The sequence below is a fragment of the Crocodylus siamensis genome, chromosome 1 (genome assembly GCF_052110815.1).
Source record: "Crocodylus siamensis isolate JL-2025a chromosome 1, ASM5211081v1, whole genome shotgun sequence".
NCBI classification, from domain to species: Eukaryota; Metazoa; Chordata; order Crocodylia; family Crocodylidae; genus Crocodylus; species Crocodylus siamensis.
In genome coordinates, this window is record NC_143395.1 from 202,592,014 (window position 1) to 202,736,192 (window position 144,179).

The window sequence follows — 144,179 nt, forward strand, 5'->3', positions numbered from 1 at the left end:
TGATATTATGCTAATTTAGCCTTGCCAGGCCTCTCTGGGGCACAATATTATTGATTTAGGATCTCATTTCAATGACATCTAAAGGGATGGAAGTATAAAGCATTGCCTACAATTTGCTAACTGCTTCCCAATTACCCTCTAAAATAGTAACACTGAGTTCTCATTCTTATTTCACCTTGAGTCTCAGGACAGCATATTAAAGAGAACTGCGTTTCCTGCTAAATGACTCATAGTGCCACATTTTCAAGGCAGTGATGTTCTATAGGGTAATGTCTTCCTGTGAAACATTGTAGGTGCACAAATAAGTTATCACACAGCGTCAAACCTTTATTGTTTTGTATTTGTGCAGTTGTAACACTTGGGGAACATGGCAGCAGCTTTGCAGATCTACAGTCAGAGGCAGGGGTACAGGGAAAGAAGGGTAGCAATCTCCACAAAGTGAAATATTTTAACTTTCTAACCAATATATTTGGTTGTCCTGACTTGAAGGCAATGTGGGTTTCCCTGTTTGTTCAAAAAATAGGAATGGCTCTTTAGTCAACATTTATCCGTCTCCAGCTGAGGATGCTTATGACTGAATCCATATGTCATTTGTAAATTTTAGTTGAGAATTTACAAATGTGTTCAAAAGCATTAAAAACATGTCTAAGGGACAAACCTACCCTCCCTGCCCTCATTATTCCAGAGAAGGCTGCCAGTTCCACAGTTCAGTCTCCTAGGAGTTGAGAAAATCTGTACTTATGGTGCATCTACACAAGGTGCTTTACTGTGCAGTAGCATAGTTTACTGTACAGTAAGCATATGCATCTACACATGCAGGTGCTTACTGCACAGTAAGCTTTGCTAATCATGGGTAGATTTGCTACTTGCAAATGCAAATAGCAAATGTACTTGCGATTAGTTACTGTGCAGTAGCGCTCATGTAGATGCCTAACTGGGAGCAAGCCTGCTGCTGGTCAGCTGGCCACCAGGGAAAAGGAGACTGCTCCCAGCCCCTGGGAGCTGCCTGCTGCTAGGGTGAGCTCTGCCACCAGTAGCCTGGGCAGGGATTATGTCCCAGTGGCAGGGAGCTTTCATAAACTCTTAATCTCCCAGTGCTGACCCCGTGACTGCAAAGCTGGTGCTGGGAGCTACCTGCTGGCAGGGGCTGGGGAGCCTGTTCCCCACCCAGCTCTGTGATTGCAGAGCTGGGTGGGGAACAAGTTCTCCAGCCTCTTCCCTACTCAGATCCCCTATCACAGAGCTGGGTGGGGAACAGATGCTCCAGCTCCCACCCTGGGATCATGCAGTAGGAGCTGTTAAGTCCCAGTCAGGGGCAGGTCTCAGCCCCATGCCCCAATCAGGTGAACAAGACACAGGGATAGGAAAGAGCTTCAGGGGTGGGGCAGGTCCCAGCCCTCTGCCCCATCCACTAGTGTGGATTAGGGCAGGGGGTTGGGACCTGCCCCTCCCCTGCAGCTCTTTCCAAGTCCCCTGCCCCATTTGGGGAGCCAAGGCCAGGAGCTCCCTGCTGCTGGGGTGGGGGGACATTGTTCCCACTGTCTCCTGGCCCAGTGCTCACTGCCAACCCCTGGCCTAGCCCCTAGGAGGAAACTAGAGCTCTCCCTGGTGTTGGCAGGGGCCTATTGCAGGGCCCCAGGCAGCAGGAGCAGTTTGCTACCATTGAGCCTTTGTACACGCCACATTTTTTGCCCTTTCTTGAGTTGCAACAGCACGATTGTTTGCACAAATGCATTTTAAGGATGCTTTAAAAGTCTTTCTGGCACATTAAAGTAAAACTCCTCGGATATAGTTTAGTTTGGTCCACTGCAAATTAAATCTTTGCGTCCATGGATTCATTGCGTGCAGACACAAAGGCACTCAAAGACATGTAATGAGCCTCTGTCCACCAGATGGTGCTGCAACTTTTTGTAGTTCACTCCTTTGAATTGCTTCCACTTTCGTATTGCTTTTGCTGTTATCTTTTTTTCTTTTCTTGTCCTGTTTGCTGGTTCTGTGCTCCCACAGCTGCACGGTAGAGCATGTGGTGGGGGTCCCCAGGCTGGAGGGAAGCCCTGGACCATCCCACTCTCCTGCAGCACCAGCTGGGGACCGGGCTGAATTGTTCAAAAAACAAGTATATGCAAATACTGATGCAACACTCAAAAGCTTAATTCATTCGAAACCCTAGTGCATGCAAACACTGATGTAACACTCCAAAATAAAAAAGTTTAAATTTTATAAACATATTTAATGAGAATTAAACCCTGTGGTGTATACAGGAGCCCATTAGCAACAAATATGCTCCTGCTTCTCTGCACATGTAAACGCCTACCCAAGAGCATTTACTCGCAAGTAGTTTACTCATAAGTAAACTGATACTGGATCTAATGCATGTGTAGACACACTCTTAGGGAAGGAATTTGTTCCCCTGCCTGTTTCTTTTCATGTCACTTGTAGTATGCAGGTGGGTTGATTTGGATGACCAGGCTTTCCCTCGCTACCCACCTTCTCTCTGACCACATAGACAACTATATGTTCACTACAATTCAACCAGCCAATCACAGACTAAAGTTGCTCTTACCCCTCCCAAAATCCATATCCATCTCCCCTAGCTTCACAGAATAGAACAATGTGGAAGATATAAGAGATCTCAGTACTCTGTCTGAGGTGGTCATTCTTCCCCTGTTCTACACACCTTTCTGCTGTCTGGTCAAACATCACCTCAGATTAGGCCCAAAATATCAGAACATCTTCTCTTAGGACCATGTGGACCAACTGTGCTGCTTTATCTGAGTTTACTTTTGTATAAAAGTCCTGGAGTCTAGTCTCCCATTCTGATTTATATATTCATTTTCCCCTGGGAGACCTGGGCAGCTGAAGAGGTGGGTGTTATTCTGCAGGAAACAGCAAAAGCATTTCCTCCAGCAAGAATAACCATAAGCAGAAACCCTTCTGAGATGAGGATGCTTAATTCACTCTTCTCTTCAAGATGTAACAAACAAACAACGGATGGCCTTCAGACTTTTCAAGCAACTATCTGCACTGGGGCTTCAGTCTCCAGAACCTGTAACACTCAGTATTCTCCAGCTCAATTTTTGCCTTTTTTTTTTTTTTACATAAATCAAAGGAAAAGTTTTACTTGCTTCTGTAGGGCTCAGACAACTCCTCCCAATTAGTCCTCACTCTCTGGGTAGTTATCACGGCTCTGACACCACGTACACATAAATGTTTCTTCAGCCAAAGCCTCTCTGTCCAAAAAGACTCCTCAGAGTCTTTCAGCCACCCAACTGTCTGTTCTCCTCTATCTATCAGTGGCTATCCATATCTTTGAGAAATTAGTCTTACTAATTACTAATTACTAATTACTACAGTGGTGCATTGGCCGGCAACTTGACAATGACCTGACATTTTTGGCATGGACCTATCAGGGGGCATGATGGGAAATCCTTATCCACTTCAGCAGACATTGTATTTGGTAGGCCAGCTGTTGCAGCAGCAGCAACAAGGTCTGCGAGGCAAATTTCCTTAGAAGAAAAATGGTTACAACAGCAGGTCAGGGTTCGAAGGAACCAAGTGGAACTCAAAGTACCCAAGATGACCCCCCAAGATGATCCAGAAGGCTTCCTGGAAAGTTTTGAGTGAGCAGCATTAGCATCACAGCTCGACTGGAGATAGTGGGCAGGGCAGTTGGGTGTGCTCCTAATTGGGAGAGCCCAAGCTGCATATTGAGCAATGAATTGGAGAGAAGTTAGTGACTACGATAAAGTAAAAAAGGAAATATTGTATTGCCTGGACATCAACCTGGAAAAATACCACCAGACATTCAGGATGAAGAAAAAGAAGGAAGAGAAATTCCCGAGAGTATTACTGCAACACTTAGCTAATTTACTAGAGAAGTGGCTTAGACAGCGGGAGCTGTCTAAGGTAGAGATCTGTGATCAGATACTGTTAAAGCAGTTTCTACTGGACCTAAATGAAAATATTCAGAGATGGGTGAGATGCCACAGACCAAAATCATTGGCAGAAGTTTTGCAACTGGCTGAAGATAAAGGTGGGTTCAACTACACACAAAGAAAACAAGAACACAAAGAAACCCAGGAAGTTTACCGGGCACAAGGAAGTCACCTTGTCTGTCTTCATTGCAGCAGGCTGGGGCACATGGCACAGGAGTGCAACATCATGCCTCGAGGTGGATTTCGATCAGGGGACTCTCATTTTGAAGTGAAAACCCATAGGAATGACCAGAAAGACAATGATCACACAGAGATGATGGATTATAGCATAGGGAAAAGTAACAGGGAAGAGAAGAAGAAGAAACTCACTCTTTGGACTCAAGTTGGGGGTAAGAGATTACAAGCCATCATTGATACTGCGTGTGCACAGACTGTAATATGGGCTGATCTGGCACCTGATTGCCAAACCACAGAAGAAAAGGCTGTCAAGATGATGTGCATGCATGGGCAAATATCCACATATCTAAGGAGGAGGTACTGGGTTAAAGTCCTCAGTGTTACATGGGATATATGTCAGTGGGATTGTCAGAGGACCTACCACACCAAATGGTGTTAGGTCTAGATTGGGATGAAATTTACTATGTTTTGGACGCAGTAAGGGCTCAGGAAGAAGACCTATTGGGCATGATAGGAGCAGATGCCGAGGATAAGGTTGACTTAGAAGGGCTGGATCTTGAGAGTTTCTTGAGCAATCTTCATTTCAGAGAGGCACAAGAGGGAAAGGATGCATTTTGAGCCATCATCTAGACTGAGTTGGCTAAGAACTAACACCAGGTAATCTGCCCCGAGTGGTGTTGAGCATTACCCCAATTTGAAGTTAGAAAAGACCTACTATATAGAATTAGAACCAGCCCACAGGAAGGGCAGGAAATCATTCAACTCCTGATTCCCCAACCCTACTGAGTCCCTCTGTTGGGGGTTGGCTCATGAAAACCCATTGGGAGGACATACGGGAATTCCCAAAACTGAAGCCCGGTTATCCAAGTGGCATTTTTGGCCCCATTTTTATGAATAAGTAGAAGACTTTTGTAAAGCCTGTCCAAATTGCCAATGAGTCACCCTAAAGAAACCCCCAAAGGCCCCACTACAACCTATGCCCATAGTGTCTAAACCCTTTTTGCAAATAGCATTAGATGAAGTAGGGCCTTTACCAAGGAGCTCCATGGGATACAAATTCATATTAGTATTGACTGACTATGCAACCCAGTTCCCAGAAGCGATATCTTTACAATGTGTTACAGGCCAATTAATGAAGTGGATCATGAGATTCGGCATCCCTAAAGAAATAATCACTGACCAAGGGGCTGGTTTTATGTCCCATGTCATCTCCAACCTTTGTTGTGTACTTAAAATTAGTCATCTGCGGATGTCTGTATATCACCCACAGGCGAATGAGTTGGTGGAAAGGTTTAATGGCACATTAAAAAGCATGTGATATCGTTGTGCCCAAGAAGAACGCTGTAAGTGGGACCTGTTAGTGCCACCTTTGTTGTTTGCAATGCAAGAATCCCCACAATCCTCACTAAGTTTCACCCCATTCGAACTAGTCTGTGGACACCAAACAAGGGTGCTCCAAGATATGGTAAGGGAAGGTCAGGAGAGAGTTGAACCCACTCGCCCTCAACCGTCAGCATGTAGAAAGGAACTGAGAGAATGGTTACAAAAAATCAGGGAGGTCACTCTGGACCATCTCCTTCAGTTCAATCAAAACAAAAAAAATCATATGACTAAGGGGAGCAACAGAGAGAATTCCAAGTGGGACAGAAAGTTTTAGTACTCCTTCCAAATGCTACTAGTAGATTCCTCACTAATTGGCAAGGACCCTTTGAGATTATTAGGAAAGTTGACCTAGTGGATTATGAAGTGGCCTGGTCAGGATACAAGAAAGGAAAAATGTTTTCCATATCAACCTGTTGAAGTTATGGAGAGGACCTATTGTCTGCCTCCATACAAGAAAGGATAAATACCAATTGTAAAGAAGGACGGGACGTAACAAAGGAGGTCTGCCTAGGAGTGAAGTTGAATGAGGGGCAGAGGATACAATTATCACAACTAGTAAAAGAGTTTTGGGACGTATTCAGTGAAGTTTCTGGATATACAAAGGGGTAAGTCACCAAATTATCACTCTTGAGGGTAAAATGGTACATGAGAAATGGCAGAGAATCCTGTATCATGGTTATGACATTATACGAAGGGAAATAGACAAAATGTTGGCACAGAGGGTGATCACTGAATCACAAAGCCCTTGGAGGAGTCCCTTAGTAGCCATGCCTAAATCTGATGGCTTACTCCAGCTTTGTGTAGATTTTCGCAAACTAAACACCATTTCAAGATTCGACTCTTTTCCAATGCCTCATATTAGTGAATTGTTAGTGAACAGTCGGTCAGGCTAAGTTCATTTCCACATTAGATTTGACCAAGCGATATTATATCCCGAAGAGAAAAGTGGATTAAGCATCCTCATCTCAGAAGGGTTTCTGTTCATTTTATTTGTTATCCTATTTTTAGTTTACTTTTGTTGATAAAGAGTGGACATTATACTTACTGGAGTCTGACGAATCTGTCTGTTAGCACCTGGAGAAAAGAGATCTGAGTTACCTTAAAAGAAAAAGAAATTATAATTTAACAAATAAAAGAAAAAAAACGATCACGGTGAGTTTTAATAATAAGAATTGCATAATTTCCATTGTCACGGAGTTGCGTTTCAAGAGTTTAGTGCCACAAGAGAAATTAACATAGGTCTGGTTATCTAGTGGTGTTTAAAATTCAACCCTCCTGATAGAAATCTTTTTTACACCAAGATGTGGCAGGTGAGAGTTGGGATCACCACAAAAATAACCCTGTAATTGAAATTTTTATTGTTGCTTGTAACTTAATCTTGAAAGTGTTGACTAGCCATATCTCTGAAAAATTAGTCTTACTATCTCACAGGCAGATAAAGATTTCAGTTGGGAGAACGGCAGTTCTGGACCCTTGGGCCTGGAGTATCCTGCCCTCTTCTTGCACAACTGAAGTCACTGAGTAAAGGTCTGCACTTTAAAAATTAAAATTGCACTTTAAGCCTGTCAAATGTTGATTGGTATTAGTGTTACTTTGAGTTTAGAGTAATTACACACTCAAGCTAAAAACCTTCTCTGACTGTCCCCGACCTGCACAGCTGTGACTTGCCACTAGAGAACTGGCAAGCAGGGGCCTGACTAGGAGCTACGTCTGCCTGCTGTCCACATGGAACAGGAGGGTGAAAGGAAGAGAATCTGCATCCTGGGATGTTGGAGGACTGAAGCTTGGGTGGCTTATCTCTGGGGAGTGGACACATATTTGTGGAACATGAGCTGGGTAACACGGAAAAGAGAGAAACCTGCCTTAAAGTGCCATTACATCCAGATGCTTGAAGGGTGCTTAAAACTTGTTTACTCATCATAACGTGTGGACAATCCAGGAGTTAATAGCTCCCTGACCTGCCCAAAATTAGTGTGTAACAAAGCTCAAAGGCCTGTGCATTCTGGCCTTGAGGCTTTTTGGAGAAGGCACAGCAGTACCATCACTTTAGAAAAGAGTGTATGTAGTGCCATACTGAGGCAGATCAATGGTCCATCTAGCCCAGTATCCTTTTGTCCAACAGCTTGCTCCCATATGCAGTCCAGCGCATCTGCTGGAGCATGGACTCACTACTCTTCCTGGGGGTCAACCTGTCCCCCAGTCATCCCTCCTTGGCACCGGCTGGAGAGCAGGGTGTCTGAGCCGCTGCAGACATGGGCAGGGTTGCTCCAGTGCCTCTCTCCCTGCAGAAAGGCACCAGTCATCAACCAGTTCATCCAGTCCATGCTGTGGCTCAGCTTTAACACCTTGTCCATACCCCCAGAGCTCCTGTCCAGTCTCCAGAGATGAATAATGGGGTTCTTCAGACCAGGATGACTGTGGGGCTTTGCAGGTGTCCTGAACCTCCCCTTCCATAAGAAGGGGCAGAGCCTGGTCTGCTTCCACAGTCAGGCCCAAACCTTTCACCTTCAGGTCTACGGGTTGTCCTTTATGGTTTTGATAACCAGGTGGTGTGGTGCCCCATCAGACACACCTTTCTCTGCCACCTCTGAGACTTCTGATATGACTAGCAGCATTTTTACCTCTGAGGCTTCCTGAAAATCCAGTAAGGGGCCTGCCAATTAGGGGCGCCTGGGCCTGGCTCTCACGGACCTGTGTGTTAATCCGCCTGTGCTGAGCTCCTGCTGAAAAACCTGCAGTTCCTGGTACCAGCAATGGATGTGCCCTAGGTGTGCTGGAATATGGTCCTGACCAATATTACCCATAACAGGGACCTCCTGGATTATGCCAGGCATGGGTGGATAAATCCATCTGCACTGGCCTGGTGCATGGGGCTGCCCACATCGCATGCACCCTGGTGCATACTCCAGGTCAAAACTGCCTTGCTGGACACTTTTGTCCAGCAGGTCCTGTGTAACGGCAATCCCTACCTCCCAGTGTCCCTCAGTCCCCCAGAGCTCATTGTGGGACCCCTGCCCAGGTAGGCTCCATGGTAGTCCCTACTATACCATCTCAGTAAGCTGGGAGATACCAGTCCGGTCCACTTCTAAATATCCCATTGTCACCACATCTACATGCTTGTGCTCCTCCGTACTCCTCACATCCCACCAAGACCAAATGACTGGACACCCTTGACAAGTACAAGGGTCCTTAGAGACCTCAGCTGGTAGCTTCTACATGGAGCCGTTACCACAAATGTGTATCTGGTGCATTTGAAAGACACCTCCAACACCTGCTCCTTCTGCTAGCAGAGGGAAACCCTGGCACATGCCTACCTTGAGTGTGCCACGTTGCTACCCCTTTTCTGCTTCTTTAAGAACCTCTTGCTGAGGTACTGGCTGCACTACTCCCCATACCTTTTTGCCTATGCACCCCCATCCATGGCAACACCAAGTCCTGGGACCTTCTGGTCAACCTCTTCCCGGTCTCATTAAGCTAGCCATCTTCCAGACCAAGAAGGAAGCTTTAGCCAAGGATACCTCCTGGTGACTGTGGGGCTGTCTTCCTCATCCATTCACATCTCTGAGCAGTTTCAATGGACAGTGTCCATTAGCTCCTTGGACTTATTTAAGGACCAGTGGCCACTGACCAGTATGCTCTGCTTGGTGTCCCCCCTTAGAGCACTCGTTGTTAACCTTTGACCCACACTCCCATTCTTGTTTTCACTTTAGTTGTCCCAAGTATCCAGTTGTTACACACTTAATAGCCCCTTCTAATAACAGAGGGGGTTAACAGATTCTTTGTGGGCCCAGCCCCATTCTTCCTTGTGTTACAAATAGACATGTCTCTAACAATAGCAGGAGTTGATACTTTAGAGGGAACACTAAACCAGTTATATCTAGTATGATCTATCCCCTGCCCATTACCCTTACTGCCATCCACAATCATTAGTATAGAGATGCTAGAAGAAACATCCATGACTGTTCTGTTTCATAGTTATTAGCAGATCTATCATCCATAAATTTGTCTAGTCTCTTTCTGAACCTAGCTATATGCTTTGCCTCTACAGCCTCCAAGGTCCCAAGCCACACCGCTGATTTAGGGCTGGAGATGGGTATTCCTCAAAAGGTGCATTTTTTAGTTAAATACCACTCTACCTTATCTCTATGTGATGTGTCATACCAGACACTGGGGCTGGCACTCGTGTAACATTTGTGCTTCAGCACCAGGAGCCCAATTCCAAAACAAAAGTGAATGTGTCAGATCCCTAATTTTAACTGTCATTTCTAAACATGGTGTTGGCATTTTGGAAGTCAGTGGGTAGTAAAACCACAGAGAGAGACTGACCTAGCATGACCTTCACTGCAGATGAAAGAGATAAGAAGAAAATAATAAACAAAAAAGAGGAGATAGCACTGGTAGAACTGCTGGAAGTCTGTAAAAACAAGGAGGAATGCCAGGATGGGCAATGGGTGTTATGCTTGAAAGGGATGGCTGAAATCAAAATAGGAACTAAAAAGCCTGTTACAGAGAACTGATCCAAATAGATTAAGGCAATAACACAGAGAAAAGAGAACAAAAAACAGCAAAATTGCAGAGCTTCAGGTGTTGTAACAGTTCCAGCATCCAGGGCCAAGTTGGTTGCAGCTCTAAATGCCATAATAATAAAAAAAAGACAGAATTAAACCTGGAAATCATAATGCTCAGCTGAAGAGGAACCATGACATCCATGGGACACCTGGGTCCTATTTACAACTCCAGCAGTGATCTGCAGGATGACCATAGGCAAGTCACTTCCCCACTCTGTGCCTCTGTTTCCTCATACATAACATCAATAAGACACTGATATACGTTATAAAGAGTTTTGAGATTTGTGAGTTGAAAATGCTTGTTCTTTTTATTGTCCCTCTGCTGAGCAGAAGAACATGCCCAGGGCCTTGCAAATTTGGATGGAAAATTGGGGGTTTCAACAAGAAATTTTTCATAAAACTGTTCCCTTGGTTTTTTATTTTTCATAATTTTTTCTTAGATTTTTTTTGTCAGTTTTCTGCTGAAGACTTTGTCTTCACCCCAGCTTTTAGCTTTTTTGAGCAAAAGCCGAACATTCCTGCTAAAGTCTTCCTCCTTTTCCCATCCATTCAATCATCTGCAAAAGAACCTGTGGGAACAAGATGTATAAGCTGAGCTGTGTAGCAGATAGAGCTATGCTGTTGCTCTGCTCGCTGTACTGCTTTTGCCCATGGCACTAACTCAATTAGAGGTCTCTGTCTTGATTTGCAAAGAAGGTAAGTAGCACCATACTGAGTCAAACCAATGATCCATTTAGCCCAGTATCCTATCTCTGGCAGTGGCAAAGGTATCTCTAGAGTGATCTTCTTTCCTCTATTCTTTACCCTCCCTGGCACCCACCATTATTGGTTTAGAGATGCCAGTCGAAACACCTCCAACCATTCTATTCAACAGCTGAGGCAGTGTTCTTTCATCCAAGCCTGGCACTGTGATGGAATTACTGCACAGGCTTTGGAAATCTGGTTCAGGTGCACCTTTGCCTCACTCTGCCTACCTAACCTACCTGCTTATATGGTCACAATATATCACTGCTTCCCACCTATTCAAAAAAAGATATATCAGTGTCTGACTTCCTTCCCAGGTTGTAGGAGAAATAGCTTTTGTGTGGGTGAGCTGTGCATCCAGGTGTGTAATGGAGGGAATGAGCAGGTATGTTGTGTGTGTTTGAGCAGCATACTGAGTTTGGCATTTTCTTTAGTATAGCTTCTGGCCTGAAGCTCATTGGAATGAATACCTGCCTAGGTCTAGCTCTTGAAAGGGTTTTATCTTCTATACTCAGGACCCTCTCCCTTGCTGGTTTGCAACCTCATTGCCTTACAGGAATGTGATGCCATAGAAAGTCATAGTCACAGAAGTAGGGTCAATATCTCTAATACCTGGGCATGTCAGCTTTTGTCAGGTGGAACACCCAAAACTGAGGCACCCAAAAGAGAATATGTAGGCCACTTGAGAATATTTACTCCTAAAAACCCTAAGCATAACCTAATAATCTACTGGAATGCCTAACTATCCTGGAAGCCTATTAAAAACAAGCAGATCTGCAGGTGGTGGTATATTTAGTGATAGGAAATCAATGACCATAGGTTTACCAAAAGCAAGAGGCCTATCGCTATTCTCAGACCAATTCACGATACCAGAGGCATATGAAGGAAGCTGAGTTCCTGGGGAAGCAGTAATACACACAGAGGCATAGCAGTCTCTGCTCTCTGCCCAGGGCAGTGACACAAAGCCTAGGGCAGTGCCAGCTTCTGCTGTGCCAACTGCAGCAGCATGATCAGCAACCACTGTGGCAACAACTGTTTCTGTAGCCCCCACAAAGGTGGCACCTGCAGGTGTTGCCCCAGTCACCTCTCCCCTGCCACTCCAGCTACACTACTGGACACATGGGGCATGTCCCCATGAGCAGGAATGTGCATTTGCCCAGGGACAAACAGCAGCGGCATATGTGCCACTGCTGCTTGTCCCCAGGAAACACTAATGCACGTGTACTCTGGAGTGCGGCACACTGCCCCAGGTGGGGTAGGGGTGTCCTGAGGGTCTCTGGGGGCTGCAGCTGCACCAATCGAGCAGCATGGAGCCTGGCCAGGATGTGCACCATGTGTGCCACTCTGCTTTTTTAAGGTGCAGGTGTGGAGATCCTGGTATTAAAAAAAACCAACCTGTGCTGCAAATTAGCAGTGCAGGGAAGGCCTGCATGTGCAGCAAGTGCGGTGCCATGGAAGGGAATGCGGCACCACTTACCACACACCTGTGCTCATCCGGACATACCCATGGAGGCAATGACAATTTCTGGCTGCCAAGTGCCACTAGCACAATCACACAGCTGCAATGGGAGCTGTTATTTTTTTGCCCCTTCTCCCAAAAATCAGCACCCAGTATGGCTGCCCCAGTCACCCTGCCTTAGTTACACTACTGTGTCACACTAAGTTTGGCTGCTAAAGCATCCATTGTACCTAGGTGTTTCTCCCTTTATTCTTTCACGTGGTATCTAACTGAGATCACTGGGAGACAGGCCATCAACTACTAGCACAAGGACGGGCAATTATTTTGGGTGGAGGGCCACGTAATGAGGTTTGGTCAGCTGTGGAGCGCCACATTGATAGACCCATCCCTCGATGGGTGCCCTGCCCCCTGGCCGCCATCTTGGGACTGCAAGTACCATCCCTTGCCCTACCACCTGACCTTTGCCACCAGAAGTCCTTTCCCTTGCCTGCCAAAATATGCCTTTTGGGGGAGGGGAGTTGCCATCTTAGAACCAGAAAAACCAAATCATACACTAAAACTCAAACACCTACTATGGCATATTTTAATGTTACTACGAAAAATATTTTTTTCATGATTTGTGTTTGTGTACTATATATAGAGGTGATTGCTTAATTCAGAAATACATTTTTAGGTTTTTATATTGTGTGGGGAATGTGGTTGGGGGTGTAGTGGGGGGTGTATGGTGGGGGGATGCATATGGCGGGAGGTCTGGGAGGGTGGGGATGTTTATGGTGGGTTGTGGGGGGAGTTTGTGAGGAGATGTGGCTGTTTGTGTGGGGGGGCATAAGGTATGTTGGGGGTTGAGTGATGTTTGTGGGGTGTGGGTATGGGTGTGTGGCTCTGGAACACACTGTCTTCTCCAGCAGTCAGTGCAGGCAACACTGGAGAGAGGGGGTGTCTGTGTGTGTGTGTGGTTTGTGGGGTGTGAAAGAGGGTGGTAGGGGTCTGGGGACCCCCCCCCGCCACTTCTCCTATGGCACAGTAGCAGGTGGGGGTGCTGGTGTCTGGCTCTGGCCAGCACTGTACATTGCAGTGAGGAGTGCAGCTGCCGCCACGCCGTTTGTTTCCCCAGTGCTCCCCACACTCAAGGGGCACAGGAGGGAAGCCCCAGGCACTGAAACGGCTGCTTTTCCCACCCACTCTAGTGCCTGGGGCTTCCCTCCTGTACTCCACAAGTGTGGAGAGTGCCAGGACAACTAATAGCCCGTAGGGGCTGCGCTCTGCACAGTGCTGGCTGGAGCCAGGCACCAGCGCCAAGCAGAGCACCACCCCTGTTGCTGCTTCTGCCCCCCACTGCCTCCCAAAGCTGTGTCCCATGGGGGGGGGGGGTCCCCATCCCCATCCCCCCTCACACCCACACCCTGCCCACCTGAGCTCTGCACTGCTGCCACCCCCCTGGGAGAGGGCTCCACGCAGCAGCCCACCCCAGCCCCAGCCCCACTATCCACACTCCAGCCCAGCTGCAGCCCTGCCCCCAAATTCCCTACATGCTGCTTGGAGAGAGCTGGAGGCCAGGGAAGCCTGCAGCCACAGACACACCCGGTGCTAGCGGGTCTTCTCTGGCCAGGGTGAACGCTGCAAGCATACAAAGACACTTTGCCCAGCAGCCAACAATTTCTTCTGGTCTTCCAATTAGTGGATCCACTGGCCACCCCAACAGCACCCAAAGTGATGGGAAAGGAACAATCTACATGGTTTCCACTTTTTCCCCTCCCATCACTCCTGGTATGCTAGAGTTAGGGTGACCCCAGGGATCACCCACACATTTCCTGCACTGGCATTACAGCTCCCCCTTGACTCAGCAGACACTGGTGCTGTCTCCTGATCTCTCCCAGGCACCCCACCCCCCACAGGACTGCACAGGTTTTTGGTGGGAAGCTGCCTTCCCAGGTCTTTTCCACTCCCAGCACCCCCCTTTTCCTCCCCCCAACAGTGTTATACATTCCTTCACGACCTGTAAATTTAGGGGTGCCTGGGATCCCCTTGTAGCTGGAGGTGAAGGCTGGCCAAGGTAGCCTTTCACATTTCCCTGCAAGCATCGCTGCAAGCATCATAAGTTGCTTTGCCCAGCAGCCAACAATTTCTTTCACTTGTTGAATTAAGGGCTCCCCTGGCCACCCTGACAACCCACCACTTCCCCAAGTCTTGGATGGCACAGGTAGGCACCCCAAAGGGTGCACCCTGCTTGCCATGGCTGGCCAGCAAACCACTGCCACGCCGCGGGTATTTCTTGCCTCCCCCCACCCCCTTTTTCTGATTCCCCCCATTGTAAACCAACGAAACAGGGTTCCATCTGAGCTAGGCATTCTTCCACCCTCACAGACTTTGGGGGTTAATGGGGTCAACAACACTGTTAGGTGACAGGGAAACTGCCTGTGCCAGCACTACTCCTGAACCCTTTGCCACCCCTCTGCACAACGCAGCCCATCAGGCTTCCCAAAGTGGGTGCACACCAGGGGCTTTGTCCATTGTCTGCCTGTGAGCATTACTGGGTCTTCATTTTTAAGGTGACCCCACTGGTCACCCAGGCAGTTCCTCCATTCCCAGGACAGCTTCCTCTGACACCAAGCACAGTAGTGGACCATGGTACACATCTCCTCATTTCTCTGTGCACAAACTTGTTGACCCAGGACTGACCCTGCTCCCCAGACTATTCGGCGCCACAGATCAAGATACTTTCTTCCCCCATGCATGGCTCCTGCAGGTCTGCACAGGGTTTTGGCAAGACACTGCCTTCCCTGGGCTATTGCCCTGGCAGTGCCCCAATTTTCTGCACCCAGGATGCCTGAGAATGGGCAATACCCAACAATGCACACTCTGTAATGGTCTGTGAATTCAGGGGTCCCTGAGGTGCCCTGCATGCTGCAGGGGAGGGCTGGCAAAGCCAGCTTTTTATGTTTTGCCAAAGCAACTCCCCACCTTTGTCCCTATGGTCCCCCAGGTCCCCCTAGCATCCATCTTGGCTTTCTCTGGCTGGGGCAATCACTCCAAGCCTCTAAAGTCACTTGGCCCAGTAGCCAACAATTTGTTTCAGTCTTTGAACTACAGGTTCCCCAGGCCACCCCAACAGTTCTCCAAGGCATGGATGGCATAGGTAGGCACCCTGAGGAGTACACCCTGCCATGGCCAGTCACCAAACCACAAGGCAGGTCATTGTGTCTTTCTTGTTTCCACCCCCTCCCCCCTTTGACAGTGCCTATTGTAAACCCACGAAAAAAAGGGTTCTCTCAGCATGATGCACTGTAGGTCCCTCACTGATTTTGGGTGTCACATGGGCTCCCAAAAGTGCTAGCACTTGGAATGGAAGGGAAGCTGCCCATCCCAGTGCTTCCCCTGCACCCTTTGACAGCCCACAGCACCATGCAGCCCATTGGGTTTTCCAGCGGGGGTGTGCACCAGGGGCTTTGCCCATTGTCTGCCTCTGAACCTTACTGGGCTTTCATTTTTAGGGTGACCACACTGGTTACCCAGGCAGCTGTTCCATTGCCAGGATAGCTCCCCCAACACCGAGCACAGTAGCGGACCACAGCACTGTCTCCTTATCTCTCTATGCACAAATGGGTTGACTCAGAACTAACCGTGATCCCCAGACTATTCGGCGCCACAGATCAAGATACTTTCGTCCCCCATGCACGGCTCCTGCAGGTCTGCACAGGGTTTTGGCGGAAAGCTGCATTCCCTGGGCTCTTGCCCTGGCAGCACCCCAATTTTCTGCACTCAGGATGCCTGAGAGTGGGCAGCACCCAGCAATTCACAATCTGTAACATTTTGCAATTTTCTGGACCCAGGATGCCTGAGAATGGGCAGTGCCCAACAATGCACAAGCTGTAATGGTCTGTGAATTCAGGGGTCCCTGAGGTGCCCTGCAAGCTTCAGGGGAGGGCTGGCAAAGCCAGCTTTTCATGTTTCACCAAAGCAACTCCTCACCTTTGTCCCTATGGTCCCCCAGGACCCCCTAGCATGCACCTTGGCTTTGTCTGGCCAGGGCAATAGCTCCAAGCCTCCAAAGTCGCTTCACCCAGCAGCCAAAATTTTCTTTCTGTCTTTGAACTAGGGGCCACCCCAACAGATCCCCAAGGCATGAATGGCACAGGTAGGCACCCCAAGGGGTGCATCCTGCCATGGCCAGTCATCAAACCATTGCCACCAAACCACCGCCAAGCCAGGTCTTGGAAGGGAAGGGAAGGTACCCATGGCAGCACTAGCCCTGTTCCCTTTGCCATCCATTGTCACTAGACACCCAGCACAATGTGCATGACAAAGATGGTCCACCCCAGGGGCTTCACTCATCATAGTTCAGCATTGAAGTAGCATTGCTGGGTGCTGCCCACTCTCAGGCAAGCCTATCCTCCCAATCTTTGCACAGGGCAAGCAAAGTTCCCCAAAATTAACCTTTATCAGCATCTGGGTTTGGTGCCAAATTTTGCTACTTCTCCATGCAGAATGTACTGCTTTGCTGGGGGTGACCTTTCCAATGATAGGTCACTCAGAACTCTATAAATTGATGCCCCAGCACACTTGGGGGTACACCCACAGAGCAGAGATGGCTGAGGAATGTCAGAGGACCAAGCGGACAGTGGCAAAGAAGACTAGAGTTGCAGGGAGCATCCAAGAAGTTAAGAGCCTCGTGCATATACTGGCACAACCAGAGGTGCTTCGCCAATTCACCAATCTGTGATCAGTCTGAAAGTGAACTGGTACATATACTGCAATGTCTCCAGAAGAATGGTAGATTGATTGTGGCCACAAGAAAATGCCTGACCAGTGCCATGTCAAGGCGAAGTCACTTTACGCCATGTTCTGTAGGGATGTTGTTAGGGCACAGCTCTTGGGCACACTGGTCAAGAACTTAGTCAACTATGAATACATGCATCGACTTATGGATATGTTGGAATGACAGACATCCACAACCACTAGCACCAGGGCATCCTTTCCACCAGACAGTTCCACTAATGTCAGCAGCTCTCCCACCACATTGGCCACGGCACTGCTGTCAGTGACTGGAGTTCAGAGCACAGTGGTGCATTGTGGTGACACATCCTGTGTGAGCTCCAAGCACCGGGAAGAGAGACCTGGGACCTCCACTTCTGCATGAGGTATGTTGCCTAGCTGTCATCTTTATGTCTGTGACTTTGGAGGGTCTTTTGTAGAGTGCTTTGGGCAGGGATGCCAGGGTGATTTGAACAGGGTGTTAAAGTGCCACAAATCAGGTCATATCTCAAAAATGCAGAGCATGCTAACAGATGCTATTAGTCTCCTCTATTTGAGGTTGCACTTTATCCTGTTTTTGAGGTGGCACTCTCATATACCCTCAAGGGACACAGATACTCATATGCCACTTTGGCAATGTCGCGAAAGCTGTGTCGCAGAATGAGACAAAAGTTATACCTCACAAACAATGATTATTGTTCACTCACATCCTTTCCATGTTCCAGTTCTGTTTGCTATCCCTCCCCCAATTAGGAGAACAATTAGGAGGACTAACCAGGCTGCTGATGTCAGAGCCAATCAGATCATGAAGAGCCTTGAACGAATGCACAGAATGGATCAAGGAAATCATCCAACAAGTTCACTGGTCTGTGAGAAGTGTCACTGGGATGCTTCACGAGATTAAGCAAGAAGCACAAAGAAGTCGTATACAAAACCAACAGGATCTACAGGTCCTGGCTGATGTGCTGATCACTGTTCTGGTCCTGATGGTCCTAGGAAAAGGGCCAACTTCCAACTCCTCAGCCTCTCCTGCAAGCCCACCAACAAGGCTTTGTAAAATACGACCGCATTGTGCTCTAACATTAATTAATAGCAATACACTTGTTTAAAGCATTAATAATATGAATATGTTTCACACTTAAGTCTGACGTTAACAGCAATACAACAAAAGTGCAACAAAAATTTCATGGATTTCTGAGTGAACCCAAGCAGGACCTGGTGGAAAAATTGTGTCACAAGAGGGAAAATGGCAGTTTTGCCTGTGTGTGAGAATACATGTTGTGAAACTGCCATGATAAACAGAATCCTGCTGGAACAATTGGCCACACTAAAAATAAAACATGTTGGAGGTGGTTTAATTTACCACGATAAATAGAAATCTACCATGATAAAAAGACATCAATGTATATTTTCACATGCGACTAGGCTAGCAAAACAGCATTTTTTGCCGCTACTTTGTGACGTGTATCTAGGCAATGCATAATGTGTACAAGGGCCCTTAGGGGATTGGTTGGCAAGGCCCAGCAGGACCATGGTCTGATGAGGAGGGGAGTATAAGGTGAGTGGTTGTTCCTAAAGGAAATGAACCTAAAAGCTCAAAGCCAGTTCATTCCCTTTGATAAGAAAAGCAGCAAAAGGGCTGGCAGACCCCCTTGGCTCAACAGGAAAGTCATGGACCTCCTGAAATTAAAACAAGAAGCCTACAAAGGATGGAAGTCAGGAATACCTACCAAAGAGGAGTACTTAGCAACACCCCACACCTGTAGGGAGTATATCAGGACAGCAAACGTACAGACCGCAGCTGGAGTACTGCGTGCAATTCTGGGCGCCGCACTTCACGAAGGATGCGGATAACCTGGAGAGGGTCCAGAGAAGGGCCACTCGTATGGTTAAGGGCCTGCAGGCCAAGCCCTACGAGGAGAGACTAGAGAAACTGGACCTTTTCAGCCTCCGCAAGAGAAGGTTGAGAGGCGACCTGGTGGCTGCCTATAAGTTCATCGGGGGGCACAGAAGGGAATTGGTGAGTATTTATTCACCAAGGCCCCACCGGGGGCTACAAGAAATAATGGCCACAAGCTAGAAGAGAGCAGATTTAGATTGGATATTAGGAGGAACTTCTTCACAGTTCGAGTGGCCAAGGTCTGGAACGGGCTCCCAAGGGAGGTGGTGCTCTCCCCTACCCTGGGGGTCTTCAAGCGAAGGCTAGATGTGTATCTAGCTGGGGTAATGTAGGCCCAGCACTCTTTCCTGCTTATGCAGGGGGTCGGACTCGATGGTCTATTGAGGTCCCTTCCGACCCTAGCATCTATGAATCTATGAATCTATGAAAGCAAATACAGACAGGCAACCAGAATCAAGGACAACAAAAAGTCCTTCCTTAGATATGTAGGAAGTCAGATAAAAATAAGAGAAGCATAGGGCCCCTGATGAATGAAATGGGATGACTGATTAACTATCAGGACAATACTAAACTTCTGAATGAATTCTTCACATTGATATTCCACCAGACCAAGGGTGTTAGCCTGCTTGACAGAATTCAGGATGAGCATGGTGGGGGTGACCATCCCCCCATCGTTGGCATAGATCATGTAGGGGAGCACCCACAAAGGCTAAATATCTACAAGTCAGCAAGACCAGATGAACTACACCCAAGGGTGCTAACAGAACTGGCCGACGTCATTGCACAACCTTTGGCAAAGTTATTTGAAGACTCGTGGCACTTGAGAGAGGTCTCAGAAGATTGGAAGAAGGCCAGTGTGGTGCCTATCTTTAAGAAAGGGAGAAAGGGATTACCTGGAAAATTACAGGCCAGTCAGTTTGACCTCAATCCCTGGTAAAATCCTGGAGAAAATTATCAAAGAATCCATTACAGTCTAGCAGAAGGCAGTATTCTGAAGGATAGCCAACATGGCTTCATTCAGGGCAAGTCATGCCAGACCAACCTCATTTCTTTCTACAGTCAGGTAACTCACCACCTTGATGGGGGAAATGAGGTTCATGTCAAATACCTGGACTTCAAAAAGGCCTTTCACCTGGTCTCCCATGAAGTCCTCATGAAAAAATTGGGAAAATGCAGCCTCAACTACTTTGCAGTCTGGTGGCTAGGTAACTGGCTCTGTGGTAGGATCCAGAGAGTATTGATTGACAGAACTGAGTCATCATGGTAGAGAGTGACCAGTGGCATCCGTCAGGGTTCAGTACTCAAACCAGTGCTTTTCAACATGTTCGTCAACAATTTTGATTTGGGTATTAAAAGTGAACTAGGAAAGTTCACTTATGACACCAAACTATGGGGGAGCATGGTCATGCTCAAAAACAGGCTGGCAATACAAGGCCAAGCTGGACAGGTTTGCGAGATGGGGGCAGACCTCAGCCTGATGTTGTTTAATATGGAGAAATGTAAAGCACTCCATCTGGGGAGAAATAATTCACAACACACTTACAGGCTTGGCGGTGCTACGCAAGCTAGCACCACATTTGGATGAGACCTGGGTGTTGTGATAGACAACAAAATGAACATGAATGACAAACGTGATGCTGTAGCTGTCAGAGCTAATCAAACACTGGCACGCATCTACCGAGGCATCTCAAACAAGGCTTGTTATCCTCCTGCTTTATTCTGCCTTGGTGAAACCACAGCTGGAGTTCTGCATCCAGTTCTGAGCTCCACACTTCAGGAAAGATGTGGAAAAGCTCGAAAGAGTCCGAAGGAGGGCCATACGCATGATTAGAGGCCTAGAGACCAGGTCATATGAGGAGAGGCTGAAAGACTTGGGGCTGTTCAGCCTGGAAAAGAGAAGACTCAGAGGGGACTTGGTGACAGCCTGTAAGTATATCAAGGGCATACATCGGGGCCTGGGGAGCATCTCTTCACCAAGGCCCCCCCAGGGGAGGACAAGAAATAATGGGCACAAGCTGACTGAGGATCGCTTCAGGCTAGACATAAGGAAAAACTTCTTTACAAGTCGAGTCCTGAGAGTTTGGAACAGGCTCCCCCCAGAGGTGGTACAGTTATCCACCCTGTTGATCTTCAAAAAGCATCTTGATGCCCATCTTGCTGCAGTCATCTGATCCCAGCAGTCTCTCCAGCCCAAGTGCAGAAAGGCTGGATCCAATGATCTGTAAGGTCCCTTCCAGCCCCTAACAACTATGAAACTATGAGGAGGCAGTGAAGGCAAGCCATCTTTTCTGTTTGGCACAGTGGGGAGTGGATTTCCTGTGAGACAAGGAACAAAAGGATAGTTGGGTTTCAACCTTCAACTTAAGATTTCCTAGGCCTTTGAACGCTGAAAGCTTGAAGGGAAGAGGGGCAGGGGACAGATCAGTGTGGATGGGCCCTACAAAAATACTCTTCCATTCAGCATCTACTATCTTCCCAGCATGCTGGACTAGATGGACCTGTGTGCCAAACCAGTTTGGCATCTCTTATATTGTAAGGAAGCTTGCAATAAAGAATTGTCCTGAGGCAGCACCATGAGGTGCTAAAGTCCTGATTCTCAGCTATCTTGTGCTTCAGGTAGCAATTTAGAAATGTGAAAAGTGGTTGTAAGAATGAAGAAAGTTTCTCTCACAGCAGGAACAGCCCTGTGCCCAGTAACATATCTGGGATTGGAAGCAGGAGCAAACAGAGCCTCAGAGGTGGCTCTTGGGGAGCCCATGACACAAGGCTGCTTCGCCGGACTCTCTACTGCTGCTTCCCAGGCTGTCTGAACAGGAAGGCAGCATTGACTACAGCAGCAGCAGGAGCAGCAGCAGCAATGGCATCTGCTTTCCTGGGCAGACAGCCCAGCAGGTAAGACTTCTCTTTCCCTTTGCCTCACTCCACCTGCTCCCGGCATGATCTGCATACCCCCCACCTCTACCTCCCTCAACCCCTGCTCCAAACACTGAATGAGCTTGCTATGCTTCTGCCGTGGGGTACAACTTTGCCAAAAGCTGGAACTGCAGAAGGCAGGGCATAAACTCCAGGAGCAATCAAGAAAAACAACATAGGGAGGACCGACTGACCAGAGAGGACCTGCTCCTCTTTTATACTGTAGGGATGTTAGTATCCAACTTCTTCCAGAAGCTTTTAGGATGAAACAATTCAAATATGAAGTGGTAACTCAAATAACTGACCTCTGTTTTAATTGAACAGAAGACAACTCTTTAATGTCCAACATGTAAGGTGCTGTCCATCACTTTAAAGACCCATTTTGGAAAGGAGTAAAAAAATACCCACCCCAAAATGGTTGCACAACCCTGCTCATTCTGTCAAACTGCAGTGAATTTGAAGCATTCATCATCTGCAGGCTGTCAGTCTGACTCCTCTGAGTCCAAGGGGCTGCAATCAAGGCTCAGCCTTTTATTCTGGCAATGCAGACTGATGACCAAGTGCACTGACATTTAAAGATTTCTTTGCAAATAAACAGGCAGCAGCACACAGGACGTATTTATATATTGTCAGCCGTGAGCCAGCCTGTCAGAATGATGGGTCCTTCTGCTGCCCTAAAACATCCTTTTGTTTGGGGATGCAAGAATCCAGAACCAAGATTTCATTTTCATTTCCAGGTTGCTAAAGCATCTCTTTTATTTAATACCTGACAGAGTCTGACCTTAGTTCCATTGAAGCCCATGCACAGACTGCCAGTCATGTCTATGTGGCTCCCCTCCCATCCTTGAGCCCTCAACCAACAAAGTAAGTCCCGACTCCTCACTCCTGCTTAGGTGCACCAGAGACCAGCAGTTAGGCTAAAAATGGACCTGATTCCTAGCACATCCCAGCCTCCCACCCCATCTGCTTCCAGGATCTCCCGAGGGGCAGCCTGGGGGCATTCATTCAGGAGCATGCCAAGCTATCTACACTGCTCAGTTGCTGGCCACTGGCATACCCACAAATAACCCAGGCATAGAAGGTAGGCCATGTAGGCAAGGCCTTAGTGCCCAAAGTGGGAGATGTTTCAAGGCCTGCATCACTAGCTCTGATATCAAGGGGAGTTTTCTATCAACTTCACTGGGAGTTGGCATATAGAGCAGAAGAAGAAAGTACGGTGAAAATCCCTCTCAGGACACTCCTCTGTGTTTCCACTCACTGATGCCTCCTTTCCCTCCTAAATTTCTGGGCAAAAGAAAGCTGAAAACAAACTGAAAGGATGACGTATATATCATCCCAGACCAGATGCCATCAACCATCACATTGCGTACAGCTCTCCCAGGCATGTACCCTCTAAATGATTTCCCTTTTTCCACAAACTTAGAACTGTTGTTAAGAAGAAATCTGACTTTGCCAAAAAATGTTCAATTGGGAAGTCAAAGTCAAGGTTTTAATTTGGGATCCATTAGAGCTTGGAGCAGAGAGCCAGAGGCTCCCTTTACTGTAAGGGGGAAATGCAATGGGCCACCCATGCTGTGTAGCAGGCAGCTGAGCCACTGCATTAAGCTTGATGTGTGAGGCAGACTTCCAGGAAGCTGGAGAATAAAAACAGCAAGCAACTGGATTAAGTGTCAGTGGGGAGGGGGCAGGCTGTTCATTAGGCACAAGGGTCAACCCCTGTGCTTCACTAGGGAGTCACCTGACTAGAAGGGCATATCACCCTGTGTTTCAGGGCATATAACCTCAGTGCCTGATGCAAGGCAGGTAGTATGGCTCTGTGAGTTTCAAGACCTTAAGCTCCTAGGGGAGAGGGGCTGCAGGAGATAGCCTGACAGGCACCCAAACCACCCAGGAGAGCTGGGAGGTGAGAGCTCAAAGGGCAGGAGGGCTTGGCACAGTGGGGAGTTATTGACTGAGAGTGGGGGAGACATTTTGTTCAGAAGCAGTTGTTTGTATTTGCATTACAGTTAAGTTGAATGGCAGAGGACCGATTGTGGCTGTAGAGTAGGACTGGAGGTCATATACCAGGGTCTCTGGGACACTTGGGGTTTCAAGCCCTACAGAGGTATGAGTGAGGGGGAGCAACAGGGGCAGGCTAAAGCCAAGAGGGCCAGGGCCTGTGCCCCAGGAGAGAGGGAGACTGGGACTAAGGAGCTAAGCCAGTGCAAGTGGGCCTAGGCTTAGGAGTCTACAGCTAAAGTAACCAGCAGGCCAAAGACAAGAGGTCTGAAGCTTGTACAAGCTGGTGCATGGATCAAGTGTAACACCTGCAATGCATGGGCATGACAGCAGTGTTGGATGGATACCACAAATATAGCCCATAACATAGCTGGTGTGCCAAGGGACTGATGGAGGGCCACAGCTTAGCACCCTAAAGCAGCAGGGCATAGGGAAGACCAGCTGGCTGAGGAACTGAGGCTCACTTGGGGACCATGGGTGCAGCCTCCCTATATAAGAAACATTGAGGCATGGCAGGAAAAGTGAAAAGGGAGGTTACCCAAAGAATTCAGAGTGAGGCAGGGACCGCATCACTACCAGGGGCATCATGGCCATACCTGGGGCCCAGGCCCTGTCACAGAGCTCAGCTGGAATATTTCATTTTTTATCAACCAGATATGGAAAGACGCATTACACTGCATTTCCCTCTGGTGCACTGCCTTATGGGAACAGTAGACACAGCCTGCCTTCTCTCCTCTGGGCCAGGCATCTTGTAAAATGGGAATGATAGCACTTGCCTACATAGGAACACAAGACTGGGAGGGGTCTCCTAGGTCACAGAATCCAGTCCTCTGCTGTCATGGGCAACCACATCATGTAATCCCTACCATCAAAGGATCAAGCTCCACTTACCTAGAGGTCTTTTTCTTTATTTGCTTCACTATTTCTATTGAGAAGCTGATCTAACTGATCTAATTGTTAGAAACTGTCCTCTAATTTCTGTCTTAAATTTATTTGCGTCTGATTTACCCATTTTTATTCTTGTATATTTGTGGTCTTTGAGCTTAGTTTTCCTTCTCTGGTCTCTACCCCACTGACATGTTTATAGACAGAAATCATGTGCAGTCAAATTCCCTTTCAGCTTTTGTTATTTTGGGCTGAGAAAGCCAAACAATCCATCTCTCCTCTCATAAACTAGGTTTTCCACTACCCTGATGACTCTGATAGCCTGTACTGCGTACTTGCTCCAATTCAAGTTCATCTTGAGCATAAGTGACCTCAATGGTACACAGCATCCCAGATGAGGTCTCATGAGAGCCATTTAGACTTTACTGAGATAAGCCTATTCATACTGCCCTGTCACTGCTGAAAATACCTTGACTTGTGTCTTGTCTACTTTGACTGCAACATCCTTGAATCACATTTGCCTTCTTTCACTACTGCATTCAATTTGTGGTTCACAGTCATCCTTTGATCAGTTTGTAGTCCCTAGTCTTTTTCTTTTTGGGTTGTTTCCACATAGGGAAGTCCCACCCCTTGAGAGGTGTCCTGCCCCTTGGCTGCCATATTAGGACCTGAAGTCCCACCCGTAACCCCTGACCTTTGCCCCCTGAAGTCCCCTCCCTTACCTCATAAGTACTCATTTTGGGGAGGGGGATGCTATCTTGGAACCAGAAAAAAAAAATTGTATACAAAATGAAATATCTACTATAGCATGTTACTTAAAAAAATATGTGTTTGTCCTTATTTATTATTATGTATAGTTTAAAATACAGTCTTGCTTTTGTATATTATGTGTGGGAGGTTAAGAGGGTGAGTGGTTGGGGGAGTGTGTGGCTGGGGAGTGGGTGGGATGTGTGGGGTGAGTATGGTGCAGGGGTGAGCAAAATGGCAGATCTGACTAGCACCTAGACTCCATTTCCCAGCAACCCCACTTGCGTTGCTGCAGCCAGTTTCCATGAAGACCCCAGAAGCTGCCTTACCATGACAGTGCAGGGCCCGGGTTTCCAAGGAGACCAGTCCCAGCAGCACTTGCAGGGCACACAGCTGGGCAAGGAGCTGCTCCCGGCTAGGGCTGGGATCTTGCAGTGGTGACAGCATGGGCCTGTCAGAGCCACTGCAGAGCTGTAATCTGCAGCCTTCATGCCCCGGCCCAGGGCATGTGGGCAGCAAATTGCAGCTCTGCCCCAGCTCCAGACCATGCAAGATCCCAGCCCTCAAGCCGTTTCCTACCCAGCTGTGTACCCTACCAGCACTGCTGGGGCCAGTCTCCATGGAAACCCCTGGTTCTGTGCTGTCATGGTGCAGCCGCTTCTCAGGTCTCCATGAAAATGAGTCACAGCGACATGGACTGGGGCTGCTGGGAAATGGAGTCTGTCATGGGCCCAGTCTGGCCCATGGGCCAGACTTTGCCCACCCCTGGTATGGTGAGTGGAGTGTGTGAGGGGGTGGATGTATGTGTGGGTGTGCAGGGTTTGTGGTTGGGGTGGGGGGGGTGAGGGTGTGTGTGTGTGTGGATATGGTGGGAAGTAGAGTATGTGAGAGTGTATGAGAAGCTGTGGGTATGTGAGGGTGTGTGGGGGCTGTGGGAGGGTGTGGGTGCATTTGGGGTTATAGTGAGGGGTGGGGTATGTGGGAGTGTATGGGTGTGTGGGAGGGAGGTGTGGGAAGGGGGGATCCTTGGAGTGCCCCAAGTGTGTGTGTCCCTGGAACTGCATGTGGTGGCAGCGAGTATGGCCAGCCTCTTTTGGCCCCATAGTGCACAGCTCCCATGCTCCCACCTGAGTCTCCAGCTGTACATGGCAGCAGCAAGTGGGACCAGCCCACCCAGCCCCATGGCACCAATTTCCACATTCCTGCCTGAGTCTCTGGCTGCATGTGGCAACAGCATGTGGGGCCAGTCCCACCCAGCTCCATAGTGCTCCTTCCCAAGTCCCCAGCCATATCTGGCAGCAGTTAGCAGGAGCAGCCCGGACCAGCCCTATAGCATGCATCTCCTGCCAAAGTCCCTGGCTGCACATGGAGGCAGAATGCAGGGCCAGCCCCACCAGACCCTATATCATGCAGCTCCTGAGCTCCCACCCAAGTCCTCAGAGCTGCATGTCGTGGCAGGATATGGAGCTAGCCCAGCCCTATAGCAGCTCTGGGGACTTGGGTGGGAGCCCAGGCAGCTCTCCATGCTCCTGGCCCCTTTTCTTCCAAGGAAGTCCCTGGCCCCCAGCCTGGTGGGACCCATACTGAATTTCCATTCTGGCAGAGAGGGAAGCTGGGGAACAGGCATGGCATCGCCAGGCAGAAGCTCCTTGTCTCCAGTGCTCCTGGCTTGGGGCTGGGGACAGTCAGGCCATGCTGACGTGGGGGGTGGTTTCTTAGCGACCAGAGCCACACCTCCTACATGGAGGCACCAGCTTCCAAAGGGGCATGCACCCCACAGGAAAAGCCTGGTGTAGCCCCCCCCAGCCTGCAGCCCTCCCGGGAAGTGCATAGCAGCAAGAGCCGTGCCCCCCCATACCACTTACAGTTCCCTCTGCTTTGCTCCCTGCTGCAGCCCCAGGAACAGCCAATGGACTGTGCCCCCACCCCTTCCCTAGTCCCAGCCTTACCCCCTCTCTTTCTTACCATCATGGGAATGTATTATTCTTTTCTCTGATTTAAACTGATTTTTTTTTCTTTTCTTCCTTTTATCTTGATTTCAACCCCATTTTTATGTTTTGAAGATAAACCCTGAAAAAGTCTGTTTTGTTTTTTTTTAAAATAAAAACTGAAAATGCAAAACACTACCAACAGCATACTGAGATGCATTAGCTAATGCGTCCCAGGGAGGGCTAAAGAAGAAATACTTCCTCTCTACTCAGCATTGGTAAGACCCCAGCTGGAGTACGATGTCCAGTTCTGGGTGGTGCACTTCAAAAAAGACGTGGAGAATCTTGAAAGGGCCCAGAGAAGGGCCACAAGAATGATTAAGGGCCTGGAGGACAAACCTTATAAGGAAAGACTAAGGGATCTGAAACTGTTCAGCCTGGGGAACAGAAGACTGAGTGGGGACTTTGTGGCCATCTATAAGTATGTAAGGAGTGAATATTGAGAGCTGAGAGAAAAACTATTCACTAAGGCGCCCCAGGGGAGGACAAGGAGCAATGGCCATAAACTGTAAGACGATGGTTTCAAGCTGCATGTAAGGAAGAGCTTCCCAGGGAGGTGGTGTAGTCCCCAACCTTGGAAGTCTTCAAGAAGAGACTGGACAGCCACTTTGCTGGGATCATTTGATCTCAGCTGTATTCCTGGCCAGAGCAGAGGGGTTAGACTCAATGATCTTTCGAGGTCCCTTCCAGCCCTTAATTTCTATCATTTCTATGATCATTCTTTCAGCTTACAGAAGGGCCCTGCAGGCCAGATAAAATCACCCGGTGGCCCAGATCTGGCCTGCGGGCCATATTTTGCCCACTCCTGAGCTACAGATTGCCATAGTAACCAGTCAATGAGATTAATTAGCAGGCAGCTCAGGTAGTCTTCTGACCAGAAGGGGGCAGGGCTTTGGGAGGCATATATGCCCAGGGTCTGAGCTAGCAAGGCAGTCTAGTTCTGCAAGCCCCAGGGGTAGAAGCTCCCGGCCAGAAGAGCTACCAAAAAATACTAAATGGACTGCTGTGCTGCTGTGCGGCACCAATTTCTGGGAGCTCACAGGAATATAACCCAAAGCTGGGAGGTTATCCTGGCACAAGAGATGAGGGAAAATTTTAATTGTCTAACTTCAAAGTGTTCCTTCTTGGTAGTTGGTTAATCAAAGTCCAAACAAAGCAGACAAGGACAGAATTAACATATTACAATTATATCCTGTTTGTGTGTTTGTGAAGTTTACAAGCTTTTGATCAGTTTGAAATCAAATAGGATGGATATTGATTAAATGAGATACCTTTAGGAAGTTGATCACAGAATACTATTTTCCAGTAGTTATTTTAACAATGGAGCCTAATAAATAGCTGCATCAATTGGCTTATGGAGATAGTGAAGATCAGAGATCATTGGATACAATAGGTGTGAGTTTCAGGAAAATGTACTGATTTAACATAATAAACATTTAGAAATTGACTGCCTATTTTGAGAAATATGCCTTAATAAATGCAAATGTGAGGCAGTGAGGATCAAACAATAGATGTGAGGTAGGTTAGATGCAGTCACGTAGACTGATTTAGCATCAAACTTTAGACAGATATTGGATGTTTGCTTTGGGAAATAGGTCTTAATCAAAGGGGGAATTTGTTAACCAGAATATATTTACAGTTTTAACGCACCTTGGCTTTTCTTGTCTCTTACAGGCTTTGCATTGAAGTGGATATGTTAGTTCTTTTTTCTTTAGTGACACTTAGCTCAATTGAGCTTTTGTAGGTTTCTCCCCAGGCCACTTGGCTTTCTGGCTTGCTCTCTGTGTCTTGTTACATACATGTCATGAGTGTATCAGGTCTCTGACAATACTTTTAACCATCACTTATTTTTTAGGCTCAGGTGCTGTGTAAGGTTGAGGACTGTTATCATGACTGTTACTATCTTAAGGCCTGGGTCTGGTACTGGGTACTGCAAACATTCCACTCTCTCATATGCCTAATGGGTTGCAAGCCATTAGCAGAGTTTGATTTTCTTTGCAGCGGGCTTGTCACCACAACCCAGTCTTGCCCCAGCCACTGTCTTGAACTTTTGTGCAAGAGGCACTGTCCAAGCTTTCATGCCTGTCATAGTCAGCAGGGCCCACTGAGCTGGAAGGCATAGTCGAGACCAGCAGGGTGCAGGGGAACCCTGGTAGGGATTTAGCTGGAATGGGGCTCACTATAAGGCCCATGGGGAGTCTCCCTTTTAATCCCGTAATTACATCAAGGCATGGCAGGTAAGACAGAAGAGAGGGCAGCTTGGAGGCAAAGTGGGGCATGGTTGGGCAGCCACCAGGGGGCACTGCGATCACCACTTGTACCCCAATTTGCTATACCTTGTCATTACCTAACTGGAGAAATGTGGGCTATGTAAAATTACCACAAGTTGTAGTGAATAATTGGCTCAACAGCTACAAGCACAATTACATTATAAATGGATCAGCGTCCAAATTTGATGTAGCGTATGTGGTTTTGGCATATTGTTTCAGCCATCTTAAAGTGATGTCATCAGCAGTGTGAAGAGCATGAAGGCCACCATGTAGCAGAATAAAGGGACACAAGTCAACAATGCAGGGTGTGGTTTCAAATTGTTCTCAGGGGCATTTTTGTCAGAATGGCTGGAGGGCTCACACAGGATTCCACAGGAATCTGTCTTGGGTCTAGTACCATCTATAAGATTTATTAGTGATTTGGATGCTGAAATAGAGAACTCCCTGAGCAAATCTGAAGCTAATATGAAACTGGGAAGGTTGGCGAACCAGAGGATAGGAGTAGAACTCTGAAGGATCTTGATACACTGGAAAGCTGGGCTGGGGACAAGAGGATGATGATCAATGTGCACCTTAGAAAGAATAATGAAAAACACAAATATAGAATAGGAGGTAACTGGATGGATGGAAGCATTGCTGAGATGAACCTTGGGTGGATCACAGACTTAATATGAGTCAGTAATATGATGCAGTTGTAAAAAAAAAAAAATAATAATAATAATAAAAATTTAAAAATTTAAAAAGCAAATCCCTGTCTTTTCCAGCTTCATTGACAGTTTCCTATGTGGCCCCGTGTCAAACACTTTACTGAACTCCAATAAATGACAACTACCACAATTTCCTTGCCTAGAAGATAAGATACTGATCTAGTCCAGCACAGGCTGCCTTTGATGCATCTGTTGCATTTTATCCTACTTTTTTCGCAGGATTGTTCACATTAAGCATTGTGAGGTGCCTGGATAACATGTTGATGGGACCCAGTTCTGTACCTCAGAGAGACAATCACTGAGTATTCCTTATGTATATATGTAACAGAAACCTAAAGCCCCCTTACTGTAAGAGGGGAGAGCAGCTGGCCATCAGGCCCAAGTAGAAACCCTTGTTTTGTGGCTAGGGAGCCACATGACAGGAAGGGGTGGGGTTTTGGGGCACATAAACCCAGTGTCTAAGACCAAGCAGGCTGTTGGACCCAGCAAGCTGCATGCAGGGAAAAAGCTCCTGAGAGAAGAGGGCTACAGCAGGCAGGCACCTAAGCCACCCAAGAAAGTTGGGATGAGAAGGCTCCTAGGGAGGTCTGACCTGCAGAAAACACTGACCCAGAGCTGGGAGACTTTTAGTTAGTAAAGCAGCTTGCTTGTGGTTATGCTGCATTTCAGCTTCATGCTGGAGGACTGGGTTGTGGCTATGGGAGAGGTGCAGAGGCCACCAAGGGGTGCCTGGTAGGGCACTCAGTGAGAGGAGCACGGTCTGAAGCCAGGGTCCCAGAGGGCTGCAGTTTGATGTAGTAAAAGCAGCCTACCCTGGGGTCCTGGACCTCAGAGGGCTGGTACGGAGAGAGCAGCCTGGCCTGGGATTGAGGACCCAAGCAAGGGCTGAGGGCCAGCCCAGAGCACATAAGTGCTAGACAGGACTGTGGCATAGGAGCCAAGGTCCAGGGCAGTAGACTTGGGCTGAGGGGCACAGCCAGAATAAAAGATCCAAGGCCAGGAGGGCAGAGGACCAGACAAAATTTCTAGGCCTGAGGGCCAAAAGCTGAATTGGGGGCAGGAGGCCCCCTTCGAATGGACACGTAGCAATATCTGTGAGGCATAGGCATAGCTACAGGGGACTACAGAGGGCACAAATAGCCCATAAGGCAACAGGTGCCCTGAGGCACTGATAGCACCAGGAGGGCCACAACTTGGTGTTCAAGGGGCAAAATGGGGGTCAGCTGGGAACAGAAGGGACAAATAATTAAAGTGGAAGACAGCTCACATTTGGATCCTGGGGCAGCTTCCCTTAAAACTATAATAGTTCCATCAAGGTGTGGCAGACAAGGAAAAAGAGAGGATACCTGAATAGCTGGAACAGGGGCAGGAGCCATGTAGCTACCAGAAGGGATGTGAAAGATTAAATGATTAATTGTTTAACGAGAAGTGCCGTGATAACTGGTTAGTTTACCAGTAACCCTTTAGCTTCAGCAGGAAAGGGGGAAAAGGAAGCCATGTAGTACTCCAGCAGGAATGAGAAGGCAGCAGGGCAGGCAGGCAGGAGGGCTGGAGGGAGTGCCAAGGGGGACTAGTACCCACAGCCTCAGAAGAAAACAGGGAGCAGCCAAATGACTCATCAATTAAGCAATTAGCTGCTTGTTCACAGGTGCTCCCTCTCTCCCAGCACAGGGCTTCACCTGGGCTGTGTTGTCTAGCTCAGCTTACCTCCTCCACACAGTCAGCGGTGCCCAGGAACCCAGAGAGAGAGACTCCCAGCAGTAGCTGTGTCTGAACTACCGTGTTATCGGTTAATTATTTAAACAATATAATTAGAGGAGGTTAAACAAATATTAACAATATTTACATCCCAGGCCACTAGGGGGCTTCACGGCTGCCCCTGGGGCATGGTCCTGTTACAACACAGTTCTCCCTGGGATGATCTGGTTTATGGGAAATAACTTACCTCACTATTACTGCTCTGGTATCTGTACATACAGATGCAGATTCCTTCCCCAAAGCTGCATGTTTCAGGCTGAGGAATGTAGTCTATAGAAATATTTGCAGAAAGGCCCATTTATTGTGGCGAGAACATTTAGAAAAATCTTGCAGTTTGCAGGGTTATAGGGTTTCAGGCCTAGGGCCTTAAAAGCATGTTCAGGCTTCTAATTCCTATTGATTCCTAATACCTTTGAGGATCTGGGCCACGCTGTTTAGCTGCCCTTATCGGTTTAGACAGGATTGTAAAATTGTGCCTTTTCAGTAGCACAGAAGAATATAGCAAAGGCACTGATTGGAGTCATTCAGGGGGTTAGTTTCCCATGAATAAATTTCCATATTTTTACCAATTTTTCAGAGAAAGAGCTGAAAATGTGGTGTGCAGTGTAAAGGGCTAAGCAGTACAGTCCAAGGACTGCAATTCAGAATTCACCTATTTGACCTATTAAGTCATCTTCAGATTCTTGTCTCTATCTTCCTATATTTTCCTCCTTGTAATGTCAATGGCACAATGTTTGCCTGGGACACGGTGGCCTGGCCACTGATGGTAAGTGCTCCCTGCATGCAAACCCCTGCACCAGTTACCAAAGATGTACAGGAGTGGGAGAGGGGAAGCTCTAAGTGCTTGGCTAAGGACTTTGGGACACATTAATTTTAGGCAGTGCAGGGAGTACTAAGGACTCTTAATCCTTGGACTGTCCACACACTGAGACATATAAACTAGATGTAAGCACCTTTCAGGAATCTTTTTTATGCTACTCCAGGGCAGATTTATCTCTGATCTGTGTTACCCAGCTCATGTTCTACAAATATGTGGCCACTTCCCAGAGCTAAGCCACGTAAGTTTTAGTCCTCCAGCACCCAAGGAGGCAGCGTCCCTTTCTATCACCCATTTGTTCTGTGTAGACAACTCACAACTGTAGCTCCTAGTCAGCCCCCTGCTCGCTATCCCTCTAGTGGCAAGTCACAGCTGTGCAGGTTGGGGACAGTCAGAAAAAGTTTTTAGCCTGAATGGGCATGTCTACACATGCTTTTATGCATGCCTTAACTTAAAATGCATTAGGCTAATTCATATTAAGGCAATTTAGGCACATGTCCACACCTGCACATGCTAATAGACATTAACGTGGGTGTGCAGACAATGGACACACACCGTATTAATGCACATTTGCATGTCTACACATTCGCTAATGCAATGTAACTATTCAGGCATACAATTTGATAATTTTTATGCAGGTATCAAATTTAGGCTCAAATAGCCTTTAATTGCCATTTTAAGGTAGACACATGCCTTTAATGTGCCTTAAATTGGGCTAATGCACATTAAATATGCATGTGTAGACATGTCCAATGTGTAGCTATTCTAAACTCAAACTAGCACTAACACCGATCAACATTTGAGAAGCTTGAAGTACAATATGTAACAAAGCCCTAACTCTTTTTAAAACACATTCACCACTGCCATGTCCATATCTGCTCTTGGACCAGATTTTGGCTCATGTTAAAGAGTGTGCTGCTCCATCTGGCTATGGAGTCACCCTGTGGTAATGTGCTCTGTTCCCTAAAGATATCCGACCTCACCATCTCATAGTAATACACTATACATGGAATTCTTTTGAGTGAGTTTCTAAAAGGGGAAAGTGGCATAATCCTACAGTTGAGACGATGGTAGTGTAGGACTTGGAAGATACCACAAATTCAGTTCCCTAACATGCCATGGATATGACCTTGGACAATTTAGCTAACACAAGATCTGCTAGTGGATGTAGGTGCCTGTTTAACACAGACTACCCCCCTGCCCCCTTGACTTCTGTACTTCAGCTTCCTAGGCACTGCCTAGGAAAGTTAGATAGTTAGGAATGGGCTCCCAGTGAACAGCACACCAAACACAGACACCTGTGGTAGTCAAGAGGATCTGCCATAGAGATTGATGTACCTTAAAGTACACAGGGAGCAGTATGTACCTACTTTGATACTGTGCACTTGCTAGCAACTGTAGAAAGAAAATATGCACTCATGTTTAATGCCAAGCTTGGAAACTTACTCTATTTGAAGCAACGATTCCTTCATAATTTGTCTGTGGTAGGGCCAGAAGTGTAGGTTCCATGGCAGGGGAACAATCCAAGTGATCCTGTGCCCTACCCAGCCCATGTTCTGCACGGGGACTTCACACTGTTCCCATTTCCCTGCGGTGCTCCTGCAACTTCAAGGTCGTGGCCAAATCTAAATACCTTCCTAAAAGGGTTTCAGCAATGTCTGTGAGGCTACCAACCTCCATACTGGGGGCTACCACTCCCAGCACTACCCACCATACCTACTATATCCAGTACGTCCCTCAAGAACACCCCCTGTAACTTCTCTACATGAGGACCTGCCTCTGCCATAAGTTCCACTTGGACCCTCATCTATTCAGACCATGTGACTCAGGTGGCTTCAATCTGTCTTGGGCCCCAAAAGCCCCAGATCTGCCTGCACCCTCACCTGCTCCCTCAAACAAGTCATTCCTGACTCCTCCCTGATATGGTTCCTCCCATGGGGGTCAAGGAGTCATCTGGCTGGACCTCACTGCAATGGGCCTGAGGGCTGCAGTTGCTGAGAAACCCTGTTAAAGGAGAGCCTCTCTTCTCCAGGCTCCTCAGCAGTGGGGGAAGAGGGATGTGTAGCCCTGCCCCATCAATTTCCTTCTGTAGGGGTAAGGTTGATGTAGAGAGTGTGGCCTGTGGACATTTGTCATTCTGGGTGTACCTTACATTCAAGGTGCCTCCCAGAGTGCCTCCTGGGCATGCAACTGCCTTGGCACACTGCTCCTCCCCTCTGATGGCATCTCACGATGTTCCTCCACCTCCTTGCTCTTGCTCCCCCCATGCTGCTATCCCAGCTGCCTTTTCAGCAGTGTGCTCCTCTCTCCGGCCCCACCCTATCTGCTGATTTGCAGGCTCAAGCTGCTCCGAAAGCCTGCCATCTCAGCATCCACCTGCAGCTGCCACTCATCATTTCTCCTGCAGTGAGTGACAGGGAGAGTCGGGGTGGGCTGTCTCTTCCCCTTTTATACCCTCCTCCCCAGTTCTGCTGAAATATCTAGTGACTTGCCCAAGGTCGCAAGGGCAAAATGTAGTAAAGCATGGACATCTTCCAAGTCTTTGGCTAACTCCTTACTCCCATGTATTTGGACTACTAGTGCAAAAGGACCCCAGAGCTGATGTCACCATGGCCAACAGGTTCTTCTCAGAGTAAAGATATCCTCAAATGGGAGGAAGCTAGCATGCTGGGTGTTACACCAGTCACCTTTCCCTGAAGCAGATGAGGGCCCCCATAAACTCCACCTATGGGAATTATTGTTAATTAATCATTTGAATGACACAGGTGCCATCTGAGATTGAGGTTTTGTTGTGCTGAGTAAAGAAACAGCTCTGGCCCTAACAAATTTTAGACTTAGGGAGACAAGAGAGACAGGGTGTATCATCATTTTGCTTTTCTAGAAGGGAAACCGAGGTGCAGAGATCCAACAACTTGCCCATGGTCACAAAGGGAGTCTACAGCAGAGCTGGATATGGAGCCCAGATCTCCTAACACCCATTCCAATATCAAAACCACCAGACTAGATGCTGCTGTAGGAGCCACTGGCAACCAGGGTAATTCAGAGTACCCTGAAACCTACCCTGAACTACACTGTGGCACTGACCCATACTTAAGCCATCCCACAGTGAAGGAGAATAAAAATCTCCACATGGTGTGCTGTGCAATCCTTGGCTGTAGTCTCAGGGTCCACACTGCCAACAACTGTAGAAAGGAAGCCCCAGCAGTCTGTGGAGGTCCATTACAAACTGAAGTAGGCCTGCAGCATGGCACAAAGAGCAAGCAAGATCATTTGAAACTTTTCTCCTAGTTTTTGAAAATCATGTCGAGGTTTCAAGCTGCAGCTGAAAGGCACTCGAGGGGGTGGTAATTACATGACAAGTGTCAGTAGTCCTTGTCCAGGGTATTATTCCCTTAATGTAAAACAGCAGAGGGGTTGAATAGCTTTCTGAAAGCACAGCCAAATGCAGCTAAGGCCTTGGAACACTTTTTATGGTGTTCTGGGCTGCTACACTTTTATTCCATTTCCTCTTCTGGCAGTGAACACAGTTCATTATGCATCAGAGCTCATTCAAAAGTATGACATAAATGAAATACATTTGATTTTATGAGGATATAAAGGAGTCCAGATGTGCCAGAAACCTTCAGTTCTTCAGCAGAGTATTGAGCAGAGGGATTAGATGCCAGTCAGAAACAGTGGTTTTCATGCTTCTTTTTTCTCCTTCAAAAGCTGTTGGGAAAGGAGAGAAGTGAAACACTGAGATTCTCTTTTGGAGAGTCAATCAGCAACAAGTACGAAGAATATGCTGGTCTGTGACAGCTTTTCCCTCAGTGACTGTTTCTCTCCCCTCTCCTGTCTTACAGGGCTACACTGTAATTGTCCTCTGCTCCTCTGAAGGAAGCTGTTAGCTCCCAGAGCATCTGACTCCACATGCAAGCAGATCACCAACACTCTTCTCTCCTTCATGTCTGCCTACTCAACAGAATAGGCCTAAGCAATGATTTATAAATGTCAATTTATGCACATCTTCTCCTCCGCTTATCTGCTTATTCACAGGTGTAATTTCACTCCTTTTAGTTTGTTAAATGCTAACAGACTTCTGGACATAAGCTAGCTGTCAATCAGGCCTATTTCTATCTGAGCAATAGAGGGAAAAGATAAAAAATCATTTGGATGTGAGTGGGAAATGCTTCACCTAATACTTTCCTAAAAACTACTGTTGTTGTTGTTGTTGTATCATCCTAAGGTTCCCATTGAGATCAGGGCCCCATTGCGGGACAGACAGTACAGAAATCTGGCAAGATCTCTGGCAATTTTTGCCTTGATGATATTAAAGTCCAGAAAGACAAAACAGATAAAGGGTAGGAGGAGAAAGAGAAATGAAGTGACTTTCCCAAAAGTCAAAGCCAGATCAGGAGCTGTAACTCAGGTCTCCCATTCCAAACCATTATCCATTAAAGCTGCTGTTTCTGCAGTGCATGAGAGCAATATATTAAAGTATATGCAGTGAAGAGCTTCTTTTAAGTGTCACTACCTGTCTGACATCTCCTACATGACACATAATAACATCTTGCGTCAGTCATGTAGCTTTACATAATCTAATTAGCAAGAGGGTTTACAAGCCAGATCAGATATATTTATCAAGCGAACGCAGTGATGCTGCAAATGTTTGAAATGATACACAGGGATTCTTATTGCTTCTTGCATGGAATAATCACACCTATTGCCTAATGAAAATCCAAGTTGAAATGTGCTTCTCCTGATATGTAAGGATATGGTGTCAGGTCATCTTGGTGTCACCCTCTCTGGGGACAGCACGGCCACTGACTTTCCCTGAAATAAAATGAAATTGCCACAGAAAGCAGGCAGCTGGTAGGCTTCATGACTACAAATGCTGCCACACTTATCTTTGGAAGCTTCAGCAGGCTGGGAGCTTGGCCTCCACAACTGTGACCCTGCCAAGCAGTCAGGCCCCAGTGGGCAATGAAGAAGAGCCCCCCATTTGATCCTTCAGCTTGCAGCATTATCAGCACTCAGATCCTACCTGTGGCAGGACTATGGATGTATGTGTCTAACTCTACATACAAGATGTCCTTCTACAAGAGCCCTTCTCCCATGTATGCTTCAGTACTGTTGTAACCACCACCACCCAGAGAGCCCTGGAGACTCATTTTCACCCTTGTAAGAAAACACCAGTTTGGTGTGTGTAGAAGGAGGAAGCAGAGAAAGGGAGGAAGGGAAGGGAGAGGAAAGAGCTTCCTCTTAAAGTTCTGGCCACTAATTTTAATGCATACATGGGAAGTGGGTTATTTTTAATGTGGCCCACTGAATCATTGCGTGTCCCCAGGCATACTGAATTTTTTCTCAGACAGCATAGCTCCCCGTGGCACATAGGCTACTATCAACGTTGCTATGATCTAAAGGGCTAATGAAAACTAGGGGGCCTATAAATGTGCACACAGCCTGCTCCAATGTGCTGGAAGTCCAGTGCATCAGAACAGACTCAATTAATCAAGTCTTCTGGAGCATGGAAATTGATGTTCTCCGGAGCCTTTTGTATCACGTGTATCAGCATCCCAGTGTATCTCCACGCTCAAAAAATGGTGGCAGGGCACTGTGAAATACAACACATTCGATGAGCTTTAGTTCAAAGTGCCCCACCACCATTTTTTCAGTGCAAGAACGCTGCTACACATGATGCAGGGACACTTTTAATTAGCGCAGCTCATTAATTAAAGCATCCGGCACCGCGTTCCACACCACATGTAAAAATGCCCTAGAAGGCTATAAAATATAGGCTACCTAGGCAAAAAGCATCTGAGTGGTATCACAGGCCACACATGGAAGACAGCATCCAGGCAAGACAGAAGTCTTTAGGGGGAAGCCAGGGAGCTTCAGGCATTAATCTCCCAGGCAATACTTACATTCTGCCAAGATGTCAGACTGGACAGGAGAAGTCAAAGGCCACCATGAAATGCTCAGGGGAACATTCCCTGCAGTTTCTTAAAGATTTCAAACCTGATTGGTGATGCAAAAAATTGCGGTCCATTTCTTGGAGGCCACTAAAATCACAGACACACACTCATTAGATGGCACAAAAGGTGTATTTGCAAATAGGTCAGAGCAGAGTCAAAAACTCAGATTACTCTGAACCCACCAAGGAATTTTTGCAGGCTATATTTATCTTTTTCCTCCTGGGCACGTGTGCAGAAACAGGAACTCTTACAGCTCATTTCCGTTTCATACAAACTTACATGTGGTTACATCACTACATCCATCGTATGTATATTATAATTAACTACTTAAGTATGCAGGGCGGAGAGGTAAATATGCATCAGCTAATTGAGCATGCTCAGAAAGTACTATAGGTCACCAAGAGTTTAAACCCCCTCCCCCCCTTTCAAGGACACAGTCAGTTGAATTCCAGCTTCTGCAATCTGCATGAGAAAGGCTAGGGAGAAGCTGGGGGAGAGTCTGCGATTTAGTATAAGAAGAGCTGTGGCAAGGCTGGGCAAGGGAAAAAGTCCTTGGCAGTGTTTCTTTCTTATCAGGTGCAAGATGCAAGCTGTGCATTTCTAACAATACTTCATTTCTAACATTGGGAAGCCAGTCTATATACATGTAGTCATGTGGAAGGCAGGCAAATTTAAAAGTGCTTATTAAAACTCCATTTCTGCAAAGCACTAAAACAGGTGGTTACAGAGGCATAACAGTTCTGTGCCCTGAGTGACAGCAGTGTCATGGGCAGTAGCAGCTGCTGGGCCAGTGGCAGTGGTTGTGGTGGCTGAGCTGGCATAAGCAGCAGCTGTGTTTGTGCTTGTGACCCAGTCGCCCACCCATAGTCATGCTACTGGGTGGTTATTTCCCTGCTTATTTCAATGGCACTGACAAAACTTAATGCCAAGCACATGCTTAAATTCTTCACTAAACTGAAGTTAAAAGTAAAAAGGCAAGCCAGAGGGTGACATTCTGGTCCCATTTAAATCAACAGCAAAATTCCAGTTGACTCCAGGTTTTTCACCCTGTGCTTTTTTAAAGCTGGTTTAGACCTATATATCTGGTTCAAATTTATTTTAATAGAAACTGGGAAATTACTTGGGGGAGTTTCTATTTAACAGATAAAACAAACACATACTAGATAACAGCATGAAAGAGCCTACATGGTTTATGTGCTAGTAATCTCTGGCTTGATCAGCTTCTTTATCCTCCAAGTCTGTCATACAGTGACACATGAACGCACGCGCACACGTGCACACACACGCAAACATACACCTCCCTTAATATTGGGCAACTTTTCTAGGATACTGAACTGGCTTACGGCTGAATGTTTCCTTAAGGAACATGCCCGTTGTTTGATAGTTGTTCTCTGCGATATGGATTTATTTTCAGTGTTATCTGGCATGGCTTATTTATTTTTCTTCATAAAGAAAGCAAAACTTCAATTTTTGTGTCTCACCCCACCGTTTCGGAGTTGGAACTATTAAAGAAATCATAGAAAGCTTTCTTTTCCATAACGGGAAAAAAATTGCCTTGCTGTTAAAAAAAAAGGACCAAAAAGAAGCTAAATTCTCAAAATAGCCATATGGAGGCATCTTAGGAAAGGACTAAACTATGATACTAATAATCCACACTTAAGTATGAAATCCACTATTATGTATTACTGGCTCTTGTGGAACAAACTGAAGCATATTTTACTAAGTGTATTTCTGGTCTAAAGTTTGTCATTTTGTTACAGGGTGCTTTGCAGGAGCACCTGCTATTATAATGAGATGCTATCTTACACAACAGAGCTGGCTCCAGGTGTTAAAGAACCAGAAATCATGATCTCAAGTATTCATAAAATTTGCTTAAAAATTCATGAGGTTTCAACAAAATAATGTTAATCCCCATAGGTCAAGCAAGCTGCAGGGCCAAGCAGGGTGTTTCTATTAGGAAGGGAACATGATACGAGAGTCCTTTCAATCTGTGACACAATCCTGCATACCAAGTCCTATTTCACTGAGTACAGCAAGAATCAAACAGCAGCTTGATTCCTGCTGCATTTCATGAAAGGGCCTTGCTCATAAGTCTAGGCCTCTTTCCTGCCTACATTTATCCTGGAAATTTGCTCTCTAGGCTTTTCTCAGGGTCACATTCTCTGGATTTGTTCTGACTGTCTTTGGCTTTCTGCTGTATCTACCTCAATGGCTCTCCTGTTTTCTCCTACTTTTCTCCCAGAGAGAGATACATCACTCCACCAAAACAATACTCAGCAAAATCCAACACGTGCCATGCACATGCTCTTGTTTCAGCTCTAAGGTTCCATCCAGGAGCTTTGAAACATTTAGAGGTCACACATTCAAGCTTATATCTCCCACCACAAGTTATACCGGGGTGGGCAAAATAGGGCCACAAGCCAGATCTGGCCTGCAGAGAGACTTTTTCCAGCCCAGGGCGGGTCCCTTGGTCCTGCCAGGCCCAGGCACCATCCAGCCCATGGTGTGTCCTACCACCCTCTCAGCATGCAACGGGACTGGGGCGGCTCTGCAGCTAGACTGCCTTTCTAGGCAGTCCAGACAATGGCAGCTCCTTCCGGCTGCTGCCACCACTAGCCCCAGCCCCATTGTACTAGTGGGGACTTACACGCACAGCCCCAACCCCAGCCCTCCCCAGAACCTGCACAACGTCTCAGCTCCAGCCTGCTGTGCGGCTGCTCCTGACTGCCTGCCCACGCTGAGCAGCAGCAGCACCGGTGGTGGCTGGGCAGACACTGAGGCTCGATGCCTGGGAAAGGAAGTCCCTGCCAGCCCCTTCACCGCTGCCAGGCCCTTCTTGCTGCAGCCACCCTGAGCCTGCACCCAGGCTGCCCTGTAGCTCCTCTATACTGACACCACTGCCCTTCTGGATGGCCCAGAGTGGCAGTGGCAGTGACAGTGGCAGAGAGGAGCCACAAGTCAGCCCAGGCACAGGCTCCAGGTAGGTGCAAAAAGAAGGGCCCAGCAGCAGTGAGGGGGAGGAGCCAACCTTCCCCTGTGCCAAGCAACAGCTTCTGCCCAGCCACTGCAAGTGCTCAGCATGGGCAGGTGGTCCAGAGCAGGTATGGGGCGGGCCAGGGGCAGGGCTGTGCATGCGAGTTTCGGCTGGTCTGCCCTGGCCAGGGTGTCTGAAGTGGGCGCAGGGTGGGACAGGTCAGGGCTGGGGCTGTGAGCTATGTCGGTGGCAGGGAGGAGCCGCAGGTTGCATGGGTTGCGGGCTGTTGCGGCAGTGGGGAGGAGGGGATGCTGACCGGCCTACAGCAGCTCCCCAGAACTGCCTGTGGCCCACGGACCCAAATAATTGCCCACCCCTGAGTTATACACTAAGGAGAAGAAGAAGAAAAGAAGAAGATGAAGAAATCTTTTCCCATTCCCATGATACTAGGATACAGAGCCTTAAGAAAAACACAAAATATAATTAGATAAAGTCACATGGGTTGGCAATGCTGCCTATCCCCTAAAAACAATTGCTTAATATTAACCATGAAGTTAGTTTGCTCATTCTGTCACCTGTATTGCCATGAGCTCGCCAGGCATAGCAGGTATGGCTGGGGCAAGCTCCTTTTTCACCTCCATCCTCTTTTGCTTCTCATTATTACCAACAAATTTGTTTGCAACCTCTGACCCCTTCTCTGCCCCACCCACCAAACTGACTAAAAAGCTAAGAGGCAAAAACATAGAGAAAAGGAGTGGAGTCTTTTTGCTGTAGTTTTACTGTAGGGAGGTGCCTAGATACAATGGTGGTGGGCTCTGGGAAAGAAAGAAAAGGAGAGAGAGATTTTCTTCCTTTTCCCTGCTAATCAGTCTGAACTTTCATGGGCAGATCTAGGATGGGAGCAGTAAGGCTGCAGCCACAGCCCCTTCATCTGTGTGGTGCATGCTCAGTGAAAAAATCTCATGGTGAATGTGCAACCCAGCCAAAGGGAATGTGGCTGGATGACTTCACTGTGATTTGTGATGCCTGCGAGCACTCAGAGCTCACTGCCATGTCAGCCAAGTTCCTGAGCTCTGCAGGTGTTTTGAGCTCTCTGAGCTCATCAACTGTTTGGCATGGGGTCCGCCTGGAGCTCCTGCTTGCAAACAGCTCCAGAACCTGAGGCTGTTTTTTCCTTCCCCCTCCCCCTCTCCCTTCCTGAATTCAGCAACTAGGAAAAGGAGGAGAAGAGGGATCAAGCAGTAGCGCCTGGGCTCCAGAGCTAAAGCAGCAAGAGGAAGCCCCTGTGCTGAGCAGCCAGTGAGCTCATGTAGCTCACAGAATATGTGGAGCTCCTAGTAGGAGCTCCCCTGATATGCTGGTGTCACTGCACATGTAGTGCACAGCTAAAGTTGAGTATGACCACACTGTCACACCCTCTCTGGATCTGCTCTGGTGAGCTCCCTATGGTAAATTCTCAAGAAGCTAACAGAGGGCAGACAATCACAAGAGGATATTTCTTCAGAAACCACTGGTGATGTGTAGGAGTACACGTGGGTGCACATGCACCCCTTGTGATTAGCTGCCACCAATGCTGCCGGCAGTGCATGCAGGTGGTTGACTCTTGCCACCCCCACCCCCTGCCGCCACCATTGCCACAGTCATCTATGGGAGCTCCCTGCTCACCTCCACCACACCCCTGCCACCACCATGGCCACCTGTGGGCGGTCGCCATGTTCCCCCAGCCTCTGGGGACACACGTCATTCGTGTCAAAAATTAAGGCCATAAAGACAAGCCCAGGGGAGCAAGTGAAAAGATTCACTTCCCAAAATTATAAGGTAGTACAAATGCAGGATTGTAACTTTCCAGATATCTACTAGGAGAATAATAGTCCCTCCAGGACTTGCACAGCTTTACTTTTGATATCATGCCTTCTCCTGCAGTTTTACTGGGGAATTTTGAAACCAGGTATTTGCTATTCTCCTTAGCTGGCAATGCACAAAATTATCTTTGCCCATAAACCTGAATAACGTGCTTGATAGGATGGGGAGAAGGGAAGAAACAGTATGGCATACATATGAACAGGAGACAATAGATAATAGAGCTACCAAAAAAGAATACCAACTAAATATCTTCTCACTGGAGAATTGGGTTTTAGACTAAACTAAAGTGCTTAATCTCTGTGGAAAATGTAAACTTTTTGTTGAGAACCTGAGCAAATGAAAATCCCCAATGTTTTAGCTGGTACATGTCAGTAGAGTACTTGGTAGGGGCTCTAGGTCAGCTCTTTCATGCTTCCAGTCTCCTTTGTGGGCAGACTTCCTTCATCTTGTGTGATGTACTTCAGTCAGAGAATCCCATGATAGCTCACCTCTCCTGCACCAAGAGACCTGTAGTCCAAGCCTGGTCCCTAGAGGGGAGTGAGAGTACGAGGAACTCAGTTGTACTTCCATGAAGGACTAAGGCAGTGTTTCCATATCAAAATATCTCTGTTAACTAACTATTTTAGGATGTGGTCAGGATGTTTCAGTACCTGAATTTTCAAAAAAATGATTTTGTTTTTCTGATCAGCTATAAAGACTCTATTTGATGGCACCTTTATTCATACACAAGTCAGCCCCAAATTACAATATTTTTGTAGGAAATAATCATCATAATCATGTGTCATGGGGCTACTCCACTTGTCCTGGATCAGAAACCTTTGTCTACAGTGACCATTGGGAAGACTGAGCAGTGGGGTTTCATGAGGTCTATGGTTAGTCTACAGAATCAGGCTGGTGCTTTTCCACCACACTGAGCTAAGAGGTGGTGTTGGACTATAAAAAAATGGAAAATTTAACCTAAAGCAGCAATTATTGTAACACCTGGCTGGTGATGGAAGAAACAAAGGGAACTGATATTTTGAATTTTTTGCAGTTATTCCAGTAATTATCCAGCGAACAGAGACTAACAGTTAGTTCATTTTTGAAAATGAAAAGCAATAATACAGCACTTAGTTGAAAAACTGAGAACCAGAGTGATTTTTTAAAATGATCCTCTATAAGGAACATTTAGCCTGTAAAGCAAGAGAAATTATAAGTAGGTGTTTAATATTTTTTTTATGGCTCACCCCTAAGAAAGAGGAGAAGAAGAAAGAAAAATGGACTCCAGGTTTTATTTTTTAAATAAACCTTTCTAAAGTGCCGCTAGACTAAAGAAAGAGCAAAAGAGAGTGAGTATTGAAGGTCAGAGTTTTCCATCAATTATCCTTTATAAAATGACTGTGCAAATAGAGTTTGCACCATTAGGGAAAGTGCTGTGAGGCTAATGGGGGCAGAAAGATGATTTGTATGATGCCAGTAGGACTGTAAAAGAAAAAGAATGAAGCAGCCCATCTTTCTTCCTGCCACTAGTGATGAAGCGATAGCAAGGGTCAGGGTCTGCACTGCAGATTTTGACTAGCTCAACTATGTTGGTGGAGGATATGAGGGGGTGCAATCCCTACACTAACAGAGCTGCCCCAGCAGAAGTGGGTGCAGTTACATCTGCAGAATTGTCTTGCTCCCAGTGTGGCTTGTTTTGCTTGTGGGGGGTCTTTTATTTCCAACAGTACAAAGCAGAGCTTCGCTGGTCTAGGTACATCCCAACTAGGAATGCTTTGCTGGGAGAGTATGCCAGTGTTTCTGTACCACCAGAGCCTGCCTAGAGCAGCTGTAGCTTAGCTCAAGTCCTATGGTCTAGTTCAAGGGTCAGCAACCTGTACTCCACAGGCTGGCTCTATCCCACCGAGTGATTTGAACTGGCCTGCAAAGCCATGTCACTGGCAGCAATTTGGTGCCACAGGAATCAGTGGTATGGGCACTGGGAGTGGGAATGGCAGCAGCATCTGGATTAGAAGTCTCCCTTTCAGTGGAGCTCCATTAATTTAACCTGATGCTCCTGAAAGGTGGCCAACCCCTTGTCTAATGCAGAAAGCACAGGACTGAAAGCCCAGTGTTTCTTGACCTGAGGCAAGTTGATTTGCCTTTCATACCCAACACCCTTTATCTCTGTTCTCTGTTTAGCCTATACACTCTCTGGGACAGGGGCTCTTTCTGACTTTGCCTTTCTACAGCTCCTGGCACAATGACACCTGGATTTTATCTGGAGACTCACAATTCTGATGCAATGCAAGTAAGACAACAGCTTGGTAATTAGCAAGGTCTCATGAGCAAGGCCCTTGGAGTTTGCCAGCTTCAATGGAAATTCTGAAGAAGGCTTTTATTTTAAATGCAGGTCTTTATGGAATGGTATATGAGCATGACTACCAGACTGTGCAGGAGCCCGTGGGTTCTGTATTGCAGTATAAAGTGCAGTATGTTATATGCTTTCTCACAGATTCAGGAGCAAATTCTGTGGCTGTGAAACATACAGGGCCCCGGGGAGCAGCAGAAATTATTAGAAGTAGAAAAAAATTCTTGCTTTCAGAAAACTAGCTCACCACTCTGCCTTAGGTCTGCTCTTCCCAACCCCATCCCTTCACCCTAAGGGAGCTTTCTTGTCTACCTGATCCAGTCCCCTTTTCCTGATTCCCTCATGCCAGGGCTGAATTTCCAGCTCTAGTGAAATCAAATGGCAACATTCTCTTATCCTCATCAGGTCAGGATTTCTCAACAGGCCTCTTCCTTCTGCTGCCAGGCTTCTGTGCTTTTTCTCCATCATCTCCTGAACACAGTTGCATGTCTCCAGCACCTCCTTTCCTCTCCACTCAGCTCTTCTTGGCTTCCTCTCCTCTGTACCAAGTTCTGTCCATTCTTCCTCCTCCCACCAACTCTCCCCATCACCAAAACTCTAATTCTTCTGCCAGACCTGATTAGGAGAAACCCCTCATGCCCAACAGTGTGGTGCTGAGCTGGGGAAGGAGCTGCCACGATTTGCAGCTAGGGTTGTAAGTCTACCCTGGGTAAACAGGCCTAACTGTTTTATTTATTCAGACACTGCAGGTGGGAGGGAGGGCCGGTTATTGCTGAAGAAGGCAGAAGAGTAATTACATTGTCAGCAGGTAAGTAGGTAGCATATGTTGCATGTTGCTGACTGGATTAGATAATGACAGTTCAAAACACCTCATTACTGTAAAACCTCCACAAATAAACAAACAAAAGAAACACCTGATTATACACTGAAAATTCAGCAAAGAAATAACTGCATCCACTGCAAGTATGCCACCTACTACAGACTCTGTATGAACCAGAATTAAGCACTGTTCATAAACCACAGCCTATTAGGTGTCTGAATATGCAAATTGCTAGGTTTGCATGGGATATGGAGGAAATGCTTTTGGGGGTTGACCTTCTTTATTCCCTGACTGTTCTACACATAATTCATACAACTTCCAGAAATGATCAGCATATTGGAGGGACACATATAACAACTTCCCAGAGGGCTGGCACATACCTGGGACTCAAAGAGCACTCCAGCCAAAGACAGATTAAGGGGACCCTAGGCAAGCACAAAATTGGAGGCTCCCTCCCCGCATGGGAGCTGGGCTGCAGGCAGGGCAGGGAGAGGGCCCCTTCCCCTCCTAGTGTTGGCAAGGGAGGCCGGGTGGATCCTGCCAGGATGGGGGAGGGCACATGCCCACCTCTTCTCCCTGCTCCCTGCCCCCGCTATGGCCAAGTGTGTACACACACGGCAGACAAGGTTCTCTGGGTAAATCTGATCTCTTCTATTAGACAAACTAAATAGTTGGGGAAAATTTTCTTGGAAAGCTTTAGAGTTTAAAAACCCTTCATCAGTTGGAGGAAGCACCTGCAGTTGGTGTGTGCTTTTCCTGGAAGGAAGGAATAGTAAAGAAGCCAGAGGCTGGTCTTTATTCAAGAAAGCCTGTCAGTAAAGATGTAAATTGAGGAGTCAGTGGGTGAGAGAATCAATGGGTGAGAGAATCGAGTTTTGTTGAATCAATCCTTAAACTGCTTTTCACCCTAAGAGTGAGTTTTGTCTAAGACACTACATACAGACTTTCTACAAAAACTTAAAAACATAGACCACATTCCCAGCAACACTCTTCTAGCCACCATGGATGTTACCATCCTATATACTAATATCCCACACCAGGATGGCATCCAAGCCTGCCTTACATATCTACAAGAGCAAGATGACAACTATGAGTACAGACCCAAAGATATTACTGACTTTATACATTTCATGCTCACACACAACAACTTCACTCTCAATAACCAACACTTCCTCCAGATCATGGGCACAGCTATGGGCACCAAAATTGCCCCACAGTATGCCAACCTTTTTATGAGCCACCTGGAAGAAGAATTCCTCAAGGGCTATACCATCAAACTCTTGCTGTACTTATGATATATTGATGACATCTTCATCATTTGGACTGAAAACCTACAATCCCTGATTGAGTCCCATCAGAAATTCAACAATCATCCCCCACTCCATCCGATTATTTATTGAGTACTCTACCACCAACATCTCCTTTTTAGACACGATGATCAGTATCCAGAATGGTAAAATACAGACCATGTTATACAAGCAACCCCCAGACCAACATACATATCTGCACAGAACCAGCAATCACCCTAAACACACCAAGAAAGCTGTGATATACAGCCAAGCCCTCAGATACCACCGAATTTGCACTGAGAACACCTGGGATTGCCACCTCACTAATCTTAAAAAGGCTTTCACTCAACAAGGACACTCCTCCAGAGAGCCAGATTACACATCTGAAAGATCCAACTGGATACCACGTGAAGAACTGCTGCAGTACAAAAGGAAAACCCCCATGAATTGCATACCACTGATTATGACATATCACCCCTCCCTCCAACCTATATGGAAAATCCTCAAACAATTGCAACCCATACTAGAAGGAGACCCGATTTTTAAAGAGATCTTCCCAGAGCCACCCATCCTAGCCTTCAAATAAGCACTGAACCTCACTAACCTCATCACCAGAAGCAAATTTCCTCTGGCCCAAAACATGGATGCAGACCATGCCATGACAAAAAATGCAAAACCTGCCAACATATCTCCACCATCCCCACAATTACTATACCCCACAGCAGAGCCATCAGCATTCCTGGATATTACAGCCGCACCTCCATAAACGTTATATATCTCATCCAGTGCACCAAATGCCCTGATGGAAAATACATAGGAGAAACCAAACAACAAGTGCGTACTGGAAATCTATCAAAGACAAGAATACCCAATACCTGGGAGAACATTTCTCACAGGAAAACCACTCTCTCTCCAATCTCTCAGTTCTAATCCTCAAAGGGAATTCACAAAACACTTTTCACAGATGAGCCTATGAACTTCACTTCATCAACCTCCTGGATACAAAAAATCATGGACTAAATATACACATTGGATTTATGACACGTTATAACCTGCCTGACAGCTAAGTCCCCAGGTACCTCTCCACTATTTACCTGCTACATTCATTCCCCTTCCCCCACCGCACCCCCAAACCTGTCTCTCACCCACTGACTCCTCAATTTACATCTTCACTGACTGACTTGCACACATATCAGCTTCTGGCTTCTTTACTATTCATTCCATCCAGGAAGGGCACACTCCAACTGCAGATGCTTCCTCAGCCTGACAAAACGTTTTTCAACCCGAAAGCTTGCTAAGAAATATTTTTCCAACTATTTAGTTGGTCTAATAAAAGATATCAGATTTACCCAAAGAACCTTGTCTGCCTATGTCCTTAGACCAACATGGCTACAACATACACCCCTCCACACACATACATGCACACACACAGATGTGCAGACACAGGCACATGCACTCTACTCTCACTCTCTGCACATGGACACAGAACACCTCCCCCCCCACACACACACAGAGAGACAGCCCTCCCCCCTTCCCCCCAGCCACCCCCAGCTCAGTCTCACTCCCCGCCCAGCCCCTGTTACACTTACACTTAGAGAGAGCTGCTGTCCAGCTGTCCCAGGCAGCCCCTCAGATAAAGAGGAACCAGGCTGGGCTGGACCAGGCTAGGTACGCCATGCTGTGGGCAGGCGGCAGCACTGGGAGGGAGGGGCAGCTGCAAAGGGCCTAAGATGAATTTTGGGAATTATAGCCCTGAAGGCCCTCCCAGCACCGCCACCTGCAAAGGCAGAGCATGGCACAGTGCTCCTGGCCCAGCCACCCTGGCCCCAACTGCCCCCCCATCTCCTCACCCCTGCCAAGTGGGGCACAGCTCTCCCAGCCCAGCTTGGCCCCCGCCCCTCCAGATGTGGCACCACCCAGCCCACCCCCCTTCCCCAGGCATGGCACGGCTCTCCTGGCCTGACCCCAGCACTACCACCCCTCCCTCCAGCCCCACTGGTGGAGGAGGAGCCCCACTTCTAGCTCCCAGGGAAGCAAATGTGAAAATGGCAGTTTTAAACCTGGCGCCAAAAAATGGGCGCCAGTTTAAAACTGCAGCTTTCACTTCCCTGTTGATAAGGATCCCGGGGGCCCTGGGCTCGTGCCCACCTTGCCCATTCATTAATCCACCTATGACTCCAGCATCACTGCTCTGCCCCAGCTCTGGACCATGCTGTCACTGCTGCAGAATCCCAGCCCCAGGCCCTGAGGCAGCTCCCCACCCAGCCACACACCCTGCCAGCGCTGTTGGGGCCAGTCTCCATGGAAACCCTGGCCCCATGCTGCCATGGCCCCACTGCTAATGGGGGGCTCTGTGGAAACCAGCCACAGTGACACAGGCAGGGGGTGCTTGGAAATGGAGTCCAGCTGCTGACCAGACCCACCATTTTGCCCAGCCCTGGCCTAGCACCTCCTTACCTCCTCCTTGATCTGATCCAGTAAAGACTGCAGGTTAGAATCCATATTTGGTTAAATTATTATGATGCTAATTTAGATCATTTGGAAGAGAAATCATAACCTGCTAATGCCTTTTGTTTGTTAGCATGTGTAACGTATAATATCAGTCACCTGGACTTGCTCTGATAAACTTACAAAAAATGTTGTATATAGAATATTTTTTAAGCAAATGAGGAATTCACCAGTGGGTCAGTTAAACATGCAATAAATTTGAACTAGACATAACGAGAAAAAAACACACAAAAGTAAAATATATACAAAATACTTTTTTAAGAAGAATAGTAGAACTCAACACATGCTGAGGGATATATGTCCATAAAGAACTGCAAAGGTCATTGTAAGCACAGTGCAATCCTGATTAGTTTTGTAATAGTGTGTAAATCTGGAGGCACAACTTCAAAAGGAAGATTTTAAAGTCTCCTTTAACCTGCTTGCAAGAGCTCCGTGCTTTTAAGACTTTTATTATTGTTTCTTGCCAATTTGGTCCTGCAATTCTCTGTCTCTAGTACATGATGGTTATGAGGTATTAAAAGTATTATGAATCTGTGAATATCAAAAGCAGTTGACCTTTACACAGTTTCTTGTTCCATGAAAAGAAAGCTTCATGGATAACTTAAAAAGGACTCAAAACAGAAGAACCCAGAGAATTATTTGAAAGTGCTTGGGGAAACACAGGATAGCTCCACTTCCTACTGTGAATTTGGCTATTTTAGGGAGAAGACAGGAAATGGGTCAGATGAGTTATCAGCTAAACATAAATGATGTGACATACAGGAAATACTGTATGGTCAGGATATCCAATAGCCTAGTTTTTATCTTTAGCAAGATTTCTGAGAGTAAAATCATCTGAACACTTAAGAGTAACATTTAAATCCTAACTGTACATATTCTGGTCAATAATCTAAACCAGGGTGCTCAGCCTCCAACCCCCAAGCCAAACATGGCCTGTGGAGCCATAGGTATCCAGCCCAGGGGCTCCCATGGATTGGAAAATTTGGTGGCTAGGGAGCAGTGGCAGTACATATGGCCACCCTCCCCCCCGTCAAAGTAAGCCCCACATAGTAAGTCGGGGCCAGGTCAAGCCCCCTCCCCACACCCCCATGGCTGCATGAGGTCAGGCCATGTCCATCCCCCAGGCTGGGTGAGACTGGGCCACACTTCCTTTCCCTTTTGGGGTTGGGTTGGGACTGACTCAAGCCCCTTCCCTCCCCACCCCAAGGAGCCGCTTCAAGCCCTGTTCCCCACAGTGGGGCTGGGTTGGGGCTGGGCCACACCCTCCCACAGTGGAGCCAGGTTGGAACTGGAGTGCCCCCTGCCCCCTTCTGTGGGACCTGTGCTGGATCTGGCCTGTCCTGACCTGGCCCTCTGACAGCCTGCGTACTGCCCATCATGACTGTCACCAGCCAAAAAGGTTGAGCACCACTGATCTAAACCATTAGATAGCACTCTTATCTCTAGTGGCTGTAATGCTATGGAATAAACACACCTACTGTGTTAAAAACAGATTCTGTTTCCTTTACCCATAATAAGAAGCCTGTTATTCCATGTCTTCATTGGGACAGCTCATGGAGGAAGCTCCTCTTAAATAGGTATCAGCATCTGGCTTTTACTGAAATCTGTAGGGCAGGCTTTCATAAACTTGCCCATGGAAACTGGTTAACTGAACATACAAATAAGTACCTAAAAAGCAAATATCCCTTTATATACTGGGAATGTTACCTTGAGGAGACAGCCCACCTGAAAGATAGAATTATAAAAAGAAAACCATTTTTTCCCTGTCAGGGTATTTATGTGCAAAAAAACACTTCCTATAGCACCTGAATCTATGTCCACATTTGCTAACGTTGTTTCACGTTGGCTAAAAGACTCACAGGAAGAAACAAGGAGTCATTATGACCATCTGGGCAGGCTCCTGCATAATGCATAGCAGAGAACTTCACCCCTGTAGTGGAGGGAAATATTTTTGCTCCTACTATCAAACGGTACACTATTAGACCAATAGCTTGTTGTTGAACCAAGCTCTCTCTCACAGAAAGACCTTGAATCCTGTTTTTAAGACTTTGAGCTATGGAGAATCTACCACATCCCAAAGGAAAGCTATTCCAATGCTTAATTTTTCTCCCTTGTAAAAAGAACCAAACAAACTCATGTTCCTTACCTACAAATATTAAACAAAGCATGAAAAAGTGCAATCTTTTTAGATACTGGTTTTAACTATTCATGCTTGGACAGCCCCGTATCTTTTGTAATTCAGAATGAAAAACAAAAGCAGTCTTCACCAGACAACTACCATTAGCAACCATTGGTTTGAACAGATGAGCCATCCAGCCAGCAGGTAACATTTCACTCCAGTTCTTTTGGCTTATACTTTCTTGTCTGCTGCAATGCACTGAAAAGGATAGGGGAGGAGAGGAGTGGAAAGAAGAGCAGATATATGTTTTGAACATGATCTAGGGGATAATATTTGAAAATCCCTAGCACTAAATGAACTTGGAATTAAACAAAGTCATACTCATCAAGGGTGATAGAAGTGGAGAGGATGTAGTTTAATAAGGACTAATTCAATTATTAATGTTCACATAAATCTCTTTTAAATTAAAAGTTTTACAATTTTATAAATAATTCAGGCAGCCTCTTTCCGCCTGTTGTCATGGAAGCACTCTCTCTCTTCCTTTGTTCTCCTCCCATCCCTCGCCCAAGGCTCTGCCTCGTACCAAGCTATCATGGTTGGCCTGGTTGCCCAAGGCTGGAAAGTAAGCACCCCCAACTCTTATGTGACCCTCTCTTTCACCCTGTTCATTGTCTGGGACCAGGTTAAGGTCTGCTTCCTCCCATGCCTTATGGATTTCGACCAACAAGAAACACAGATGTGATAACAAGAAGGGATATATCCTGAATTGCAGTGATTATCAGGGTGCATTGACTATCCACCTGAAGACAAACAGGAGATGTTAGTTGTAAGCTGGACACAAAAATGCACAAGCCAGCATGGTATTAGAAACACTGACAGGAAAGCTATAGGCAACAGTGCACTTACAAGTGAAATTCAAGGCTTGCAGCAGTGAGGTGACCCCAGGAAAGGAGTATGGAAACTAAATGGCAGCAAAATGGCACAGCAGCCCCCTTGGCTCTCCAGTGAGCTAGTGGACCTCCTGTGGCTAAATAGAAAGGCCTACAAAGGATGGAGGATGGGATCCACCTCCAAGGAGGAATATTCCGCACTCGTCTGAACCTGCAGAGAGCGAACTAGAAAAGCCAAGGCTGCAACTGAACTCCAACTAGCTACAAGTATCAAGGACAATAAAAAGTCCTTTTTCAGATATGTGGAGAGTCAGAGGAAAAGCAAGGGCAACACTGGACCCCTGCTAAACCAGATGGGACAAGTGACTACCAACGCCCAGGAAAAGGCCAGCCTATTAAATGGGTACTTTGCATTGGTCTTTCATCAGTCCCACGGGATGTCCATGCCCATTATGGGACGGGGAGACCCGGGTGAGAGAGATTCCCTGCCCTTCATCAATGCTGACCTCGTGAAGGCACACCTTGAGAGGCTGGACACCTTCAAGTCAGCCGGCCCTGACAATCTGCACCCCAGGGTACTCAAGGAGCCGGCGAGCGTCATAGCCCAGCCCCTGGCACGGATCTTTGAGAACTCGTGGCGCTTTGGTGAAGTGCCCAGAGATTGGAAGGAGGTCAATGTGGTGCCTATCTTCAAGAAAGGTAGGAAAGTGGATCTGGCAAACTACAGGTCCATCAGCCTGACATCTATCCTGGGCAAGGTCTTAGAAAAGATTATTAAAGAGGCCATACTTAGCAGACAAGCCGATGGCAACATCCTGAGGGATAGCCAGCACAGGTTTGATGTGAGTAGGTCTTGCTTGACCAATCTTATTTCCTTTTACAACCAGGTGACCTATCACCTGGACAAGGGAGAGGAAATTAATTCATATATCTTGATTTCAAAAAAGCCTTTGATCTGGTATCCCACGATCACTTCTTGGCAAAACTGGCCAACTGCGGCCTTTGGTCCACCACGATCTGCTGGCTGGGGAATTAGCTCTGTGGTCAACAGAAGTAAATCATCATGGTGTGCCGTGACTGGGGGGTCCCCCAATGCCTCAGACTTGGGCCTATACTCTTTAATATCTTTATTAATGATGTGGACATTGATATCAGAAGTGGACTGACCAAGTTCGCTGACGATACCAAACTCTGGGGTAAAGCATCCATACCTGATGACAGGAGGGCAATCCAGGCTGACTCACAGGCTCAGGAAATGTGCGGACAAGAACCTGATGGTGTTTAACACTGAAAAATGCAAGGCTCTCCACCTTGGGAAGAAAAACCTGCGGCATCCTTATAGGTTCAGCAGTGCTACGTTGGCTAGCACTATGGATGAAAGGGACTTGGAGGTCATAATTTCATAGTTTCTAGGGTCGGAAGGGACCTGAGTAGATCATCTAGTCCGACCCCCTGCCATGACAGGAAAGAGTACTGGGGTCAAACGACCCCAACAACGTGTACATCCAGCCTCCTCTTAAAGAACCCCGAGGTAGGAGCCAGCACCACTTCTCTTGGAAGTTGGTTCCAGACCCTAGCCGCCCTGACCGTGAAGTAGCGCCTCCTGATATCTAGCCGAAATCTACTCTCTGCCAGCTTGTGACTGTTATTCCTGGTCACTCCTGGCAGTGCTCAGGGGAACAGGGAGTCCCCCAGTGCCTGCTGGTCCCCCCTGACTAGTTTGTAACAGGCCAATAGATCCCCCCTCAGCCTTCTCTTATGGAGGCTGAACAGGTTCAGGTCCCGTAGCATCTCCTCATAAGGCCTACCCTGCTGGCCCCTGATCATGCGAGTGGCCCTCCTCTGGACCCTCTCCATGTTGTCCACATCCCTCTTGAAGTGCGGTGCCCAGAACTGGACGCAGTACTCCATCTGCAACCTGACCAGTCCCACATAGGGGGGAAGTATCACCTCCTTGAACCTGCCTGAGATGCATCTGTGGATGCATGACAAGGTACGGTTGGCCTTCCTGACTCCATCCCCACACTGCCAGCCCATGTTCATCTTGGAGTCAGTGATGACTCCAAGATCCTTTTCTGCCTCTGTACTGACAAGAATTGAGTTCCCCAACCTGTAGGTATGGTGCCGGTTGTTCCTCCCCATGTGCATCACTTTGCATTTGTCAGTATTGAATCCCATCCCATTCTCATCTGCCCACCCCTGTAACCTGTCTAGGTCTGATTGTAGCCTATTCCTCCCTTCTAGCATGCCCACATCCCCCCACATCTTAGTGTCATCAGCAAATTTGAACAGGGTGCTTTTTACCCCCTCATCCAAGTCACTGATGAAGATGTTGAACAGTGCGGGCCCAAGGACCAAGCCTTGCGAAACCCCACTGCCCACATCCCTCCAGGTCGAAAATGACCCATCCACTACCACTTTCTGGGTGCGGCCCTCCAGCCAGTTGGTGACCTAATTGATTGCGTGGGTGTCGACACCACAGTCTCCCAGTTTCTTAATGAGAACGGGGTGAGAGACAGTGTCAAATGCCTTCCAAAAGTCCATGAAGACTATGTCCACTGCTACCCCTGCATCTAATGATTTGGTGATCTGATCATACAAAGCCACCAGGTTGGTCTGACAGGACCTGCCGCTAATGAACCAATGTTGGTTGCCCCTAAGCATGATCTCCCCTGCTGGCCCCTCGTGGATATGCGCCAGAATAATTTTCTCAAAAAACTTGCCCAGGATCAAGGTAAGACTAACTGGCCTATAGTTTCCCAGGCCCTCCTTCTTCCCCTTTTTGAAGATGGGAATAACGTTGGCTGTCTTCCAGTCCTCTGGCACCACACAAGAGCACCACGAGTGCTTGTAAAGCTGTGCCAGGGGTCCTGCAATGACCTCAACCAATTCCCTCAGTACTCTAGGGTGGAGATCGTCCAGACCAGCTGACTTGAATACATCCAGTCCCTCCAGAACTTCCCTAACTAGTTCCTCACTAACCCTTGGCCTAGGTGTGCCTCCCCTGGGCCCTGAGTGGGGCCCAGCGGGGGGGGGACTGTTCCGGTCCCTGCTTAGGAAAATGGAGGCAAAGAAATGGTTAAATATGTTGGCTTTGTCATCTGGTGTGACAACCAAATTTCCTAACGTGTTCTGCAGGGGCCCCACATTACCCAGAACCTTCTTTTTACCCCCTATGTATTTAAAAAAGGACTTCTTCTTGTCCTTAATCCAGGAAGCTAGTCCCAGTTCCATCTCTGCCTTGGCCTTCCTGACCGCCCCCCTACATCACTGAGCAACTGCAGTATAGTTATCCCTGGTGATGGCCCCTTCTTTCCATTGAGTGTATGCCTCCCTTTTTGCTAGGAGACATTCCCGGATGCTTTTGTTGAGCCATGGGGGCTTGTGTGCCCTCCTGCTCCCTTTCATCCGTGTTGGGATTACCTCCCTTTGGGCTTGGAGGATCGTCTCCTTAAGGAGTGACCACTGTCCTTGGACACCTGGCTTTCCTCCCCTCCAGGACCTCACTGCTTCCCCACTATCCTCCCTAGCTCATTGAAGTCTGCCCTCCTGAAATCTAGGGCTGCTGCCTTGCTGCAGGCTTTTGCCACCTTGCACTGGATGGTGAATTCCAGCAGGCAATGATCACTGTCGCCCAGGTGGTCGAGCACCCACAGCCCCCTCACCAGCTCATCTCCTGTGGCCAGCACCAGGTCCAACAAGGCATCTCCCCTGGTGGAGCTGTGCACCTCCTGGGTTACATGGTCGTCCTGCATTCTGGCTAAGAACCTACGTGAGCAGTCAGATCTGGCTGACTGCTCTTCTCAGCAGATGTCCAGGAAGTTCAGGTCCCCCATGACTACCACATCCTTTGACTTCACTACCTCCATGAGCTGACTTAAGAATTTCTGGTCTAGCTCTTCCCCTTGGTTGGGAGGTCTGTAGTAGACCCCCACCGTTAAGTCTCTTTCCCCTCAACTGCCTTGTATTCTAACCCAAAGCACTTCAGAGTGCCCTTCCTCCGATTCTTTGTTAATTGACGAGGATGGGTATTCCTCCTAAATATAGAGTGCCCCCACCTTTCCTTCCTATCCTGTCCCTTCTGTACAGCCTTTGATATTCACTGCCCAGTCATGCGTTGAGTTCCACCACGTTTCAGTGATCCCCACTATGTCCAGGTTGGTGTCAGCTATCAGGAGGGTGAGTTCCTCCTGCTTGTTTCCCATACTATGAGTGTTTGTGTAGAGGCATTTGAGGCCTCCTGCGGATGTGTGTACTGGCCCCCTACTTTCAGCATTACTCTGGCCCCTGCCGCTTACCTGTGTATATGTTTCACTCATCAGTCTAGACTGGGCTGTATTTGTGGGTGTTGCTTGGTCTGGCAGTCCGATGATTCCTCCACCCTCATCTTCCCCTTCCCCCAACAAGCCTATTTTAAAGCCCGCTGCAGGAGGTCCACCAACCTAGAAGAAAACACACACTTACCTTTAGGGAAAAGGTGGAGCCCATCCCATCCGAGCATGTCTCTTGTCGTGATGTGCTGGTCATTGTTGAGGAATCCAAAGCCTGCCTCGAGACACCATTCCCAAAGCTGCCAGTTGGTCTCCGCAATGCACATTTCATGCACGTTTCATGTGGTCATGATTGACCACAAGATGAACATAAGCCTTCAGTGTGATGCTGCGGCTAGTAAAGCAAGCAAAATGCTGGCTTGCATCCATAGATGCTTCTCAAGCAAAGCCCAGGACATCATTCTTCCGTTGTACTCAGCCTTGGTGAGGCCACAGCTGGAGTACTGCTTCCAGTTTTGGGCTCCACAATTCATAAAGGATGTGGAGAAGCTTGAAAGAGTCCAGAGAAGAGCTATGCACATGATCAAAGGTCAGAAAAACACCTTATGACAACAGGCTGAGAGCTATGGGGCTCTTTAGCCTGGAAAAACGCAGGCTCAGGGGCAATCTGATGGCCACCTATAAGTTTATCAGGGGTGCTCATCAGGATCTGGGGGAATGATTGTTCAGCAGAGCGCCCCAAGGGATGACAAGGTTGAATGGTTATAAACTACCGCAGTTGTTGTGCAGATCAGCACATGAACAATCCACCCTAGGAGCAGCACGCAGCTGCTCAGGCCTCACCTGGTGCATGGGTTGGCACATAGAGGACTTGCCTGGGAGCAGCTCACAGCTCCTCAAGTTAGCCCTGGCCCTAGGCCAAGTGACTGGAGCCCCACAGTGGGGCTCCGTCTTTAACTGAAAGAGCCCCGGTGCCCAGAGCAGTGCCTGGGAAAGGGAGGACCCATGGTGTGAACCTGTAAGGGTTTGGCTCCCACAAGAGAGAGAGAGCGCCCTGGGATACTCAGTGCAGGGTGCCAGGCATCAAGGAGAGCCGAAGGCACCCCTGGAGAAAGGCTCTTGTGGGATCGGCCTCCAGGGAATGAGCCTTGGCTGCTTCAGAGATGAAATGTGAGTTGTTGGGGAACTGGGCCCCGGACGGGAGGCAGACACAGGATAGGAGGGTCTGCCACCTCCACCCTCCAGTGTGGGAGGAGCATGTCCACATCCCAGAGCCCTAAAGCGGAGGGGCTCCAAGGAAACCCTTTGGAGAGGTGCTGAGTGCACTCCCTATTTTGGGTGACTGTTGTTGTGTCACGGTCTATATCGCTACGGGTATTCTTTAAGGAAGTTTATATGGTTTATATGTTATTAATGTGTTAATATGTACATTTGTATTGTTACTTGGTAGGTCTAGGAAATATTATTCACTTATTTGGGTTATATAAATTGAGTCCCCATATGTGTTTATCTTGTTGTAACCTTAACTATCTTGTTCAATGTATTAATTATTTTATATGTTGTAAGTTATATGGTTTATGTGACTTGTAGGATATTATATGTAGTGTCATATGCTGAGCTTTATTATGGATATTACTTGTTTTATCTTAAGTATTTATTATAGTAATAAATTGTATGTAGTTAAGCACTCGGTCTCAGCCTGGCTCTGTAGAGAGGAAAGGGAACTACTTTAGTAGCCAGCCCCTCCATCAGCACCCTGCCTGACCCCCACCACTGTCATTGGAGGACAAGGTACATCCCCCTGGGAGTACCTGGTCTACACCTATAACCCTTCAACTCCACTGCAACAGGGCTATTTCCTGTTACTGAGTGAGACAAACAACTGATTGGATAATAGCTACAAGAGAAGGAACAGCTACAGGGAAGGCTGTCAGACTGCTTATTCCAACCAGGGATTAGGTGTTCAGATGAAGAAGTCAGAGGCTATATAAGCATACTTGCAGACCCAGAGAGTCAGTCTAGTCCTGATCTCTGCAGAGGAAGAAGTTTCAGGAATCTGCTGCACTGGCCTTTGTGAGTAGTCCAGGGAGAAACTAAGGCTGCAGACCTGGTGCCTGCATCAGGCAAGAAACCTGGGTGGGTATGGGTATAAGAGGAAAGAATCCTCAGTGAGAGGTAAATCCCTGGGTAGGGACAGCCCAAAGACAGAAGTGGAGAAAGGTCTGAGCTATAGCTACCAGTGAGGAGAGCCTAGGAGAAGAAAAACCCCAGGCTTCTGTCCAAGTGAGATCAGACGATGGGTTCTGGCTGTACAGAAGTGTGAAATGTATGGAGGGTGGGGCCCTGAACAGGGTAAGAGCTCAAGATGTCTGGAAGCTGAGAGAAGGGCTGAGGTCACAACAGAGCCCTGCATGGGTCCGGGACACAGCAGTCTGCATGGGCCAAAGATTAATAACTGTAGCTTGAAGGCAACAGCCCAGCATGGGTCAGAGGCCCACTGGGCTGAAAGAGAAAGGGCTGAGGCCAAGAGCAAGGTATCAAGTGAGGCTGGTATGAAATGGAATGCCCCAGGGGTTGCTCCTTGAGCCAGTTTTGTTTAATATCTTCATTAACAATCTACATGCGATGGAGTGAACCTCAGCAAGTTCACAGATGACACCAAGTTGAGGGGAGGAGTAGATATGCTGGAGAGTAGGGCTAGGATTCAGAGAGACCTCAACAAATTGGAGGATTGGCCCAAAGGAAAGCTCATGAGATTCAACAAGGACAAGTTCAAAGTCCTACACTTAGGCCAGAAGTATCCCATGCACCACTACAGGCTTCGGGCTGACTAGCTAAGCAGCAGCTCTGCAGAAAAGGACCTGGGAGTTACAGTGGACAATAGGCTGGATGTGATTCAACAGTGTGCCCTTGTTGCCAAGCAGGGTAACAGCATACTGGGCTGCAGGATCATTGCCAGCTGATAGAGAGAAGTAGTTATTCCCCCTATTCTGAACTGGTGAGGCTACATCTGGAGTACTGTGTCCAGTTTTGGACCTCCTCCTCTCCCACTACAGAAAGGATGTGGACAAGTTGGATAGAGTCCAGCCAAGGGCAACAAAAATGGCTAAGGAGTTTGGGGTACATGACTTATGAGGGGAAGCTTGGGGAACTGGGCTTATCTAGTCTGCAGGGCTAAGGACAGACATTCAAAGAGCCTGAGCCTGAATTGATTCACTCTTTTCAGGTTAATCTAACCTGGCTAGGCTAAACCAGTTCATAACCAAACAGACATCCCAGAAATGCAGGCACATACCTGCAGTGATTCAAGCTAAAAGACAGGGGACTCTAGAACAGCCCTCCCTTCCCTTGTACAGTACTGAACTGAGGGGGCGGGGGCATAGCTCTGATTAGCCAAGCAGGGAGTTGATAACAGTGTTATTATTACCCCAAGCGCAGTGTTTATCACCCCATTAAGAAAACAACAGAGGGACGTTACCAGCTACCTGTTGATTCAGTATGGGCCATAGCCAGCATGCGGTCTGCTAGCTAATACACAGACACCTCTTCACAAGGCAGAGGGGAGGGGAAATTTCCTGCTTGGCAGGGAATGGTATTTGGGATAGGAAGTAGCCTGCAGTCAGCGCTGGAGCTGCAGCAAGGGAGCAGAGGGGAGGGGCCAGCCCTGCTGTGGAGCCCTGAGAGCAGGCCGGGATGCTGGGGGACTCTGGTTTATCTTAAACCAACAAGGGGTCTGGGACAGATATTGCATAAACTGGTTTGACCCAGTTAAGTCCCCCTCAGGAAAGTAAAGGGATCACTACAGAGCTTAGCAAGCAAGATGCTCACACTCCAAGTTGGCGGGCCCAGATGACCTTCATCCGCGGGTGCTGAGGGAACTGGCTGGTGTCATTGTGAAGCCATTGGCATGGCTGTTTGAGAACCCTTGGTGCTTGGCCAAGTCCCTGAGGACTGGAAGAGGGCCAATGTGGTCCCTATTTTCAAGAAGGGGAGGAAGGAAGAGTCTGGCAACTACAGGCCAGTCAGCCTCACTTCTATCCTGGGGAAGGTCTTTGAAAAAATTATCAAGGGCCACATTTGTGAGAGCCCTGCAGGGGAAGTGATGTTGAGAGGTAACCAACACAGGTTTGTGCCAGGGCGATCCTGCCTGACTAACCTTGTCTCTTTCTATGACCAGGTAACAAAAAGCTTAGATGTGAAGGAGGAAGTTGATGTCATCTTCTTGGACTTCCAGAAGGCCTTCGACACGGTGTTCCACCCAATTCTGGTGGGCAAACTGAAGGACTGTGGCATTGATGAATGCACAGTCATATGGGTGGCAAACTGGCTCCAGGGGCGCACCCAGAGGGTGATGGTGGACGGCTCAATGTCGACCTGGGAGGGTGTGGGCAGTGGAGTCCCCCAGGGCTCATTCCTTGGGCCGTGCTGTTCAACATCTTCATTAGCGACCTGGACGAGGGTGTGGAGAGCACCCTGTTCAAGTTCACTGATGACACCAAGCTGTGGGGTAAAGTGAATACACCGGCAGGCAGGGACCGCATCCAGGCAGACCTGGATAGGTTAGAGAAGTGGGCGGATCTGAACAGGATGCGGTTCAACAAGGACAAGTGCAGGGTGCTGCACCTGGGGAGAGGGAACCAGCATTATGGTTATAGGTTAGGGGCTGACCCTCTCAGCAGCACAGAGGCAGAGAGAGATCTTGGAGTCAGGATTGACTCCAGGATGAATATGACTTGCCAATGTGACGAAACAATAGGCAGAGCCAACCACACCCTGTCATGCATCAACAGGGGCATCACTAACAGGTCCAGAGAGGTCTTGCTCCCCCTCTATGCGGCGCTGGTCAGGTTGCAGCTGGAGTACTGTGTCCAGTTCTGGGTGCCGCACTTCAAGAGGGACATGGAGAACCTGGAGAGGGTCCAGAGGAGGCCACTCATATGGTTGAGGGCCTCCATGGCCAGCCCTATGAGGAGAGGCTGAGTGACCTGAATCTCTTTAGTCTCCACAAGAGGAGACTGAAGGGGGATCTTGTGACTGCCTACAACCTTATCAGGGGCCACCAGCAGGGACTCGGGGAGAGTCTGTTCACCAGGTTTCCCCTTGGAGTCACCAGGAACAATGGCCACAAGCTGAGGGAGGATAGGTTTAGGTTAGATATTAGGAAGAACTACTTCACTGTAAGGGTGGCCAGAGCCTGGAATAGGCTTCCCAGAGAGGTGGTGCTCTCACCTTCCCTGGAGATCTTCAAGAGGAGACTGGATGGGCACCTGGCTGGGGTCTTATGACCCTCCCACCCCCAGTGCTCATTCCTGCCCATGGCAGGGGGTCGGACTAGATGATCTGTCTAGGTCCCCTTACGATTCATTGATTCTATGATTCTATGACTCTACAGCTGGGGTGTCAAACATACATGAGCCAGATTTGGCCTGTGGAGCTTCTTCATCTGGCCCACTGGGCAACTGGAGGGCACTGTAAGATGAGCCCTTTGACCCTGCTGAACAGAATCACTGGCAGTGAGCTCCGCTCAATGCTGCCAGACCTGGCACTGCCCCCACTCTCACCCTCACCCTTGCCTCTGCTAGACCCTGCACTGCTCCTGGCCTCGCTGTCCCTCCATCAGACCCTACACTGTTTCTGGACTCTGTACCACCATCGCCACCACCAACTGCAGCAGCCCTTATGCCCCAGGTTATATCCAGCCTGAAAGGAGCCCCAAGGTCCAGATTTGTCCCTGGTGCCCACATAAGTGTCATACCCCTTTTTTACAGTGTACAGCACTGGTCAGTGAGCAGGAAATATCACACTTGTGTTTCAGTCTTTCCGTAGTGAGATTATATCTCCATGGCTCAGATGGAGCTCCAGGCCTGGAAACCTTATCAGAACCAGGCCTAAATAGAGATGATTCTCTGGACTCCTTGCATCCTGCATGCAAAAGAGTTAGCAACAGAGGCAGAGAGGTTTTATTGGCTCTCTAATTCTGGTGGATCCTCAGAGGCCATAGTAGTGAGGGTGGGATAAGAGTATCAAAAGAAAAACAGACCAGAACCAAATCTGTAGGGCAGATCTACAGTCTTCCCTAGCATCCAAACCCCCATGCAGAGGGACACTCAGCAAGTAGTCTGAGGTCACATGCCATAAGAGTATCCACTCCCCCTGAAGAGCACCTTTCTGGTTTTTTGCACCAAGGAGTGGAATGATATCAGACTGCTGAGTCCTGGAAATACTGCAGCTATCCCCACCATGCGCACACCATCATTCCCAAGAAAGTCTTAAGGGATTAATTCATCTCTTATCTCTACTAGGAGCAACAGAAGTCTGGAAGCTTGAGAGAGTCCAGAGGAGAGCCACTCATATGATCCAAGGCCTGGAGGGAAGGCTGTATGAGGAAAGGCTGAGGGACTTGGGACTCTTCAGTCTAGAGAAGAGAAGGCTCAGGGGGGACTTGGTGGCAGCCTACAACTTCATAGGAGGGGTACATCAGGACCTGGGAGAACATCTGTTCACCAGAGCTCCCTGAGCAATAACAAGGTCCAATGGCCATAAACTCCAGGAAGGCTGATTTAGACTGGATATAAGAAAAAGGTTTTTTTACGGTGCATGTGTCCAGGGTCTGGAACAAACTCCCCACAGAGGTGGTGCAAGCACCTACTCTGGACTCCTTCAAAAAACAGCTGGATTTATTTCTTGTGGGGATCATTTGATCCAAGCTGACTTCCCACCTATGGCAGGGGGCTGGACCCAATGATCTCATGAGATCCCTTCTAGCCCCTAATGTCTATGAAAGGGACTTCATTCCTTTTTACTATACTATTCCCAAGAAAATAGGCCTCCACCACAGATCAGAACTCTACTGTCTGAACAAGTACACAAGCCAGTTTAATAAGAGGATTTAGTGTCTCTTCCTTCCTCCATGCCCACTTTCATTTTGTGGGACCTGTATCAGCAACCCCCTGAAATGCAAAGTTACGTGGTGCCACATGGCAAGTGCCTGAAATTTGGTGCAAGCATCAGTCATCATCACAGAGAGACAGAGGTGAGAAAGTTGGGATTTCAGATTCAGACTCCCTTGAAAATCTCCCCCCAGGGTTCTTTATAAGATATAAGCGTGGCTGAGTTTGCAGCATATCTAAAATGACAACAGATTTGTATGTCTCTGTACACATGATAGGTTCATCAATTTTAAGGCCAGAAGGGACTGCTGTGCTCATCTAAACTGAGCACCTGAATAGCATGGACCAGAGCATTATATCCGGTGACTCCTGCTGTGACAGGAATTTTTCTTCCTCAGTATGTAAGCAAACCACTACTGAGCCCAATGATTTGTGCTTGAACTGAAGTATTTCTCTGAAAAAGACAGAGAAAATCCACTGTGACTCAAACAGCTGGGTTTTTTTACAGGGATTGAACTTGATCTGTGAAGGCAGTCATCTCAAAGAACCAGATACAAGTAACCTTTCTTTGACACACACTCAGTTAACCTTAGCAGCAGTATACATCAGCAAGCCATGCTCTATATGCATGGATTTGAGAATTGACAATACATTCAAGAAAGATTTCTTGGAACTAAAAATTCAAGCCATAAAGAAGTCCCGTCCATGCCTCATGTCACTTACAGAAGCCATTGATATTATTCCCTTATTCATTTAGTGTGATGTGGACAAGAGATCTCTTGTTTAAATCCTAAGCTGACAAGGTCACATTGAGAGTTGTTACCAAGAAGGGAGTTTTCAGGGGAAATTTATTTTGTGCAGTGAGAGCAAGACACAACTATACTCCCAACCAAATTCATTTGGAAGGGAGGACTGCTATAAACAATACAATTCCCTCTCTTTTCATGTGCACAAAAAGTTGTTCCCAGAACACATGCAGGTGCAAGTGTCTCTCACATGCACACTTTTTTTCTCTCTGAAACAAGGCATTAGATTCATGCCTACGTTGGTTAGTGGGAGACTCTGAATTCCAAAGCCAAGCTCTGCTCTCAGGTGTACCAGCGTAAATCCAGACTGATTCTATTGGTTCAGCAGGATTTTAACCATTACTTCTGAGGTCTGAATTTGGTTTACAGTTTCACTAAGGGACTAGAGCTGGCATTTTCTTATCATTATTTCTGATGATGAAGGTATTGTATGTAATGAGCTGAGTTCATTATGCAGCTTGAGCGCAGAAGGCTATATATCCACTGTGGGGATTTCACTCTCCTGTTTTGCCAAACAATTTGTTTTGTTGTTCTGAAAGAAAAGACATGATAACATAAATACCTTGGAGAACACATATTTTAAACTTAAAAAAGAACCTCCTCCCCTGACGTTGTAATTGCAGGTGGCATAAGGATGATTATTATTATTTCTATAATGGCACCTTATTTGAGCTGGAAGAGATATGGTCCTAAGAGCTGATTGTGACTTAATAAAACATAGTATCTGCCCTGAAGAGTTTAAATGCCAAGTACTTTATTTATTCCCTACATAGCCTAAGTAAATAAAAATATAATTGCTACAAGAGAGTAACTGAAAAATGCCAAGTCAGGCAGGCTCATAAAAAAAAAAGAGATAAAGATACTGCAACAGGAGAATTCAGCTATGAAGGACCAACCACAAGGCTGGTCTTGGTTGGCTTCAGACACAGTAGCTGACCAATTGACTAAAAAACTGTGCATAAAAGGGGAAACAGCTTGAACCCAGGGTTCAGTATCACACAGAGCTCAGCAGAGGCAGATGGTCTACCCTGGGGCTGACCCTGCTGTCAGCAGTTTGGCAGATCCTAGCAGTAGTATGTGCAAGGAACATGGGATATTGAAATGCTCCACAAAGTTTTGCAAGGTTGTTGTTTGAGGGGAGCTGGCTTTTGAATCAGTTGCACTTTGAGAAATAAACCAGCTCATGGTTTAAGTCTCCAGGGTCCTGATTCATTTCTGGTATCTTGGGCAAACTGAGATACAAGGTGTCCACTGATCCAGCACCGAGAGGAGTAAAACCCAGATATTTTAAACCTCTGTGTAGTGATTACTTGTGAAATCCTTCCTGTCTTGCTGCCAAGGAAGCAGTATCTAACTGAGGTTAAAACAGTGCTTCCATTTTCTTGCTTTCCCCTTGCAGACATCAGAGAGTGCAGGATAATGCTGCCTCAGGTCCCTCATGTACATTTTCAGCGGGTGTGCATGAATGTACACATCTTTTTCATGCTAGGAGCTCTAGTAAAATGTTGCTGTCTCCAACCTTCTCTGTGCCTGGGGACAGCTTTTCTGTAAGGGAAGGGCTGTAATGCCGCCACATAATACTTGCAGTGCCAAGTGCGCTTTGCGTTTTTGTTTGTGTGATTCGGTTCAGTTTGTCATGGGCATGAATAGCTGGAGGAGGTGGGTGGACATTCTGATATGCAATTGCTGAGGTTTGCATGTGTAAATGGAGGGCAAGCTCACCAACTTAGAGTGGAGCCAGTGCCACGCAAAGGTCTCAGAGCACTGCTGATTGTTCAAGCCTAAACTCAGGACAAAACAAAGAGATTCCTCTATTTAATACAGCTTGCAGTCACATAATGCTTTTCTTATCCAGACACAAAGTTTTCTCTAAAGACTTGGCTGAGAAATGTAACATTACCCTGTCCTAGTTGGTTAACTCAGTCACAGCAACCTTTCTAATCCCTTTCTGTGGGCTATGGCTGAGAAACCCATTCATGCCAGAAGCAGATTTTGGTGCACAAAGTGGGACAGCTCCAGTGGACAGCAGCAGTAACGGAAGGCCATAAACAAAGTAGGGAGGAATAACCTGGGCCACTCCTAAGGACAGCAGAGAGTTGAAACTACAATCTGACTTAGTGGGCTTGTCTACATGTGCAAATAATCCAGACAAAATTTACTCTTAAGTAAACTACTCAGGAGTAAACTCTCCCGGGCATGCATCTATACATGCAAGGACGCGGGCCAGATTTGCTGCTCCTAGTAGCAGACTGCTCCCATTCCCCACAGCCCTGCTACGAGCCCCTGCAGCAGCCAGGGGGAGCTCTGAGTCATTGCACCCTGCCCCTGGGAGCTGCCTGCTGCCAGGGCAGGATCTGCCACCAACGCCCAGACAGGGACAATGTTCCCCTGCCCTGGCAGTAGGGCGCTCCCAGCCCCCACTCTGCAATTGCAGGGCCCAGGCTGGGAGATCCTTATCTCCCAGCTCCAGCTCCGCTGTTGCAGGGCTGGCATTGGGAGATTCTCCTCTCCCAGTCTGAGCCTTATGTTTGCAAGACCCCATTTGGGAGATTCTTGTCTCCCAGAGCCAGCTCCATGGTCACAGGCCTAGCACTAGGAGATCCTTCTCTCCCAGCACCTGCTCCACTGTCACAGGGCTGGTGCTGGCACTGGGATTCTTCTCCAAGCTGGCAATGGGATTCTTCTCCCAGTAGAGGGGGGGCTGGCAGTTCCCTGCTACTGGGGCAGGAGAACATTGTCCCCACCTGGGGTCCAGTAGCAGAGTCTGCCTGGCAGCAGGCAACTGCTGAGGGCAGGGAGCAATCTCCTGCCTCCTGCTGCCCAGCTGACTGAGAGCACATTTGCTCTGGGTCAGGCATCTACACATGCACTACTGCACAGTAAGTAATCTCGAGTAAGTTTGCTACTTGCATTTTTAGGTAGTAAATTTACTTGCAACTAGAGCCAATTACTGGGCAATAAGCATCTGCACATGTAGATGTAGATGCTTACTGTGCAGTAATTAGCGATCCTGCACAGTAAAACATCTCATGTAGACACACCCAGTGTTCAGTATACCCAGCCAGGCTGCTTTGTTCTGAACCGACTGGGATCTTCTTAAGGCTGACAGCTTCATATTTACTGTAGCTATTTACATGTCATTTTGCAGTAACGGCAAAAACTGTGCTTATAGACTAATTCTACTGTGCATTAGTGTACTACGCATTAAGCATAACAAAAAAAATTGCTTTTGGAACTGTACATTACTGCAGGCTAATGCACTTCTATGTAGTACCTCATATTAGAGGTACTAAACTGAATGTGAAGCAACAAAGGCGCATTAATGAATATGTAGGCACCCACCGTGTACATTTTCTCTGTCCTGTACTGAGCTGCTGGGGAGCATCTGCCAAGATGAAGACCCTGAAGGGCCACAGAAACCAGCTTGCAGGGACCAACTTTGATGACAATCTCCACCCCTTCCAGTTCCAGATCCAGGTTCATGTTTACTTTGAATCTGGACACTTCCTCTTACACCACAACTGTAACAGTGGATGCATGACTTAGGAGCTGAAGCCCAACTGCAGGTGGTTAGAGAGGAGCCTGCCAGCCAAGGAACCCTGTGTCAGATGTCAGGGTTGACTGACTGACTAGCCCTAGGGAGAAGTTAAAAGTCCTCAGGGAAGGGAGAGAGAAGGATGAGCACCCAGCCAGGGTTGCCTCTCTCCTGAGGTCTGAAAAAAGACTGGAGCTTTTGCTTTTGTTTGTTATTTGCCTGCTGCTTATGTTATTGCTTATCTTGTTTCTTGTGGGGACAAGCACACTCCTTGTAAAATACATGGACCGGAATTGACAATTGACTGGCCATTTTAAGCAAACTGGCCCCTGGGGCAGGTTAAAGGAGGGGCAACCCACTACATCAACGTGACTAGGTCTGTGTTCTGCTGGGCCATCAAAGGACCACTGTCCAGTGGGAGATGGCCAGCAAGTACTAAAAGTGTGAGTGCCTTATGGCTATTGGGAAGGGGTTTCAATTTCTGGTTGTAATTATATATTGTTATTAACAAATATTTTCATATCCAGCCCCATGGAGGGCTCTCCAGTGTGACACCATCTTATTTTGTGTTTAATATTTTTTATAATAAAAGTTTAAAATATTGAAATCTGTCTATCTGTCTACCTATCCCCACGGACACCCACCTCTTTCTCTCTGTCTCTTTCTCCGCCTCCTACCATGCACACCAATCTTCCTTTTTCTATCTTCATGCACACCCTGTATTGATCTATTGATCTGTCTATCCCTGCATACACCATCTATCTATCTTTGAGTGAAAGGACTGCTCTGTCCTTGGGGAAGGACAAATCGCCTCCTTTACTAATGCAGCAAAGGGAATCAGTTGGGGAGAGGGAGCAGGAAATACCAAAATTCAGGGTGCTACAATATAGGTAATGTGGGGCAAAGGGTTGGATTAAGTGCACAGGGAAAGGGAAGGGGAATAGAGTAGTGGGGGAAGAGCCATGGGGAATCAGCTGACAGGAAGGGGCAGGGCCTGGCACATATAAACCCCAGGAGTGAGGCTAAAGGGCAGTTCTCTGCTAGCCGCCAAGGGAGAAGGAGCTCTGCTAGAGCAAGCAGAGTAGAGAAGCCTGATGGCACAAGCAGCTTCTGTTCGCGGATACAGGGTGGAGAATTCCCTGGTAGGGATTTGAATGATGGTTAGCCAGACGGCTTAGATTTTATGTTATAGCCCAGGGGCTTGAGTTTTGTGTTTGTAGTTTTATAACACTGTAGGACTGGGTGAGGCTATTAGGGGTTGGAGAAGGCCTCATAGGGGCTCCACAGTAGCATGGGGACCCCGGCACCAGAGAGAGTGTGGCATTTTGGGGTGCACTGGCCCCAGCCCCAGAGCGAGGGGGCAGCGAGAAGCCCCAGAGTGAGGGGGAGCAGCAGAGCACCGGGAAGGCAAGGGACGAGACAGGGCGGTGGAAGCCTGGGGAAGTCAAGGAGAGGGCCAAATTACAGCAAGGTCCAAGTCAAAACCACGTCATTACCATCTGTGAGGCTTGGGCTGCGGTGTAGAGGAGGAAAAGGAGCCACAGATAGCGCCCCCTGGCACCAGGGCAAATAAAATGGGCAGCCTCCTGCTAATTACATCTATTAATTAATCAATTAAGATCAAGGCATGGCAGACGAGTAAGCAGGCGGTTGGCCCATAACAGGAGGGTGGAGTCACCGATAGAAAGACTCTAGCAGAGGTATTCCTGTCACAGTCTCTCACTGGGAAGTACCCTTTGACTTCCCCAAGCCCAAGCTCTCACTCATTGGGATCAGAAGAGGAATGAGAGGAACCTAAGTAAATGTTGGGGCTACTATAACTACAGGGCCCTACCATCATCAGAATCATCTAGTGGCCCAGCAGTTCCAACAGAGAATGGGTTTTCTTTGTTATGACTTGAAGAGGAAGTGCAAGGAGAAAGGGCACGTCACTAACAGAAGTGAGGGGACTGGGGACCTGTGGAGCTTCAGCCAGCGCAGGAAAAATTATTAAAGCTGTGACAAGGATCTGGAACTGGGGACCCTACCAACCAACCAGACAAAATCAGCTGGAAGAGAAGGAAAGATGAGAGGGAAGGTAAATCAGTGTGATTAGAAACTTCAGCAAGTTGGTCAGGAAAATAAGGAGCTTGGGCACACATGCAGACTGGGGTGTGAGATAGAGGCTTGATGGCCTGAAAGCAGCAGTGCCCAGGCACAAGCCAGAGGTAAGTGCTATTGATCTTTGAAGTAATAGCATTTGCATTTAGCCGGGATCCAAGAAACAAAGCTGTGTTCTAGGTCGGGTGTGTTGGGGAGCTCAGCAGGAGGTCAGGGAGAGGTACATCCTTTTGATCAGGTTATGATGAAGGACAGGCGTTGCGTTTTACTAGTATCAAAGAAGGTGGGTAGGGAGGCAGCCAGACCAAGGAGGAGGAAGGGGGCACTCTTAGTCAATTCCTGTTCTTTGGGTGTAAAACACTGGTATGTCCCCATCTCTGCCCTGCAACATCTGAAACTGAGGTGGGAATGTTGACAGACTACGGGTATGTAATGTTTCTAGATTCAATGGGTTTGTTACAATAATGTTTTATGTCTTCATTTCCCTTAAATATCTTAGAAAATAATGAGCTTATGGTACTTTGAAAGAGACTTGTGAGGATCTGCCTAAGTGTTCTGCCAATGGAAACTACTAAACGATGAACCAAATTTCATGTATCAACCTGGGACCAAATGGAGTCAAGCTCCAGCACCTTGGGAGATTCCCTGCTCTTTCTGGTGCCAAAGAAAGAATTCAGAATAACTCAGTGCAAAAAGATGGCTTGAAAAGGAAACCAAGAAAGAGACAAAGGCAGGACAAGAGGAGATTGATAATCTCGCAAGAGCACAGTCAGGTCTGTTTACCTGACTGGGACTCTGCCTCGGAGCTTGTCTAGGTGTTGTGGCCCCAAGGACTCTGCCTGCTATATTGCTGTAGACTAATAAATGCTGGTTTTGTTTCAGAGCCGCTTGCTTCACTGTATGTGGCTTCAGGTGCAATCTGTTCCCTAGAAAAAGTCCTCTGATACTTCTATCATTTGCTCTGTAGGTCCCGCCCATGAAGAGCCCCATGGTCTAGATCTGGCTTGGAAAACAGAGTGAGTTTGACACCTCTACTTTAGAAGGCAGGCTTGATATGCATCTTTATAGACTAACTAAGATATAGAGAGAGAGCAAAAATGTTTGTAAACCCAAGTTCATTTCATCAGATGCTGTGAAAGGCAGCAGAGTATAAGAAAGAGAAAGAAATTAAAGTACAAAAGACAAGGGAGGGGGGAGATAAAGAGATAAGGGGAGGGGGGCAGTGCTATACTGTAGCAAGAACAGTGCCAGCAGTGCACTGGCATAGTGGGGGGAGGCAACAAAAAGTGGCTGCTGTCAGTGCACAATTAGAATTGTGACTGTGGTAGAAAGTGGAAACCATCACTGCCTGTGTGCACCAGGTATTTGGCTGCATCCCTACACTACTGAGCTGTAGGGAACCATTCAACACAACAAGGGGTTGCAAGCTAATGAACTTTTTGTAAGCATGCATGGGATGCCCCAGGCTAAAGAATATTTTGGGGTATCATCACTTAATAAGAGAGGGGCCTTTACCATATTTACTTAAATACAAGAAGACATTTCCCTCATTCAGCTGGGGAAAAACAAGCCTCATCTTGGCTGCAAATATGAGTGCTCTGGCCCTGATGTGGGCCGAGGAGTGGAGCAAGAGCTTCTGGTATTGGGCAGGGGGTGAGGCAGAATTGTACATGGGGATTATGCAGTAGTGCAGGGGTGGGCAAAATGTGGGCCAAATGTGGCCCACCAGGCCACTCTATCCAGCCCACGGGGCCCCTAAAAATTTTAAAAAAATATTTACCTGCCCTGGGCTACCTGTCATGGCCCTCCACACAATATAATTGCCCACCCCTGCAGTAGTGCATGTTGTTGCCCATGGGGGAGAGGACTGCAGCACATACCAGGGGATGGGGCAGCAGCCCCAGTCAGGGAATGGGGAAGCAGTGGGTTACAATATGGAGTAACGATGCATGGGAGGAGATAGGATGGGGTATCCCGTGTGGGTTGAGGATTGAGCAGCAACGGGGGCTTAGGAGTGAGCAACAGCACAGGATGGGGATTGAGCAGCAGCAGAGGTTGGGGACTGGGTAGGGGGGCAGGTGGCAAGGTGCAGGTATGGGGTTGGATAAGTGTCAGGGGAGCCTGGTGCAGAGGTCAGGCTGCCTGCCTTCCCCATGTTTGGAGACAAATTTAGGAGAACCCTCTAGAAATTAGATTCTATAAATGGAAAATTATAACACATTTATAATTTTCCATTTATAGAATCTAATTTCGAGAGGGTTCGCTTAAATGTGGATAGCTACAGTACATTCTCTGTGAGGCATCAGATGGTCAGCTGGAGTGAGAATACTACTACTACCCAGAGCAGAAGATGGGTTGGGCAGCTAGTGGTGTTCACTAACTACTGCCTTGGTCTAAGTAAACTTGAGGAGTATGGAAAGTGACTTTTGGCAAGGTTATTGGAAATTAAATCCTTGTTTACTCAATCATGCAGTTGCAGTTGAAAGGTTGAATCCTCGTGGAATGAGAAACATCCCAGATGGAATGGTGGAAACTGACCAAACAGAGCCTGGAGGTCTCTCCATGTTCTCTCCCAGGACATTGACACACAGCTAACATTTAGCATTGCAAAAGTCATTGGAGAGCTCCCCAAAGCTGACTGCAAGCTAGAGAAGTTGTGGACATGAGGGTGTGAGTATAAGTTAAAGAGGAAGAGGTTCAATATCAAAGAAGAAAGCTGAAATGAGCCAAAATTGCAACAGATTTTAGGGAAAAAAATGGAACATCCCCCTCAGATATATTTTGTAGGATGCCAGGAAAAGAGAATGCAGAGGGATATAGCAGGTTGATGGGATCCTGGTACAGGGTGATTTGCAGGGACCTCTATGACATGTCGAGGATGGTTCATAAATATTGCAGTGAGCAAGCTGTTTCAAGGTCAGACTATTCCTCCCTTCCAGTAGCAGCAGGTTTGGAATAGCACTGCAGGCTTTTCAACTTAGGAAAATGAGAAAGAACTCATTTGTAAAGCCAGACACAAAATGGATGTTTATGTAGCTGACTTGGAAACAAAGTAAATTGTACTGGACTTTAGGGTACTTTCAGTGATGCCTAAACTAACGATACATCAGGGTCCTCTCACATGACTTCTTCTGTGATTTTTTTTTTTTTTTTTTTTTAAAGGAAGATATGGCATACATTAAGAACTAAAGATCTATTATCCTTTGAACTCGGGCTACAAAATGTTGACTTCCATTATAGCCCAGAGACTTAGAATTTAGTATAGAAATTATTACATCCCAGTCAGTCCATTGTAGTTAAATATGGCCCACAGGCAACTGTAGTTTAGAAAATAGCATTTGTATAATTTAGGAAATAATTGAAACTGAGGAAGGGAGAAGTGAATCAAGCACAAACATTTAACAGACTGAACCTACCTTACTTAAGGTAGGTCCTGCCTCAGTTCTGGATTGCGCTTCAGTTCATTGACTGGCAGCAATGTTCATTCCCCATGCAGTAGGCAGCCATCAGTCCTCTGGATTGCAGTGTACATGTAAAATGTCTATTCAGATGCCTGTTGATACCGTTTGTGGCTGACAAGCCCAAATTGAGAGCGACACAGCTTGCTACATTTCACAGATCCATATGTTTTCTGAGTTGGAGTCCAAGTTCACAGCATGCTTTCTTCTTTCTCATTTTGCTTCCATCCTCTGGATCAAAGTCCCTTCACGTTAAGCTGCACACAGTGCCAGATGTTCCCTCCAGATTGGGCAGGATTTTGTGCGCTCCTCCTAGCTTTCTATGTCGATGCTGAATGACTTTATATCATTTTTGTACACATCATGGTACTGCCATAGAGGGTGGCCCTGCTATATAGACCTTTCTTGAATCTCACTATACAAAATACTTCTGGGGATACTGTCTTCTCCCATTCTCCTGATGTGGCCAATCCATTACAAACTTTTCTTCTTGATAGTGGTTTCTAAATGTGTCAGTCCTACATGCTGCAATACCTCTGTGTTTGGTATTCTGTATTCCCACAGACATCTCATGCGGAAGCTATTCAGTCACTTGATACGCCTAGTATATGTAGTCCCTGTTTCTGAACCATAAAGCGGGGAGGACAGCACACAAGTCTCAAAGATTTGTATCTTCACCTTAGCCGATAGTCTGTGGTTATTCCATGCATGTTTCTGTAACAGCCCAAAATTCTTAGTTGCTTTTCTGATTCTGTTAGTTCAGACTGAAGGTCAAGGTTCCTGCTGATCGAAGAAGCCAACTAGCAAGTGTCAACAACACCAAGAGATTTATCGTCCAGAGCAGTGTCAGGTATTGATTTTTTCCCCCCCTTGGTACATGATCACAGTCTTCTCAAGACTAATTGCCATCCCAAAGCTCTTGCATGATACATAAAATCTGCCTAAGAGATTTTGCATGGGAGATTCACTGTGGGCAACCAAGGCCACATCATCCACAAACAGGAAATCTCTCAGAACTGTTTTTTTCACCTTGGTTTTTGCTCTAAACTTTGCAATGTTGAACAAGCCTCCATCTAGTCTGATTCAAAGGTAAATGCCATCATTGCTGCCCCATGCATCTCTGTATTAAAGGGGAAAGGAGGAAAGGAAACACTGGCATATGCTGGGGTAAGGCAAGGTTCTACCACATTGTTTTTCTTTGGACCTTTTATTGTGTGCGGGGCATGGTTGCAGGTATTTCAGATGTGTGGAGACAGGCATCCAGCCCAGGGATGCCTATTCCCCTGTCTGAAGGCACACTGTGCTCCAGCAAGTGGGGAGCACTGACTAAGCTGCAGGATGCCTCAGCACAGGGGCTTTGCAGCATGCAGAGGTGGAAGAGCAGGCAGCCCTAGGCTTTTTCCAGGGTTTGTTGCGGAGTTTTTTTGCTAATGGGAAATGCCCTGGTAGAAAAATTTTACCAAGTTTTAGCAAGTTAGCAGTGCTGCACATGGTTTAATGTGCAATGCGTGCAATTTGTGGTGCCACAAAGAGGTCTGTGGTGCCACAAACTGCACATGCCTACACATCTAGATCCAGCCACCTGTAGCCAGACTTGCAAGTAGTTGGGTGTCTCTACACAAGATGGAAGCTGGGCTTAGCATGGAGCGTATCAGCTGTGTAATAGTGCCCTTCTGCACAAACACAGAGTGACTCCCCCTTCCCCCGCACAGAATAAGAGAAACATGCTGTTATTCAAGAGAGCTGAATTAAGCCAGGAGATGCATTATGCACTCAAGCATTCTCTAGCACATGACTACTGTTCAAAAGTTTGTTGTTTTTTTTTTTAAATTAAATTGGACTTGCACTCCAAAGGCAGGTAATCCCAACATGGATCAAAGGGGGCAGGAGGGCGCAAAAGCCCCCATGGCTCACCAAAAGCATCCAGGAACGTCTCCTAGCTAAAAGGGAGGCGCACACCCAATGGAAGGGAGGCCATCACCAGGGAGGACTATACCTCAGTTGCTGAGGGCTGCAGGGGGGCGGTCAGGAAGGCCAAGGCGGAGATGAAACTGGGACTAGCTTCCCAGATCAAGGACAAGAAGTCCTTTTTTAAATGCATGGGGGCAAAAAGAAGGTACCGAGTAATGTGGGGCACCTGCAAGACACGCTAGAAAATCTGGTCGTCAGACCAGATGACAAAGCTAACCTATTTAACAACATCTTTGTCTCCATTTTCCTGAGCAGGGACCGAATCAGCACCCCCACCAGGACCCCCCTCAGGCCCCAGGGGAGGTGCACCTAGGCCATGGGTCAGGGAGGATCTGGTCAGGAAACTTCTGGAGGGACTGGATGTATTCAAATCAGGTGGTCTGGACAATCTGCACCCCAGAATGCTGAGGGAATTAGCTGAGGTCATTGCGGGACCCCTGGCACGGCTTTATGAGCACTCGTGGTGCTCTGGTGTGGTGTCAGAGGACTGGAAGAGGGCCAACGTGGTTCCCATCTTCAAAAAAGGGAGGAAGGAGGACCCAGGAAACTATAGGCCACTTAGACTTACCTCAATCCTGGGTGAGCTTTTTGAGAGAATTATTCTGGCACTTGTCCACGAGGGGCCAGCAGGGGAGATTATGCTTAGGGGCAACCAACACAGGTTCATTAGAGGCAGGTCCTGTCAGACCAACCTGGTGGCCTTCTATGACCAGGTCACCAAATCCTTAGATGCAGGGGTAGCAGTGGACGTAGTCTTCCTGGACTTTCGGAAGGCTTTTGACACTGTCTCTCACCCCGTTCTCATTAAGAAACTGGGGTACTGTGATGTCGACACCCACACAGTCAATTGGGTCGCCACCTGGCTGGAGGGCCGCACCCAGAGAGTGGTGGTGGATGGGTCATTTTCAACCTGGAGGGATGTGGGCAGTGGGGTCCCCCAGGGCTCGGTCCTCAGGCCCGCACTGTTCAACATCTTCCTCAGTGTCTTGGATGAGGGGGTAAAAAGCACCCTGTTCAAATTTGCTGATGACACTAAGATGTGGGGGGATGTGGGCATGCTAGAAGGGAGGAATAGGCTGCAATCAGGCTTAGGCAGGTTACAGGGGTGGGCGGATGAGAACAGGATGGGATTCAGCACTGACAAGTGCAAGGTGATGCACCTGGGGAGGAAGAACCAGCACCATACCTACAGGCTGGGGAACTCCCTTTTCGTCAGTGCAGAGGCAGAAAAGGATCTTGGAGTCATTGATGCCAAGATGAACATGGGCCGACAGTGTGGGGATGGAGTCAGGAAGGCCGACCGTACCTTGTCATGCATCCACAGATGCACCTCAAGCAGGTGCAAGGAGGTGATCCTCCCCCTCTATGCGGCACTGGTCAGGCCGCAGCTGGAGTACTGCATCCAGTTCTGGGCGCCGCACTTCAAGAGGGATGTGGACAACATGGAGAGGGTCCAGAGGAGAACCACTCGCATGATCCGGGGGCAGCAGGGCAGGCCCTACGAAGAGAGGCTATGGGACCTGAATCTGTTCAGCCTCCAGAAGAGAAGGCTGAGGTGGGGATCTAGTGGCCATTTACAAACTAGTCAGGGGGGATCAGCAGGCATTTTGGGAGTCCCTGTTCCCCCGAGCACTGCCAGGAGTGACTAGAAATAACAGTCACAAGCTGGCAGAGGGTAAATTCAGATTAGACATCAGGAGGCACTACTTCATGTTCAGGGCGGCTAGGATCTGGAACCAACTTCCAAGAGAAGTGGTGCTGGCTCCTACCCTGGGGGTCTTTAAGAGGAAGCTGGATGAACACCTTGCTGGGGTCGTTTGACTCCAGTACTCTTTCCTGCCAAGGCAGGGGATCAGACTTGATGATTTGTTCAGGTCCCTTCCAACCCTACCAACTATGAAACAAGTTCATTTACCACCTGTGGTTGTTATTACAGTATTATGGGAGTTAAAGTCACTGATCACAAGGCTGTACTTCCCTGTGCTACTGTCAGGTAGATTATTCCACTGGAAAATACTAGATAGTGGTTTGTATATAGAAGTTATAATGATGTTCTTAAGGCTAAATGTGATCATTTCAATGTTATTCTTGCTTGTGCTGGTATGCACTTGCTCAATTTACAGGTCAGGTCTAGCAAAAACTGCACTACCATACTGTTTATGTCTTATTTCAGCAATGAGTGTTTTATTTTTTATGTTGGATGAGAGTTATTAGGTCCTTTGTGCATCTCCTGCATGCGCACAATATCATACTCCTGTGATATTACTGCCAGGATACTAGCTTTAGCCTGTGAGTATCCTTCCATGTTAATTGAACGGACTGACAGTGCCGGGTCTAATAAGAGCCTGTGTTCATGACGCTGTTCACTTGTCCCTTGGATAAACACAACTATTGAAATTCAGTTGGTGTTTGGAGTGGTTGATAGATTTGGCCTTCTAGGAGGTAACTTTCCAGGAGTTGCCCAGGACACACCATGGGGAGGTATCTTATCACGCACCCCACTAAGTGTACTTGAGGTGATCTCTTACTTTTACCCTAGGGCATGTGTAGATGAAACAGGGGCCCTAAATTGAAGTGGTGGGTTTTAAAAAACTCTGCTTCAACTTAGGGCTGATTAAACCCCTGTGTCATGCACACACTGCACTGACTTACCTGTCTCTCTGGTGGGGAGGGGAAGGGAGGGGAGGGCAAGCTGCCGGTGGGTGGAGTGGTCCCTGGGCTGTGGAGGGGGCACTGGTACCTCCACAGCGACAGCACCCCCCACCCACCCCTCAGGTGGCACCTGCCTGCAGGCATCCAGCTCAGGTGGTCCCAGGAGGGACCACAGCTGCAGAGGGAAGCACTAGGCCCCCACACAGCTCAGGATGTCAGAAAGGCTGGGAGGAGGTGCGGGGGGAAATCAGGCTCTCCGCTTTTCTTGGGGAAAGCCTGCCTCCCCAGGCTGCTGCCATGCTGCCTGCAGTGCTTCCTGCAGAGCCACAGAGCTGCACAGAGCCAGGTGCTTTCCTCTGTGGCTGTAGAGGCACAAAGGAGTTTTAGTTTGCTGTGCCCCAAGTCATTTAAGGCACATTACACCACTAAATTTCCTACAGTGGCTGGAATTAATATGCAATATGCCACCAAGGCATGCAAACACCAACACCATTAAAGCAGTGCAAAAGCATTTAGCCCACTTTAAAGTGTCATGTACACACACCTTGCATTTCATGTACACACAGCCCTAGTTTTCATTCTGTCCATGTTACTCAAACTTTCCAAAATAGTTTGCATCTTGTGGCCTTCTCTCACCTGAGCATTTCCTTTGCCTGTTCTCCTTTTAGCCAAACTATAGTTCAAGTAGATACAAGTAATGCTATACTAACTTACCATTAAACAGCTTAAGGCTTACTATGGTCTACAGACTTCTAAGTCATGTACCACACATAAGATTGGGCAGTCTCTCTTCCCAGTTAGTGCAGATTTCTCCCATTGGTTGATCCAACACAGAAAGATACAAGGAGGAGAGGGCAGGGGAGTCCATTTAGAACATATCCCAGAAACTACTTCATAGATTAACTGAATGGGCATGTTCCTCATGGGTTGTAGAAAAGTTGCAAGTTCAGTGATCTACAGCAAGGCAGCGTTTGAACAAGAGTCCTGAGTGCATTTAGTTTTCATTTGTTCCCTCTTCAAATTTACCACAATTGGGCAAATAACATTAGTCTCAGCCTGAGCAAGGATGAAAGCTAATTGTGTCCCACCTCAGGAATAGTTCTAGGTGGCTTCATGGCCTGAAGACACTCCCATAAGTCATACTGCCTCTCCTGCTTTATGCTTGCCATGGGAACTGAGCAGTAACTTACTTGTTCTACTATCTAGACTCAGCTACTCTGACCACCGATAGGAGTTGGAGTGGAGTTAATCCTTTGCCCATTCCCCGCCTGTCCCCTCCCTGCCCCCACTTTGAGAGAAGTAAGTAGGTAAGTGTGAACACTCCTATGTGCTTAAATCTAAGGTTTATGTAGATTATGCAAGGGCACACTGAAGAAGATAGGGGCTGCAGATTACAATGGCAAGCCATCCGCATAGTCAGTTCCTCTTGGGATGGCTCCTTCTGTTTCTACACGCATGGTGTGAGTATAGAGCTGTTGGGAAGGAACGAAACAACTTGGGTTGAGTTTACTGTACTTTCTTCCTACACTTCATTACTATATCTTCCCTCCTACATTACCAAGATGTTGAAGCTAAAGTAATTTTCCCTGAGTCCATAGTATTAAGCAGTTCATAAAACTAGATCATAAATTAGAAGACCATAAATTAGAAATTTGCATCCCCTAAGCATGTCTGAACAGGAGAGTTAGCACAGGAATAATTTTGATATTAAATTTCTTTCTTCAAACTGGTACCAACAATCAAGGTTACCTATATTTTATGTTAACATGTTGGCGTCCAGTGCCAAAGACTACACACATTTTTGTGTGGAATGTATAAAACCTGTGATCTTGGCTAGAAAAAAAAGCAAAACATAACCCTGCCACAGCTGAGAATGAATTACCATCTTCCGCCCAAGGACGGGTGTGGGGGAAAAAAGAAAAAAGAAAGAAAAGAAAAAAAATCAATGCAAGTAGCGCTAGGAAATTGATACTGGTCTCCTCAACTTCCTAGGTCTCTAAGACACTGTTAATAACAGACTCCACTTTTATCCTCCCCTTTTAGCCACATTTATTTGTAAATGGTTTAATCTGGTGTCATGTCAACAGGAGTCAAGTCACTTCTGTTTACAAGAAAAGCAATATTCCACTTGTCAACTCAAACATTTTGTTTTCCTGTTTCATCATAGTAATTTGCTGTTCCTTGATTAGTATGCAGGATACATATCTGCCCCATAACAGTATAAGGAATACAATTAATTTTTAAAAATACCCCATGATTTATGGGCTGTGTAAAATACACCAATGTCTATCCAAAATGTCTCCGTTTTCTCATTATGGTGAAAAATGACATTTGGCAGCATGGCTGAGTGCCAGTAAAGTCTATTAATGGAAACAGTATGAAACTGGAAGGAGCTGACGTTTAATAATATGTGCATGAAGATTTTCTTCTATTAAAATGCGGCTTCGGGCTAGAATGTGCTGCTTGATTAGTTATTTAGAGAACAGATTTTCATTCATAACAAGAACATACATCTCAGAGTCACTGTTATTAATGCGAACATGTTCTAAAATGAAAATCACGTGGAATTCAAAGCCAAGGTATTGTCATAGCTGCTTAAAGACTTTCAGAAGTTGATAATGGAATAAGTTGTCCTAGTCTATAACGATACTCACATACCTGGCATCACTGAAGTCAATGAAAGTCCCTCTTCCTTTGCCTACCACCTGGATGATTCAGCACTTCCTTCTCCACTGTTGCCCTTTTTTTTTTTGGACTCAGTGGGCATACTATTAATGTGCTGTAAATTTATAAAATACTGAGCAGTAAAATAGTGCACTTTCCCTGGGAGCACATTTATACATGTGCCTGTCAGGACTAAATTTATTCCCAGTGGGAGCAGTTCAGTGCAGGACTACTCCTGCCCTGCTATGGCCCCCACCCCCACCACAGGCAGTCAGCAGGAGCTCCAGGTTTCCCCAGGTGCCAGCCCCAAGTTGGCAGGGGCCATAAGGATTAGCTGGGGGGCAGGGGAAGCTGTCCTGCCTCCAGGGCAACTGCCTCCCAGCCCTGCACCCCAAGCTGCAGATCAGGGCACAGGGATGAGAAACAGCCCCCTCCCCCAGCAGCTGTTTCCCAGCCCCGTGCCCAAAGTTGCCATACCCCCTGCTGCCTGGGCTGACGAGGAGCAAGTTGCTCCTTGTCAACTGCCTGTATGTATGCAGACACATACAAACAGCTGTACGTAGACTAATTTATTGTACACTACATGCTTCACATGTGCAGATGGTGACAATTTACTGAGCAGTAGATTGGTCTACTGCACAGTAAAATGTCTCGTGTAGATATGCCCAGTAATGCTGTAGGCCATAGAAAAGCAGAGGATTTACAGCTTCTCCATAACAAAGTTCCCTCTGGTTTGTAGGCTTTGAGGAGGGTAAAGCTGATGAAGAGCATCACAGAGCCAAAGTAGCACAATATCTGGACGAAGACAAGTACTGTTGCAGTACCTATTAAGAAGGGCTTCGGTCTATGATATAGGTTAGTCTTTGCTTTTCTGATCACAAGTCTCCCTCTCTTTCGAGAGAAAGATGACCTGTGAAAGGAAAGCAAATCTCTCTTTCAAATGACAATTCCAGTTATGAAAATCTCACTTGAAAGATTTTCCCTTCTTCAGATTCTTCTTTACTTAGCAACTTCCCAGAACACAGTGGGTGCTTGTACATGTGACAAAAATTGCCCGTTTTTGCAGTTTAATTTTGTCACTCTTAAATCACAAAAATCACCGGTTTGTGTAAAATGAGTTTGTTACATTGCAGACTAAACCACATCCCCATGTAGTTTACATTGCAACGTAGCTACTTATAACATTGCAGCCTTTAATCTGACAGCTCGCTCCCCAGCTGCAGGAGAGGCAGTCTGAAGGCAGAAGCAGTGAGGGGCCTGATCTTTTCTTTTTTTTTTTCTCTCTCTCTGCAGAGACTGCCCAGCTGTCCTAGGGCTGGGGGATGAACTGCCAGCAGGCCAAGCAGCCAGCACACCCAGCCACTTTCCTGCCACTTCCCCACACTGCCTCAGGGGCAAGCCAGACCATTCCCAGGAGGTCCCAGGCAGCAGGAAGGTGGTGGGGGCAGTGCATGGCATGCTAAATACCCTGGTGGGCTTGAGGAAGAGTTGGATCAAGTGGGTGCTGCCTCCAAGCTGGGGCAGCCCCTAGCCCGCTAGCAGCCAACCTGAGCGGCCCTGGGAGATGCTGCCACTACGGAGGAAAGGAACAGGACTTCCCACAGCACAGGGGCCACTCAGCCTGCTGGCAGCTCGCACAGGCAGGCTGTGCCATAAAAAATATATACACAAATGAGCCTGATATAGAGGACAAGCTGCTGGTAGGCTCTGATCTGAAGGGGGTCCCAGTCCTTCCCTTTGCAGTGGTGGCACCCCCCAGAGCTACTCAGGTGGTTTGCTAGTGGGCCAGGGGCTGCTCCTGCTCAGGGGCAGCACTCAGCCTGATCCAGTTGTTCCCAAAGCCCAAGCTGGGGTAGCTCCCAGCTGACTAACAGCCTGCCTGGGCAGCCCCAATGGGTGCTGCCTCCACGGAGGGAAGGGCTGGGGACACCTGCAGCTCAGGGGCCTCTCAGCCTGCTAGCAGATTCCCCCCACCCCCACCCCCCAGCTGTGAGAGAGGCAGGCAGCTTTGTGGACACAAAAAAAAAAGGCTCGGGCCCCTTACTGTAACAGTGATAGAAGACGCTAATTGAAATTGTGGGTTTTAAATCATCACAATTAAAAACCCACCATTTCAGTTTAGGGGACCAAACCCCCATCATGTGTACAAGTGCCCAGTGAAACAGACCCACATGTTTCCTGAGGTCTAGCAGAATATTTACTTGAAGCAGTGTTAAGCATGGTAATTTGCATATAGTAACCAACCCGACATACATAAGAACAGGATGGTACTTTGGAATTTTATGTTGCATTGGCTGTTTGACATCCATGTGAGCAGTTGCAGAAACAAAATAGCTTGTATTAACAGGTGATTGGTAGGGCTGTGCAAATTTTGATGGATGTTTCATTTCAAAGGTGTTTCAACACATTTCAAGCTTGAAACACTGAAACCAAAACAAAATGAAAGGCTTCAAAAGAGCTTCGAAACAGAACAAGGGCACACAAAACATTTTGAAATTTTTGAAGAGTTTCAAGTTTCAAAAACAGGCTTGCAGGGAAATACAAACTAAGGAGAGGGAGGGGGGACGATGCGGGGAGGACTGCTCTGATATCGACTGTGTAGCTGGTCAGTGACTGTGATCCTTCCCTGAGGTCCTTTCCACTTCCAGTGCTCTGGGGGAGGGATGGAAAAGGAGCATAAAAGCATTGTTTGAAATGAGCTTTGTCAGCTGTGCCTTTGTCAACTGACTGAGCTGTGTCCTCCAGCAGCATTAGGAGCATCAGGAAGGCTCTCACTTCCTACTTGCTAGTCTGTTCCTAGCAAGTGGAATCAAATCCTTTCCAAAATACCCCAATACCCTTTCCTAATCCATTCCTTTCAACTTATTCCTCCCCCAAAATCCTCTTTTTGTTATTCTCTGTAATTCTTTCTCCACATAAAAGAAATCTGTGTTTTCCCTGACAGTCTGCATTGACTGTGCAGGAAAGCACTACATATATTACATAATATATATTTATAGATTACATAAATACATGCATTACATTACAGAAACACACACAGATTTTCCAGCACACCAAACATGAAGCGTGCTGGAAGGCCAGGGTGGAAAAGGGGGCAGAGGGAGAGCTCTAGGTTTCCCACCCCTCCAAATTTAGATGCAGCCTCCTTCCAGCAACTAGTAGCCATGCCGCTTCTGCTGCTAATGGTACCAAGGAGATGGGAGCATCTCCAATAACACCTGCCATAATAATAACAACCCCAAGCACCACCACCACGACAATAACAAGCAGCACCAGCATTACAGTCTCCTCCATTCCAATTTCAATTCCCAGCCTAAGCCTTCCAGTGCCAGCAGAAGAGCTGGAGCTGGATCTGGGTGCCCTGGCAAGGGTAATTCTGGGGAAGGAGGGGGAATCAGCTAAGTTTGTGCTCCACACCTCTCAAGTTTCCCCTTGAGCCAGGTCTCCTTCCTGGAAAGCACTTCAGAGGAGACTGAAGTAGAGGTTGTGGAGGCAACTGGCTCAGCTGAGTCTGTTCCTCCTGTTGCTTTGCCTCTACCTGCTGAGGAGGAGGAAAAGGCACCATCCACATATGCACCTGAACCCCAGAAATGAGGGGGTAGTGTGGTCTGGGATCACTTTGAGCTGGCAGATGATCCCACATATGCTATTTGCCTGCACTGCCGAGCCAAAAATCACCCAGGGCAAGGAGGTGAAATGCATGAGCACCACAGGGATGCTAATGCATCTCTGCAGGCACCACTCCCCTGCCCTTGCTGCTCCTCAGCCTGGCACCAGTGAAGCATGCACAAAAATTGAGACCGAGACATCATTACAGGGATGATAACAATATACTATCTGTGAGGCATGAGGTGTAGTAAGGGTTGGTTGGAGCTATGCATCTAGCCCAAAAGGCTTAGGGTGTCCCTTTGAGGCACTGTAACAGGGGGCCTGTTTGGGGCTGATCCCACCGTGGCCTGCCCACCCATTCCTGGGCTAAATATCTGCCTTCTCCCCTGCCATACCTTGATGTTAATTGATTAATAGATGTCAATTAAGTGGGAGGCTGCCCATTTTCTGCCCCAATGCCAGGGGGCGCTATTTGCAGCTCCTTTCCTCCCCTACACCACAGCCCAAGCCTCACAGATGGCATCTCAATGTTCACAAAATCACCGGCCCCCACTCTGGGCCCCAGAATCCTCCTGATTGAACCCCACCTCAATTCCTTCCCTCAGGTGGCCTCTTCTGCCATCATACTGGGCAACATAGCTCCCTGAGCTGGTTCTTCTTCAGGTGTGATCCCCCCACTGAAACCTTCAGCTCATCTAGCCCTGGCCCACCTCCAGGCCAGTCAGAACCCCAGGTCCTCAGCTCTTGGGCATCCCTCACAGTAGGCCCCTGGCCCTTTGACCCTTCTGGTCCTGACCCCAGTATGGACCAGTCAGGGGAAACTCAGACAGGCCTGAGTCAATGGCCCTTTCCTCATTCTCTGAGGGTCCACCCTCTAAGCCCTCCACAGAAAGGGGTAACACACCTGGTTGTGGATGCTAGGGGTTAAGGCGCCCCAACCCACCTTTCACCAGGGTCATAACTGACCTGGCATTTACTGGGGGCTCCTGTGCCACCCAGGCCACCCACTCCCGGCAGGGTGCAGTTTTAGGTCATACCCAGGACCAGGAGCCTGCTATCCTTCTCCTACAGCTCCTCCCTTACCTCCAGATGATACTAGCAGCCCTCCAGCCAGGCAATGTTGTTGCCTGACCTCCAGCAGCAGAACTGCCTTGTTTATATGGGCAGCCCTGAATCTAAAATGGCTGCCCTCATTAGCACGTGACAGCTGCCGACTCCAGGCCCTTAAAGTGGCAGGCACGCACAGTGCCCTGCCACAGGCACCTACTTGGAGCGGGTCTCAGCATGGGGTCCAAGAACCTATAGGGTTTAGTGGGGTCTATTAGGACCATGACTAAGCTGAAGCTCGAGGGCAGCCCCCCTAGCTATTATCTTTTCCAATAAGATGTGCTGGCAGGCAAGAAGAGAAGGTGCCCACAGGGCGGAGCTGGCATGGTCACAGGGCCCTAGGGGTATCACGGCCATCTCTAGGGACCCTACTTCATGACAAAGTGGAGTTTCCCAGAAACCCCTGCACCTATCTCCTTGAAAGCTGGCAGGCTTCATGGCCTCAGCAGGAGCTACCATACCTGCTGTTTTCATCCCCCTGTGCCTTCACACTCACATGTCATGAGTTTTACTCTGAATAGTTTGAGGTATGGTTTCCTATAAACCCCTGCACCTATCTCCTTGAAACTTTGCAGGCTTTGTGGCCTCAGAAGGAGCTAGCATCCCATCTGCTTTCATCCCACTCTGCCTTCACACTCAAAAGTGACATGAGTTTGGCTTTCAAGAATTTGAGGCACAGTTTCCTAGAAACCCCTATACCTATCTCCTTGTAACTTGACAGGATTATTGGTCTCAGAAGTGGCTACCATCCCTGCTGTTTTCATCCAAATCAGGCAAGAAATGACAAAGTTAGGCATTTTCATGATTCCCCATTATAGCCTATGAACAAAATGCCAAAACACGTCAAATCACGGAAACGAAATGAAACAATGCTTCAAAACAGTGAAATGAAACACTGTCCCTTTGAAACAGTGAATCTGAAATTGAAATGAAATGTTGCCGTTCTGCATAGCACTAGTGATGGGCTCGCCACTTTGCCCAGCACGCTGGGCTCAGAGGAAGGCAGTTCTGATTGGTAGAGTATTTCCACCAATCAGATAGTAGCGGGGGGAGAGGCTTGCCCCGCACCTGCCTGGGGGTGGTGGGGGTGAAGAGCCCTGGACCTGATTGAGAACTGCACTTTACAGGTCTGGCAGACTTTGGGGGCAGAGCCTCCAGAGAGAATCAAAGGACAGCATGCTTGGCACACAGGGCAGCCTTGTCAAGGGACTCAAGAAGAGCTGGGAAGAGCCACCCAGAAGAACGCCTGAAGACACTGCTCAGGGATTCAAGGGGCAGGAGGCTCCAGCAGTGCACAACCCGGTGCATGGAGCCTTGGTCCTGGGAGCACTTAGAGACCACTCAGGCCACCTTGTGGTGCACAACCTGGTGCATGGAGCCTCATCCCTGGGAACTGCTTAGGGGGTTCAGGATTGTGCTCCTGGCATGAGGCTGGGTAGCCAAATTTGGTAGCATGGCTCAACAGTGCTAAAAGAGCCCCACTTTGTGCCCAGAGTGAAGCACAGGGCTAGCGGTAGAGCCCCAGGTGCAAGGCTTGACAGGCAGAGCCAGGAGCACAGCCCAGCACAGCTGAAAGAGGTCTCAGGGCCCAGAGTGGGGCACAGGGCCATGGGGAAACCCCAGTGCAAGGTTAGGAAGCAGAAGGGGCGCAGGGCACCAGGCCACGAGAGGAGCCAGAGGTGACGCTGGAGGGAGGTCACGGTGGAGCTGATGACTGCCCCAGAGAGGGGAATGCAAGTTGCTGGGGAAAGTGGTCCCATGACGGCAATGATTTCTGGGGGAAGGGGACCCCACTGGGCAGCCAGTGAGTAAAGGCCCCAGTCCCAGTGCTGGCCCAGGAGGGAGGGCACTGGGCCTCTATAGTTGCTATCAAGAGTTTTGCTAGGGCCTGTGATCTCTAGGGAAGGGGACCTTAGCTTCTAGTGTGTCTATGCTTCCAGAATGGGGTGGGTGTGCTCCTAATATTTTGGAGGTTGCTTTGTATATTTTGTATGCCACTTCTAACCAAATACTTTATTATGTTTTTTTATATATAATGCATGTGTGTGTAATAATGTATATATATATTCTTGTTCAGTTGCTACTTTTCCTGTGTGTGAACTTACCCTTCCACTGCCATACTCTATTTATTGTCCTGTTGGGTTCCAGGTTATTCACCTGCTGTGTTGACTTACCTGTGCTTACCTATTTCAGGATACATCACTCCTCTGTGCCTGGGGTGACTAGGGGGACTCAACTTGCTTGTTGCTCATAGGGTTCCCCTATCAGGTGTTGGTGCTGGGTATGACAACCCAGTGGACGGTCAGTTCCCAGACCATCAATTATTTTGGAGTACTGTTTATTGTCTATCTTTTGTAAATATTTATTCTCATATTTCAGGTGTATTTTTATATTATCAATCAATGAACTGCAGATAGTTAAGTAACATTTGCCTGGCCTGGCTCTAGAGAAGATAGAGGGATCTGAACCCAAGTGACAACCTCCCTCTCACAGCACTATTGCCTGTCCAGTGTCTACCTATCCTATCCAACTGAGGATGGGGCATACCCTTGGGTATACCCGGACTACAAACATATCATAAAAAAGGCAATGTTGGAGAAAGGAGGTGTTCCAGGGGACAATGTGTACTTCCTCCATGAAGGGTATAGCAGCTAGTGGGACTATGATGGAGGAGCAGTGGGAAATCCAGATGATAGGAAGCAAAGACTTTTCACATCAAAGAGGCATGGAAACACTCTGGAGTCAGTGCTGAAAAGCAAAAGCAGCATCTCTTGCACTTCTCTGAGATGTGTCCTGCTGTACTGGCCTTGTGTGGAGTGCTACCCCTGCTCTTCAGACATTGTCTTCTCTGTGAGTCAGAGGACATGGAGGAGGCAGAGGGAGAAGAGATGTGGTTGGGGCATTTTTTTTCTGTGTCCCCATACTCAGCAAGAGGCATGAGGGTGGAATTAAATGGATGAACTATGCAAAAATCTATTTCCCTTCCTAGGCCAAGTGGTAGGGTGAGGCAACTCTGGGGGAGTGAGAAATCTTTTGGAGCATTGCTTGTCTAGGCTGGGTCTCAAGGCACAATCGACTCCTGTGCCCTTTGGTTCTGAATACACATTGTCCCAGGCTGTCAGTGAGACTTTGGTACTTAAGCCAACGTTACTCCTCTAATCATGAACTTCTCTTTCTGTGTAGGGAGAGGCATTAATGGATTCAGTGCGCTGGGCTGACAGTAAGGTTGCTGCAGGTTCCTGGCTCTAAAGGGAAGCAGGTGCGTGAATGGAGAACACCTAAGGTATAGAAATGATATTAACAGGGGAAAATGAGACAATGGACTGCAGAGCTCTGTTAACTGAATGAAGAGGCATTTATGCTATTTGTCTGTGCTGCCCTGTTATGCAACCTTAAAGGGATGCTGTCAGCTCCTAGTTACACTACTCTTGTTAAAAGTAAAATCTAAGATTGCTGTAACTGAAGGAGGGGACAGCTCTGGCCCAAACATTCAGCTGATATAAAGTAATGGAGCTCCACTGAAATCAGAGCTCTAATCCTTTCCACCAGTTGAGGATTGGGCTTCTGTCAGATTCATTATCAGCAGCCTCCCCTGCTGCTTGTGTGAGATTTGCACAGCAGCAGGGGGGAGAAAAAATAGTTAAAAAATAGGAAAATAGGTGTAAAACAAATGAAATCTGGGGGATAGCAGGGAATTGGAGACAGCTAAAGTGGCATTAAATATTTTTTAATTGATCACATTTTGTCCCTTGTTGTGTTTCAATGTCCACTAACGTTCACAATCCGAGATCAGATAAATTAAGATAAATAGTCGGGGGGAGGGCAAGGAAGGAGGGGTGGGTATTCCTTTATGTGTCTCCATCTTTAACAACAATACAGCATGACTAGTTCAACTACAAATTTTGGTTCTGTTTCTCCGTCTGGGTCAGTGTGACATGACCAAAACTTTCTGTTCACTCAGATAATTTAAAGAAGGAAACTTTGCTTCACTAAATTGTGGATGGAGAAATAGTGCTGGCTCAGATCTTTGCATGAACTGGGATTTTTAAACAAGGCTTAGGAGAATTTAGTTCCCTGATCTCAAGTTCCTGCCTTCCCAGTCTCCTTTGAAAATGTCAGCTTTAAGCCTCTAGTACACTCTGGTGCCTGGCTGTTTATCTTGTAACATCTAGTGCATCTGTGCACACAAGAGAAGTAACTAATTTTATGAGAGAGATGGCAAGTGCTTTTATACTGTACATAAGGGCAGGATTAATGGCTCAGCATGCAAGTTGCACTTCAATATCCCCCTTAGAGTTCTATATTTAGTCCCTGAAGTTGCCACTCCATATGGCTCATTTGAAGTTTTTTGGCAGCTTGTGATCTTTGAAGCCCTGCATCAGGCAGTTCTGGGCTTCCTCTGTCAAGAGGATAGTTGAGAGGCAAGGTGATGGCAACAGACTCCATACCCTGTAGCACAGCATCAAAGAGAATAGAGAATGTTCACCATGAGAAAAAATGGACAGAAGAGAGAATCCATTCTGCTGGACCTGCAAACACTAGAGCAGACTTCATCACTTCCCCCTGGGTCCTTCCTGTCATCAGGGATTGTCCGGACTGGTTCATTTGGTCCTCAGACATTTGCTTGGGATGCGGCCAGGAAACTTGCAACCCTTATCCTCAGGAGCAATTTAGCTCAACAAGGCCTAAATTGCAGCTTTAAATTCCGGTTGAGGCAAACCAAAGGCAACACTGACATCTGGGAAGGCATGGCTACCTGTTCCCTGTCACTTCTGCCAGCTGTGTGGGTCCTGTCTTTGCCCAAATCCAGCTCACCCAGGCTCTTCTGGGTGAGCTAATACTTCGGACTGTGTGACCATCAGTGCTGGAGAGCAGAGTGCCAAGAAGTGGGCATGTACAATGTCAAACTCCTCCAGTTGCATTTGTAACTGGATTCAAAGGTAGATCATGGAAAAGAGTATTGTGTAAAATTGCATGGGCATCCTAATGGGTTACTTTGGGCTTAGTGCTAGGATTGGTTTTATAAAGCTTCTTTACAAATGATCTGCAAGATAATGTAAACCTTTACACCAGAATACCTCTGAAAGAATCAGGGTAAAACTACACCAGTATAAGTTGGTGTAGGGGTCATGTGTGTACAGCTTATCCCAGGGTAGCTGTTTGCTCAATGCAGACAAGCTATTACTGGCTCCCGCAGCACATAGTGATGATGTGCTGTTATACAATGCACTGGACCAAATTGCTCATCTGTTGGCTCAGGATCTAGGTACAATTTACGCTGATGTACAAAACCAGTGTAACTTACACTGTTATGAATGCATCGTGTGTCCAGGGTCTAAGCAAGAGCTAGTATAAGCTGTTTTGATTAACTAACCAAAGCTGTAAATACCCTTGGACCAATAAATATTACAGAGGGCCCTAAGAAGACTGGATGCAGAGTTGAAAAGTTGCAGTTTTTGCCACTTAAAATCTCACTTTGTTTGTCTTTTAGGACAAATATTTCAAACCACAGATGGCAGTGAAGCTTCTGGGAAACATTGGTTTTGAGAGTAAGCGGTGACAGTGCACAGCAAATCAGATTTGTATCTGAAGTCAGACACAGCTTCTTCTCATACAACAGGAAATAACAGTGCCACATCAGGGCTTTGATGCTTCTACATCTGGAAGAGCATAATGGATGTGAGTCACCACTCTGCAAGAAGGATGTTGGCAGACTGGATGGAGTTCAAAGAAGACTGACAAGAAGATTGGCTGCAAGTTCTGATGTACAGTGAAAGATTAGAACTCAGCTCAAGTAGCTGAAGTAAGGCAATGGGACAACCTATACATATTTGTAAGACATAATCACAAAGAAGGAAAAAGAGCTTTTTACTGAATACATGAAGTTATAACAAAGACAAATAAGATAACCAAAGAGAGTGGTATATGAGGCTATGAAGAAGACCTTCAAACACAAAGATGTGTACGATTATTATAATCAGGCTGGAGGAGATGCTAGAGAACAGTACTGGAAGGAAGTGAATGGGACTTTGCTGGCTGGGGGTGTTCAAAGTTTGACAAGTTTGTGGCACTTTCAGACCAAGCTCACAAAAGTCTAGTGAAGACGGGATAATGGGGAGATTACACATTAGGGTTAGCAGGTGCTAACTGTAAGTAATGTTAGTTAGTGTTAAGGTTAACACATGCTAGCGATGATCAGTGGCACGTTAAGGGTTGGTACCCTCTCTAACAAACACTGGACAGAGCTGCCCCTAGAGCAGTGGTTTCCAAACTTCTTTGATCGCGCACCCCATCAGTAAAAAATTTTTGAGCACACACCCCCAATATATGTATATTTATAGAAATAGAAATAGAAGTTCTAATATATTCTTCCTGCACCCCAATGGATCATCTTGCGCACCCCCTGGGGTGCGTGCACCCCACTTTGGAGACCACTGCCCTAGAGGGCTGGTGAGCAGTGGTGTGACTAGAGGGTGCAACTCTGCTCTGTGTCTGCCTCATACTGTCTAGCTCAGTATAGTCTTGGGGGGAAGAGAGATTCTCTCTCCCTGCCTGCTCCCTTGCTCCCTACAGCCCATGCCACCCCTGCATACTCAGATCCAGCCCCTGCCAGGACCTGTGCCTCTCCTTCCCCTTCTTTCTCCATCCCCTCTGCTCCCCTTCCAGCTGTGGGACCCAGTAGGGGCTGGATCTGGGCACAAGTGGGCAACTTGAGCTTCAGGGAGCAGGATAGGACCCCCTTTCTTCCGTCCCCAGGCCTGGGGTTCATAGATTTCATAGACATTAGGGCTGGAAGGGACCTCGGGAGATCATCAAGTCCAGCCCCCTGCCCAAAGGGCAGGAAGTCAGCTGGGGTCATAGGATCCCAGCAAGATAACCATCCAATTTACTCTTGAAGGTGTTCAATGTAGGTGCTTGAACCACCTCCGCTGGCAGACTGTTCCAGACCTTGGGGGCTCGGACAGTAAAGAAATTCTTCCTTATGTCCAGCCTGAAACGGTCTTGCAGGAGTTTGTGATCATTCGACCTCGTCATCCCTTGGGGCGCTCTGGTGAACAAACGTTCCCCCAGATCCTGGTGTTCACCCCTGATAAACTTATAGGTGGCCATCAGATCACCCCTGAGCCTGCACTTTTCCAGGCTAAAGAGTCCCATGTCTCTCAGCCTGTCATCGTAAGATCTGTTTTCCTGACCTCTGATCATGCACGTGGCTCTCCTCTGAACTCTCTCAAGCTTCTCCACATCCTTTTTGAATTGTGGAGCCCAAAACTGGATGTGGTACTCCAGCTGCGGCCTCACCAAGGCTGAGTACAAGGGGAGAATGACGTCCTGGGATTTGCTCGAGAAGCATCTATGGATGCACGCCAGCATTTTCGTCGCTTTACTAGCCGCAGCATCACATTGCAGGCTCACGTTCATCTTATGGTCAATCATGACCCCCAAGTCTCTTTCTTCTGTAGTGCTATCCAATGTAGCACTGCTGAGCCTACAAGGAAGCTGCAGGTTTTTCCTCCCAAGGTGGAGAACCTTGCATTTATCGGTGTTAAACACCATGAGGTTCTCATCTGCCCATTTGCTGAGCTTGTCCAAGTCAGCCTGGATTACCCACCCATCTTCTGGCGTGGATGCTTTGCCCCAAAGTTTGGTGTCATCGGCAAACTTGGCCAGTCCACTCCTGACTCCAATGTCCACATCGTTAATGAAGATGTTGAACAGTATGGGTCCAAGGACAGAGCCTTGAGGGACCCCACTGGTCACAGGGCACCATGATGAGTGACTGCCATCAATCACAACCCTCTGGGTCCGACCACAAAGCCAATTTCCCAGCCAGCGGATCGTGGTGGAGCCAAGGCCACAACTGGCCAGTTTGGCCAAGAGGTGATCATGGGATACCAGATCAAAAGCTTTTTTGAAGTCAAGATATATGACATCAATCTCTTCTCCCTTGTCCAGGTGATAGGTCACCTGGTCATAGAAGGAAATGAGATTGGTCAAACAAGACCTACCCGCAACCAACCCGTGCTGGCTATCCCTTAGAATGTTAGCCTGGGCCAGTCCCTCAAGGATGGCCTCCTTAATAAACTTTTCTAAGATCTTCCCCAGGATAGAAGTCAGGCTAATGGGCCTGTAGTTAGCCGGATCCACTCTCCTCCCTTTCTTGAAGATCGGCACCACATTGGCCTTCTTCCAGTCTTCGGGCACATCGCTTACAGCGGCACAGCCCCCACCGGGCCATCTCCATTACCAGTGCTCCCCACTATGCACACACAGCATCTGCACTCACACAACATGAGAAGGAATCCCCATGCACTGGAGCCAACTGCCTTCCCCAACCCCACCACACAGGTCCCAAGACTCAACAGAGAAGCAGGGGCCGGGGCTTCCATCCCATGCTGTGCGAGTGCAGGGGCTGAACACGCGCGGCAGGAGTGCCGGTGATAGAGATGGCCCAGTGGGGGCTGTGCCACTCACCAAAATGTGCAACACAGACCAAAACTGCATGCCACTGGCACCAGCTCCTACTTTGAGCACAAGTTCCCCAAGTGCCCCTGCCTGCTCCTGTCTTCCATGGCTACGCACCATGGGGGGAGTGATCTCCACAGCCTCCCCACAACCACTGTCCCTCATACCCACACCGTACCCATCCGAGCTCTGCACTGCCACTGCCCACCTGGGCCCAGGCTCCACACTGCCACCAGCCCCAGCTCCATGCGCTGTGATCCTGCCCAGCTGCAGCTCCACCCCGTCACTTCCCTACCTGCTGTCCCAAGCAAGCGGGACACCAGGGAAGCTGAGCAGGTTCCTGGTGGCTGCAGCAATGGCAGCAGCAGCCCCACCTGGAAGCTGCCCACTGGTCGGCCTGGGCTCTTACATCCATAAGAGTAGGAGCAAGGCACAACAGGGTATGTTGGGGGTGTATGTAAGTGTGGGTGTCTTACTCCCACCGTCATGGGCAGAAGGGCTGGGCAGGGTACAATTCATTGGTGAGCACTGTGGGCTAGATAAAAGTGCCTGGTGGGGCAGATCCAGCCCATATTTTGCCCACCCCTGCTCTAATTGCATACTCTATTTTGTTTATGTCAATTACAGCTGCTTGTCTCATCTGAGGAGTCTTTCTAAATGTTATTATTCAAGACACATGCATACAATTTTCAAACTGGGCCACTTGTTTCCAAAACTGCCTGAAGTTGTTGATTTGCTAATTGCTTCTTCCAAACGGTTACTGAAATAGCTATACCCTTTATCACTACCTTTCCAGAATCCCATAACCAGCAAATGGAAATGCTGATGTAACCCTAGCCATGGTGCTACCTGCATCCACGCCTGGATTCAGGGTCCTGGGGTGTCAAATAGCCTCAGTCAACCTCCCAGCCCCTAAGTCTGGGGCCACCTCTCTGGGGAATGCTTTCTTGCGGTTTCCCCACACACTGGAGTACATAAAGTCTAACTATTTACACAACAGTCAGCATATGAATGAGGTTAATAGCAGAACAGGATATCAATAATCTAATTGTCAAAGGCAGGTATCAATGAACTAAACCATACTATCCAAATTGAATCAAAGGGACCCTCAGCACAACTCCTCAGCTTAAACCTTGAGACTCCAGTGAATTTCAGCAGGAGCACACAGGGTTAACTCTCCTTCACACTAGCAACACACTAACCCTGGCTGGTGTTGCTTCAGAAAGTCCTGCTCTCTGCTCCAGCCTGCATGGGGAAGAGCAGCTCTCCTCTGCTCCAGCTGTCTGTGGTATCTTACCACCCTCTTTACTGCACATGGGTCCCTCTGCTTCACAGAGGGAAAAGGATACCAGGTTGTCTCCTCCCTGTCACTAAGGACATGTTCACTTCACAGGCAGGCTGCAGGGTGCTTCCTCCCGGAGCTCTGTGGTCCCAGGCTCCTTTCTTTCTCTGAGCCTGGCCAAGTCCCTGGGGCCAAGTTACCTCCCAGCTCCTGGCTCAGGAGCCAATCAAAAATATGCATATTAGAGCTGTGTGAAGCTTCAGTCCCTGATTCAATTCAGTGGAGATTCGGCTCAATTTGGTGGCCAAATCTCTGAATCCAAATCAAGTCGGAGGGCAAATCTCTCCGAATCGAATTGGAACCCTCCGAATCGATTCAGAAAGATTCAGACATAGGCACAGCTTTAAAAGTTTTTTCTACATACCTTTAAGTAGCAAGGGCTTGTGAATGCTGTGATGCTGGGGTGCATGGAGTGATCCACAGAAGTCAATGATGACTCCAAAATCCTTTTCTGCCTCTGCACTGATGAGAAGGGAGTTCCCCAGCCTGTAGGTATGGTGCTGGTTCTTCCTCACCAGGTGCATCACCTTGCACTTGTCAGTGCTGATTCCCATCCTGATAGTCCTTCACAATTGTTCATCCATTGATCTTCACAAGCTCCTGCTTGCAAGGATTCCCCTTTCAGAGAGACTGAATGGCATAGGTTATATAACACACCTGTGTCATACGTAACTAGAGTCAAATGAAGCTTTGAAATTTTTGTTTGTTTGTTTTGATTAAAAGTACAGATTCTAGACACATAAAAACATTTAATGACGTGGAGTTTTTGCCATTTTTTCGTATCTACAAAGATAAAAATTCTGAAAAGTTCAAGACATTGTTTTGACATTTTAGAAACAAAGCCTTTTAATTTTGAAAATGTTATTAAAGGTAAAATTTGAAATCTAAACCAAACGTTACATTTAGGCTGAAATGACAATTTAAATTTTTAATGCAGCAGAAATTCCAAAAACATTTCATTTCAGGTTTACCTGAACTATTTTTTCTAGAACTGTCAGGAAACAAGATAGGAAGATAAAAATGAAAAGTCAATTTCTTACATAGGAAGGTGGCTAAGTCAGGAATTGGAAGCCCCTCTGGTGTGTTTGGTTTATCATGCTCATTGCATGACTTTCCAGTAACTCTCTTGCCTGCTCCCTGAGGGACACCCCCGGGAGGCAATGCTCACAGCTCAGGCCTACCCCAACCTGGCTGTCCCTAGAAGGAACCTGCAAGCTGCAGTCTCTGCAGTGCCGAACCAGGACATGGGTGGAAGTCTCCTGCCTGGACAGACGCTTCACAGATGCAAGCAGAAGAAGAGCTAGCAATGGCAGAGGCTCTGGCATTGTGATGTCCTCCTGTCATTTATCTGGGTATCTTAATCTAGTCCTCCCGCCACGGCTTTGCCTCTCTTTTTCCTGTCCCTCTTCTCCAACAAACTCCTCTGTAAGATGACCTGTTTGCTGCTTTTTGGTCCCGAAAAGTTCCCTTTTCCCTGCTTCTTCTCACCAAGCTCACAGTGAAAAAAGGCGAGAGAGTTTCCAGGCAAACTCTCTAGCAAACTCCTCCTCGCTCGGGACTAGTTAAGCAAGGGGCTTAAGTATTGGTCTAACTCCAGAGTTTTAGCTACTTACATTACATATATGTTGGTTAGCTACTCTTAATTAAAGAAAGAGCATACCCCAAAGGCTCCCCTTCAAAGTGAGAGGCAGCAAACTGATTTGCAAACTTCTTGTAAACAGCCCTGTTTGCTTACTCCCCAGTTGCTCCTAGAGTCTCTTTTAATACCCTGCTGGGCCTGGCTCCATGCCCTTGTTAGGGATTTTGTCAGATACAGCCAGGAATCACCCAGCAATCATTCAGCTAGCAGCACTCCCCGCTGCTCAGAGCACATGCCCAAAATGCACACAGCCCACCAAACAAACATGCAGCAAGCCAAACATACAGGCAGCCCTGACTTACTTACCTTCCCAGAGCAGGATCTGGTGCCTGGCTCTTCTTCCTCTTCACCTTCCTCTTCTTGTTCCCAGTGAACTGCTTGCAAATTTCCCTGTTTGTTGTCCCTGTCTACTTGCTCAAACCTTTGAAACAAAATTTTTGAGAGGATGGAAACAGGTTCCTGCCTACCTTGCCAAATCTGTTGATTTTTAGATGGATTCTAAGAACCAAGAAAGATCTGACGAGTCATTCTTATCAAATTAAATACTTGCAATATAAAAATATCTACATTTTAATAGTAAGTTCAATAAAGAAGGAAGACAAGATATAAATGACTAAATAGTAGAGATAAGGCATATCAAGGAAATTATTAAAACTTATAAAATACAACTTATAACATTTATCTCAAGGCATAACAGTCTTATCAATATTTGAAAGCAAAATAATCTTCAGATTTCTAAGTCCTAAAGTCTACAAAAGCCTGTAACAGTTGGCCATCCTGTTAGGGAAAGGACTTTCTTATGTAGGTTTCAAAGCTAAGTCTCTACTTAGCACTAATCAGAAACACTTGCAAGTGGGGAATTTAGCAAAAACCACAGTTTGAGACTGAAGAGTAAAAACTCCAAAGTAGACCCAGTTTTTAAACCTTATGTTCTGGCTAAAATCTAAAAAAACTAAATATGTTTAAAAAAATATAAAAGTATACCTAATACGAATCTAATTATATTCATATGCCTATTCTTATTTCATATATAAGTGTTATCTCATCAAAATTAGCCTTGTTTATCATCAGACCATTAAGTGTATTTCTTCATTGTGTCTCCAGTTCAACCCTTCTGTATGACCTAATTCCTAATATTCTGCACAGGCCACTGCTTGTGGTGCTACAGGGCAGCTCAGGAGATGATCCATGGTTTGCTTCTCCTGACAAACACATTGGTCGGTTGTGTAGAAGTGCCATGATTTCATGAGAAAGTTGCATCTAGCGAGACCCACTCAATCTGTTCAGGCTCCATCATGTATGCCATTTGTTGTTGGAACCGGATGCTAACTTCTCATTGGGGGTAACTCCTCACTGGCTCCATTCAACAGCTTTGTCGCCTAGTTTGTCCCATTCTTTTTGCCAGAGGGTAGTTCTGGCTGATTCTGGTGATGTGGTCAATAGAAGTAGAAAATAAAAAGCTATTTCTTGATGAGAGATGATGGTGCACTTGTTGATGTGCATATAGCAGGTGGTGGTTATCTGACTCTTGTACCTGGTGGTCAATGCCACCTGCTACTTTCCTCTTGATGTAAGAGCGCTATGCCAGATAGTGTGTACAGGCAGGAAACAGGGGTGGGTTTTAGGCAGCCTGTTATAATTTTACATGTATCATTTAGAGCGATGTCAATATGTTTACTGTGACTTGAGCATCTTAGGTGAATACAGGTATATTCAGCCACAGAGAAACAACGTGCTAAGGCAGTAGTGCATAGGGTGAATGGATGCTCTGCCCACTTGGAATTTGTGAGCTTATGAAGAACGTTGTTTCATGTGTTGACCTTGGCTGTGGTATTTAATATGTGCTGTTTGTAACTAAGCATACAGTCCAGTGTTACCCCTAAGTAGACCAGATGTTTCTGACGTTCAAGACTCTGATCACCCCAAGTGACATTCAGGTGTTGTTCCATATCCCGGTTTCTCAGATGAAAAGCGCAGGGTTGGGTTTGGCTAGGGTTGGGTTTGAGATAATAGTTTGACATCTTGTTCAGTGCTCTCTCCAGGATCTTGTGTGTCCTCAAAATTTTTCTGCTGTGTGGTAATGCAGAGATTGTCAGCACAGATGAAATGCAGACATTTGGCAGGAAATGACTGATCATTAATATAGATGTTGAAAAAAGTGGGGCAAACACACTGCCTTGTGGTAAGCCATTCTTTTGTGAGCACTATCTATTTTTTAGGCCATTTAGTTCTGGCCTGGTCTCCAAGAGGCTGTGGATGATCTGGCATAAGCTGTCAGTCATAGGGTACAATTTGTGGATCATGATGCAGTGTTGGTCAGTACTGTGTGCAGCAGACAGTTCAACAAACACTGCTCCAGTGATCAACTTCTGTTGAAAACCACCTTTGATATGTTCTGTGAGGTTTAGTAGTTGGCCTACACAGGATCAATCTGGTCTAAACCCACTTGGTCTTGTGTAAGTTTGGAATCTACCAAGGGTGAAATTCATTGCAGGATACAACATTCATAGAGTTTGTAGGTAGGAGTGCACCAGTAAAGATGTTTTTGGCCGATGGCAGATTATTAACCAGCCATATCGGCTGATAGTGATCCATATCGGCTGATACTTATAGCCAATATGCAGCTCCACAGCTTGGAAAGCAGCATCCAGCTGGTAAGACTGGGGGGTGGGGAAGTGGTGTGGGAGAGGGAAGAGATGTGGGTAGGCAGATCAAGGCCTCCACAGTGAGAAAGGGAATGGGAATGGGACTAGGGCAGGGGCAGGGGTAAGCGCTGCCTCGCCAGGGCATGTCAGAGTAGGACAGGACAGAGCTGTGGGTGGCTCATCTGCAGGACATGGGGGATGGGGAATGAGGCGGTTCCCCGCCATGGTGTGTACCCTGGGAGAGGCATGGGGGGCATGTGACCCTCAGATTTGTGCACAGGTCATGGATGGATTGCCCACTGTGGACTCAGGGCCGGGGCTGTACTGGCCTCTTCCTGGTGGGGGTTCTGGGCAGGGTTCGGCTTGGGGCGGGCAGGGGTGGGGTGGGTGGCAGTGGCACTGGGAGCAGGGAGCTGTTGCCTTGCAAGGGGTCCTATGTGCTGGATGTCATATCACTGAGTACATCGTCTGTTCCTGCTGCCTTCCCATGTTCCAGTAGGCCTATGCCAACTGTCAGTTCCTCCATAGTAAATGGATGAGTTAGGTCTTTAGGTGGTTGCTTATCAGCAAGGATCTGGGTTTTCCGTTTCCCACAGTAAAACAGAGTAAACCATAGATTTTACCTTTTACCAGAGGCCAATGCGGATTTCTCATTTTACCAGAGAAACCTGCAGATTTTGTAATTTTGCAATGAGCTCCTTGCAGGCTGGCAGAGTTCCAGCCTCCAGGGAGCTGGGAGGAAGCAGGAGGAAGGTGATGAGATAGGGGGGCACCACATGCATGTGCATGCACATGTCCCCAGGCAGCCTGCAGAGCAGCTCCAGCAAGTAAGTGGGGTGGGAAGAGGAGTACTGAGGCCCCTCTAGGGAGAGACAGAGGGAGCTGGGCAGGGTTGAGGCTGCAGCCCAGCTGAGGGTGCTTGGGGCTGCAATGCGTGGCTGCAGGGCCCCAGCAGAGAGCAGGATGGGGCTGCAGATGGCTCATCCAAGGGAGAGAGCTGACTCCCCACTGCCACGTGCACTCCCAGGGGGCAGGGGAGGCCAGTGCCCCCCAGATCTGTACACAGGGCAGGCGCAGGTGTTTCATAGTTTTATAGTAGCTAGGGTCAGGAGGGACCTGAACAGATCATCTAGCCTGACCCCCTGCCACAGGCAGGAATGAATGCTGGGTTCACAAGACCCCAGACAGGTGATCATCCAACCTCCTCTTGAATTTGCCCAAGGTAGGGGCGAAGACCACTTCCCTGGGAAGCTGGTTCCAGATTGTGGCCACCCTAACTGTAAAATATTGCCTCCTGATCGCTAACCTAAACCTATTCTCCATCAGCATTTTATCATTGTTCCTCGTCACCCCAGGTGGTGCTGGGGGGAAAAGGGCTCTTCCTATTTGCTGTTGATCTCCCCTGATGAGTTTGTAGGCAGCCACCAGGTCCCCCCTCAGCCTCCTCTTGCTGAGGCTGAACAGGTTCAGGTCCCTCAGTCTCTCCTCGTAGGGCCTGTCCTGCTGCCCTCTCACCAAGCGGGTGGCCCTCCTCTGAACCCTTTCCAGGCTGGCCACATCCTTTTTAAAGTGCAGCGCCCAGTACTGGATGCAGTACCCCAGCTGTGGCCTGACCAAAGTCACATAGAGGGGGAGGATCACCTCTCTGGACCGGCTTGAGATACAACTTTGGATGCATGACAAGGTATGGCTGGCTTTGGTGGCTGCGCTCTGGCATTGGCGGCTCATGTTCATCTTGGACTCACTAATGACTCCAAGATCCCATTCTGCCTCTGTGCTTTCAAGGAGGGAACTCCCCAGCCTGTATGTATGCTGTGGATTCCTTCTCCCAGGGTGCAGCACCCTGCATTTGTCTACGTTGAACCCCATCCTATTCTCATCTGCCCACTTTTGTAGTCTGTCTAAATCTAGTTGCAGCCTCTCTCTCCTTTCAAGTGTGTCCACCTCGCCCCACATCTTAGTGTCATCAGCAAACTTGGACAGAGTGCTTTCCACCCCCTCGTCCAAGTCACTGATGAAGATGTTAAACAGTGCAGGCCCAAGGACCGAGCCCTGGGGTACCCCACTGCTCATGTCTTGCCAGGTTCAATACAACCTGTCCACCACTACTCCATGGGTGCACCCCGTCAGCCAATTTTTTTACCCATCCAACTGTCTAGGCATCAGTGTCACAGTTGCTTAATTTATTGATGAGGATGGGGTGAGAGACAGTGTCAAAGGCTTCTTAAAGTCTAGAAAGACTACGTCCATGGCGACACCATCATCCAAGCATTTAGTTACTTGGTCATAAAAGGCAATCAGGTTGGTCAGGCGGGACCTGCCTTTGATGAGCCCATGCTGGTTGCTCCTGAGCATGATCTCCCCTGCAGGCCCCCCACAGATGTGCTCCTTGATTCTCTCCAAGATCTTCCCTAGCACCAAGGTGAGGCTTACAGGCCTATAGTTACTTGGGTCCTCATTCCTCCCTTTCTTGAAAATTGGGACCACATTAGCCAGTTTCCAATCCCCCGGCACTTGGCCAGATGACCACGAATGCTCATATAGTCGGGCCAAGGGCTCCACGATGACCCCTGCCAGCTCCCTCAACACCCTTAGGTGGAGAGCATCTGGACCTGCAGATTTAAAAATGTCCAGCCCTTCCAGAAGATCCCTAACTACATCTGCGCTGACTGAAGTCCTGACAGAGCTATTCCCAAGGTTGTTTGTCCATACCTCTGGTAGGTGGGATATCCCAGTCCCTCTTCAAGAAAACAGAGGCAAAGAAACTGTTAAAAATATCAGTTTTCTTGTCTGGCATAGCCACAAGATTACCATTTGTGTCTTGCAGGGGCCCTACATTGCCTAGTGTCTTCTTGCTCCCAATGTACTTGAAAAAGGACTTTTTATTGTCCTTAATCCTGGACGCTAGCCTGAGTTCCATCTCTGCCTCGGCCTTCCTAATAGCCCTCCTACACTCACGGGCTGAGGAGGAGTACTTCTCCCTTCCACTGGTTGTACGCCCCCCCTTTCAGTCCTCAGGCCTTGCTGAATGCCCTTGCTGAGCCAAGGGGGTTTCTGAGCACTCTTACCCTGCTTGCTTCTCTCAGGGACTGTTATCCTTTGGGCCTGGAGGATTGCCCCCTTAAGGTATGACCATCCCTCATGGACTCCCATCTCCTCTACTTTCTGGGCCCTCAGTGCCTCCCCCACTAGTCACCTAAGCTCATTGAAGTTGGCCCTTCTGAAATCAAGGGCATTAGCCTTGGTGTAAGCCCTTGACACTCTGCATTGGATAATGAAATCCAGCGAGTGATAATCGCTATTGCCCAAGTGGTCAAGGACCTGCAGTCCCCACCAAGTCATCCCCCCTGGCCAGGACCAGGTCCAGCAAGGCATTACCCCTAATGGGGCTGTGCACTTCCTGGATAAGGTGAAGGTCCTGTAATACACCCAGGAACCTACACGAGCAGTCAGACCTGGCTGTCTCCTCCTCCCAGCAAATGTCTGGGTAGTTTAGGTCACCCATGATAATAACATACCTTGACCTAACTGCCTCCATAAGCTGACTGAAGAAGTCCTGGTCCAGCTCTTCCTCCTGTTTGGGTGGTCTGTAGTAGACACCCACCATAAGGTCCCTTTCACCACGCCCCCCTTGTAGTTTGACCCACAGTGTCTCTGCCCAACCCTCCCCTAACCCAAAGCTAATCCTTTATGATGTGAGGTGCTCTTTGACATAGAGCACAACCCACCCCTACCTTTCCTCTCTGTCCTGTCTCTTCTATATAAAGTGTATCCCCGAATGCCCACCACCCAGTCATAGGTAAGGTCCTGTGGTGCAGACTTTGGGCTCAGGCTCCCGCCCTGCTTCCCTCCCTCCTGCTCTCACTGCAGCCCCACACACAGGAGGTGTGTTGCCAGGGCAGTGCAGAGCTCAAAGTGGTGAGCAGCTTCTCCGCACAACTGCTCTGCTCCCTGCCATGCTGGGTTGTTCCCATGAGGCTGCAGAGGCCCCAGGTGAGGGAAGCAGGGAGGAACTCACAGCAGCAAGCAGCTTCTCTGCATGGGCACACTGTTCCCCACCATCCTGCCACCTCCCCTGGGGCCTCACACAAATCAAGCCACAATTCCTGAAAGGCCCAGGAAAAGACACATTAAATGAAGCCTCAGGGTGCCAGCCCTGAAAGGCCATTCATTTCCTCAGAAGTGAGTTCACATGTTTTATGCAAATTTTAAATATATGGCCACCAGACATAGGCCTCTTCCCTGGAGCTTTGTTTATATGAGACGAGCCCATCTCCTCCAAGCACCAGTCTATTTTCAGGTCCCTGCCATGAGTATTTATGTTTTCAGTCCACTGAGCAGGAAGGTACGCTTGCACAAGGCCCTTCCAAAGCATAGGATTGGGTATCTGCTTTGTAGAGTCAGCCCTAATCCAAGCAAAGTGAGATTCTGACCATCCAGCTTCCACTCCAGTTCTTACCTGTCTATGTTTGAATCATATTTAAATTCAAATGGAGTTTTCAGGAAAATAACCATGTTTGATCTAATTTTAATGGAGCCAAGCCACCCATCACACATTTGCTTAGCCCACTAATGGTTAAGTGCATGCTGAGGTACTCAATGCCTTTAATGTGAGTAAGAGAAAGCATTAAAGGCTATCCATTTCTCAGTTTCCTCCGTATTGTTGTCTGCAGGTGTGGATTTGGCATGCACAAGTGAGAGTTGTAGAACTGGCAAGAGACTCCTATCCCACCCAATGAGTGGTTTTGCAACTTATAGGAGCCCCTGCGCACTGGCCTGTGCATCACTCCCTGAAAACCTTGCAGCTTGCCTGTGGAACCTCTGTCTTGGCTGATTTCAACTCTATCGGACAGGGTTCCTGTGAAAGCCAGGCAAGGGTTTGATGGAAGAGTAGTGCTGATTATTTGGTGGTACTTCCTGGGTTGAAGTCTCCTGTATTGCTGCCCAGTTAAATATAAACTCTTTGAGGAAGGGACCATGACTCCCTCTGTCAGTACAGCAAAACAGGGTCCCAATCCTGGTAGAGCTCACTGGCACTATTATTGGTACATCTTTTTCTCCTTCCCAAGCCGGTGGAAATCAGGTGGGACTGGAGTCCACTGTCACTGACAAACCAGTAATGACCCTGGCTTACCTTAGTTTTTAAGCTGCGTTTAGAGCTGCTTTGCACTGTAAAGCAGTCAAAATGTACCAGGGAACTTGGCTCGTTAAGCACATATCTCTGGTGAGACAGACTCAGTGGGCACATCTACACGTGCACATTTAATGCACTGTAATTTAGGTTACAGAGTAGTAACCGAAAATTACTGCACAGTACAGGCATGTGCATGCCCATATTGCACAGGAACTATAGTGACTTATACCAGCTTGTGTGTAAATTTTGATACCTGCATCATCTGGGTATCAAATTTACCCCCAATTAGTTAGTGCAGAGTAACACAAATGTAGATGCCTTACTGTGCAGTAAGACTGTGTGTGTGGACTGACTTGGGATTAACTTTTTGACTAACTTTAGTCCCAAGTCAGTCCACACACAGCATTACTGCATTTTAATAGCTGCACATGTAGACTTTGGCCTAAGAACAGCTTACTGAACAGTAAATGCACGTGTAGGTGTGCCCAGTATGATACAGATGCAGACCCAAGCAGCCACATCAACCATCTTCCCTATTAGAGCCACAAACCATCAGGCACACTTCTGACTGGGATCCACCAAACCACAGGTTGAAAAGCACAGAGTAGATCTAATATAATATAATGACAAGATTCAGCTTTTGAACTGCACTAGGCTGATCCTTTTGATCCACTTTAGGCCACACTCAAGGAGACGTTTCCATTTCCTTCCCCCACCCAACTCCCCATATCTAAGCCAGATGGAGAAGATCAGTGCTAGGAATCAGCCCCATCCTTACGTATAGTTTTCTTGAGGTATGAAAGGACAAGATGGTAGGTTCTATTCCTCCCATGCTGGATAGGAGCAGCTCAGGTTTGGAATGGGTGATCCACCCTTAGCAACAGCTGGATGTTTTTCAGGCCCCACCAGGGATTTCTGTGGAGACTTTTGACAAGTAATCTGACAGAGTAGAAAGCAAAACAATTACTGTGTGGCTGAAGCCATCATGATAGCATACTGGTGCCATGTTGGGCTTGGCAAGGGCAAATCAGATGCTGTTGATGAAGTTGAGCAATGAGAAAAACAACCTGAGATCTGAAACCTGAGACTGACTGGCTGCCCAGAGGCACAGCGCCTACTCAATGGCAAGCTCAGGGGAGCAGTGAGGGGGAGGAAAGAAGGTTGGGAAATTGATTTACTCAGATGTGTGCACTTGAGAGAGCTGGAGGATTTTTCCCTAAGGTACTCATCTTGGAGAGTCCCCAGGAGCGGCTGGTGAAAATCCCTTCATTACATGAAAGTCATGCACAACATTAAATGTCTATGAGTTCCTGGCACTTTGTAACATGAAGCTGAAGACTTGTTGGAGGATCCAGTGAATTAATTGTCTGTTGCTAAAGTCTGCAACCTGGGTCCTTGTCTGGCTCATTTAACTGCTTGACTAACCTGGCTCTATTTAGAGGGGCTGAGGGAGGATGTTGCTATGTATTTCCCTACGCAACAATGCACACTTGCGACCCCTCCTACCCACATACACTGCTTTATATATCCATTGACATCAAATGGACCACATGCCACCCACCATTTTATACATCTGCCAAGGGCACCAAATGGAGTGTCCTGTTGTATGTCCTACTGTCATGATGAGCTACATTTACATGTGTGCTGCTTGCCACAGAACATACATCTGGTGCTTTTATCCACTCTGAATGGACAGTGTTAGTGACAGCTAAGCCTCTGGCCTGGGAACTTGGGGTCAGTGCTGCATCACTGTACTCCATGTATGAGATAAGTGCATGCACTGAAAGCAAGCACACTGCTCCCTTGTTTTTTCCCTCCTGTCAGCATCAACTGCACAAGCAACTGAGCAATTACATGGTTTGCTTTCATCCCTATTATGGTCGAGTCCAGCATCCTGCCTCTTAAGTCCAAGCCCTGCTGTTACAGCAAAATTTCAGCCAATTACAGTTTTACAGAAAAATGCAGTTTTGTGGTGACCCAAATAGACAAGTTGTTTGCGTTAAATTCAGTAAGTAGTTTCAGTCAGAGAGAAAATAAAAGAATCTGATAAGTTGAAACATTTTCTCTATACTTTCAAAAATAAATGTTTCAACTTTGTTTTAAAAATGGCATCTTCATTTCAAACTCTACCTGAATTTTAAAAAGAGGAGGGTGGGTTAAAAAAAACTAACCATTTTGGAAGACTCAAAAAATATTTCTTTTCTCTTAAAAAACCCCCAAAATTTGAACAAAAATTATTTTGGGTAAAAGCAAACTCAGTCAGTTGTGATCCATTTGGACTGGGTCATGGGCTTGCATCACTGTAACCTGGTTAAAGCAGATCAGTTTAAACAGCCAGGACCACATGCAGGAGTGATGTTTCTAGTAGCACATCTGGCTACCTCTGACATCTCATCTTAAATGACCAGATATTCATTTCAAGTTGGGTCAACTTGGGGGGATGGTGGCAGCTTTTGGAACAAGGTTCAAACTAATGAAAAGTGGATCCAGAGTGAGATGTTTTTACTATTTTGTCTCTAAACCCTTGAAATCAACCCAAAACAAAGATTGTTTGTCTTGGTTTGGTGGCTGACCTGAAAAACAAGAGAAATCCACAATTTCAGTATTCCATTCCCACATATACACATTGTCCCTCATATAACACTTTCACATACCCACTGTCACCATGAACTAGCCAGTCTCCACTGTCAATTTATATGCATGCACAGCCCCTGATGGGGAAGGCAAGGTTACCCATTCTGATCTAGGTGGTTAGTAAAGATTGGGTTTTGAAGGTTGTTTCCCTTAGACAAAAAAATACTGGTCACAGAGTTGGGTATCTCTGGCTAGAAACAGACATCACCAATTGAAGTGGATCAGCTGTGCTGCAATGTGTTGAAGCACACATCCCCTGCTGTCACACCCATTGATACTGTGGGACAGTGTGTGACAGAGTATCCCAGGGATGGAGGGACCTATTCCTGAGCACACCAGGAATTCCCAGGCAAGATCAGACCCCTCAGGCCCTGAGAGTACCTGCCTGGCTTTCCCTGAATAACTACCCAGACAGATCAGGGATTTCATGGGCCCTGTGCTTCCATGTCAGGACCCTCACAGGCTTTCCCTGCTTATGAAGATGCACCCCTGGAGATCCCAGGGCAGGTCTCCATAAGCAGGGAACCTCAGCTTTCCCCACCTATATAGAGGAGAACTAAGATTCCCTGTGGTTGTAACTCTGTTCATGAGGAAAGTTCAACAGGTGCTTGAGGATCCTGGTCCTTTACAGAAATTCTTGAAATGTGCAGAATCAGGCCCCTCAAGCCCCCAGAGCACCTGCTCAGGGCAGTTGGAGTGGAGACAGCTCAGGCTGCCTGTACTCTTCTTCCACAGAGCAAACAGATGGTCACTGCAATAAAGCAGCACAACGTATCATGCCACTTTTCGTTGTGCCAATGATTTACCTCTGATGTGGTACAACAAAGAGTAGAGACATGTATTTGCTCACTATAAAAAATTTTATGGTGGCACAAATGCGACATCAGGTGACATCTGTTTTCACCATTTGACATAGGCCTGTTTGCTTACAAAGAACATATACATTCCTGTTTCCTTGACACAGCAGAGATCAAGCAGGAAACAGATATTTTCCTCGAGGATCATCACCCAGGATATCTCCTTGGTCTTCTGCTCCTCTCTGTCTTTCTCTCTCACACAAAGCCACAATCAAATCCATGCCTCAGCCTTTCAGGCAACACTCCCCAGGACCATGTCTCAGGTCCTGCTCCAGCCTTGCACTTGGCCTGTGTTGTAGGTGATGTCTCCACTAATCTGTTTCATAAAGGAGCTTCTTGCTCTCATTTACTCCTTACCTTTGTTCTGCCTGAAGGACTGTAGCTACAGCCTTCAGTACCAACAGTGTTTTACCCAGCCCCCAGGGTAGTCGGCTCTCAGAAATAATCTCTTTTAGAGGACTGGACTGTCTCCCAGGACTGGAAAATATTTGCTGCCAGTGTCTTTTGTCATTGTATTCACACATGCTCCACTGCCCTTCCACTGCTGGTCATCAGCCTCACATGCTTACCACATGATCAAGAAAGAGTGTCATTGGCCTTGAGCAGAAGATATGGCAGTCTAACCCTAAGGCCAGAGCATCCTCCTAAACTTGTTTGCTAGTGGGTGGCCACCCACAGCATAAAGGGCTGGGAATGGAAGCTGTCAGGGACACAAGGAAAGAATGCAGCCATGCTGGGCTCATGGGCACTATATTCTTGTTTCACAGAGGGGCCCCAAAGTGGACAAGAGTCATTATGGAAGTCTGGAATCTCTCAGCAGCAGCAGTCCCCCAATAGGAGGATGACAGTCTTCCAGTAAATAGAGAAGTCATTGAAGAGTCTTGAGATGACTGAAGAAGCTGATCTGAGATCCGCATGCTTGAATGAATATGTGGGAAATAGTTCTAGAAGTTAGGAAAGGATCCTGATGATGTCAGGACACAGCTCTTTCCCTTTGCGTCTCTCATCTATCCACCTCTATAGTGAGGCAAGTTTGCTCAGAATGATTGATGCTTTGACGTTTATCATAGCACCAGTGAGGATGATTCAGTGCTCAATTCCCCCAGGTACTGATGTTAATATCACATTTCTTCAAGTTGGCCTTCAAGAAGTCCTTGAATCTCTTCTGCTGCTCCCTGAATTGTTCATAACCAGTATTTAAGACTAGCTCATAATTCTCTGCCATCACAGCTTGCAACCCTGTGAGAGGGCAGTTTGCCCCATAGTATTGATTCAGAAATGGGACAGCATTTAGTAAGTATACTACTTACCAAATCAGCATTTGGGGTCACCAGTGTCATCTGGGGTTATCAGTGTCATCGTTTCTGTTTTCTTCATCAGATGTTATTAATGTTCTGTCAGTGTTGCAGTTTCAGGAACTGTAGTGCCAGCAGAGTCACAGCCAGGAGATCCCAACACTAATCTTGTCTTAAAGAATGACCATAGGTTCAGTTCAGCGGCAAAGATTCAGCCAGGTTAAATGTCTACAGGTTAAAAGCACAGCCCTAACACGTTTTGGCCTAACAAGTACATCAGATAAGAAGCTAATGCATTTGTACATGTGACAAGGTAGTCAGCACAACATCACACAGGCTCCCCCAGGTCACTACGAAGTGCCCTTGATTTCCAGTTTTCCTTTTCTATACTGATCAAAACACATTACATATTGCATTCCATCTGTACCTTGAACATTTCAAACCATCCTGTACCAGGGGTTTGTTTCATATTCTGACTTAGGTGTGCCTGTTCCAGCCTTATCATCCTCGTACTGGACTATGCTACCTTGTACCATCAGCTCTCCCTCCCATCTTTTGGCAGGAGTGCACATCTGGGTTCACATACCAAGTTTTGTTTACAAGATGAGTTCATGCATCAGTCATGTTTGCTAGTGAGGTCAACTCCAGCCAGTCCTTTAACAAAGCCTTTATGGGAGCAGCATATTTTGATCAATGCTGCATTGAGTTCTACACCCACCTCAGTCTTCTCTTATCTAGACTAAAGAGCTCTAGTTCTTTAAGCCTTTCATCATCAGGGAAGCCAGAGAGTTTCTAATGGAGGCATTGCTGGAGATGAATGCATTTAGCAAGGTCTTTCAAGCACTTGATATTAAACTTCTTCCTTGGTTGCTTCTTTTCTTAACTTTGTTTTGTGGTAACATGAATGGACATGATGGATTGTATCAAGTGATGATCCATCCAGAAGTCATCTGTGTTGGGCATAGCTCTGGTGATATGGACATTGCAACAGTCCTGGGCACATACCATGATGTAATAAACCAGTGCCAGTATTTTGAGTAGGGGTGCATCCATGGTGTCTTCCATTTGTTGCTTTGAAGGAATAATAAGTTCATAATAATGATGACAAGATCATATTCTGAATACTTGCTCAGAAGAATTCCATTTGAATTGACTTTCCCCACCCCTTCCTTTCCAAATGTTCTTTTTCATACCTCAGAGTATCTGCTCACCCTATTAACTGAGCACTGAATTTGCTGAGAATTATCTTACCTTGTTTAGGGACAGATGACAGGACTTGATCAAGTTTAGAGTAGAATTCTTCCTTTGTTTCATCTCCATCAAGGGTTGTGGTGCATGCACTGATGTCTATTGTACATTGTCTGTTGGTCAGTGGAAGACGAAGAGTCATTAGATGCTTGTTCTAGCATCTGAGTAAGGATCTTGGCCTTGATAGCAAAACCAGTGCTGTGGACGTGTCTGTCTCATTTTGGCTTTTCCTTTCCAAAAAAAGGTGTACCCACCACCATGTTCTGTGACCTGCCCCTCCCCCGCACATCTGGTCCCACTAAGTGTAGCAATCTGAATATCAAATCATGCAACTTCTCTGCCTTTGTTCTGGTCAGTCACTATTAAGGTTCTCCATCAGGATCCAGACATTCCAGGCTGCAATCTTCATTACTTGGTTTGAACAACAGATAGAGTAATCCCACTGGAAGTGATTTTCCAGTAAGGTGAAATAAGATAGACTATATCTTAGGGTGAGCAGAGCAGATCCTAAAGAGGCCTGGTCAGTCATGACTGCAGCTGCTGAATTGCACACATCACACTTGCAAGTACAAAAGACAATCATAGCCTCTATGTAGGTCTGTGACTAAAGGCTTCCAGTATTCACTAGCACCTGCCCCTGTCACCGCTTCCCATTGCTGTAGGACTTGCTATTGAAAGAAGATGCCCGTGCATGCCTTCTCTTAATGTGAAACTCCAGTCACAAATCAGCAACCACACAATACTTTGAGGGAAAGAAATTTTAATCCGATGGCAAGGAAAACTTAAATGACTAAAGGTTTCTATTCCACAGTAGCCTTCACCTGCCTTTACAGCTATTGTAAGGTATTCCTTCTTCATTTCATAAAAGCACAGAATCATAGAAAATTAGGGTTAGTAGGGACTCAGGAGGTCATCTGGTCCAACCCCCAATGCTCAAAGCAGGACCATCCCCAACTAGATCTCCTCAGCCAAGGCTTGGTCTAGCCAGGTCGTAAAAACCACCAAGGATGAAGATACCACAATCTCTCCAAGTAACCTGTTCCAGTGCTTTACTAGCCTGCTTTACTAGCCTCCCCATGAGAAAGTTTCTCCTAATATCTAACCTAACTTCTCTTGCTGCAACTTGAGTCCATTGGTCCTTGTTCTATCATCTGCCACCACTCAAAACAGTCTAGTCTCATCCTCTTTGGAACCACCCTTCAGGTAGTTAAAGTTTCCTGTTGAATCCCCCATCAGTCTTCTCTTCTTCGGACTAAATAAGCCCAGTTCACTCAGCCTCTCATAAGTTATGTTCCCAAGCCCACTAAGCCATTTTCATTGTTTTCTGCTGGACTCTCTCAAATTTGTCCACATTCTTTCCTGTAGTGGGTGACCCAAAACTGGACACAGTATTCTGGTTGTGTCTTCATCAGTGCTAAATGGAGAGGAAGAATAGCTTCCCTCAGTTTTCTGGCAATGCTCCTATTAATGCATCTCATTATGTCATAAGTCTTCTTCACAACAAGGGGATATTCAACTTATTGTCCACTTCAACCCCCAGGTCCTTTTCTGCAGAGTTTCCTCTTAGTCAGTTGGACTCCAGTCTATACCAGTGCCAGTGCCACAGCAACAAAGTTTGGCACCCAGGGCAAGGCCCACAGCAGCAGCCCACCCTCACCCCATGCACAGATCTGGGGGGGCACACACTCCCCCATGCTTGCCTGAGAGTGCACGCAGCAGTGGGAACTGCCCTTCCCCCATCCCTGCACCACCTCAAATGAGCTGGTTGCGGCTCCATCCCTCGCCCTGCCTGGGCTGGGCAGCACCTGTTGGCACGTCTTTGCTTCAGCACCCAGGGCAGTCACCCGGGGCGGTCACCCCATTGGCCCCCCTCACTACGGCACGGACCAGTGCAATAGGAGTGTTCCGTCCTAAATGCAGGACCTTGCACTTGTCCTTATTGAACTTATGAGATTTCTTTTGGTCTAATCATCCAATTTGTCAAGGTTTCTCTGAATCCTAGCCCTATCCTCCAGTGTATCTACTACTCCCTGCAGTTTGGTGTCATCTGCAAACTTTCTGAGGGTAAACTCCATCCTATCTTCTCAGTCATTGATGAAGATATTGAACAAAACTGGCACTCCACTTGATACCAGCTGTCAGCTAGACACTGAGCATTTATTCCTACACTTTGAGCCTGATGATCCAGCCAGCTTTCTGTCCACCTGATAGTCCATTCATCCAACCCATACTTCCTTAGCTTTGAAACCTGGGTGGCAGCCCAATGGTTGCCACCCCTGCCCAATATCAAGCATGGTGTGGTGAGAGTGGGGCAGGGCTTCTGGCCAACACCAATTTACTTTCCTGCTGGCCCCTGCTCCCCAGAGAGCATCCCGTGGTCCCAAGAACATCTAACACTTAATTGAAGTAACGATTTACACTTTATTTACAAAACAAGAATAACTGGAAAGGTTATTTACAAGTGAACTTACATGGCATAACCAGAATCACAAAACAAACCAGAATTCATTAGTCAACCCTTGACTCAAGAACCACAGGTCGAGTAACTGGCAGCTTTCAGCCACTGCTGAGATGCTACCACAAGGAAGCAAGGTGGTCACTCCCAGCAGCTCCTACAGGTTTCCCAATAAGAACAGACTGCAACAATTTAAGGTCTTCTGGTCTGCAGCCATCAAATTGTATCAAATTGAACCCCACCAAAGAGGCTGAAGGGTGACCCTCCATGGCAACCCAAAAGGCAAGCAACAGAGTAGGCTCCTGCAGCAATCAGCATGACCCAAGCATAAAGTTCAGGGACTTCATCGGATGACAATCAGCTACAGAATAAAGGACAGGACTGAGTCCCCTCTGAGGCACTCAGTGGCAGAGGGTCAGCAGCACAGGCAGCTCCCAGGGGTCATTGCTCTAAACCCCTGCTCCAGATGACTGGCTGGGCACCCCACACACCTCGTGGCTCACCAATCCCGCTCCAAGCACTGGCCTTCACCCCGAGCCCCCAGGGACCCTCATCCTGGCACTCTGCTGCTCCTCAGGATCCCAATGCCTTGCCTGCTGCTGTCCCACTTCCCCGTGGAAGGTAAGAGGTTTCTTCAAGTCACTGGACCAGCTCCCTGCTCCGGATAAGGATGCCACCTGCACTCCTGGCCACTGCTTCTTCTCCGCAGTGGAGTGGGGGCTGACTGCCACCCCTAGCCTCCAGGACACCCAGCACATCCTGCATACTGTAATGGGGCCTTGGGGCACCAGCTCTCTGCCCCAAGCCCTGGCCGCTGCTCCCTCTCTGCTGCAGGGCTGGATGCACAGCTGACTGCCACTGCCTTCTTCTCCCAGGGCCTTTGAGGATCTTCAGAGGGGTCCCTCTGCTCCCTCTGCTGGGTCAGCTAACCCCAGCTCTTTTTAGTCCTCCTGCATCATTCTCCGGAGTCACTGTCACCAACCCCCACATGCCAGTTCGGCTGCTGCTTTTATCCCCTCTGGCAGTCCCTCCCTGGCTCACAAACTGGCCAACCAGGGCTCAGGGTGGTGGGCCCCCAACTCCAGCCATCCCCCATCCATGCAGATGAGGGGATTGAAAACCCCTTCTTTCGATTGGCTTCTCCTTTTCCACAAGGCAGGGCTCCCCTGCTCCACCCTTGGGGTTGCTCAGAGTTCACTGGCACTGTTTCTAGCCCAGGGTAAGTATCTCAAGCCAATCTGGTAAGCCTACATTGGCAGTCTGTTACAGCTTGATTGCAAGATGTTGTGGGGATGGTATGAAAAACCTTGCTAAAGTCAAAACATATTGTGTCCACTGCTCTTCCTGCATCCACAAAGCCAGCCATCTCATCATAGAAGGCAATCAGGTTGGTCAGGCTTGATGTCAAGTGAGATGGTCAGGCTTGACAGCATGAATCAATGCTGACTGTTCCTAACCACCTTCTTCTCCTCACAGTGCTTAGAAAAACATTCCTTGAGGACCTGCTCCAAGATTTTTCCAGGGGACTGATTTGACACTGACCAGTTTGTAGTTTTTTGGATACTCCTTCTTCCCTTCCTTAAAGATGGGCACTATATTTGCCCTTTTCCAAATATCCAGAACCTCCCCCAATCACCATGAGTTTTCAAAGATAATGGCCAGCATTGGCAATGGTCTTGATACTCCCAACCTTGAGGATGCCTGGCCTGGCCTCCTCTACCAACAGAATGTGCTCTTCCTCCTCCCCTGTTGCTAGGGCTCCATATCTGTACTCCAGGCAAACTGCTGCAAGTGGGGAATGAAGCCTTCTGCTTGCTGACAGAAGTCACAAGCTTCCACCTTCCTGGGAGTCCATGTCCTCTTCCTTCTCTAGTGCTGCCTTTGGCAGTCCTTCCTCCACAGTCCTAGCGGTCTCCTCCAGCATTAAATTGAAGAAGTCCTCATAGTGGAGGATGCTTTGGAGCCTTGCCACCTCCTCCTGTACATCTCTTGCATGTTCCCTGAGGGATACCACCAAGTTCACCTCTCAGGCACTCTCCCCCACCTGGCTGTCACTGGAAGGAACATGAAACCTGCAGTCTCCACAGCACCAAACCAGGACCTGGGTGGATGCCTTGACAGTGAGCAGTCCTGCCTGGACAGACACCTCAGAGATGCAAGCAGAAGGCCATCCTGGAAGTATGAGTTTGCCAAGACCAACATCCCCTGGGTCATTGTTGCAGCCTGTATGCTACGTAACATCAGCGAGGCCTGGGGGCAGCTGTTTTACGAGGCCTGGGCAGAGGAGGCACAGAGGACTCCTGGCAGTGGAGGCACGAGCTGCAGTGGTAGGGACAGCAATGGGCTTCCCACACCAAGGCCCCAGCTGAACCACACACACACCAGCATGGGCCAGGGCACCAGGTGTGAGAAGCGCTAGCCGACCACCTCCTCCCGCACTCCCCACTATAGCCTGCCCGGACAGCTGCACACAGACCCACCACCCTGCCACCCACCCCGAGCACCACCCTTTTCTGCAGAGTTTCCTCCCTGGACAGTTCTCAGAAAAACACTTTACTTCCCTTACAACAAATAGACTCCCTTCCCCTTCCCCTCCCACACAACAGAGCCCATCCCCCCTCCCTCCCTAACAACAGAAACCCTCCACCACCCACCTCACCCACCAACAATAAAGCACCCTCTTCCATGTGCAAACTATTTGCAATGTGATTTGTGTGTGTGCCCTCCTGGGGTGGGCAGTCAGAGGGTGGGGGCATCTAGAGGGCAGATCCTGGGAACAGGCAGCCAGCACTACAGCCTTTGCCTGTTCCCCCATGGGTGCACACACTGCAGCAAGTCTGGCAGGCAGGGGGCTAGCCTAGGAGTGAAGGCAGCCACTGGTCTCCCAGTGCCGGTGGCTCCCCCTCCAGCAGCCAGTGGCCAAGGCCAACAGAGCCAGTGTAAGGTCTTGGCCCCACTGCTGGCAGCTCTGGCTCCGTGCCCATGTGGAGCCAGGGTAAGCAGTGGAGCTGGGCCCTGGTGGGGGAACTGGGTGGTGGGGGACCCAGGGCAGAGGCAAGGGCAGTGGATCCTGGCTGGTGGAGGTGGCACTAGACCTCCACCCAGGCCCACAAGGGAGTCTCCTGCTGGGAAACGGTGGCTGCCAGGGGGCAGGAGGGGTTTGGGTCATGGGCATGGCAGTGCATGGCACAAACGTGACCACCAGGTCCAGGATGCTGCCCAGCACCCAGCGGCCCTCCTCTGTGGCCCGTACTGCCCAGGCCACAATTGTGCCCTACTCCCACAGGGCCTGCAAGTGCTCATGCTACAGGGGCAGGAGCTGCACCCCGAACTCCCAGTGTGCCTGGTCCCACACCTCTTCACACCAGTCCCCTGTGCTGTGCCCACACATCCCTGTGGGGCATGTCCTTCACCCACCACCTGTCCTGCCAGGCAACATCTGCTGCTTGCCATGTCCCCACATCTACCTCCCACTCCTCCACAGCTGGTCCAGAAGGAGGGTCTGATCCTGGGTCCTCCTCCTGCATAGCTCGTGTAATCCTCAGGGCCCCAGCTGTAGGTGGAAGCAACCCTGAGGCAGCATCCTTCCTGCAAACTGCCACCTCTCCCCTGTGTGCAGCCACAGGACCTGCAGAGCCATGAGAAAGAAGCTGTTTGTGAGAGTTTGCAACATTTTTATATAAGATGCTCTATACAAGAGGCTGCGCACTGCCCAACCTCATATCAGGGCTTGAGCATGCACAGGTGTCCAGGGACCATGGTAATTCAGCTGAACAGGCCTGGTCCGTGGCAGCCAAGTCCCATGTCCCCACTCACTCCCCAGGGGCTGGCAGGTCACTGGTTGCTGGCCATAGGCAGCCCGCCTCTCCTTTCCCATTCCGAGACCAGGACAGTCCAGGCTCGTGGCAGCACCTTCTGCCATGGCTCCACACCCCACTGGCTCCCCTTCTCCTGCAGGCCCATCAGTCTCCTGTGCCACTGCCAAGCCCACAGCGCCTGTGCTCAGGGGGCACAGGGCTCTCAGATGACTGGGATGAGGAGCTGCCTGTGCCCACACTCTCCCCACAGAGGGCCTCTTCAGGGAGGCACCCTGGGACCAGCCCTCACCCCTGTGCCAGCACTGCATCCAGAGTGTGCCCCTGCTATGTATTCGTATTTCGTTTTGAAGCTGTTTTATGCATTTTGAGCTCAGAACAGCTAAATTGAAATGAAACAAAAGGCTTCAAAACACCTTTGAAACAAAATGAGTGTACTTGAGAAGTTTCAAAAGTTTTGAAACGTTTTGAGTTTTGAAGCAGCCAGGTGCCAGGAGGTGGGGGGGAGCCAGGGCTGTGCTCTGAGTGACTTCACCAGGCCTATGGAGCTCAGCCCAGTGCAGTGGCAGAGCCACTCCAAGCACAGCCCTGGCTCTCCCCCACCTCCTGCCACCAGGCTCAGCTCCATGGGGCTTGGAGCCTCCCACCACTGGTCTGTGCTCACCAGGGCTCCGCCCCATGCAGCTCTGCCACTGGCTGTCTCGCTGCCTCCCGCCACCAGGCTGATCTCCATGGGGCTGGTGGAGCCGCTTGGAGTGCAGCCCAGCGGCAGGAGGCAGGGCTTAAGCAGGCATTTTGAGCCCTGGGGCCCAACAGCAGGGAGCTTGGGGGGACTCTTGTCCTCTGCTGCCCCTGCACAGGCCACAGGCTACCTGTGCCAGCTGGCCTGCTGTCTGGTGCCACTGCCAGGCCCATGCCATCCAGCCTTGTAAGGTGTTCTGGGCTCCTGCCAGGCCTGCCAGCACCTAGGCCTAGCTGCAGCCAGCTCACCGGGGCCAGTGTCAGCTGCCTACAGCCAACCCCCAGCAGCCTGCCTGGACCCCATAGGGAATAGTTAGCCCCTCCATTGATCCCTTCAGGGGTGCTTCACTGTGGAATCTTTGTATTCCATTACAGCTGTCAAATTTTATTTTGTGTCCCATTATGTTCTACTCCTCAAGGGTGTTTGAAACTCTTCCAAGAAGAATTAACAGAAAGAATGGCTTCAAACCACCCAGACTGAATTATGTCTGGCCATGTATTTTGCTTGTCTTTAGCTGTCCTCTGTGACATTTAATGGCCCAGTTCTTGTGTGCAAAAAGCCTGTCATTAAGTGTCTCTGGGTATGTAGGGACTTTACGATATTATCTGACCCTCAGGTTGAACCATATCTCCAAGATTTTTCATTTATATAATCTTTTTCAAACATTGAATAATGATATCGTTATGATTCATAACTCTGCTAAAGCACTTCTCTAATCATTACCAGTTCTAAACTAGAAAAAAAGTGCCACTGAAATTGACAGAAAGTATTTCTTGTGCACTCCAACATAACAAAAGACCGAGCATATTATTCACCCATAACCAAAAGGTAGCTGTAGGTTTAAACTATCACTGGAAAAATATATTTAACAGTCATTCTAAATAACCTGAAAATGAATGAAACGTTTGGCAGCTTTATTGCCTGACAATCCTCAGGAGGTAAAATCCTGACAGTAGTGGAGTCCACAGTGAAACTCCCAGTGGTTTCAGTGGGGCCAGGGTTTTTTCCCTTACAGCTAAGCATTCTTGGCACATCCCTCACCACAGTATTTGAACCAACCAAAATGACAAAAATACTGCAACATAGCTTCTTTTACATCATGTGCACTAGCCTCTGTGCAGTGATCCAGGTGCCCAAACCAAAACTAGTTTGCATGGAAGAAATCAGGTTTTTTTTTTAAAATGAATCTTATAGCTAGGGCCTGGCTTAAGTCATGGGCTCAGCTTGCTAATATCATGGTCCAATCATGGCAGGGACCGCCATTTTCACACCCAGATCTTGGTACTCTCTCCCCTCCCACCCCTACACACACACTCCATGATTGGGTGAGGGGACAGGTTTAGGGCCTGGTTTAATTGCAGCATCAGAGGCCTCTGAAGATGAAAAGCCCACAGGGAAGCAGCTGTAAAAAGGGCAGGGGGAGGAAAGAGCTTGGGGATGGGTAGGGGAGAGGCTGTTTTTTTCTCTGGGAAGGAAAACTGGGGCATGGGGGATCGGGGCACTTTGGGGCTGCCCTGGCAGACAGCCCTGGCCCTGGATAGGGGAGTGGCTGTTTGCTCCTCCAGGTAGGAAAACTGAGGAACAGGGGATTGGGACTGCCTGGAGGCCGCCTTGGCAATTGGCCCTGTTACCATGTAGGGGAGGGGTTGTTTGCTCATCTGTATATGTCCTTTCTCCCTGTCCTCAAACCCCACCACCTCAGTTTTCCTGCCCAGAGGAGCAAACAGCCCTTCCCCTACCCTGTGCCAGGACTGTCTGCCAAGGCAGCCCCCAGGTACTCCCAACCCCCCTGCACCCCAGGCCTCCTGCCCAGAGGAGCAAACAGCCCCTCCCCTACCCATCTCTAAGCTCTTTCCTCCCCCTGTCCCTTTGGTGACCCCTTCCCCACTTCCCTGGGCTGCTACACTTTTGCTGCTGTAACATATTAGCATAGTTTTGCCTGACATGCTACTGCACAGTATTAATCTACTGTGCATTAAGCATCTTGTGTAGATGCACCCATTGTATATCACCTCTTCACACTCAGTCTGACATTCACCAGATGCTGTGGATGAGGGATGGGGTTGGCCTGTTTTATTAACTGAATCATCATTTGAGAGAGGTACTGGACTAGGGGAGTAGCAATAAAATAAAACAAGCCCTCACAGCTTCACTGATACATGCCAAGCTCCCACTCCTCATCAGAGACACACAGAGAAAGCTCCCCTGAGACTGACACCCAGATCAGAGCCATACAGAAATCCATGGCTCTTGCTTACCTAGCGTTACCTTACCTAGGGTTTTCCTGGACATGTCCTCTTTTTGAGTCCTCCTGTCTCTGTCTGGGTTGATTTTTCAAATCTGTCTGAGCAAATGTCTGGGTTTTTGCTTTGCTCTGCTAGTGGGAATGGGGGGAGGGGAGATTGTAAGCAGGGAGAGGCAAACAGGTCAGTCTGGTTTGGCAGGTGACTGGGGCTGCATCAGGGCATGGGGGTGGGGTTGCCTGCCCCCTCTAGCAGGGGAAGAGGACAGGAGGGCCTTTTGAGGGTGGTGGCTGGGCTGGCAGCACAGGGGCCAGTGCCTGTGCTTGCAGGGGTGGAGCAGCCAAAAGTTTCTGCAGGGGGGAAGGAGGGGAGAGGGGAGCTGTGGCCAGACTTCCTAGCCTGGAGCAGAGGATGCCACAAGCCTCCCTTCCTCTACCCTATTGCCTGTGCTGGGGCCAGACTCACCCCAAGCCACCACACTCTGGCCTGGTCAGGATGGGGGCAGCTGGGGCCGCTCTGGCAGGGCTAGGGGGAGCAGGGAGGTGCAGGTCAGGAGTGAGGAGCACCGGCAGGGCTGGGGGAGAGCAAGGAGCTGTGGATCAGGAGTGAGAGGAACCAGCATGGCGCAGGAAGCTAGGATATTGCGGTTTAGAAGTAAGGGGCACTGGCAGGGCTAAGTTCTGTGGGTCAGAAGTGAGGAACGGGAACAGGGCTGCAGGGTCTGTGGCTTGGGAGTGAGGGACAACATAATGGGAAGGGGTAGGGCACTGCCATATCACTGCCCCCCACCCCGTCATATTCCCTCCCTGTCCCACACAACAGGTCTCCTCATTTTTGGAACTGAAAATAAGGTAACCCTACGCTTGCCTGCCACTTGGGGCAGCAGTGATTGAAATCTATTCTGTTCTCTTGGCAGAGCACTCTGCCTACCCCAGAGATTTTTTTGGGGTGGTGATAAAACAAACTGGAATAAAATGGTCAATAAAGTACCCTTGATTTCCTTTGTAAAGCTCAGTCTTCGTTCCCACTGCTGACAGGTGAATACTTAGAAAAAAGTAATTGCCTTGCTCTCCTCACCTGTTCCTGGCTCCCTTCAGCCTGTGCCACCCCTGTGCACCCAAATCCAGCCCCAACCTAGCCCCACATCTGCCTCACAGCTCCTTGGCCCCCCATTCTCACCTGCCTCCCCTTGAGTTGCAGGGCCCCGAAGGGGCTGGATCTGGGTCACTAGGGTGGCATGGCCTGCAAGGACCCCAGGAGCAGCCAGGGAGGGGGACCCCCCTCCCCTCAGAAGCTTCTCTGCCACTCTACAGCTGCTCAAGGAAGCAGAGCAATGATCTGGGAGTGGAACAACCAATAGGTGGCAGAGAGGGCAACTGGAGTGACAGGGGAGTGATCTGGGTCTGGAGAGGATGGTCTGGGAGTCAGGGAAGCAATTTGGAGGGGCCAAAGGACCAGCAGCCTGGCAGCTCCCCACCCACCCACTTCCCTCTTCTCCCTACCCCTACCTCCTCCCTCCAATCCTGACCCCCCCACCCATTCCCCATGCCCCCCTCTCCCTGTCTCCTCTACCCCCCTTTACTGCTTTTCCCTCCCTCCCCATTCACCCCATACCCACCCTCCTGTTGCTTGGCCATTCCCAGCTGTCATCCAAAGCCATAAAATCCTGGATGACAGCTTGTCCACTTTGAAGCAGTGTCTCCTCCAATACTGATGGACTGCAGATTAGTGGTTTGATCTCAGGAGATCACCCAGAGTCAACCTAATTCAAATGAGGTAGCTCAGATCAAGGAAAATCCTGGCCCAAAGTGGCGTAACTTTTAAGATGCCTGAAGGGCACTTAGCACTAGTTAATGAACCTTAATGTGTGATCATCCACATTTTAAGGGCTCTTAACATGATTTAATTGTAATGTGCAATCTCACCCACACTTTACAAGCAAAGTGAAATGCTTAGAGCATTTTTCTGACTTGGGCCATGTTGCTTTTGCTAAAAAAATACTGCCAGCTTGTACATCTGCCAAGTTTATAACACTGTTTTACTTTTCTGATGTAGTGGTCAGTGTATGAGCTTTTGGTTATGCCTTTTGTGGCAGAGGGCCACCTCTGTTTCTCCCCCAAAACTCTGCTCTGTGACAATTTGGTTAGGATGGGCACAGCAGAGCGTACACACCTTACCCTATCTCTTCAGGTAACCTGAGGTGGATACATTCCTGAGGGTAAGGGGGAAACCTGCTTCTTCTGCCTATTTGACTGACATCACATTCCTGGGTGAGGGGCTTCGGCTCCCTGGGGAGCTAAGAACTGCCAGTCTGTCCAGCAACTAGTGATGCATTTCAAACCGGTTGGCTGACAGCCAAAGCTGCTGGCCTCCATTGGACCAGGTAAATGAGGTCATAAGGGCTATATAAGTTAAGGACTGCCCAGGAGGAGGGGGCAGCAGCCATGAGGAAGACTCAGAGAGAGAGAAGAGCTGGACCATCTGAAACTTGCTCTCTCTCAAAACTCTTAATCAAGGAACTGCCTGTCTCCAGAGGGAATCTTCACCTCCCTCTGGATGATACTCGTGAGTAAGCTACTTGAGATCTAACTAGATATATAGCTTGCAGTAACTCAGATGAGTAATCAAAGGCTACCCAGCCATGCCAGTTTGCTCTATGGGATTTCTCTGATATTGCTCTACCCCTTGTAACCAATAAAGTTCTCCTTTATACCTAGCATGGGAGACTTATTGGGAGTGAGTCTAGATTATGCCTTGGGGGTCCCCTTGGTTTGGCTGACTAAGGGAGACCACTACTTGTGCTTCCGACTGAGGGAAGCATCCCAAGTTCTTGAAGTGAATCAAGAACCCTCAAGGGATTCTAGGCCTGTGTTTCCCAGGGTGTGCAGAGCCAGAATCCAGCCCATCCCTGGGTGGTGGCTGTGTTACCCCCAGGCTAACGGGTGTGCTCCAGGAAGCGGGTCAGCCAGATGTGAGGCACCACCAGGGAGGCACTCAGAGCCTGGAAAGTGGTCAGGTGCAGATGGCTCAATGCAGAAGCACCCACTACTGACCCGCCACACGTTTCATTTCCCATTATTTTTCTAAGACCACTGTTAATGTCTCTGTACATCCTCTAAGAGACATAAGCTAGCAGGAGTCATGAATTCATATCTTTAATTCATTCTGACACTGAAGATAGAGATCCTTTTTTTTCTTTTATATTCTTTCTACTAAGAATATTTTCCCATATATCTCTTTCATATATACTAAATTCATGTTAGAAATAAAAATGAGAAAATATTATAGATGCTAACAGACTTTACTGAAAAAAGATAATACAGCATCATCACACAATCACCCAGTGGGCATGTCTACACATGATGCTACGTCACCATAGCAACGCACTACAGTGACTTAGCATCAACAGGCAAAAACTGTGACACCACAGCTACGTTGCCATAGCAAAGCGCTCCCTCATTATAGCGTGCTGCTATGGCGACATAGCAGCTAAAAATAACCAGGCACAGCCAGCACAGCTCAGTATGGGCTGTTACTTCAACATCATTTAGTAATTCCAAAAGGAAATGCTAAATGGTGGCGCAGTAAAAATGCCATAAGACCATGTGTAGATGAGCCCAGTGATTCCCAGACTTTCTAGATTAACTGACTGCTATCAAGCCTCAAAATTTGGCTCAATCCACCCTACACCCTTAGCATCATACTTTTAATTAAAAGGAGCAGGGCACACAAGTGAAAGCTGTTCACCACTTACCTGGCCTGAATTCCCAGACTACAGTTCCTGAACTGCTGCACTAATTAAATGTCACAGCTTTCATAGACGTTAGGGCTGGAAGGAACCTTGGAAGATCATCAGATCCAGCCCCCTGCCCCAGGGGCAGGAAGTCAGCTAGGGTCAAAGGATCCCAGCAAGATAAGCATCCAAACATTTCTTAAATGTCTACCTCTGAATGGATTCTATTCCATGCCTTGGGGGCTCGGACAGTGAGAAAGTATTCCTTATGTCCAGCCTAAAAATGGTCTTGGAGGATTTTGTGACTGCTGGACCTTGTCATCCCTTGGGGTGCTCAGGTGAACAGGTGTTCCTCCAGATCCTGATGCACACCCCTTATGTACTTATAGGCAGCCACCAGATCACCACTGAGCCTGCACTTTTCCTGGCTGAAGACTCCCATGGCTCTCAGCCTCTCATCATAAGGTCTATAGTCTTGCCCTCTGATCATGCGCATGGCTCGCCTTTGGACTCTCTCAAGTTTCTCCACATCCTTCTTGAATTGTGGAGCCGAGAATTGGATGCAGTACTCCAGCTGCAGCCTCACCAAGGCTGAGTACAGCAGGAGGATGACATCCTGAGATTTGCTTGAGAAGCATCAATGTATGCAAGCCAGACTTGTGTTTTCTTTACTAGCTGCAACATCGCTTTATTGGCTCATGTTCATCTTGTGGTCAATTATGACCCCCAAGTCTCTTTCAGCCATGGTGCCAGTGAGCATAGCACTGCTGAGCCTATAAGTGTGCTGCAGGCTTTTTTTGCCAAGGTGGAGTACCTCGCATTTTTCCATATTGAAGGTCAACAGGTTTATATCTGCCCACTTTCTAAGCCTATCCAGGTCAGCCTGGATCAGCAGCCTATCCTCAGGCATGGATGCTGTACCCCAAAGTTTAGTGTCACTGGCAAACTTGGCCAGTCCACTTCTGACACTGGTGTCTACATCACTGATAAAGATGTTGAAGAGAACAGGTCCAAAGTTGGAGCCTTGGGGGATGTCACTGGTCACAGAGCGCCATGATGATTCACTTCTGTCGACTACCACCCTCTGGGTCTAGCCTCAGAGCCAATTCCCCAGCCATCAGACTGTGATGTAGCCAAGGCTGCAGTTGGCCAATTTTTCCATGAGGAGATCATGGGACACCAGATCAAAAGCTTTTTTGAAGTCCAGATATATTATGTCAATCTCTTCTCCCTTGTCCAGGTGATATGTCATCTGATCATAGAAGGAGATGAGATTGGTCAGGCAAGACCTACCCACAATAAACACAAGCTGGCTGTCCCTCAGGATGCTGCCATTGACCAGCTTGTTGAGAATGGTCTCTTTGATCATTTTTTTCTAGAATCTTTCCAGGGATTGAGGTCAGGCTGATGGGTAGTAGTTCCCCGGATCTACTTTCCTCCCTTTCTTGAAGATGGACACCACATTGGCCTTCTTCCAATCTTCAAGTACTTCACCTGAGCACCACGAGTTTTTGAATATCTTTGCCAGTGGCTGGGCTATGACGCCTACCAGCTCCTTAAGTACTCAGGGGTACAATCTGTCATGGAATCCAGATTCCATGGTTGGAATCCAGTAATATCCTAGTACCACATCTCCTGGTTCACCTTATTTTTCCTGTTTTCAGCAAATGGTCATATCTTAAAAATTCAGTGAAAGTTAAAAAAAATACCTAAGGCTAAATTCTGTCTTGACTTAGATGTTGATTCAGCAAATTGCACATACCTAAGTTTAGCATGAGATTAGTTCTTCTGACTGCACTGAGGCTCATCACATGATGAAAGTTAGGAACTTATTGTCCTGGATTTGTAAGTGTGTTTAAGAGCCCAGCCTTCATACAGTTCCTTTTAGAACCCCTTCAAGCAAGCTTTCAGCATAGTTTCTTTTTAAGAATGAGCCACATGGCTTCCTCAGCTCTGAGTCTCAGCCTCTGGGTCACAGCCACTTATTAATGCCTGGGGCTCCTCCAGTGAGTGCAAATGAGCTCAAAATCCTGCTGGGATCTTACCCTTCAAGGGCACAATGCAATCAGCACTAATTACAGAGATGCAGGCACCCTTCTCAGATCAAACTATCCCTTATCACCTAACTGGAATCAAGCAGGCAAACTGCTTAGCTTAGGGTGGCAAAGCCAAACCTCAGATGGAATCCATAGAAGCAGGAGTGACCAGCCCAAGTCCAGGCTTTCCTGGAACCCATCTTGTTTCTCCTTCTCTGTGTGACAGTCATTGTTAACACTCCCTGGTTCTTATGTCTTGTATATCAGATTTTTGTTTTCCCTGCAGATAACTTTGAGGAACTCTCTTTTCCCTCATCCCACTAATCCATGGACCTCTTGACGTTTCCACTAAAACAGGTAGACACAGTCTCTCCAGGAAATCTATCACAAGAATGTGATGACATATTCTTGACACCTTAGAACACTGTCATATTAGCACCTTACGCTTGATTCTTCCATCCCAGAGCAAGAGTCGAGTCCTTCACATCAAGAAAGGAGCAAGGTGGCATGGGTAGGCAAGCTGTGTAGTATCTAATCTTCAATAAAAACTATCACAAAACTATCATAAAACTCCCCTAATCTACATAAGGACCTTGCTAACTTGAGATCTGAAACCCAGTGCAATGCTGCTATCACCTAAGGGACAGCACAGAATACTAGCAAGGGCCCTAGGGTATTCCCCTTATACACCCTATCCTGTGCATCAATTACAGTGCTTCACAACTCTCACAAACTGAGCTGGGATAGCTGTTGAGATCAGAGACTGATAAAAATCAGTTAGGGAGACTGTCAGCGAATGCTGCTCAATGTTAAATCTATTCCCTCAGTGTTTGCCTTCTTTGTTGGTACAGCTACTGGTAACATAAAAAGATGGTCTCCTGCACACAGATAGAAGAATTACCCAGCAGACCAAAAACACTCTGGCTCTTACATGCTGCTTTTATCACTATGACTGCCACAGTTTATCTCCAATATAAAGAGTTGATACAAAGGGAGATAAACATCAGGGACACCATAAGGAAATCATGTCAAGAATTCAGAATTGCTCCTCCTGAAGTCAAAAGCAAAAAATATTTTCAAAAAGATGGAATGGTGTGCAAGAGGTGAAATCTCCCCTGAAGCTTTGCAAGATTACAGAGTTTCATATTTCCTTTTGCCATTCTGTGACTTTCTCAGTATTGGAGTATTGAAAATATAGAGTGGAAAAGGAAATGAAAAAAATACTTTCAGTCCAAGACGTCCTGTATTCTAGTACAGCAAAAAGAAAAGAGGGTGGGGAAGAAAAGGAAGAGAAAAATAGAGCTTAGAAATTTCAAAATTTGGGGTGTCTGAAAACCAGTATGGAATAAAAATTATGATGAATGGAATGCAAAAATTTAGGCTGGGAGGAATCTACCACTGACTTGTTTCAAGTCTTTCAACTCACTTCCATATTTTAGACTGTTTTTCACTCTGGGTTCATTTATGGTTTGTTGCACACCAAGCAAGTATAATGGCCTGAATGGCAGATTTCCTGCTGTGTCACCCTAGTTCCAGGAATCATTTAATCTGTGCCAGGATTAAACCCAGTTTATTGCACATCTGCACTATACAAGCACTTCCACTAACTGGTGCATGTGGACTGCTAAAGCAAAGCTCCCATAGTCCCTGTCTTGGCTTGCCCATTCCCATCCTCATGCATGAAAGTAGGAGCCCTGTGAGCACAGCTTTCCTCCTTGTTTTACTATCTACAACCTGCAAGTGTGAGTACTTCCATGTTCTCTTGCACTGCTCTGAAACCCAGACCACAGTTTCTCTCTCTTCATCTTCATTTAAAGAACAAGTAAACTGAAGCAAAAATCCCTTGGTGGTCTGTAAAAATCAGTCTCCCCATTACCCTTGAGGGAAGTCCCTTCCTCCCCCTCCCCCAATCAGGATTGGGGCAGGCCAAAAAGACAGTGTTTTTGCAATTACTTGTCCTACTACTCCCCTAGAAAACAAACAGCGGGTGTCAATGCTACATTTTACATCAGCTCCAAAGCTACATCAACACAGTCTAATAAGCTAATGGGGCAGGGACTGTCTCTTAACTACATGTTTGTGCAACGTCCGACCACTAGATGCCTTACTGATAAGAAGAAGTATAAATGCTTGTTCGTATATAAAGTATCTATAAATATCCAAAACAGTTAAAGCCAAAATCCAGCAAGATTCTTAAAGTATATGTGTAACTTTTCCTTGAAGAGATAGAAACCCTTTAAGAGGTTCCTGGAAACATCTGTAATATTACTGTATTAACCAGCCCATTTCTTCCAGTGATTTCTGGCCATTCTTACAAACAGGACACTTACTGAACATACATATATGACTGCACAAATAGCTACAGACCACCTACCTACAACTACAGTTCATAGGTTGAATCTCTTTAGAGAGACTTCACCCCAGCCCAGGCCAGTCTGGGACTTGAGACTCCCCAAAGGGTTAATTCCAGGGTCTACACCGGAGCTGTCTTACGACTGGGGTTCACCACACATTGGGAAGCTGCTTGTGGTCAGTGGTTTGGTTGTGGTGCAAGGGGCCCCCCCGTCACTGGTAGAACACTGATCTTTGCTCCCACAAAGAGACTGTGTGTGTTGGGGGGGGAGGCAGGGGAGGGGGAGGTAACTGCTAGTCAGCATACACTCACCCCAAACTTTCTGCGCTAAGTACAGACAGTCAAAAAGCCCAAGGCTGAATTGATTCAATCTTTACAGGTTAGCCTAAGCTGCATAGATTGAACTGATAAGCAAGTGAACAAACATTCACTGTTAATTCTGGAAATGTAGCTACATGCCTGCAGTGGCCCAGGCCAGAAGCCACCAAGCACTAGAGCACATGTCCCTGCTCAGCTGGAGGAGACTTCTTGAGCCAAGGCTAGCCCACACACCCTGTGAGCAGGTGGGGGGGGGCGGAAGTTTGATGGGGAGGTACAAAGCATCCTGGGATGCTGGGGGACTGTGAGTTAACTTGAATCTGGAGGGGATTTGGGACAGAAGTTCAATAAACCAGTTTAATCTAAATCAGTTCAGTCTGATACTATATCCATCCAGATTTATCTTAAACCATTATCAGCTATTTTGAAAGCGGTTGATGTGCACTTAACCTCTGTTGTGTTACAAATTTGAACTGGTTTCCAATCACTTATACTGGTTTATGTGTAATTTCTGTCCCTAGCCCTGGGCTGGAATATATGGCCGGGTGAATTAAAAACTTCAGGACAAGCTCAAAAGGGAGCCAGAGGGCACATCTACACATGCCCCCAAATGCACAGTTGTTACTGCACAGTCCCAGCGGTACATGGGTCATTTCCAATCCTACTGCACAGTAGTGTTGGCATCACAGTTTATGCCCATTGATGCTACATCCCCATAGCTCATCAGTACAGCCATGTAGCATCTTGTATTGACATGCCCAGGTTGATTTCTGGCTATCACTGGCCCAACCACACAGCTTGGCTGGAGCAAAGGACCATCAAAAGAAACAAAGGAGGAAAGCCAAGCCAACCCTCTGGGCCTGGGCTACAGGCAGTCTGGGTCACACAGGTCCACTGGGAGTGGAAGGTTACAAACCTCAGCCCTGGCCCAAAGCTGGCAGGGTTAGAAACTCCCAGGTTTCAACCCTGTTTAAAACTGCCAGACCTAATTCCCGGCCAGCCAAGCCAAGAAGCCAATACCCTCCTCCCCAGTATTAATCCCTTAAAACCTCAGAAGAGGGGGAAAAACAAGAGGAGAAAGGAGTTCCCAGACACTGGGACAATTCTCCCATTCTCTCTCCTCTACCCAATTTCCCCTTTTTCTAGCTGCAGATTCCTTCTCCCCTTGGAGGAAACTTTGCTCTTCAGCAGCCCCTAGTAGCTTCTTTCTCTCATCCCTAAACAAGCCTAGCTCACCTTACATCCTCTACATGAAATCAGCTTGGCTTTGTTCAGTCAGGAACTGCCAAACTCCAGTCTTTCTCATAACCAATCTGCCTGAAAAGTCTTTGCTTCCCCTGCCAATCAGGCCCAAGGATTTTACATATCTGCCCAGATACAAGGCCCCAGCCAGGGCTGTCCCTAGGGGGGGCCAAATTGGGGTGACCGCTTCAGGGCCCCATGCTTTGGGGGACCCCACGGAGCCAGGCAGAGCAGCTGTGGCCCCACCTGCAGGACCCGCCTAGTGCTGGTGACTGCACTGCTGCTGCCATGAGCTTTACTGCTGGACAGCCACTCACCACCTCCCACATAGCTGCTGCCATCAGCTTCTTCTCGTCCAGGCCCCGCACAGGCTGATTTGCCCTGGGCCCCGCACCCTGCTAGGGTCATCTCTGGCCCCAGCTTTCCAAGTGCAGAGCACATGGCCAGAACAACAGAAGCCATCTTGCTGACATGGCCAAAATGCATGTTTTCTCCTCAGCCCTAGGCTAAAGGAAAAAAGGAAAGAAAACTAAATAAATAAGTTAATAAATACAAAAAACACAATGCACAACAATCAAAGCCACACATACACATATACATACACAGCACAAGGAACATATATAGTTCCTTTCCTTCCATTGGATTGTAGGTATATTGGTCATTTTTCAGTACCCCTTTTTGCATTAACAGGGCTAGAGTGTATGTTGTGGAGCAGAATACATGTTACTGCCAATAACAGCTAAAAAAAAAGCCAAAACATCAATTAAAGTGTCAGTTCCTATTAAGCTAATGATTTTGATTTAAAGCAATCCTGTCATAATATTTCTCCATTACAACCAACATGAAGCAATGGAATGAACACAACAGAATAATCCTTGGAACTGAACCCACCATCCAATTAGGTCCTCAGTGGCAGGTGACTTTTGAACTTTAGGAAATATACATATCATCCACTGGAATCTGGAGAGATAACTTAATCAAAATATCTTGCATCAGCAATTGCTGTGTGCTTCTACGGTTGGTGAAAACCCAACCCATTTTGCCTAATTCCTCAAAATATAAAACCAGACTTGGTGCCACACAGTTATTGGCAAATGACTTTTAAATATAAAACAGAAGTGACTTTTCCGAGTCAATTTATAGTCCCAATAAAGTGAATGGAATTGAGATGAGTGATCAGTAACTGGAGATTGAGTTGTGCGCTAAGTAAAACTAAGTGGAAGAAGAAAACAGCAAAATGAAAAGGAAAATAGATTATCAAGGAGTCTGACAGGAACAAAACAATGCCAAGAAAACAAATTAAATGCAATAACAGAGTCAGTTTTGCCTAAGATGTTTCAGTCTCTATGAAGAAAAGATTTATTGTGCTTGGCACCAAACTATGGCAGGAGCACATTATAGGTGGGGCCTGCTTTGTTTTCAGTTCTCCTCCTCTGGTTTTACCTTAAGAGCTACATGGCTAAGGGGTGTATCTCCTGGACATACTGCAAGGAGATTTAAACCCAGCAGATGATTTCCCACTGGAAGATACAACTGCTGTCTGTCTCAGCATTCATTCACAGGTATCATTCTCCACCTATTCTTCCATTCTGCCAGAGCAGCAACCAATGGGCCTTAAACAAATCAGTTGATCCATGTGCAGTCAAGGCTGCCTCTGCCAGGTGCTCACAAACCAGGAAAGCAGAGGAATGGTCTGTTTAGATAAAGTAGCAGGGCACACACCATTAATATCTAAATCAGTGGACAGGCACAAAGTATATGCTGGTGTATACTTGAATGCACTTGATCTCCAAATAGCCTGGTATCAAAAACTTTCTACTGCATCCAACCTAGGTAAGTATGGACCTCCTGGAATGGTCCATTATCACCTGCATAATGATCATCAATACCCATTCCTGTTTATGTTCTCCTGTGCATCCTTAAGAAAGGGAGAGATAATAAGCATGTATGCTCCTTCTCTGGCACTTGTGGCTTACCTAGCAAACATCCATCCCCCCAGAAAAAATACCTGGTCTGCCAACGGCAAATGGTGTAGTCACACATCTGTAACAATTTAGCATCCTCCATTTCTGTAGGACAATAGAAACCCATTTCCATATTGGCATGGCCTCTCTCGTCTTCATGTCCTATAGGTTTAAGGCCAGGAGAAGCTCATGTAGTTCCAGGATTAGTCTTCCTCACTCAGAAGTTCTGTGCCCATTAGATGGTTGTCCCAGGTCTTCCTGACAATATAGTCTCACCACTCAGTGCCTGTCAACCCATCTCTACTACGTTCGCTTGTATACCCTTCTTAGCAAACAGCTTTCTCATGGCACCACACCACTGCTGCCTCTTCTGCCTCAGTTGCTCTTCCTCTTACCAAAATGAGAGGTGCACTACAACCAATATTTGGCATAGGCCAGTGCTCCAAGTTGGACCCATGCATTGCCACCAAAGGCAGGGACAGAAATCCAGAGCCTGCCTACCTGGAATTGGCTCACTTCCGAGAGTAATAGAGCTAATACAGTTCCTACCAAGGTCCCAAAAAAGGATAGACAAATTGGCCTGAAATGCCCTATAAAAGCACTCAGAGAGAGGCACAGATCACAGTGCTGCTTGAGTACTATGAGATGCCCTCCAAGGCTAGGGACAGACATTCAAAAAGCCTGAATTGATTCAGTCTTTGCAGGTTAGTCTAACCTAGCTAGGCTGAACCGGTTTGTAACCAGACATTCTTTCTGGACTGAGGAAATTCAGGCACATGCCTACAGTGGCTCAAGCTAGAAGCTGGGGGTGCTAGACCAGCCCTCCCTTCCCTTGCACTATGCTGAGCTGAGAGGGGCAGGGGCAGGGCCAGGCCCCGGCAGGACCTCTGATTAAGGAAGTCTGCCTACACCATCCTGGGCTTTTCCCTGCTGGCTGCTCAAGGGGTAGGAGTGTTGCCAAACCCCAGCCCCCTGCTAACACTCTGAGGCAAGGGAGTGTGTGCAGTGCATGCCACTGTCGATGATATGGAGCTTTTCAATCTCCCTCCCTGCTTCTTTATACTGTCTGTAGCAAGCTGACAGGCAAGCAAGCCAGCAGGGGTCTGATAACAGTGTTTATCATCCCATCTGCAAAAGAATAGCCTCTGTCCATTAGTTCAAACTCCTCTTAAACAGCTTACCAGCTGACCTGTTGATTAGCTCTAAAAAACCATGAGTATTCACTGTTCTGCCTGCCTGCCCCAGTGAAACTGGAGACACACACACACACACAGACACCTCTCGGCATTAGCTAGGATACCACATGCCTAGGGTCCATGGGGCTGGGGGCTGTGCTGTGGGAGATGGGATGGAGGGAGAGGGGGGCAGAATTCCTGCTTAAGCAGCGAGAAGTGAGTGGGGGTGTAGGGAAAGGAGATACCAGGCAGACGCTACTGTGCCTGCAGTCTCTGCTGGAGCTCCAAGGAGCAGAGGGGAGGGGCCAGCTTTGCTATGTGCACTGAACATGTTATGTTACAGGTTTAATACAGTTTCTGGTCACTTAAATTGGTTTATGTGTAATGTCTGTCCCTAGCCCAAGATATCTTGGTAGCATAAGTCTGAGTATAGCAGCAGTGGGACTATCCAGCAAACTGTGTTGAGCTTATCATTTTACAGAGCTGCACAATAGTGTAACTAGGAATGAACAAGAAAGACAGTAGTCCCAGGTGCTGACTTAGAGGGAGCACCAAATGCCCCCCCAGGAGTTTTTGCTACAACACCAGCAGTTGTTATGCTATGGCAGTTACAGTCAGGTGTGGGGACACCATGCTGCTATAACAGCAGCAGCCAGGGGCAGGGAGACAGGGATATGGCAGCAGTGGTAGCTGATATTTTGAGTGCCCAGGGCAGGTAAGACTAAACATCCTGATCACACCCACCCCATGCTCTCCAGCAGGATTTACTCCAGAGCACACAACTTATTAACTGTGTCTCAGGGGCTCACTCCCTCATGACAGGTCAACTCACTGGAAGTCACTCAAGGGCAAATCACTTCACTCAGCTTGTAGTGTGGATATGGCTACACAGGGGAGATAGCCTGTTAACAAGGGGCAGTGCCACAGGATTCCAGCCCAAGAGAGAGAAGGTCACAATGCAGGCAGCTGCAAATAGTACGATTGCAGCAATCTCAGACTGGAGATAAGGAATGAATTTTAAGTGCAGCAATGAAAATGCATAACCTTGTTACTGCTGGGAATTGGACCAAACTAAAGTCCATCCGAGCCATCAGAACAAACTGATTTGTTTGGATCTTAGTCTAAGGATCCAACAGAAGGCAAGAAGCTAGTTGCGTTTACATGGTCTTTCTTCAGTGAGATTGTGACAGTGGCTATGGTTTGCTAAACTGAGGGGTTTATTTTATACAGTTCCTTATTCTAGCATGTGATCCCTGTCTGTACATTGTTGGGAAAAATTCACAAACACTTTTGGATCTTCAAGGTAAGGGAATAACAACAGGAAAATTTATCTGTAAATCTTCCTTTGCAATGGACAGAGACATGAACGCTGCGTGCCCCCAGAGGCTGGTGGGGCATGGCAACCACCTGCTGCTGCTGGCGGCAGTGCTGGCAGCGGGGGCATGGTGGCAGCAGCTAGTGGGGAGCTCCCCCAGGTGGCACCAGCGGGGTCAGCGGCAGGGGAGAGGGGAAGGGTGGTGAGCATCAACCAGAAGTCAGCAACCACCCACAGATGCTGCCGGCGGTGTTGGCAATGAGGGTGGGGTGGCAAGCTTTTTGTCAGGGGTGCACCACCAAGCTCAGGGGGTGCACATGGACCCTCATGCACCCCCTATGCATTGCCAATGGACAGAGAGGCTATAAGAAACAGGACACTAATGTGACACTAATGAGTCTAGTAGTTCTGCTAGCAAAGGAATGTAGGTCAATGGAATCCTTTTCATTGACTTCACTGCCATAGGTTTGTTATTGCAAACACAGGGAAGTAACAAGTTCTCTCATGGATCAAGCAGAGTCAGTGGAAGTTATTCTCTTGGTTAAGAGCACCAAACATTTTAAGAGGAAGAAGGTACAGTAACTTATTTTGTGATCATTAAAAATATTTTTGCTGCTTGTCTTCCTAACAATATGAGACAGACAGAGACTAAAAAGTAGTAAAGCCTCTTCCACCACTTAAAAAACTACCCTTACCTCCCCATGTGCATGCATGCTTATGCGCACAGACACCCCAACAGTGGACTCAGAATCAATTCTCACTTAAACCAAAATAAAGTGTATTTTATATAAACAATGTTCCAATTAAACTCCAGAGGTGGGATGGAAACACTTAATGGATCTTAAATAATGAACAATTATATCTGCATTCTTCCCTTTTCTTGCAAGGGAACCATATAACATAATCACTTATGTTTGTATAATCGGTATGTGAGAGAAAGCCAAAAAAGTATTTGTATCAGACAAGACCCTACCCAGGCCCTGTGTTTTGTTGGTCTTTTTAAAGATTTTGTGGTATGCTGGACTCTGCAAAAAGAACCCAAAAGCTAAGGACAGTTTTTAAATCTCTAAAAAGTGTGACATTGAAACAAACAAAGAACAGCAGGTCCTAAGTTGTGCTGAAGAATAAGTCTTCTTTCAGCTTGGCACCAAACCCCTTCTTTACAAACCTGCTAACTTGAGAAAGAGCTTGATGGCTCGGAAAATCGCTTTGTGCGTATTGACAAAAAGAAATACTCAATTCATTAATACTTGCTGAACCAGTGTATCTGTGCAGCAGGTACCTTGGCAGAATGAGTTTTTGTTACCTACAGTAAATTGAAGGCTGAAATAAAATTCCCCTTTGTTTCACATTGCCTGCTTATTTCTCACCGCAGGTTAGTACATAACTTGCCAAGATCTACCTCAGTACATGAAACTATTTGTGCTGTTCTGTGTCAACATTTTTCTGCAACCCACATTGCTTAGTAGCAGTGACATGCAGCACTCTGCAGATCTATGCTCCCAGTTACTCGCAAGTAATTTCTATGTAGTTTTTACAGCTGTCAATCTAGTTTCAAAAATAAATTTTAAAAACAAACTAGTGAAGGGACCCTGAATTATGAGCAGCTGGGACTCGAGTTCAGATAGTGATAGAACAACTTGCAAAGTACCATCCTGACTGCTCCAGTCTGTGCCATCATTTATTAGTGTATCCTCAGTAGGACTTGCACATAAAAATGCTAAAAACACTGACATTTCACTACAGAAAACAAATGTCAATGCCACTGCAGAAGCAGATCCCATCTCCCTTGAGTCAATAAGGGTTTTGTCACTGACTTCAGCGGGAATTGGGCTGTGCTCTATAACAGCTCTGGAACAGATGGGCCAAACAAATTGCACAAGTAAGACAGGCCAGCAAAATGCAGCCAGATGCTGCAGAGGCATGTCTATGCTAGTGAGACAATATAGTGTAAGGATGGGAATCATCATGCACACAAGAGGATGTAATGAGAGTACGGGAATCCTTATGCTGATAAGATGATGTAATGGGAATATGGAAGTGAATATGGTCTGAGATGATGTGATGACAGTTCAGGAGTGGCCGTGCTAGTGAAATGGCTGTTCAGTTCAGCAAGGAGTCAAAATAGAGCATTCATGAAACAGGCAGATTTTAAAAAGTAACAGAAAAATGAAGCCAGGAATTTCTATTTCCCCCGCTGCCTCGCGCTAGACAAGGGGAACATGCATAGGGGATGCAGATACAAGAGAAACCTAACCAGCAACCAATTTAATGTTCATAAAATATACTTGTACTGTAGCATATAATTAGCCTGTAGACTCAACTGCCCCAAGGGATCCCCAGAGCTGAGCAAGATCCCAGAGAGGACAAAACATTTATACAGACAGTGAATGCATGCCAGGACACACTGAACTAAAGAAAATAGTTACATGGGAGCAATATAAACCCTCATGCTTCAGAATCTCACCCACCTCCTAACTGGTAGGGGATGAGGAAGACATTCTCCTTGTGGACAGGGTTATACTGCCCACTCTGGAGTTTCTGGCAGCTTTGCTTGTGTCCAGTGCTGGCCCAGACAGAACCACTCCGATCCAGTCTGGCAGTTCCCATGCGGAGTGTTTGGCCCATAACATTTATACTGACTACATTTCTTAACTTTGATTGTACAGTGGAAATGACTCAACTATAGATTCGTGTGTCATTTCCAGCCCAGAAATTTAATGCCATACGTTGACGAGGAGTTCACAACATGAGTTATCCCATTTATTTCAACATGGCCAGTATGAGTAATCTGCAATCTGACCCTTTGAAAGTAGGGAATATATTTTATATAACCAATGACAAATATCACCACAAATATGACACCCTTTTCAAATCATAACAGTTCAGATTCAACAGTACTTTTTAAGTCTTTGTCTAGACGTTGACAATCTAACTAAATAATATTCATTAATCCTTCTAAGAGCCTGGTGTTTTTTGCTGTCCTGATATAAAAAGATTGTTTCTGCAATGGATGCCATATGTGCAAATATAGAACAGCCATAAAAAAAACCAACTCATGCACTGTGGTGTAGCCACTGTCTTTAAGAGAAATGTGATAGCTAATAGAAGGCAAAGGCAGGGCTGCTTATGCTATACTGTGGGATGTCTTCAAAAATGCTCCATACAACACAGCAACAAAACAAGGCATATATTTATGTGCATGCCTCTGAACAAAGAATATGGGGACATTTTTACACATGCTCCTGATGCAGCACTGGGCACTTTTAAATAGCAATCTGCACTAATTAAAAGCACCCGCACATCATGTGTATCAGCGGCACAGCATGTCCCTGCACTGAGAAAATGGCAGCAGTGCACTTTGAACAAACGCACATTGAACATGTTTTATTTTAAAGTGCACCAACACCATTTCATCAGCATGGAGACGTGCTGCACTGCTGATATATGTGAAACATGAAAATGATGGAGTGCATCAATTTACATGCTCCATCAAACTCAAGCTCCAATGCACTGGATTTCAAGCACATCAAGGCAGGCACCCTATGTGGCAGGCCAGGAAGGATGCTCCTATGCTGAGCCACCCACCTCACTGCACTCAACCATCTTCCAGGCTCCGAGTGCCTGGGGGCGCCTCACACCTAGCCGACTCCCTTCCTGGAGCACAACTGCTAGCCTGAGGGTAGTGCTGCCACCACCCGGGGTCTGGCCTGATCTGGGCACTGTACCCCCTGGGAAACATACGCCTAATAGCCTTCAAGGGTACTCAACCCACTTCAAGAACTTGGGGTGCTTCCCTCAGTCTGAAGCACAAACAGTGGTCTCCCTTAGTCAGCCAAACCAAGGGGACCCTGAGGCCCCTCTCCCAATAAGTCTCCCATGCTAGGTACAAAGGAGAACTTTATTGGTTACAAGGAGTAGTTTTGGAATAGGGTACAGGGTAGAGCAATATCAGAGAAATCTCATAGAGCAAACAGGGTGGCTGGGTAGCCTTTGATCACACATCTGAGTTACTGCAAGCTATATATCTATATCTAGTTAGTTCTCAGGTAGCTTACTCGTGAGTATCATCCAGAAGCAGGTAGAGATTCCCTCTGGAGGCAGGCAGTTCATTGATCATGAGTTTCAAGAGAGAGAGCAAGTTTCAGATGGTCCAGCTCTTCTCCCTCTGAGTTTTCATCATGGCTACTGCCCCTCCTCCTGGGCAGTCCTTAACTTATATAGACCTTATGACCTCATTTGCCTGGTCCAATGGAGGCCAGCACCTGTTGGCTGCCAGCCAACCAATTTGACATGTATCACTGGTTGCCAGGTAGACTGGCAGGGTCTCTAGCCCCCCTCCCAGTCAGGTTGGCATTGCTTAGAATAATAGGGAGCATAAGCCTCTCACCCAGGTATGTAATGCCAGCCACATAGGCAGAGGGAGCAGGTTTCCCTCCTCCCTCAGGAATGTATCCAACCCAGGTTACCTAAAGAGCTGGGATGTCTGGCCACTGCAGGGCCCATGTTAATCAAATTGTCACAGAGCAAAGTTTTTGGGGAGAGATAGGGGTGGCATTCTGCCACACCCTGCATGTGTGTAACTGTCCATAGATTACAAAGTGTGTTTAGCAACTCAGATTCTGTAGAGAGAAATAGAAAGTGCTATTGTAGGCTAACAATAGTGTCTATGTATCATGCACAGGGTAATGAATTGCTCACATTGTGCCTGTCATAGTACTAGCAATGGCTGACACAGAACCATGGGCAACTGGTGCCTCCTGAGTCGGGGAGGAACTTGTCTCCCAGTGGCCAGATGGCACCTGGGGGGGAGGGTCCCCCATGTCCAATAAAGCCAGCTGGGGGGGGGACCCCACAGCCAATTGCACCAACCTGGAAGCAGCGTTCCCTCTAAGCTGGCTGTAAGAGGGAACACTGCCTGGAAGTGCCAGCAGTGTGCCCGAAAATGCCAGGGACATTCCTAGAAGTGCCAGTGGCACTTCTCCTGGCACCCCCATACCCTGGCTGGTGCTCTGAGGGGAGCACCAGTGTTCCCGCCTGCCATCCCTGCCTGGCACCTAAGCAGGGAACGCTGCTGTGAGGGAGTGCACCAGTATTCTCAGGGAGTGCATGTGCACCCCTGTGTACCCCCTATGCATCGCCACTCACAGAACAACCATATTTGGAAACAATGTGATACATTTGGTGACAGAGTATCCGGCAAGTGCTGAATGTGTGATTCCAACATCAGCTTCCTATTCCCTCTCCTATTCAATGGGCACATCTACATTTGCAATTAATGCTATTTGGGTTTACTGCACAGTAATTTACTGCGTAGTAAACCAGCCCTGGGTAGGTGTTTACACGTGCAGCCATTTGGGAACAGATTTGCTGCCTATGGGAGTAGCTTGCTCCAGGCCTCCTGTAGCCCTTCTCCACCACCCTGAAGCAGCTAGGGAGAGCTGGAGACTCTGGCCACAGCTGCCTTGTGTCAGGAGCACTCTTTAAAAGGCACCCCACATGATGTTCCCTGGCCACCTACTATTCTGGCCCAAAGCAGTCTGCAGCATGCTGGCACAGCCCTCTAGGACCCTGTCTGCAGATCCTATGCTCACCATGCGATGGCTGCTTCACTCCCAGGCCCCAACAGTGACAGCCCATGCCCTGGGCTTCTGTTTACTGCCATGCTCACCTCACTTCACCACTGCAGCAACTGGCACCTGAAAGTTGGTGGCTCCAAATTGTCCAGCGCACCTGGGATGACAAGCAGTAGCTAGACTCATTCTGGATGACCTGGGCCACATTCCAGAAGCTCCTTGACCAGCTCCACCCACACCTGGAACAGCAACCTACCACCATGCAGTGGTCTCTCCCTGCAGAGGCCCAGCTGGCCATCACCCTGATCAAGCTGGGCATGCCCACCAGCCTGTGCTACATCAGCCACCTCTTTGGGGTGGGCAAGGCATCTGCCAGGGAGGCCATCCTGTAGGTTTGTGGTGCCCTCCAGGATGTGCTGGGGCACACCTTGCTTTGAGTTCTTGACCCCCTGGAGGTGGTGTCAGGGTTTCATGCCCTAGGTTTCCCACAGTGCATCAGGGATCCACATCCCTGTCACCTGCCTGCCCCATGCTGACCACCCCTACTACAGTGGACAGGGTTTTCATTTATTCATGCTTCAGGCTCTTGTGAACCACCAGGGCACCTTCGCCAACATCAGTGCCAGCTGGGCTGTGCCCACAATCCCCATATCTTCTGCAACTCTGCCCTGCCTGCCCTGGTGGAGGGCAGGGGCTTTGCACCAGATGGGCCAGACTTCCAGCTGGGTGAGGTGATGGTCCCACCCTTCTTCATCAGGGACGCCACCTACCGTCTCCTTCCCTGGCTCATGTGGCCCTAGACTGACCAGCTGGACTCCCACTAGGAACATTTCAGCATATGCCTGGGCTGGACCCACATGCTGATGGAGTGTACCTTTGGCTGTCTGAAAGGATGCTGGTGCACCTTCACCACCTACCTCAAGGTTGTGGAGGCCAACATCCTCTGGGTTGTTGTCTCAGCCTGTTTGCTGCACAACACCTGCAAGGCCTAGGGGAAGCTCTTCTACTCTCAGAAGAGCATGGGTGGAGGACGCCTGGCAGCAGGAGCAGCAGCTGCATCAGCAGTAGATCTCCCCCACAACAGGGAGGGAATAGAAACCACATGTGAGAGGCACTGATAGACTATCTCTGCCTGCATCCCCCCCATAGTCCACCTGGCCAGCCAGCCATAGACCCCAGGCCCACTGCACACCACAGCGCCATGCTCATTGTGGACTGTTTTCTGCAAAATACTTTATTTCCCTCCAGAGCCCACCCCAGCCTCCCTCCTGAACATCAGACTCCATCCCACCCTCCCTCCCCAAACACAGACCCCACCACCAGCCACCCCTCCCACCCCCAATAAAGCACCCTCTTCCTCCTGCAAACTATGTACATTGTGCTATATGTGCCCTCTCAGAGTGGAGGATAGTGGGGTAAAGGCACCTATAGGGTGAATCCCCAGGACAGACACTCAGCGCTCCGGCCTCTGGCCACACCATTGTGGGTGTGGATGCTGTGGTGAGGCCAGCAGATGGGGTGCTCACCCAGGGGTGAAGGCAACTACTGCTCTGCCTGCACAGTTGGTTCCCCCTCCTGTAGCATGGGGCCAAGGCCAGCAGGGCCCACATGTGGTGCTTCTGCTTGGGGGCCACACGGAGCCTGAGCAAGTGGCAGTGGGGAGAGCCCAGGTGGGAGACTTGTCTGGCAGGGGACGCAAAGCAAGTACAGGGGCTGGAAAGCAGCCTGAGCTCATTGGGGGGCATGCTGCTGCGTCTCAGGTGGCTGCCAGGGAGCAGGCAGGGCCAGGGCTGGAGGTTGGGCAGCAGGTGCCACGAAGGAGCTCACCAGGGTCAGGATGGTGTCCAGCACCTGGCAGTCTTCCTGCATGGTGTCCACTGCCCTGGCCACCACAGTGCTCAGCCACTTCTAGGCCTCCAACATCCTATCAAGGAGGGCAATATGCATCCCCTCGAGGACCAGAATGCCCAATCCCTCTCCAGCTCGTGTGCAACCCTCTTCCACTCACATGCAATGTCCTCAGCATGCCAGGCCTGTGAGTCCACCAGCCACTACTCTGCCACAGCAACCAGGCAGTCTAGCAGCAGGGTCCAGTCTTGAGTCTGCTGCTGCTGGAGCCAGTGCATATAGAGGGCCCCTGGCCATGGGTGCCTTCCAGGTCCTATCACCAGGTCAGGCCTGGCTCCAGACAGCACCTGCCATGGCTGCCACAGACTCACTCCTCCACTTCTCCTCTTGCAGGCCAGGCAGTCTCCTCCCATGCTGCCAGGCTTGCATTGGTTGGGCTCAGGGGGCTCAAGGTTCCCGTCCAATTGAGAGGTGGAGGTGGTGATGCCCCTCCCCTCCCCCCAGAGGGCCTTTCCAAAAAGGTGGCCTGTGCTCCAAGTGTGCCCCTGGTGAGAGTCCCCTGGGCATGTTACAGCAAGCTGTTTGTGTGCACCAAGGGGTGCCCAACCCACTACACCCTGCTACTGCTGAACACTATGGTGCCCCAGGTGCACCTGAGAACCTGGCGTGGGACCCTGACCTTCAATTCTGCTTTAGGCAAGTCCATACTTCCCCACAATGTGCATCACCACCTAGAGGGGTAACTGTGCCTGTGCTACATGTCCCTGCCCCCCACCTCCAAGAACAACATCATCACAGGCATCAACGCATTTCTTCATATGTGAGAGGCCTGTGGCTTCCTAGCTGAGGGGACATTGGCTACCCAATAAAGTTTAGCACTGCCTCCCACCTCCCTGTGTGCTGTGTAAGGGGAGGGGGGAACTCTGGGGGTCAGGGCGGAGCTCAGTGAAGCAGGGCAGGGAAGGGAGGGGAGGGGAGGGCCCTCCTCCCAGCACAGGGCTTACTGAATGGGAGTGACAGGCATCCTGGTTGCCCAAGTCTGTCCCCATTGGCATCAATGATGTGCAGCTACTGCTGGCATCCTGGGGTGCAGGGGCACAGTGTTTGGCTGACTAAGCAATGGCCCCCTACAGGGAGGAGCTGGAGCTTGTCAGGGTGGATGCCACCATCTCCAGGCTGTCCTCCTGGGCAGGGCTTTGCAACCAGAGCTGGTATGACAGCTGCTGGCCTGGGCTCCTGCAGTTGCTGGATGAGGCTGAGCGTGGGGACTGTGCCAGGACATGCTTCTGGTGCCTGT

At 47.9% G+C, this 144,179-nt stretch overlaps 1 long non-coding RNA gene across 1 annotated transcript; it reads right to left on the reverse strand.

Moving 5' to 3' along the window:
* Positions 1-65,912: 65,912 nt before the first annotated feature.
* On the reverse strand, positions 65,913-110,971 carry LOC149873902 (uncharacterized). Its single transcript, XR_016439890.1, has 4 exons — positions 110,835-110,971; positions 98,561-98,675; positions 96,980-97,245; positions 65,913-66,246 (listed from the first exon to the last, which is right to left on the reverse strand). It is a non-coding gene; the product is annotated as an uncharacterized LOC149873902 (long non-coding RNA).
* Positions 110,972-144,179: the final 33,208 nt, after the last annotated feature.